Source organism: Poromitra crassiceps, assembly GCF_964638095.1.
Source record: "Poromitra crassiceps genome assembly, chromosome: 5".
Classification (NCBI taxonomy): Eukaryota; Metazoa; Chordata; class Actinopteri; order Beryciformes; family Melamphaidae; genus Poromitra; species Poromitra crassiceps.
Genome location: NC_139642.1, coordinates 41,049,946 through 41,191,678, shown reverse-complemented (window position 1 = coordinate 41,191,678; position 141,733 = coordinate 41,049,946). Strand labels below are relative to the sequence as shown.

General features: G+C 43.7%; 4 protein-coding genes across 5 annotated transcripts; 2 read left to right on the top strand and 2 right to left on the bottom strand.

Moving 5' to 3' along the window:
- Positions 1–25,701: 25,701 nt before the first annotated feature.
- On the bottom strand, positions 25,702–65,798 carry foxo1a (forkhead box O1 a). Its single transcript, XM_083637869.1, has 3 exons — positions 64,894–65,798; positions 30,666–30,857; positions 25,702–30,355 (listed from the first exon to the last, which is right to left on the bottom strand). Exons 1-3 carry the CDS (start codon positions 65,473–65,475, stop codon positions 29,180–29,182), a joined length of 1,950 nt encoding a protein of 649 aa, XP_083493995.1. The 5' UTR covers positions 65,476–65,798; the 3' UTR covers positions 25,702–29,179.
- A 7,455-nt stretch (positions 65,799–73,253) lies between these two features.
- On the top strand, positions 73,254–81,917 carry slc25a15a (solute carrier family 25 member 15a). Of its 2 annotated transcripts, XM_083636433.1 has the most exons (7): positions 73,254–73,329; positions 75,568–75,646; positions 79,243–79,501; positions 80,131–80,271; positions 80,380–80,555; positions 80,715–80,873; positions 81,412–81,917. In XM_083636433.1, the coding sequence occupies exons 2-7, from the start codon at positions 75,592–75,594 to the stop codon at positions 81,528–81,530; spliced, it is 909 nt and encodes a 302-aa protein (XP_083492559.1). In that variant the 5' UTR covers positions 73,254–73,329; positions 75,568–75,591; the 3' UTR covers positions 81,531–81,917. The 2 variants fall into 2 exon arrangements, with proteins under 2 accessions (XP_083492559.1, XP_083492560.1); XM_083636434.1 differs by lacking the exons at positions 73,254–73,329; positions 75,568–75,646 and adding an exon at positions 75,696–75,751.
- Positions 81,918–85,931: 4,014 nt separating this feature from the next.
- LOC310776478 (stomatin-like) lies at positions 85,932–97,191 on the top strand (the record flags this gene model as incomplete). The annotated part of the gene is made up of 7 exons (XM_083636666.1): positions 85,932–86,010; positions 86,450–86,553; positions 86,967–87,039; positions 88,513–88,595; positions 90,044–90,247; positions 96,707–96,841; positions 96,997–97,191. 7 exons carry the CDS (start codon positions 85,932–85,934, stop codon positions 97,189–97,191), a joined length of 873 nt encoding a protein of 290 aa, XP_083492792.1.
- Positions 97,192–101,410: 4,219 nt separating this feature from the next.
- Positions 101,411–128,324, bottom strand: mtus2b (microtubule associated tumor suppressor candidate 2b; the record flags this gene model as incomplete). The annotated part of the gene is made up of 16 exons (XM_083636665.1): positions 101,411–101,618; positions 102,170–102,267; positions 102,564–102,683; positions 102,809–102,907; positions 102,990–103,063; positions 103,147–103,252; positions 103,614–103,828; positions 105,546–105,612; positions 112,703–112,884; positions 114,637–114,756; positions 118,069–118,215; positions 121,116–121,248; positions 121,688–121,752; positions 123,344–123,550; positions 125,750–125,924; positions 126,492–128,324. 16 exons carry the CDS (start codon positions 128,322–128,324, stop codon positions 101,411–101,413), a joined length of 3,849 nt encoding a protein of 1,282 aa, XP_083492791.1.
- Positions 128,325–141,733: the final 13,409 nt, after the last annotated feature.

Here is a 141,733-nt window from a genome sequence, read left to right as displayed (position 1 = left end):
TCTGCCCGTGAATCATGACTCCATTGTGGTTGAAGCTTGAATCCTTGGTGTTGACTCAGAAAATGAATCATGGAACCCGCGGAGAGCCCAGATCATCTGAGCAGCTGTCCCAACAAGCCGGGGGCCGGGGCCAGACCGGCCCTTGTTTTCACCCAGCAAGGAGAGGGGAGGCGTTAGAAAACTTTCCACACAACGCTTTTTAAAATGCCTACTTTCACATTGTGCAAGTGAATCAAATCTGTGTATAAAAACAACCGCTGGTATTTAACCTGAGTGCACAGACGCAAAGAAACGGTGTTGTTGCTGAATAACTGGCACGGTGGGTAAACTCTCTGGTCACTTCCTCCCATTCATACTCAGAAAGGTCTTGACTTTCTCTTAAGTGATATCTTGGCTCCAGCAGATGAAATGCTTGAGATTGATCAAGAAGTAGGAAACAGTCTTTGACCTGGAATAGGAAATCACAGTAGGAAGTTAGATAAAATTCAAGAATGGAGGAGCAGGCTGTCACAAAACATGTTCCACTTGTCTTGCACTTTGATTTATGTGGAGTTGTATTGTTCTTGCCATTGCCTGCTTTAAACACGTGAAACAGTAGCCATAGTATCAAACAAATCTGTTTTAAATCTTTGCTAATAACTTCTGACGAAACTTGATTTTCACCTTATTTTAGTGCAAGTCTACTCCAATATGAACAGTATTCGGGGTGCAAATTCACACAAAAAATTAATAAAAACAAGAATCTCATCATTATAGGCTACTTTGATACTTTATACTATGATCATTATATATTTTGTTAAAACCTACAAATATGCAGCATTTCTGCGAAGTTGTGTTTACAGTAGCTACTTTCTAATTATATATATATATTTTGTAAGATGAGAGAAAAAGTTGCCGGGTGTTTTGAAGGTATAATTTATGGTTGTCTTGGGAACAGCATGTGATTTTAGCTTGGTGCTTTCATACGTGGGTGGGCCAAACATGTGAGTCAGCGAAACAAACCACTCTGATTGCATCTGTTGTCACGATATGAGAGAGATCGTGAACTCTATCTATTCTTATTCCCTGGAGAGCGGCCATATGGTTGTGCCGCTCTTTTGTTTGTGCAAATCTCAAAATCAGTCATCTGGTTGGTTTTCACCTACGGTTCAAACGACGATCGTAGAAACACTCAACTGGCCAAAAGGAAAACCAGAATCAGAAAGAGGAATATCCAGTGTTAATGCAATAGGAATAAACAATAGGAATATATTACAATCATATATATCAAACCTTTTCCTGCATCATTTCTCATCAGGCTTTAGGAAAAAAAGATGTTGATCTGTGATGTGGTAGCTTACAGTTCATTTGATGCAATGTTGTGCAATACAGCTGAGAAGTGAATTTACTAGAATCCAACTGAGGCCACATTGTGTTTGCCAGTTCAAAAGCAGTAGCCTATATTTCAGAGGGGACATCATTACCATAAGCAATCTCCTTTTTTCTTCTGAGCCAGACGGGATTTGTTCTATGCAGCATCAAATCCCCATCAAAAAGGAAAGTATTTCCCACTTCACATGGTTGAAGGAGCATGAAGGAGATAAGAAGCTATTGTGAGTAGCCTACTGCAGAGACCGTCATCCGACCGGTGAAAAGGCTGGTCGCTGATGAGCTAGCCTGAGGGAGTGAACCAGGCAACTGAAGCCATCCACCTGCTCCCTGGCTTATGCACCCATGGGAGCCACTGGGGATCACACCTTGCATGCGGCGCTCTGCCCCCGGGAGATGTCAGGCTGTAGGAGGCCTTGTCCAGACTTGCCAGACTCCACTCAAACCGACTCCCACAGTACAAGTCAGGCCTGTTTTCCTCTGTCTAGCCTGGGGCATTGTACTGTATGGGATAATTAGCCAAACTTTCAAAGATGACTATAGCGTTGCGTTAACTGTAACACCTGCGCCTCTGCCATTTGTGACCTTGTGTTAAAGGTTGTGTGTTTGTGAAGTTAGTACAGCATCTATTTACTGTTCATTACCCGTGTATCCATTTGCTGGACTGGTTTCCCAATCCATATTCAAATACACCCTAAGGCACCTGTTAGATTTTTGTCAAGAGGAGTGCGAGTAACGATCGCTGTGATCAGGAGAAAGAGATTAAATTCAGACTTATAGTGGAGATGAGAATATTGTCATCATTATCACAATCATCGACTCCATCATCAACACATACAATAAACCTTTTTCACAGCAGTCATTCTGATGTGTCAAAGCAGGGTAAACTCAGGTTTAACCAATATCATTATGGCTCTGGCACTGGAACACCTAAATGGAATGGAACCATCATTAATGTTATTGGTTACACCTGTGTTTACCCTGCTTTGACATGTCAAAATGGCTGCTGCTGTGAAAAGGGTCCATTCTGCTAAGTCTTCATAAAATCAAAAGCAGTGAGTGCCAACATGACATTGTGCCACAAAACATGTCGCTATTGGGTGAAAACCTCATATTGAGTTTTTAAGCTTGTCATGCCTTTTTTTTTAGTTAATTCAATTGCTTTTGAAAGGACTTTGTATCGTTGTAGAATTTCTTCAGCCCATAGAAGAGCATGTAATCCTTCAATCGAAGATAAAACATGGAAATCAGCTTCATTCAACAGTGACAATACCTACCATACTGGATCCTGTCCTGGAGATGACATTATCATCGCAATCATCATTATCATCATTATAAAGAAGCAGTGATGGCCTCACTGACGATGGCCTACGTTGGACCGATACTCAGAATATGTCCATAAACCATGAAACAGCATCCAGATGGCATATGGCTCTTTTTCATTGGTGCTTGTGTCTGGGCTGGCACGCGCCACATTGTGCTCATTTCCTTTCCCATGATCAGTGTTCATGCAGTGCTCCTGCAATTTTCAAATGCTTCCACCTACCCATCTGTACCAGGGGCGTATGCAGAAATTGAATTATAGGTGGGCCTGGATCAAATTGGGTGGGCCTGGATAGGAAGGGGTGCAGATGCCCGGCCAAAGGCCGGGCCCACTCGGGTGGCTGGCCGAAGGCCGGCCGGCCGGAAAATTTGACGTGTTATTTTACTAAAAATAATGCATTTGACCATCATTTCAAGTAGAATGATACCACCCAAGCAAGAATATTTCATGTGTTTCAAGTGCTTTACTGAAATATTTGGACCATATAATGATAATACAATTATCTCAACCGTAAAAGGTTACATATAGGTGCCAAATGTTGCATACATGAATGCTTATACTTGTGTGTATACTGTTACTTTATACAGAAATTAGAACCACTGATCCATATACTGCTGTGAGTTTAAAAAATAACAACACTGAGGCTGCTTCAAGTTTGAACAAGACGCCCTCTGGTTTATTTATCCACAGAGAGAACAAAATTCCTAGATGTCATGAAGTTGTCATGCATTAGACTCTGGAGATGATGTGCCCTGCGTTTTTACAAAAGTAACAAAACCATTGGCTAGCAATGCAGCAGCAAGTTTGCCTCTAGAAAACAACCAATTAAAAAAAAAAAAAAAAAAATTTGGGTGGGCCAGGGCAAGAAGTGGGTGGGCCTGTGCCTACCCAGGCCCACCCGTAGATACGCCCCTGGTCTGTACCCCAAGCTGGGAAAACTTGGCCAAAGCACAAAGGGAAACTCAGGGAAAATAATGAGCGATAAAGGCGGGACATCCGCTCATATTTCTCCAATCACCTGCATCGGTTAAACTTCCTCTGTTTTTTCCCCAACTTCCTTTGACCAAGCTCCGTGGGCGTGAAGTACCCATTATATGATGCATTTGCAGAATGTAGAAGTGACAGTCTGGCTGGAGAGACTAGACCTACTCCGATGTGGGGCTGCAGTGAGCCAGACCGGGCTGGACCTGCCCCCACAGTGGGCTGCAGTGAGCCAGATCGGGCTGGACCCGCCCCCCAGCGGGCAGCAGTGGGCCAACCCGTGATGACCCTCCTCCTTCCCCTCAAACAGCTGTGTGAAACTCTCATCTCTCTGTGCTGGAGTGGAGAGAGCAGAGAGACAGGAGTTTTTAAACGCCTCTCCTTGTGCTCAGCTCTCAGTACTTTTGTACAGTAGCTCCTAACGGAATCTCTGTGATTTACTTTCAGAAACTAGCGGAAGGCCGTTTATTCTGAAGAACTTATAGGAAATGCAATGTTTATCCACCCTTTTAACCACAACTTTTGACCATTAGTGACTAGTCACAGTCACACGGTGTCCACACAGCCATATCGATGCTGCCGCTGCTATGCGACTTGAGACCAGTTACAAGACACACCTTCAAGCGGGTAGCCCAGTTGTAATGGAAATGCTTTACTATCCCAGCCGTGCTGGGGTGGCTGTTCACTGTTGTACAGTACCAGGCCAGCCCGGCCGATTCTATTGGAAAACGGCAATAGTGGATCCTATCTGACAGAGTGCACAGTAGCCTCGATGCTCTCCTGTCTTTCCAAACACGTCCTGATGGTGTATCACTGTGTTGCAGCAGCCTCCCGGCAGGCTCGGGCCTCAGGGACTAATAATGTCTGTCATGCACGCTTTAATAGGCCCACAAATGTGGAGGTGAGAAGCATTAGTGAGCGGGCCTGACAGAGCCTCGCAGGCAGCTCTCTGCTGGAGGAGCGTGGCGGTGCTACAGCAGGCCTGTGGGCATCGGCTGTGAAAACAAGCCCAGACTGATAACAGATCAGGCCCACATTCCATGATGTGCTGTGCTGGTCGACACAATGGACCAGGGCTGCTGCATATCTTGCCCGGGCCCGGGACAAAATGATCACATAGGGCCCCAACCCTCCTCCCAATATGAACTTGGCCAATTCCCTGTTAGGGTGTCCTGGTCATTGCTCCACCCCCTCTGCCGATCTGGCATCTGTCTACCGACTAGAGGATGCACTAGTGCAGCGACCAGGCAGGACACATTCCCTTAACCCGGCTTCCCTCCCGCAGACATGGCCAATTGTGCCTGTATGGACGCCCAACCAATCCGGAGGTAGTCTCGCTAGCCAGCCTCCCCTAGGTTTCTGTCGTTAGCTTGCTAGCTAGTTAGCGTTGTTGTTTTCACTGAGGTGGCAGGGCACTATTTACAGCGACACACAGGGAGGAGGGAGCGGAAGCTGCTCTGATTGACATGGTCGGAGCCAATGACAGAGTTTGTAATAAGCCGGGAGCGGACATCCGGCAGCGACTGAAACAGTCGCTCCAATGGGGAGCAGCTGTAGAGCAGGGGAGGGCTTATCCCAGTTGCCTGTTTCCGTGGCGCCAGACTCCTCTCACGGTAGGGAGAGGAGGCCAGCGAGACTAATCCGGAGGTAACACGGGGGCACGAACCTGCGACTCTCATGTTGGTAGGCAGGGAATCTACTGCTGCACTACCCAGACAACTGAGGCTGTTGTACCCCCGCCCCCCGTCTGCTGCCCTACAAATGGACCACCGATTCTCACAGCTCTGGTTTGGAAGTGTTATGGTGCTTGATGTGGGTGGGAGTGAGGGGGGCTAGAGGGGGGGGGGGGGGGTACAGAGCACTGGGTTGGCGGGATTTCACAGAAACCTACTGCTTTGATTCATATCTTATGTCATGGCTCGGTTGCGCATGGCCCTGCGAACGTCTCGGAGAGAGAGAGAGAGAGAGAGAGAGAGAGAGAGAGAGAGAGAGAGAGAGAGAGAGAGAGAGAGAGAGAGAGAGAGAGAGAGAGAGAGAGAGAGAGAGAGAGAGAGAGAGAATTTTTTTGAATTTTCAAAACCCTTTATTTACACCTTCACTATTTACAGTACATCATGGTAACACAACGAGACAAGTCAGCCTAGTATACGTCCAAAACAGAGCTCCTCCTCAACAATGAAGCACAAAGCATCTTTATAGCACCACACAAATACAAATACATCCAGATTATTCATCATCCTATAATAATTATAGTCAATTTTTAATCTGTATGTTATCATTCTAATCAGTATGGCAACAGCATCAACATCCAAAGAGTCATTTAATTTATTTTTTCTGCTAATATAAACAGCCAACTTAGCTTGACCCAGCAGAAAATTGAACAATTGACACTTCTCACGAAGATTTCTTGAATATTTGTAACCCAGGATGAAACTCTGCATGGAGAAACCCTCTTCAAACTCCCTGAATAACCTCTCCAAAAACAAGAACAGAGGAATTAACCTCACACAGTCTAGAAAACAGTGGAAAATAGTCTCTCTCTGAGGACAGAAAGGACAAGACTCAGTCACACTAGGATTTAAGACGCACACAAAAGCATTTACAGGCAACACACCATGTAAAACTCTCCACTGTAAATCACCCACTTTTTTTGCCAACGGTAGTTTATAGAGTGATCTCCATTGAGGCCTCACCTCTGCACCCATTCCAAGATGAGACCTCCATGGTGTATCAACACGATCTGCCAACTTGGCCTTGTTTACAATCTTAACCAACAGCTGATACATCATTTTTCCACTTACAACATCCAACTTCACACCCGCAGCATAGTTCAAAAAAATACCAGAACATTCTTTAAAATCAGGAGTCAATGTGATCCTTGGAAAAGGATCAGAGTCCATAGGAGAAACAGAGCCCTGGCAATATGAGACCAGGAGATTCTGTTCAGTCTGTGTGAGCTGTTCTCTCCATGCTCTAAGCTGGTTGGTGAGGAGCCTTTCTGAAAACACTCCCACCTTTGAAGCCAGCGCAGAAACAGTCTCCAGCCTGGGTCCACATAATCCAACCAACTGACCCACTGTGACGACACCGGAAGAGATGAATCTCTCCATCACTGAAGTTCCAAAGCCACTTATCATTTTAAAGCGTAGTCCATAGACGATGGGTTCATTCAGTAGCCAGTATAGTGAACTTTTACTTGGCAGCATATGCTTGTTGAACAAGTTCCACACCCTGAAAAGTCCTTGATAAAAAGCAGAAAGCCCACTCAGTTTCCGATTTTGGAGGTCCATCAAAAACAAGCTTTCGGTTAATCCTTGACCGCCAGCCCGACCCAAGAATGCCCGTGCTACAGGCCTCCACACCAAATCATCAGGCCCAGTCAGCAATCTCTGTATGTACTGTAGACGGAAGGCCGCACCCCTACTGGCCAGGTGAATCAGTCCTTGCCCTCCTTCCTCCTTAGATAGAAACAAGACACTCTGCGGGATCCAGTGAAGGCGATCCCAAAAGAAATCCACGATCACTGTCTGGACTTTTGCCAGGAGATTAACTGGAGGGTCAACACAATACAAACGGTGCCACAACATAGAAGCAATCAAATTATTAATAATCAAAACCCGACCTCGAAACGACAACTTAGGTAAAATCCACTTCCATTTCCTAAGTCTACCTTCAGCCTTCTCTAAAACATTTTCCCAGTTCTTAGCGACATTAGTGGAATCTCCAATGTAAACCCCAAGATATTTGATACCTCCTTTTCCCCAAGTAAGCCCCCCAGGTAAGCTAAGAGACTTTAGGCCATCACCCACTAAGAGAGCCTCGCTTTTCCCCCAATTTACTTTAGAAGAAGAAATCAACCCAAACTTTTCTACAGTACCAACTAAAAAATCAATATCACTCTGCTTTTGGACCAGTATCATGACATCATCAGCATAGGCCGAAAGCTTAACCACAGAGTTACCACCTGGGAGATTAAAACCCGAGAGCCGTGTTCTTAACTTGCATAAAAATGGCTCTAGGGCTAACGAGTACAACATACCGGAGAGTGCGCAACCTTGTCTCACCCCCCTCCCCACCTTAAAAGGCGCACTTAAACCACCGTTGATCTTAAGAACACTTTCAATGTCTCTATATAAAGCCTGGATCTGAGCTACAAGACCTTTGTTGAAACCAAAAGCAATGAGTGTTTGCCACAGGTATTCATGTTCAACTCGATCAAAAGCTTTTTGTTGATCTATGGAAATCAAACCAAGATCCATACCCAATGAACTGGAGAGGTCCACCACATCCCGGACTAAAGCTATGTTGTCTGTAACCAATCTGCCAGGTACACAGTAAGTTTGATCCACCTGAACAACTTGCTCCATGACCGTTCTCACCCTGTTGGCTAATACCTTGGACAGGATCTTGTAGTCCGTGCAAAGAAGGGAAACCGGTCTCCAGTTTTTAATATCCTGCAAGTCTCCCTTCTTGGGGAGGAGGGTTAGGACTGCCCTTCTGCAGCTTTGAGGGAGCAAACCCTTCTTCAAACTGTCATTTAGAACCATAAGGAGATCTTCACCAACCTCCAACCAGAATGCTTTGTAGAAGTCAGCAGGCAGCCCATCAATGCCCGGAGCTTTTCCACCCCGCATTCCCTGCAATGCAGTACATAGTTCCACCAGGGTTACTTCATTCCCCAGCCCTTTATTGGCCTCCTTCGAAACCTTTGGCAGCTCAGCAAAGAAGTCCTCCGACACTTGCGGATTATCGTTGTGCTCCGACTTGAACAAGTCATTATAAAAGCTTGAAGCAAATTTACGAATGTCAGCAGTCTCCTGCAACAGCTGCCCATTATTTGAGCGCAACGACATCATTTGTCTCCTTTGTCCACTTTTCCTCTCCAGTCCAAAGAAAAAGTGAGAAGGAGCATCCATCAAAGCCACATTCTGAAACCTACTGCGTACCACAGCGCCCCTAGCGGAGACGCCCAGCAAATCAGCCAAAACAACCTTTTTGGCTTTGAGGTTCTCAATGTGCCCTCTTTCTCCTGTGGAGTCTGCAAAAGACTGCAAGTCCACTACTTCTCTCTCCAGAGCTCTTATAGACCTGGCCAAATCCCTGGAGACATTGAAAGTGTACTGTAAACACAAATTCTGAATTTGGCTCTTCCCAAAATCCCACCACTGTTGCAAAGAGCTGTATAGGGCTTTAGATTTTCTAAACTTTAACCAAAAAAACTTAAAAGCATCTTTGAAATTCTCATCTGACAAAAGAGATGTATTGAAATGCCAATACGCGCTACCAGAATTAACATGTTTAATGAAAACAGAGCATTGCACCAAGGAATGGTCAGAAAAACCAACTGGACTTATAAAAGAACTTTTACAAACATTAAATTGATGTTTAAAGCAATAAATTCTATCCAGCCTGGCTAGGGACACACGATTATCCCTAATATTGACCCAGGTGTACTGACGATGACTTTTATGAAAACCCCTCCACACGTCACTCAGCTCATGAGTTTCACTCAACTTTAACATACAATTCTTAGAAGCCAAGTGTGGCTCTGGATGATTCCTATCAAGCCTTGGGTTTTCAGTGCAATTAAAATCACCCCCAAGAAATAAAAATTCATCTGACTTGCATTGTTTAATTACATCACTTAAGACATTCAAAAAGCAAAGTCTTTCAGTGCCTACAGTAGGAACATAAACATTAATGAAAACCACTTTTACTTTTCCAAATTCAGCCCTCACTTTTAAAATTCGTCCTGCAACCACTTCCTCCACAACAGTTTTATTGGGATTAAAATTTTTAGAAAATAAAATTCCAACCCCACCACTCATACTACTTTTATGACTGAGAAATACCTCCCCAGCCCACTCCCTCTTCCATTCACAAACAATATCCTCAGTGCTGTGAGTTTCCTGAACAAAGGTTACATTTAAATTTTTCATATTAATCAAACTAAACAAAGCAGCTCTCTTTGTAACATCCCTAGCTCCATTGAGATTTAACGTGCCAATGTTTAAACTACACATCAGAAAACAGGGATGTAATATCAGCACATAGAAAAAGAAAACTACGAAGACATTATTCATCAGAGCTTTTTTGATTTTTCATCTTTAACATTCTTGATTTCAACCTGTAAAACTCTTGCTCAGAGAAGCATGGCTTCCCAACTTCTCCTGTGTTTTTCATGTAAACCTTAGCAGAATTCAGAAAAAGTTGTACATCAGGAAAATGCTCTTCGATTTTAACCCTTTGACCCTTAGTGTTTTGCAAAAACTTCTGTATTTTTTCAAAGGAATATCCACACTCTAAGCTCTCATCCATTTCACTTTCATCGTCAAGCCCAGCCCCCCCCCCTTCTTCTGACTGAGATTGGGAGGATGAACACACTGTAACTGTCTTTGACACTTTATTCTCTCTGCTTGCATCTTGTGTGGTCTCTGTGATTTTTCGTTTTGTTATCCTAGCTTTCAAAACATCCTCATCCATGCACTCCTCCTCCTCCTCAAACACAGACTCTACCACCCTGGCAGCAGCCTGTCCCACCCTGCTCACTTCATTCCTCCCAGGGCTCCCACTATCCTCCCCATGACTTTGAGATCCATTTAATTGTTCAACATTTGAACCTGTTTCTAAATCAGTTTGTGAATTACGTGTTCCTGTCTCCACAACATTTTCCTCCGTTACATTTTTATTACATTGTCTATCAGGGAGCGGCCCAGACGGTACCGCCGAGCCCGGCGTCTTCACACCTGTTGCCACATGTAGCGGCCCAAAAACAAAACCTGACGCCCCAGTCACCGCACCTGACGGCCCAGGCACCTCCCGTGACGGCCCAGGCACCGCACCTGACGGCCCAGGCACCTCCCGTGACGGCCCAGGCACCGCACCTGACGGCCCAGGCACAGCCACACCTTGAGCCTTTCTTGCTGCTGCTGCTGCTGCAGCAGCAGCCTGTGGCTGCCGTTCCCCAGCCCTATCAGGGCAAGAGCGAATGAAGTGTCCCTCCAAACCACATCCAAAGCACTTCATATTCTCTGTGGAAACATGCATAGTATAATCAAAGCTATCCACTCTAAACTTGAAAGCGAGACTCAATTCATCTTCATTTTTATTAAGAATCATGAGCACCTGCCTACGGAAAGACATGACGTGCTTTAACTGGGGAGATTTACATCCAAGGGGAATCAGTTTGATAGGCGACACGAGTTTACCGTGCCTTGCCAATTCCTTCGCCAAAGCTTCATTTCTAATGAACGGGGGAACATTTGAAATGATCACTTTTTTAGCTGGGCTGACCAGCGCAAACACCGGGGTGAAAGTGTCTTTAATAACCACCCCGCTCTCAACCATGCGATTCACCTTATCCACGCTGTCCAAAAACAAAACCACAGCGTTGTTCATCCGGGAGGCAGACTTAATACTACCAAACCCGACAACCTCACCCACAGCCAGACTACATTCCTCCACACTACATCTAACCTCCGGAGCCAACTTAATGGCATGCCGACGCGTTAACGTCTCTAAACCGGAGCCTCCAGCTTCTGCCATGCTGCCTGCCAGCAGACACTGGCAGCTGGCGCTACCAAACCACCCCGCAACCCGTGAAAGAAACAATAAAGCAAGAGAAACACCAGTGCGCACATACACCAGAAAAATAACAAATAAAGAGTTTGAAAACTCACGCACTGCAACACGCTCTCAGACCGCAGTCACTTCACTCACCACGTTCGCTCCCAACACGCACTCGAGAGAGAGAGAGAGAGAGAGAGAGAGAGAGAGAGAGAGAGAGAGGAAAACAAAAAACACGCTGCTCCGTTTTATATGGTGTCAATTTGAGGTCCGGCCTGTTTTTAATGGTGTGAGGAACGGCTCAGTGGTGTAAAGAGCCAGGTGCTGACAGAAGGCCCCGCTGCGTTGAGAAAGGCTCTCTGGGTCCATGCTGTGCCGGCCTGGCTGGCCGGCTGAGTGCAGGTTGCCCAGCAGGCTGTGTTGTCTCATCCTTCAGCCAGGGATGATAGATGGAGCTGGAAAGGCTCCCAGAGAGGGGGTGAGCACATGTGTGAAAAGACGTGGCAGGTGGTGAGCGCTGACTTGACAGCAATTAAATGTACAAATCTTTGATTAAGCTCATGGGAAGGTGGTCATTAGCAACACTGAATGGGCTCTCCCCCAACACTCACACATTCTCTCTCTCTCACTCACACACACACACACACACACACACACACACAGACACATTATTACACTGTTTACACATACACCTGCTTGTGTAACAGTAACACTAATGTATGGATCTCAGTAATGTACTGTACTGTGCTAATCTACAATATTTTTGGTGAAGCAGACACTACCTCTGCATCTTATGTCATCACCACATATGCTTCATGTTAGTCTCAATCCACCACATGAATGTCCCCCGCTGATCTGCCCTTGAGCAAGGCATTTGCATTGAGTTATTAAGAAGTTCTTACCTCTATGGAAGAAGGCAGGGGTTTTGTCGCTTCTTATTAATGATATATGGATTTAACCTTTTCAAATGGTGTATTACATCTAGAATATATTGCTTGTTTGAATATTTCTCAACACAAAAACAATCTTTTGAGTTGCCAGAAGTAGTAACGCTCCTCCATTATGTACTGCAGACTAACATCTGTCCTGTGTGCTGTTCCCTTTTTTGACGCCGATGTTGGATTGAAAAGTCAAGATGTCTTATTTAATAACTTTCAAGTCTCAAGTTTTTGTTTGACTTTGCTTGTTAGTTTAGGAATGAATCATAAATCAACTCTATAGAGAGCCAAAGTAGAACGTCACTTCCTGTCTCAGCACTGTACCAGAGATTATCATCCGCCATTTATTTTCCCATAGACATTTCGTAAAATGCTTATAAAAATAGTTTTACTTGTTCACACACCAAACAGTTCAGATATATTTAGAAACAGGAGAGACTGCATAGCATTTCACTTGGACCAAAATGTAAAAAAAAATGCGGGTATAAAGAAAATATTTAGAATTTTTTCTATGTTTTTTTTTGTTTTGGTCTGAGTGAACTGTTCTATGGTCTTTCCTGATTCTAAATATAGCTGAACCATTTGGTTTGACCAAGTCAAACTATTTTTATATGCATTTTACGAAATGCCTATGGGAAAATAAATGGCGGATGAAAATCTCTGGTACAGTGCTGAAGCAGGAAGTGACGTTTGCCTCTCTATTGAATGACAAGAAATCACACCACCCACCCAGCCTGGCAGGTAGTCCCCACAAAGGGTTAAACTGTCCCATTTGTACACTCCTTGCTGCAGCCATGCAACAGGTTACCCAACTAGCATGCATACAGCTATAGCATTTTGGATGCTTATGTCATACTGTATGTGTTGTCTGCTGCATATAGTTACAGTATCATTTGTCCCCTTGTGGGAGCTCGCTGCTATTGTCTTTTCCATCTGTGCTTCTAGGCTATATTTTGGGAAACTGAATGGGTCCTAATTTGCTCTCTTCAATAATATCTTCTTTATTATTCATGTAGTTTAAATCTCACAGCCATATGTTTTGGCATTCTGCCGTCTTTGGTGGCTGCGACTGACTAAACATTACAGAATGGAGCATATAGTCTATCAACTTAATTAGTCCCATCTGAACACTATACCACATAACCAACCATAATAGGACAGAACACGTTGTTCACTCATTTTTTAGCTCGGTATGTCCTCTTACATAATAAGTCTTCATATACAGTACGTCCAGAAAAATGTGTTCAATAATGTATTCTTTACATTAGAAACTTGTCAGATCATACAAGAAAAACTAATGTAACCCCTAATAAATCCATCAAGCCTACTAAACTTTCATCCCTCCCCCTATACAAATCTCATATACAGCATGAGTAAACTGTGTTAAAGTTGCCAATGAGATTTATTGTACTTAAAGTTGAAAGTCATTTAGATTCTGATTATAGTTGATAGTCATTTAGATTCTGATTCTGACATAGAGGCCACCATCAAATTGATGGGCTTATGCTTCAGATGTCTGGGTAAAAATGACAAAGACATTTGCCCCCTCCTCCTCACCCCCACATGCTATACCGTGAACTAATGAACCATGGTGTGGAGAATGGAAAACTAATATCCATATGCTCATCTAATGTTCCAACCCTCTTGAAGAATTACTGCCATGAAGTAGTCTATCACCTGAGGAAAGAAAGACTGTCACCTTTACGTATGTCACCCACCTAACAAGTCCCTGTTGAGTTGCTGCTGCCTTCCTGTGGGATTCAGAGTGCTAATTGGCTGCCATCCTCCACCCAGCTCACTAATGAGGGCCGGGTCATTCCCCGTGCCCACAGCCAGATCTCACAGCGCACACCTCATAGTCCCATCGTCGTGGAAACAGTGGAATGCTCAGAAGTCAGAGCAACTCACAAGACTCCAGTGAATTTGATCAACTCTCAGTTATCACAGGATTAATGAACAGATTGGAAGCTTTAACCATCACTATGCAACTCAACTTCATGCCTTTGAAGAGTTATTTTCCAAAACACTGTTTATCCATTTAAGAAGAAAGCATTATCTGAAGCTCAATATATATATATGTGTGTGTGTGTGTGTGTGTGTGTGTGTGTGTGTGTGTGTGTGTGTGTGTGTGTGTGTGTGTGTGTGTGTGTGTGTGTGTATAAAATAGAAATAATAATGTGTGTCTATTAAAGGCCTTATTCATTTCTTTGAGCAAGGACAAGCATATTGACCAGCATTCTTTACAAAAGTCTCACAATTTGTTTTAATGCTGGGTATCTTAGCTCTTCCTACTCGCTGGCTGTTGAAGTTGTTTCATGGGAATCTGTCGCCGTGGAGATGCAGAGGGGCTCCCCCCTGCCACATGCATCCCATTGGACCAAATCCATCCTCCATATTATACCGCTTGACTCTTCATGATGAGATAATCAGAGTCACAGGGCTTCGCATAACTAGGGCTGTCTTCGACTCAGTCGAATTGGATTTGGCTGGTCAATATGAATTTTCGGCTGTTCTTTTCTTTCCTTTTTCATAAGACTATCTCTGGCAATCAAAAAAATCCATTGACATGAGCTTGTTTGATTTGTTTGTTTAATTGGGACTTGGTTTTATGGTATCAATAGGCTGATACTTCAAAATAGGCTATATTTGGAGAAACCAAGCAACTCTATGTCAAAATAAAATCAGACATTCAGCACCCCCATATATATACATTTTGCGACTATTCGACTGTGAGATTGGCAGTCGAATCAGCCTCCTTCGAACGAATCGTTGAAACATAAAAAATAAATAAAATACTGATCTGCTCTCTCTTTGAAATGAAGACATCCTGGAGTCCTGGACCAGCTATTGATGATAGCTTTATTGGCCAAGTATGTAGACATACAAGGAATTTGACTGGTATACATTGCTCTCAATGTATTTACACAGGAAAAAGAAAAGGTATGCATACAAGCTAAAACGAACAAACAAGGACAGCAATCAAAGGTACATAAAGCAAGTTAACTGCTATTTACATTACTAGGCATCTCGTGTGCTCGATTCCTAGCCTCGCCCCGCCTGCAGCTCGCCGAGCTGGCCCTGCAGCTCGCATACGCAGCTTGGCCGCTGCGCAGCCTCACCTGCCCTGCAGCTCGACCGCTGTGCGGGCTCACGTGCTCTTATGACATCGCTGATGATGTCACAACTTTGCATCACTGATGACATCACAATTGCACTTATGACATCACTGATGATGTCACAATGCCTATGACATCATCACAATGCACAATTGCTCAAGTGACATCACTGGTGACATCACTTCCAGTTGAGTGACGTAATTTCCGGGACAAAAAATTGAAACAGAGAACATTGCCCACTTGCTCCCTTTTATAATAGATATACAGTGGTAAGTGTGAGGTAGAGTGATCGTTGTATGTACAGTCTAAGTATATGTAAACCACACTGGATTGTAAACAAGGCTTTCTACAACAGCATGAGTGAATACTGGATTCTGATTGGCTAGCAACAGTGGTAAATACGCCAACAATCTACAGTTCGGCTCCAACCGCAGTATCACTCTGCTCCCTGATGCTGACTCCGCTCCCTGTGCTGACTCCGCCCACTGTTAGCCTGTCAGTCTGCAAATCTCTAACAAGGAAATGGCCGATCTCTAACACAAGGAAATGTCCGATTTCGTAGTAACGTTTGATTTACTGGGTGGATTGAGTTTTGAGCAGTGGTTAGATGAAGATGAAGGTGAAGTGAACAAAGAACGACATGGTGAAATTGGGGAGAAAGAACTGGCTGAGCTTGAGTTGTCACGAGTTCGGACTAGCGGGAGGTCGGACTAGCGCCCGGACCCCGAACCTGGGACTGTCAAACAAACAAACGCCCTCTGCCGTCACCAGATATCAACACACCACCACCAAAACGGGCTGCTTTAGATAACTGTTTAAATAACTGTACTTTTACAGGCAATGTATCAATAACTGTGAATCCCGTTAAGGAATAGGTTAGTTTTTTTTTTTTTTTTTTAATGTTTAGTGCAATCATTGATCTTGTGTATGGAACTATATTCTGTGGCGGAAGGATAAATGTATTCTGAAACCAGTAATGATTGTAAATAATGAATTGGATGTTACAATTGTGTATTTTTTATATTATTTGGTAGCTGTTGTAGAAAACAAATTTACCACTCGAGGTCGGGGTTTGTGGCCACATTTACCACTGGTACAGGGTTTATAGCACTCGGCTTCGCCTCGTGCCACAACCCTGTACCAGTGGTAAATGTGGCCACAACCCCCTCCCTCTCATGGTAAATTTGTTAAATAAGTCAGCGCTTTGAGACAGTTATTACACAGTTATTGAGTTATTAAGATGCAGCTTTGAGACAGTTATTACACAGTTATTGTACAGTTAACACATCACCTTAGATTAGTGGTTCTAAAAGTGGGGTCCGGGGACCCCCAGGGGTTCTTGAGGGGGTTCCAGGGGGTCCCCAGCAAAAAGGCGAATACCGGTATTTTATTTTCACTAAAATTCCATACATATGGTCAGTAACACAATGATAGAATGTATGACTATTTTCGTCATGGGTTTCATACACTACTCTGTAATGAAACAACTATTATCAGATAGGGGACCCTGCAACAAAATCTTATCAAATTGGGGTCCGTGGTCTAATTTGTGTCAGTTTTGGGGTCCTTGACATGAACGAGTTTGAGAACCAATGCCTTCGAGTAGCTTTTACATTTGCTGTTCTAAACACTGAACACAGGAGGAGGAAATCCCAGAGGAAATCCTCTGCTGTACAGGAAGTGATGCGTTTTATATTTATGGAAGCAGCAAAAAACATTTGGAATTAATATAAGACGGTAGAAGAAATATAAGAAGCCGCAGTTAAACATCTTTATTATCACAACGTTGGGCCAGTGCCGATTGAGCGCAAAACACCGAAGCAATGACTGCCTTATCGCCAAAGGTGTCGCCAAAATCAAGAAAAATAAGAACTAAACAAGAATCTGATTGTCAGTTTAAATCAAAGGTATATGCAACCACCAATCTTAGTCTGCTGGATAACACTGCTCTACTACTGTCAGAATCTACAAAGGGTTTTCAAAAGTAGCCCTGATAATGAGATTCTGACGATATTCTAATAGAGTCAGGATGTTGCTCTAAAAATTGCTAAGATACACAAATACCTACTGTAATAGGCAAGCACATCAATAAACTATACTGTCAACAGTAAACTGTTCACTAGTCTCGTATAGTTATTTTAATGGAAAATTAATTTTAGATTTTTCTGGTCTAAAAACACACTTCTTGCCATTCACAGTCATCACAGTCATTGGTTGAAAACTGCCGTGCGTATTGTTTGGCCCCTGACTGCTTATATTTTTCTGTATGTGCCCCACAATCAAAAACGTTTGCCCACCCCTGCTCTAAGACCAAGTCGCCTCGCTATGTACAAAGACACTTGTTAAACAATCAATTCCATTTCCTGAGTCTTGTTTTATTTCCCCCATGTGTTCCCGCTACTCCCCTCTTCTAAGAATACGCTGGCCGGCCCAATCACAGGAACCCACCCGGGTGGGAGGTGCATGCCTTTGCACATGGCAGCACAGATTAAAACGTCCTCTCTAATTCCCTGGCACTGTGCCCTGGCCTGTCCCGCCAATTACAACCAGACCTCTCCATATGGTGCAGCCAGCATGGGGCAGGCCACTTTATTGACATCAGCTCCTCCCTGCACTCTCAAGTCAATGACTGAGTAGCTCAGCACACACATTTGGCCAGCTGCAGAGTGTTAGCTCCATAATGCTGTTATAGTGGAGGGCCTTGGACTCTCTGTTGTCTCTCATCTAGGCTACAGGAGACTACCAACCATTATCTGAGAACATATAGAGAGAAAGAATCAAGATGCTCCGTCCTCCTGAGCTGCTTCAGGAGCAACCCTGGGCCCTGTAATCCCCAGTGAGCCACAGCACAGTGGGAGACTCTTTGGCCGGCCGGGGGCTTTGGGTCATTTCCAAGTCTAGACTGAAAGGCTGAAAACAAAACGTCCTTTTCCAACATGGCTTCTTGGCTTTTTAATCTCTGTTTTATTGTCTTGCTTATAGTTAATGGTTTTACAGAGCTGCCTTCGTCCAAATTTGATGTTGTATACCCCCCCCCCCCATTCCTTGTTGTTCTGTTGTTTACTTGTTGAAGTATTATTGTATCCCTTCTCCCCCGTAACAAAGCATATAAATAATATATGGTGTATGATGGGCTATTTTGATCAAATCCACAGAAAGAGCTTAAAGGAATAGGTCACCCAAAAACATAAATTCTGTCATCACGTACTGAAACGTAGGTGAAGATTGTCCATATACCCCACAGGGAGGTTGCCAGGCAGCCAGCACAACCAGCACAATGTAAGACTTCAGTTGTACTGTACTGAAGTCAGTGCTGATTGTTTTTGTCTCAAGTTGTGCTGACTGCCTTTCAAAAACAAGTCATCAAAATTAATGTTTTGGTGGCTATGTCGAGAAGTTGGCGTGTCATATAAGTGAAAGAGTAAACAATCAAAAACAAATCAGAGTCAGATGACAAAAGTAATGACTCTAAATTGCGGGTATATTCACATTTTTCTACGAGAGTTGGAAACGTGCATGGAAAATTCAATTTCAGGACTTAACCTAACTCAAATGATGAAATGGAATGTAATGCAAAACTGTTCCCCACATTAAAGCTAGAACAAAACAAAAATTCTGGTCGCTTAAAAGGGGAAAACTATAATTCTTTGCTATAAATTTGAATATAAAAGTGGGCTTTGCTTGGCATTTCCTTGCCTTTGTTCTCTGCTGGGTGTATTACTGGTTGACTCTCCGTTTCTCAGCAGAAACCGACAAAACACAACCTGAGTCATTGGGTTTGCGTGTACTGTAGTCTATTGTGTGGATGCTCCAGCGTCGACCCTTGCACCCCCTGCTATTGACTGCCTGTCACGTTGGCAATCTAGGAATTTCAGCTTATAGTCTCCTGTTGCATTCATGCTAAGCTGCTCTGGATAAGAGCACAAGCTAAATTCCTAAAATGTAAACGTACAAGAATGACTCAGAACATTGTACAAGATTCATTGTCTTTCACAAAGGCCTCGTAGAGAAAATGTAACAAGGGGCATCCCAAAGGCCAGGGCGCCATCGTCAAACCAAAAACATGACAATGGTTGTGGTTGTCGTCTTTATCAGAACATCCATCTCTGAATGCAACAGATGGGATAAATCCAACGGACCGACTGCCTACACCTGTAATTCAGCGCCAGACACTTCCAAGCACACATGTTGCTCTGTTTGGATGTGTTTATCAGTGACGCGGAGTGTTGTCGATGGTGTTGTTTTCAAATGTCCTGCTGGTACTTGGTCCTCGCCCACATGTCCGCTGGATGCTGATTATTCGGCCGCGGCTCAGGTAACCAACATGTTCCTGGATAAAGGGTAAACATGCGTAAAGAGACCGTGTGACACGCATGAGTAGAGGGGACACAGAATCTAATACGCTTCTGAATAATTTCATCGTCGTTTGAATGACCCACTGGTCCAGCAGGAAACCTTTCCCCGTCCCCTGCCATTGATGAGTAACACTTTAAAACTCATGCCTTATGGCAAGGTAAAGCCAACCAATAATGAATACCAAAGTGCTGTCTCACTCTGGTGTGTCCGTTTGTGTGTTTGCTGCGTAGGTAGAACTGAAGTAACCAAATGAAACCTTAAAGAGATACTCAACACTTTTAAAGTTACACCAACAAGGGTAACACCGCTGAATTCAACGACTGGTCTAATGTGTTATTTTGGGAAGACGGACAGTTCAGGCCTTCAGTACAACTCTTTCACTGGTAAACCAGAGAACCACAACTCTAATTGTTCAGTCATGCATACAGCCTGGAGCAGCTCCATCCACAATAAAGGCTAGACTATCTTTGTGGGCTTGTTAAATTGGGACTTTTACATCCAAATGAGTTCTATTGTTGTGCTACCGGTCCAAAACCAGAAAATGTACCATGGTCCTCCAGGAAATACTCTTACAAGAACATTTTCTGTCTTTTTGAAAATTGATTCCCTATTGAAGTGTGCATCTGCGATCTGTTTGGATAGATTGTGGATTCATATATGTACGAGATGGAACAAATTTCCCGCTTGTTTCTGGTTACGGAAACCAAACAGTCCCAAGGCACAGGGAAGGATCGCATATTTAACAGCTGAAAGGCAGAAAGGCTTATTCCCATTTGTAGCTCAACAGATGCCCATCTCAAGGAATCAGCGGAATAATGAAAAATGTCGAACTGCAAATATTCAGGCTTTATCAATTATTGAGAAGATCCTAAACCAACTGAATGTGTTCCACTCTCAGTCTCTATAAATGCCAAGACTGATGATAGTCTTTTGTTTTTTCTTCTTCTGTATCATACAAAGCTCAGCATCAAATAGCATGTACTCATACTCATAATAATACATATACTAGTGCTAAAAGTATGACAATATACAAATGAAAGACTTGATGATACTTCAGTGAAGTGGTGTGTAATTTGTCTCTCTCTCCCTGTCTCTTCCTCTTTTTTCCTTGTCCTTGTCCTTCTTTGTCTACTTGTGATTCAACTGTGAAACTGCAGTGTTTAGATCGTGCAGGACTCTGGAGAAGACGGTGTTTACCCTCTCCAGTGCCAGTGTGTGTGCCTCTCTTTACTATCACTCTGAGAGTTAAGAGGAAATGCCATAAGTCGCGTGCCAGTCTCAGCTCACCGCAAACCCGAGCTGGGTGGAGAGGGGCATTTTTCATACAGTATAAATCATGGAATATGGCTGTGGGCGAGCCATTGCCAGGCTGAGTGAACACCCATAAATAGATCCCCATTGCACGTAGTGACAGCTTTGAGCCACACAAAGGCAGACTGTAGTAAGCCTCGCCTGTGGTGGCTGCATGGGAAAAAAGGAGTCTTATTGATTGTGCACGTTGCCAAAGCTGCTGGTCATAAGATATTAGCAGGCCGTCAACTTCACAGTCTGAAGTTTCCTTTTGAATCTCAATTTGAATGCTCAAAATGCCCTGAATGTTCACTTCAGTCCTCTCCTCCCGGCACCGGGGGCCTTGACAGTACAAGAGAAAAAAACTCCCACTCAGGATGTGAGGCACCGCCGGCTTTGACACGCTCTGGACTGAAACGAAACGCTCACACACACACACACACACACACACACACACACACACACACACACACACACACACACACACACACACACACACACACAGACTTGGCTCTGTCCAACTCCATTTCCAACGCTGCTTACATCACACGACAGAACTGAACTGGAACTCTTGGGAATATGTATCTGGCGCTGCAATGATAGATAGTAAAAAAGACATGTCAGAGGTGGTTAACGAGGGCTCCCGCAGCAAGAACCTATGACAGTACAAAGGCTGCAGGGAGCGGAGACTGATGTGGAATGTAACTAACCTGGAAGTTAAAGGCACTGGGCTAATCGCTTCCAGCCATGCATAAATTATACTAGTGATGGTCAGCACGGTAAACATAAAAAGAGAGTGTGTGTGTGTGTGTGTGTGTGTGTGTGTGTGTGTGTGTGTGTGTGTGTGTGTGTGTGTGTGTGTGTGTGCGTGCGTGCGTGCGTGCGTGCGTGCGTGTGCATGCACGTGCGTGTGTGTGTTGCCTGTTGGGTGCCTTATCAGTGCTGCTGTAGAGGTCAAGCCAGGACACAAATCACACCCCCAGGCTGGGCTGCATCTTCTCAACTTACACAACAGTTGAGCTACATCTGTTTCTCTTTTGCTCCCTCTCTCTCTCGCTCTGTCTCTGTCTCTCTCTCTCCTCCCTCTCTCTGCCTCACTCTACCAAAGTATGTTGAGCCCATAGTGTGCGCCTCAACGTGGAGCAGTTTGGGTACAGGATGATTATGATGGAGCCCAATAATTATGTTGAATTGGATATAGCAAATAATAATAATAATAATATAATAACTTTATTTATATAGTACCTTTCAAAACAACCATTACAAAGTGCTGCACAAACAGAGGCAATTACAAGGAAGTTATCATATACAATGTCACAATTCAGTGCATAAAAATAACAAATAAAATGCTGATCATGTGATGGCTGTCAGCTAGTCCCCTGCTTGGAGCCTGTATAGCATAACTTATGCTATATTGCAGTTCATATTTTTGACTTTTCAAAGATCACTGTGTAAATGTAAAACAAGCTAGCTATCAAACTAAAATCCTCTAAAACTAACTGATGAGCAAAATTGGGTCCCTGGCCAATATCCAGCACCGGCGCTCAGCTGAGGCTGTGGTGACCACCCATGGGTTCTGCAGCGCACATCGGCACTTCACTAGTTACAGGCCCCAACGCATGTCTTTTGGGCCCTGTGTGTGGAAAAGTCTCTCTGGGACTTATTTGTGTTACCTGTCCTGCCCCCCCTACACCATCACGCACGCACGCACGCACACACACACGCAAGCACAAGCACAAGCACACACACACACACACACACACACACACACACACACACACACACACACACACACACACACGAGTGCCCAAAGAGAGGCCTGCATATGCTGAAAGAGTTATGCACTATTTACTAGATACGTTCTTACAAAATGTGGAGTCCAAATAGATTAGAGCTCTAGTTTCAGTTTAGATTTAGTCTGCAGGGTTTTTGTACAATCCAAACACATAGGCTACTTCAGTCTAAATCATCTATGACTAACAATGTTACTAAACTATACTAGGAGACCAAAGGACTGTGCCCAGAATGTGATTGATTTCATTAGGATGTGCATATTTTTAAACCAGCCCTGTTATTAGGCTAATTCATTGTTTTTTTAATCAGTGCAGCCCAGGACTTGATTGAACCTACTGAGCTATCAGCCAATGATACTATATTCACCTCAGATGACCCAAAAAAAGAGTTGCACTGCACTTCCTCAAAAGGAAAATGAAAAAGATCTGGAGAGGAAAATATATCCCAATAATAAATACCATAAACGGCACTTTGACTTAACGCTAACCATAAACTTTACATAAACTGCTTATGCTGCAGTAGTTTAGGACTCAAGCTAATCCTTAAGTTGAATGTTTAAAGTAATAATTCCACCATAAAGAGGCATTCATAAATGCTGTTCCTATATTCAGGACTGTTAGCACTGCTATTAAATAGATGCTATTAAATAGATGTTCCTATATTCAGGACTGTTAGCACTGCTATTAAATAGATGTCGCTGGGGTGTAGAAGCTCAAATAAGCATTATGAATCGACAAAGTCAGCCCTCAGTACATTGTTAATGGAGCAGGACTAGGAAGTGGTTTTTGATGACATCATAGATGTGAGTTTTGGTCACAGTATTCTAGTATTGAGAGAATCTGCCATTCACCAATATTTACTCTACTCAACATCAAGGCAGCATGTTTTCCTGCAAGGTTTTGATCTCTCACGTCGCTACACCAAAAAGTTGTCTATTTTTTTTCTTTAACTTTTCCCTGGATCAGTATAAAAGTCAAGTCAACTGGCATGGACTCCAAACAGTGGCACAAGCAGTAGCCTACTGGGTCATTTTGGAAAATGTGGGGGGGAAACTAATGGCTGTACAACTGAAGCAGAGCGAGTGAGTGAACTCCACGCTAAGTTTGTGTCCTCACAGTACGTCTGTGTCCTGACATGGCCCCCGCCGTCTAACCACATTTCGCCTGCCGGCACCCAGGGGAACATAAGGATTGCATATGCCTTTGGCAGCACTCCACACCCACATTCCTCAGCTGTGTGCTCACAAGCGTCCTCTCTGCCCTCCTCCCTCCCTCCCCCTCCGCTCTGACACCAAAACCCTGGCAAACACTGCTATGCTATGCAGCATAAAGCAATGAAAATACTGACATTTTTCATGGACCCGTGTGTGTGTGTGTGTGTGTGTGTGTGTGTGTGTGTGTGTGTGTGTGTGTGTGTGTGTGTGTGTGAAATAGTGTACAGTGTGCCAGGTCTTGAACTCTTGTGTTGAGCCTTACCACCTGTCTTCATCAAGAGCTCAACACAGACAAGCCCACAGTCTCAACTGACTGCCATCCATGCTGATTATCTAGCTTTTTGACAACTTTCTGGAATGGGGTTGTGCCAATGCACTTTTCCATGAGAAATTTCCACATTTATGAAATCCAAAGCTGCAGGATCAGCTGGGGGAGCAAAAAAACAGCATGGTAAAAAATGAGTGCACGGCAGAAGAGCAGAAGCAAGACCGCAACCTGGTGTCAAGTTTCTGAAGGGACGGGGTCTTTTATGTGACGAGTCCCCATTGGCTCATCCAGCTCAGGTTTATCTATCACTTACAAGTCAAAGTCAAAGACACTGGGGCCAGAGAGGCTGTGTGCAGTTTGCTGTCTGGGGTGAATGGGTTCAAGGCGAGGGGGAGGGGTGGAGGGGAGCTGCTGCAGTACAGGCAGGGAGAGCCAGGAAGAGTCATTATAGGGAAGAAATGGCATGCCAGAAGTGGGAATACTGCACACATATACTGTCTGCAGCACGCTATACTGAGCGGAGGGTTTTCACTCTTTTATAAAAAACATGCCTGTACCTTCCCCAAACAAAAATGTCCTCCTGCATTAAGTGCAGACAGAGGAAGAAAGAATTTCATATCATCTCTCCTCCCATTACCCCACAAATAAGGTCATTTTGAGGCTATGAGTTAATCTCTGGTGAATTGTAAGGAGCCAAAGGAAGATGCTGTACTTCCTGGCCTGGTTTCTCTATGAGAAGCATAAACAAAGTTATATCGCTCAAGTCCTATTCCACTGAACTGAAAGCCCTCATCAGGTTTCCTACCAGGCGTGGCATGTACTGTAACCCCGCCTTAGTGTCTTTGACCTGGAGATGTCAGATGGCCTAGTTTAGATTGCGAATGTGACCCGAGGCCAGGCAAGCGCCTAATCGTTCATGCTGAAGCCAACACATATTCCTGTTCAAGTATTCATGTATGTATTAATGCACAATATCAAGGAGAATGGAGTTTGACTGAGATATACGAGGGATCAGTGTTGCTAAACAAACGGCTGCAACAGACTTTCCACGGGCAACCGTTTGTTTTAAACAGCAGTTCATGGTGAAACCATGCCCTCTTTAAACTGTAACTACTGCTTCATACTTTAAGCTAGACACTCCATTTAAACTTTAAACGAGTCACCACTTTTAGGACTCTATCAGCTTAGTTCAGCTTTAATTTGTCTTTTGTACTGTTGGAGGAATAGCATTTTACATTTTAAGCTTTTTTCATCCTTTATAATTGGACCGTATGGAGCCAGCCTTGAGTGTGTCTCACTCTAGCATACTGTACTTTTTAAAATTCACACACAAAAAAATAAAAAATGTGACAGTTCACACAACTTTAACACTACATACATATACAATGACAAGCACCCATGATAGTTTTGGAAATAACATTTTGTCTAATGATGTATGATGAAACAAACAAAATGAAAATAAAACAATGACACATCTTTAACACAGAAGTACATTTATTTAGATCTTAATACATTAATATTGAACAAGTTACATATTCTTATTGATTGCAAATCACACAACACAATTCCAATTTATTCCTGTACATAAGTTAAATGTAACAGAGTTTATTTTAAAATATGTAATGGGTACTCTTCCTCTTGTTACGCAGAGCACTTTGTTAGAAAATGTAAGTAAAAGTGCAATGTCTTTCTACTCATAAAATTACAAAAATTGGTCCAGAATCTGCCATCTGAGCAGGACTTATCCGACAGACTATTTTTCTTTTTACAAATGTAATATCTTTACATTTCTTTCAATAATTTGTGTTTTTACACTATTTTTCTAAAAACTGTAGCTAAATACAAGAAATACAACATTGTCAGTTTACAAAAGCTTAGCATATCAATCACTGCATCATCTATTTTCTAAATAAACTTCATTTTTTCCCATATAACTATCTGGAACACAATTTTGACAACAACGACACCATAATATCTCACAGCGCTATGATACAATAAAATATCTCTGTCAAAAGTTCAAAGCAAATGAAAATATAACAATAGCAACATAAAATAATTAAGGAATACAATGCATAGATTCAATCATTTAAAAATGCAGAGATATAATTTACTTAGTACAGCTCTTTTACTGTATTTTTCTGTGTTTATAGTGAACTCTGTGACACCGACTACATGGATTAATTTCAGTTTATCCTGACTTGAGTGACCGGCACAAATATATAATTCTGAACATATTACATGATAAAAATGCTAAATATATCAGTTTGACTTCAAAGGCAAACTTGGCTATAGTACACTATGGCATGTTTGGGTAGATAAAGGCAACACCTAGCACCAAGCCAAACAGCAGCTTCTTTAACGGCTTCTATGCAGAGCCTTTCGAAATGTAAGAATTTCAGTTTCCTCTTCTTAAATCCCCGCCCCATCTCTCTGGCTTAAGAGCTATGCCGGTGGCATCCAATCACGTGCCTTCGTGACGACACGTGATCTGTGACAGCCACTGATCTATGTGGTTTCTGGGTAAAATCATACAATAAACATGAATGTTTGATAGGCAGTTTTCAGTTCCGGCTCTGTATCTACAAGCCAGCCGGTCTATCTCCCAGCCAACCAGTCAACGTCATGACAAGCAGTCAAGTTTACCGAGCCGATCTTCACAATGATCTTCACAAAGATCGCCAAAACGCTGTACAGTATTTGTGACTCTGCATAATTGGTCACTGACAGACTCTGACAAGCAAATTGTTACTACAGCAATTAGAGGGAGAAGCGAGGCGGAAAATGCAAAATGTACAAGCTATTTACTTAACACTTAGTGGTGCTTTTCAGGCATGGGGCAACTGTAAAGATAATGAAGATAGGGATCTAATATTAACAAAAGATGATTGGAGCTATCAAGTCACGTGTTACCAGAAATATCAAATTTTCAAACGTCATCTCTTGGCTACCACAAAAAGCATGGAGAAAGAGACAGAGATAGGTAGAGGTAGGAGGGGCACAGTGAAAGTGGAGGCTTCTTAAAAGCGGTAAAGCCAATGTTATTGACAGCATCAAAGGGCTCTTCCGACCTAATAGGAATCCTACCTCAGAGACGCACTCATATTTTCAGACAAAAAACAAAGCCCAAAACCAAACACAATTCTGAATTTAAATGGGGAACAGTTTGGTTACTCACAGTGTCTTTAATGACAAGCTCTAGCTGGTCTTGGACTCAGCCATGAGGTGAAAACAACAGCTAAGAACGTCTTTTATCCACTGACCTCCGCTAACCTGGACTCATGACATTCGCAGCGCCGCAAAGCGTTCAGGAAAACCTAACAACTACAAGCTAAGGTCACTCATGCATCATTTCTGCTCTTCTGAATAGTGAAAACTGGGCACTGAAAGAAAAAATAAAGAAGAATTCACTGTACTTTTCTTCAAGACTGTTGGATTTAAGTATATTCTGAACCATGGAAATTTACAATATAAAAACCTTCAAGCCTGCAGTCGTGAACTACTTTGTTAGGCACAATAAATAGGCCTCTGTGGTATTAAGGTTCAGAGTGACAAAGCAAATTCTGATGTCTGTGTGCAGGTTATGCACCAGCATAGATCTATATTAACCACAAATAATTTAGGTCTCAAATATATACTAAATCTAGTAAACATCTACGATATCATTTTAATATACATTCTGAATGTATGTACAAGAAATAAGAAAGTGTATGAACATCTTACAGCCTGATTCAGAAAGATCCTCAGAGCGATCCGCTCCGCCACCTTCGTCCTCTCGTTAAAAAGTCTGATCCAGTTTTCTCTGTGAGCTCGTTTCTGCTGCCTTGATTTTTGTTTTCGTTCTGTAAACACTATGTACTGTACAGTCTTAGAAAATACACTATGAGACTGCACCTTTTACAAATGGTTTGATGACATATGTACATTGATTCAGGCAAGAACAAAGTGAGTTATTATGTAACATCATCCAAGAATCCCTTGAGAGGTTTGTCACTTAAAATCATGTCAATAATCCCCCAACCCCACTTCTGCCACAAACCCACCTAGGCATACATGCTAGGTTACCTTCATCATTCGTTTGTAGTGGTAATCAGTTATCACTACACTATACATAGAAAAACTTGGATTGTGGAAACACATGAGTAAACAGCATGATAGTTTGTGCAGTTTGACAGGTTTTGCTGCTGTTGCTGGGATGTAGTTGGCAGTGTCACATGCAAAAATAGCAAACACAACCAATATATAGTATCTGTCACCTTAGTGAGTCAACCAGAGAGGTGTGGCTCTGAAGTTAAGGCAACGCGTTTGGCACTTAGTTTGTACATGATATTTGATATTTCAAAAATAATTCTGATATCATCTTAACCGCGGTTCAGGGGCCCCAATGGAGACATGTGTCCTCACTAGTCTCAGACCCCCTTCTCACCAAACGCGAGCATAGGCGATAAACTCGCATGTCCTCGCACTCGCCCTGTCAAACCCTGCCCCGCTGCTGCAGCTTGGTTGGCTGCATTGCTGTATTTCCGTCTTCAATTGGTCTATTTCGGTTTTGGCCCCTCCTCTCGTCTTGTCGCCTGCGATGTCCTGACGCCAGGTATCCCAGCATGCTTTGCAAGCTGGTGAGCGACAAGATGGCAGCGAGGGAAGGAGGGGCATTTCGAAATCGACCAATTGAAGACAGAAATACAGCAAGGCAGCCAACCACGCTGTAGCAGCGGGGCAGGGCTGACTGGGCGAGTGCGAGTACATGCAAGTTTATGGCGGGCGGTGTGTAGGGCCCGTCAGTGTGGTGAAGTGATGAGAAATGTATTTTTGAAACTGAAATGTTGATGGTACAGAATCTGCAGGTGTTGTGAGGATACAATAGGTTTTTCATCTCAAATGAATTCTGATTGTGTCTTTTACCAAACAGCAACAACAATAAGTCAGTTGAAAAGAGCTTGTTAGCTGGTAGGCCGACTACAGTCTCTACCCTGACACCCAGCTGTGTGTGGTGGGCTTGGCCCCGTGGGGGAAACCTTGCTGGGTCACCATAGGCTCAAAGTTGAAGTCCAGTGAGTCTCCGTCCATCAGAGTGTCGTGGAGGATCGTCTCCATGTCACACTCAAACCTCTCGATGGACATGTCGTCCAGGTCACTGGGCAGCCTCTCCGGGTGCGGGGGTTGTGGCAGACCCGGTCGGCCGTAACCATTGGTGTTGAGAGGGCAGAAGCCACCGGGCATGCCTCCCATGCCCAGGTGGCTAGAGAGGCCGTAAGGCATCTGCATGGGGTTTTTGGCCATAGGCAAACGGGTGCTGCCTCCGCTGTGGCTCAGGGACATCAGCAAGCGGCCGTTCATAGCGACTGGCGTGGGCGGGGCTTGGCAGCGCACGCTGTGGGGGTGAGGGTGAGAGAGAGCGTGCGGGTGACCGTTACCTCCTCCCATGAGTTTGGCTCCATGCTGCCCGCTGCTGTACGGAGGGAGCATGGACTGAGACACCACCGTGTCCACCGAGGGCAGGAGTTCTCCATGCTGGTCTGTGTCTGAGGTCAGCAGCTCCTTCAGCAGCCCAGCGGGGCAGCCGTACTGGCCCATCGGCGGCCCAAAGCTGGGCTTGGTCTCCGGCAGCGCCTGCATCGGCATGGGCGACAGGGTGTTCATCCCCGCCTGGCCGTAGACACACTTGCGGTAGTCCTGCTGAGGCTGGGAGCCCATGCTGGGGGAGCTGTAGGAGGGATACCCAGGGCTGGGCTGCATCATCGGGGAAGGGGAGGACTGGGAGGAGCCAGGGGTTGTCGCCCCGCCTCCAACCTGGGTATTGTTGGGCGAGAGCAAATTGAGGTTGTCCAGGAGGTTCTCCATGACGTTCTCCGAACTGTGTCCCAAAGAGCTGGTCATCTCAGTGAGGCTAGGCAGCGTGGCCGTCATCTTGGCCCCAGGGGCCCCCGGGTAGACCATGTGTATGTCCCCGTCCCCGAGGTCGTCTTCGGGCATGAACGGCGAGAGGCGGCCGCTCAGAGTGCTGGCGTTGGAGCTGGTGCGCGGCCGGAAGCTGCTCCAGGCATCGAAGTCGTCGTTGCTGTGGGAGTTGGGGCTGCCGGGCCACTTGGAGTAGGAGCCGGGGCTGTCGGCCCCTCCGTCAGGTCCGCCCTGCAGGGACAGCTGAGGGCACAGAGAGCAGCGCCACAGGGACAGTCAGTGTACCAACCCAGACATGTGCCAGAGAAATTCACCATAGGCTGTGCACAGTGAATACAATAGAATTTAGACAGTAGAACACAGTAGAACAGTAAGAATGTATGGGGGAAAAAAGAGATCAAAACATGTTTTAGTATTTTTTGTAAGTTACAAATACTTAATTTACTTAGAAAAGTAGAGAGAGTGAGGGAGACAGAAGAAAAAGCTGTGTTCAATGCTAAGGCCAGGTTCAGAAACGTAACCACTCGTGCATAAAACAGCTTCATTTCTGTACCTTCTTCTTAGCGGCTCTTCCTCTGCTCTTGGTGAACTTGCTGTTGTTGTCCATGGACGTGGCCCTGCGGCGCGGAGACTTGCCGCTCTTGCCGCCCTCCGGGTTCAGCATCCACCAGGAGCTCTTCCCCGTCCCCTCGTTCTGAACGCGAACAAAACGGCTGTGCAGCGACAAGTTGTGTCTGATGGAGTTCTGGAGGACAGAGAGAGAGAGATAGAGAGAGAGACAGAGAGAGAGATAGAGAGAGAGACAGAGAGAGAAAGATAGAGAGAGAGAGAGAGAGAGAGAGAGAGAGAGAGAGAGAGAGAGAGACAGAAAGAGAGAGATAGAAGGTGGGTGGAGAGAAGAAGGGAGGGAGAGATTTGTCTTTGCCCTTTTACCAAAACATCTCATTTGACAGTAGGTCTGCCATAGCACACAAGTGTAAATCCAGCTTTACAGGTGGGTCTCTTTTCAAAACATGTTTGGGTTGACTGTTGACTAACGACGGAGAAAAGGCGGGTTTAAGGTCACTCAACAATCTAATGCCGTGTGCTATTCGTGGAACAAACAGAAACACGCATACACACATAGAAACACACACACATGCACACGCACGCACGCACGCACGCACACACACAATAGGTGTCAATAGGTTTATTCCATGAGTAATACATCCTGAACAGAGTGAGTATTGCAGCGCAGACAGACTCTTATCTACGAGCGTACTGTACATGTGGGCTTTGTTTCCTTCACAAAAAACACTAGGGCCCATTGTAAACCGCCATTATAATAACACTCGCATTCCACCTGACTACGTGTCTTGTCTAAACTAGCACAGAATCAAAGAGAGGAAACACACTAATCTTTCCTCCTTACAGGAACATTAATAGCGTGCTTGGATCGTTGCTTAGTGACACCCCGAATGGAAAAACTAATTTTTTTGTACAGGAAGCAGTGAAGCATTATTAAAACACGGCAAACAAAAGGAGGAGAAAAATGGGTAAACGTCTGGCATGGTAACCCAACCGCAAAAGTGCAACATGATTTGTGCCGGTACCTTCCAGAGGCTTGCTGCTCACTATTTGAGACTTGTTTTTCAGGCTTAAAGACCTGTTATGATCATGAGAAAGACATGACTCTAAATCAGCCCAAACCGCTGTTTAAATGTGCCCATTAATCCAGGGAGAGTAATTTACGCTGTTGCTCAGTGCGTCTGGCCGCTGTATTGTTTTGTTCACCCGCCATACATGAAGTCATGTGCCTTGGCCAGACGCTGGTGTGCATGCGTACAGCTTGTTGTTTTGGAAGCACACACAGAGCTTAGCGTGCTCAGCGAGCTGACGTCATCAACCAACCCCACTCCTGCTCTGCTGTGAGTCACTCCCTCACATCTGGTTCACAGTCTGCCCTCCTCTGCTCCACCTCCACCTCCCCTTCTCCTCTAATCTGCCCCCTCCTCCTCTGCTCCACCTCCACTTCTCCTGTCACCTTCTCCTCTGCTCCACCCCCACCTCCCCTTCTCCTCAGTCTGCCCTCCTCTGCTCCCCCCGTTCCCCTCTCCTCTGCTCCACCTCCTGTTCTCCTCTCAGCTGCCACCTCCTCCGCTCAGCTGTTGGCTCTCATTATCTCCTCTTGAAAATCTCCTCTCCCGTTCTCATCTACTCTACTCTACAATCTACAATATCCTCTGCTCTACTATCTCAAGCCGCGCTACCTAGAATCAAGAACTTGACGAACAGACCCATTTTTATTTGTCACACGACACCGTTATACAACACACACATGCGGCCAGCCAGCCACACACACTCATGCTGACGGTGGCCGGTGGAATACAGTCTCTGCTCATTTTGACTCCTACATGGCATGCCCTCCCTCCGGGGGGCAGCCAGGAGCAGTGGGCAGCTATAAGCTTACAGCGCCCGGGGACAACTTCAGTCATCGTCGCAGGTCAGGCAGCGATCTTCTTGCATGTTTTTAGTGGGGGTTCTTATAGGGAGGAAAGCCCAGGGGAGCACAGGGAGAACAAGAGAAAGATAGCCCATCTGGCCACTAGACACATGGGGAGGACCACGCCACAGCATCCCAGGCAGGAATCAAACTCAGGACCTTCTTGAGGCGACAGCGCTACCGTGCCACCTCCTCGACCCATCCTCCTCTACTGTACGACCTGATCTCCTCATCTCACGTTTTCTACGTCTCCTTACCTCCTCTTCTCTCCTTTCCTTTCCTCTTCCTCAGCTCTCCTCACTGGGAGCACCTCAGGCTCTAGGGCACATGAGGGCCTGCCTGAACACTGGCCCTTTACAAATGAATGAAATTAACTCCAAATCAAATGAGCTGACTCACTCGGCCAATCGTCTTTGTCTAGTTTGCATGATCTGAGGGGCGTGACAAACCTTCCCTGTTTAGCCTGGCCAATGCATCCCCCCTCCCCCTCCCCCTCCCCCTCCCCCTCCCCCTCCCCACCCCCTATACATCAGTAGCTAGCTATGACACAAGGCCAAGGAGTAAAGTCTGGTCATGAGCCTCCCTCTCCCATGACCGCTATGAGTGCTGGTAATTTCAGCTGTGCTGCAAACACGGAATGAGTGCAATGTGAGAGCAGACGCCGGGACGTCCTGTCACAGCCCTCTATCATCCTGATGACAGGAGGAGAAACTCACAGCTCAAGTCTCCATGTCGGAGAGCCGTGTGTTAACGCCATAACGCTGCTACCCCCATGAAGCAACCAAAGGGCTACGGTGTGTGTGTGTGTGTGTGTGTGTGTGTGTGTGTGTGTGCTGCCTGTGTGTGTGTGTGTGCTGCCTGTGTGTGTGTGTGTGTGCTGCCTGTGTGTGTGTGTGTGTGTGTGTGTGTGTGTGTGTGTGTGTGTGCTGCCTGTGTGTGTGTGTGTGTGTGTGTGCTGCCTGTGTGTGTGTGTGTGTGTGTGTGTGTGTGTGTGTGTGTGTGTGTGCTGCCCCCTGTGGCAGGCAGCACGCTGCATGTCGTGGCGGGCGGCGGGGCATTTTCAGAGCAGACGAGCAGTCTGAACGTCGTGGGGTAAGAGGGCGAGGGCAAGTGCAGGGTCATAAAAATATGCTCCGATGGGAAATGCCAGGGCAGAACTCTCTGTGCCGTGTGGGGAGTGTGGCCCACGCTGTCTGCTTGGGCCAATGGAAAAGCCTCGTCTCCCACAGTGTGTGCCTGTGTGTGTGTGTGTGTGCGTGTGTGTGTGTGTGTGTGTGTGTGTGTGTGTGTGGGTGTGTGTGCTGCATGTGTGTGTGTGGGTGTGTGTGCTGCCTGTGTGTGTGTGTGTGTGTGTGTGTGTGTATGTGTGTGTGTGTGTGTGCCTGTTCATGTTTTTAAGCAGTGGCAATAAGGCAAACAGCGGTACAGTATGGTTTTGATTTTGTTCCTCACTCCACTGCAGCCAGTGATACTGTGGTCTCAAAACGCACGCAAGCGGGGGATGTACGCACGCACAAGAGCGCGTGCACGCACAAGAGCGCGCGCGCGCGCGTGCGTGCACACACACACACACACACACACACACACACACACACACACACACACACACACACACACACACACACACACACACACACACACACACACACACACACACACACACACACATCTAGGTTTGGGTAATCTGGCAGCCAAAACAATATACAGGGCCAACAGTTGAGCTTTGTGCTAATTAATAAGACACATGTACTGTAATTCAATCTGCCATTTGAAATTATGTATAGTCTAGTTAATTTCATTTTTCATGTATTTATTATGATTATTTCTTAATTCAGGGTCTGTTTCTTTTGGAACCTGTGGACAGTGTGTGACACTGTTTGATTGATCTCTGGCCGCAGTACACAGGAATCTTAACATTCCAGCTAATCACAGTGTGCAAAGTTCAAACGTAATCACAGCCAACATGTTAGTATCTCTTAGGAAACAGAAAAGGCAGGATTCCCAGCCAGCCATCACAATCAACATTCCTCAGCAAGGTTACAAAACCCGCGATTTCAGACCTGAACTTTGATTACCGTCGCTGGAGGACAGCCCTATCTTATGTTGTATAAAAAGATGACAATAACACCGTCCCAGAACCAGAACCAGAACCCTGGAGGCTGAAGAATTCAGCCTTGATACACATTTGGAAAAGAAACAAAATACGGAGTAACAGCACATTCTTGCGCTCACGCTTTTTATAGTCAGACTTGTTCTACTAAACAGTGTGTGTGTAAGTAGTCTCTAGTATTGAATATAATACCAAAACCTAATATGCTACAACTTCACTTGAACACTGATACAGTGTGAACAGAAACTTCATCGTGTTGTTGAGGTAGTGGATCACAGGTAAATGGCGGCGCGGTTTGGAGGTCGAGTCGGGCGCCAAAGTGAAAGCTCGTTCGCCCAAACCGAGATAACAGGGTTTTTCTCTGTTGTGCCCCGAGCCCACCGTGCTGCCAGGAGCAGCAGCCTCCATTCTCTGAGTCAACAGAACACAGCGGCGCTGGCAAAACACCAGGAAGTGACCACATGAAAGAGGACTGTGACAGGAAGCAGAGCTGACTTCCTGCCTCACAGGAAGCGGCGGTTGTGAGGGAGAGAAAAAGGCCTGGAATGCAAAGCCACAGCGTCTCCAGCCAAGTGGCTCTGGCCCTCTTCCCCCTGCCAGCGGGTTTATGTTTAGCAACAGCGCTGATCTGGGCCGGGCGTCACACTATATTCACTCAATGAAAGTCATATTCCCCTCTGCTCTGCGTGTGACTGCTGAGACCCCCACGCCATGGCTGCCTGTGTAAGCGACGCGACAAGTGGCCAGGGTGTGTGTGTGCGTGAGAGAGAGAAAGGGGGGGGGGGGCGTTTGAGTGGAGAAAGAGGGGTTGTGTGGATGTGTGTGTGTGTGTGTGAGAGAGGGGGGGGGGGGGGGGCGTTTGAGTGGAGGGTGTTAGAGCAGTGGAGAAAGAGGGGTTGTGTGGATGTGTGTGTGTGTGAGAGAGTTAGAGCAGTGGAGAAAGAGGGGTTGTGTGTGTGTGTGTGTGTGTGTGTGTGTGTGTGTGTGTGTGTGTGTGTGTGTGATAGAGCAGTGGAGAAAGAGGGGTTGTGTGGATGTGTGTGTGTGTGTGTGTGTGTGTGTGTGTGTGAGAGTTAGAGCAGGTGAGAAAGAGGGGTTGTGTGTGTGTGTGTGTGTGTGTGTGTGTGTGTGTGTGTGTGTGTGTGTGTGTGTGTGTGTGTGTGTGTGTGTGTGTGAGAGAGAGAGAGAGTTAGAGCAGTGGAGAAAGAGGGGTTGTGTGGATGTGTGTGTGTGTGTGTGTGTGTGTGTGTGTGTGTGTGTGTGATAGAGCAGTGGAGAAAGAGGGGTTGTGTGGATGTGTGTGTGTGTGTGTGTGTGTGTGTGTGTGTGTGTGTGTGTGTGTGTGTGTGTGTGTGTGAGAGTTAGAGCAGGTGAGAAAGAGGGGTTGTGTGTGTGTGTGTGTGTGTGTGTGTGTGTGTGTGTGTGTGTGTGTGTGTGTGTGTGTGAGTTAGAGCAGTGGAGAAAGAGGGGTTGTGTGCGTGTGTGTGTGTGTGTGTGTGTGTGTGTGTGTGTGTGTGTGTGTGTGTGTGTGTGTGTGTGTGTGTGTGTGTGTGTGTGTGTGTGTGTGTGTGTGTGTGTGTGTGTGTGTGTGGATGTGTGTGAGAGAGTGGGCATGGCTCAGTAAAGGACACAGTGTGCTGTTGAAACTCCCTCCCTGGCAGGGCTGCTGAAAGGCCACAGTGTTTTGGTACCATCCCCCTCTCCTCTCCTCCTCTCCACTCCTACTCTCTCATCCCCTCCCGTCTCCCCTCCTCGTCCCCTCTTCTCCTCCCCCCTCTTCACTCCTCTTCTCTTCTCCTCTCCCCTCTCTCATCCCCTCCTCTCCCCTCTCTTCCTCTTATCTTCTTTTCCCCTCTCCCCTCTCCACTCCTCCTCTCCCCTCTCTCATCCCCTCCTCTCCCCTCTCCACTCCTCCTCTCCCCTCTCCACTCCTCCTCTCCCCTCTCCACTCCTCCTCTCCCCTCTCTCATCCCCTCCGCTCTCCACTCCTCCTCTCCTCAGACAGTAGCCAGCTACCTGCAGGAAAGCGGCAGAGTGCTGCTGGCAGCCTGGCACACTGGCCGAGGCGGCGCGCCGAGTCGACGCTTTCAAAGCCGCTCAAATGTCAAACTCCTTTAATGAAAAATCCCCATAAGAGCACAACACCACCTACACCTCCTCCTACACCTCCTCCACGCAGGGCTGCTGTGAATCAAGTCAAGCCACAACTGAAACCTCATCTGCAAAACCCGTGTGCCTGCCGCCATGCTCCATCCTCACTGACTGAAAGTGTGCAGCTGCTGTGTGTGAACCCGCGCGCCAGCAACCTTCAAGCCCTCTGAGCAGTTTCACACGCATTTAGCAGATTATGTGGAAGTGATGAAAGAGAGACAGAACAGTGGTTTCTCTGCACTCTTTCCACTGAACTCATTAACTCAACGGTGCTGTCCTGAACACACTGTGCCCTTTGCCTAACCAATAGTTTCAGTCCTAACACGAGGTGTGTCGACTGTAACTAGCTATTTTCTGTGTCATGTCTGCGGCAATGACGAGGTCGACCTATGGAGAGCGAAGCCCTCCATTTCAGCAGTGTTTCTGACCGCCTAAGTAAGTCTCCCTAAAGCTTTCGTTTGCTCATGTCTGGAGCAGTGTGCTGCTGAGTCTGGCTGCGTTTGCTCATGTCTGGAGCAGTGTGCTGAGTCTGGCTGCGTTTGCTCATGTCTGGAGCAGTGTGCTGAGTCTGGCTGCGCTGGAGCAATGTGGTTACTGTACTGTAAGACAGAAAGCGTGCAGACCTGTTATTAGCCTAACACCAGCTCAGCAGGTCTCCCTCCTTAACTACAGTGTGTGGACGTGCCGCTCGCTGCTCACAGCTCCAGGTAAAATGAAGTGGCGGGGAACTAACCACTCACTATCATACAACCCCCCCCCCACCACCCCCACCACCACCACCACCACCACAAAGTCATCACTCTCACAACAGGGTCTTCTCTCTTTGTCACACACTACATTCCACGATCAAAGACAACTCATTTCAACTGATTCCCTGAGATATTATGGAAGCACGTTCGCCGAATGTGGCAAGTTGACACAATTGTGATAAACAGGCTGGCAGAGACGGATCAGACAGACACCTCGAGCAGAGAGAAGCAGACATCAGCAAGACTGAAGAGGCAGTCATTATATGACACAGCCAGCTCTTCTTGGCTGAAGATACCACGTTGGCTCTTATAAGCCTTTTGAGTCCCGAGGAGCCAAATTAGATCAAGCAGCCATCAGTCTCTGTTTTATTTCATTTGTTTATCTGCGGTTCTTGCGTTCACGGACAATCATACGGTTAAAGTATGCAAAAGTGAATGGCGTGAAATGCAAACTACTCTAGGTGATATGTTGGACGTAAATGTGCGCAGGCCAGAGCATAAAATGTGCCTTATTCACTGAGGCATGGGGCATTCAGTCATTAGTCTTATGTAACCATGGTTCCCATAAAGAGGCCAAAAGCCTTATCTGGGAAATCCCAGGCTTGGCAGCTTCACCATGTGGTGCAGAAGACAGCCGCAGGACTGCAGAGCTGCAGTCTGTCTGAGCCAGAGTATACTGCAGCTTATATCTGTCATATCTGTCAGGGTGATCATTTCACTGTGCTATTTTCTCAGGAATGTCATGTCACAGGTAGCGTGTCTGTCTCCCAGTCTGGTTAGACAGATCTACTGTCTGGTTAGACAGCTCTACTGTCTGGTTAGACACATCTACAGTCTGGTTAGACACATCTACAGTCTGGTTAGACACATCTACAGTCTGGTTAGACACATCTACTGTCTGGTTAGACACATCTACTGTCTGGTTAGACACATCTACTGTCTGGTTAGACAGCTCTACTGTCTGGTTAGACAGCTCTACTGTCTGGTTAGACACATCTACTGTCTGGTTAGACACATCTACAGTCTGGTTAGACACATCTACTGTCTGGTTAGACACATCTACTGTCTGGTTAGACACATCTACTGTCTGGTTAGACACATCTACTGTCTGGTTAGACAGCTCTACTGTCTGGTTAGACAGCTCTACTGTCTGGTTAGACACATCTACTGTCTGGTTAGACAGCTCTACTGTCTGGTTAGACAGCTCTACTGTCTGGTTAGACACATCTACAGTCTGGTTAGACACATCTACTGTCTGGTTAGACACATCTACTGTCTGGTTAGACACATCTACAGTCTGGTTAGACACATCTACTGTCTGGTTAGACAGCTCTACTGTCTGGTTAGACACATCTACAGTCTGGTTAGACAGCTCTACTGTCTGGTTAGACACATCTACTGTCTGGTTAGACAGCTCTACTGTCTGGTTAGACACATCTACAGTCTGGTTAGACAGATCTACAGTCTGGTTAGACACATCTACTGTCTGGTTAGACACATCTACAGTCTGGTTAGACACATCTACTGTCTGGTTAGACAGCTCTACTGTCTGGTTAGACACATCTACAGTCTGGTTAGACAGCTCTACTGTCTGGTTAGACACATCTACTGTCTGGTTAGACAGCTCTACTGTCTGGTTAGACACATCTACTGTCTGGTTAGACACATCTACAGTCTGGTTAGACAGATCTACAGTCTGGTTAGACACATCTACTGTCTGGTTAGACACATCTACTGTCTGGTTAGACACATCTACTGTCTGGTTAGACAGCTCTACTGTCTGGTTAGACAGCTCTACTGTCTGGTTAGACAGCTCTACTGTCTGGTTAGACACATCTACAGTCTGGTTAGACACATCTACTGTCTGGTTAGACACATCTACAGTCTGGTTAGACAGCTCTACTGTCTGGTTAGACACATCTACTGTCTGGTTAGACAGCTTTACTGTCTGGTTAGACACATCTACAGTCTGGTTAGACACATCTACTGTCTGGTTAGACACATCTACAGTCTGGTTAGACACATCTACAGTCTGGTTAGACACATCTACTGTCTGGTTAGACACATCTACAGTCTGGTTAGACACATCTACTGTCTGGTTAGACACATCTACAGTCTGGTTAGACACATCTACTGTCTGGTTAGACACATCTACAGTCTGGTTAGACACATCTACAGTCTGGTTAGACAGATCTACTGTGTGGTTAGACACATCTACAGTCTGGTTAGACAGCTCTACAGTCTGGTTAGACACATCTACAGTCTGGTTAGACAGCTCTACAGTCTGGTTAGACACATCTACAGTCTGGTTAGACACATCTACAGTCTGGTTAGACACATCTACAGTCTGGTTAGACAGCTCTACAGTCTGGTTAGACACATCTACAGTCTGGTTAGACAGCTCTACAGTCTGGTTAGACAGATCTACAGTCTGGTTAGACACATCTACAGTCTGGTTAGACACATCTACAGTCTGGTTAGACACATCTACAGTCTGGTTAGACACATCTACAGTCTGGTTAGACACATCTACTGTCTGGTTAGACAGATATTAGTGTCTGGGCACATTGATCTTTACACATGCTCAGCTAGACAAGGTATATCTTTCTCTCTCTCAAACACACACACACACACACACACACACACACACACACACACACACACACACACACACACACACACACACACACACACACACAGAGACAAACACAGCACACACACACACACACACACACACACACACACACACACAAGCACACATAGATGAGCAATAGATATTCACATTACCACATCCACAATTTACATTGTGAATAGCCTGTGATGACTTCATGTTTGTAGTTTGATAGGTTATCATCGGCAATATTGAGCTGTCCAGTGATAATCACTGACCTATTTAGCAAAGTCAATACAGCAGCGATCATAAAAGGCAGTGGAAATAAAGCTGTGCACAGGGAATATAAAGCCTAGTGCATTTTGTTTAGTTTCTACTACCCCTGGGTTTCATTAAAACAGTCCAAAGAGAAGGAAGCCCCAGACGTACAGCACATTGCCTAAGGTTTAGCTGCTTGTGGAAGCATAGATGCGTCACTGTTAAGAGCAACTTAAATAGAAATCTGTTTTGCCATAATTTCTGTTTTTAAAAGGTCTCTGATTAAAAATGGGATGTGACCCTAGGCTATAGAGCACAAGCCAGAAATAGGTTGTCTCTGCCCTCTCCCTCCCTCCGCCCCTCCCCCTTCCTTATCCTCTATTCCTCGCTTGTCCTATTCAGTGTGTCCTGCGGGACATCGTGCACGTACACTAGTGGCCACAGCTGATCACACACTCGTGTCGCAGCAAAAAGGGTCCCTTTCTCGCCAACTGACGTCAACTTCCAATCATTCAATTTGGGAGCGAGAGGGAGAGAAGGGACACAGAGCGCTCAGTGTGGAGCTCCTAAACTCACTCCAGACTTCTATGGCTGAGGAGCAGCGTTCTTCTGTGACTTCCAGGAAAGCACCTCTCCAAAAATAGTGAATTATACGCAGCACTGTCAAGTACAGATGATAGTGTATTATACACAGCACTGTCAAGTACAGATGATAGTGTATTATACACAGCACTGTCAAGTACACATGCAGCCGTGTATCGCTGGAGCGACGTCAGAAATGCAAGTCATGCAGAAGCAAATCTGTCTGCAAATGTATTTACTGACGCCTTCTTGGCAGGATCTCCTTTTCACAATCCTCTGCAAAGGAATCCGAGCAGAGCAGTGCAACCAAGCAGCTCCCATCCTGCCCACTGCCTTCACACACACACACACACACACACACACACACAGAAACACACACACACGGCAGCGTGCGCAAACCCACACACACAGAAGCACACGCACCCCCCCCTTCACACACACACACACACACACACACACACACACACACACACACACACACACACACACACACACACACACACTCACACACACACACACACACACACACACACACACACACAGAAACACACACACATGCACGCACAATTGAACTTGGAAGAGTCTTGATTGGTAAGATTGATTGGTCTCTCACACACTGTGGACAAATGATGTGTGCGTTTGTGTGTGTGTGTGTGTGTGTGTGTGTGTGCGCGTGCGCGCGCGCGTGTGTGTAGGGGTGAGTGTGTGTGTGTGTGTGTGTGTGTGTGTGTGTGTGTGTGTGCGTGCGCGCGTGCGTGTGTGTAGGGGTGAGTGAGTGTGTGTGTGTGTGTGTGTGCGTGCGCGCGTGTGTGTGTGTGTGTGTGTAGGGGTGAGTGAGTGTGCAGGAGAATACCCTCTGACACTGCGGGACCTTTGGTTGCTGTATGATAGTGTGAGAAGAGTGGCGGTGTGGAGGGGCTATTAGCAAACTTCCTGCTCCATTGTATCCGCACAGGAAGAGCTGGCTGCTCCTGATACTGATCCTACTCATGCCTCTGCTTTCTATGCAAAACACTGGAGAAGGAGGCCCCCGGTAGGTGCAAGGCAGGGTAGGTGCAAGGCAGGGTAGGTGCAAGGCAGGGTAGGTGCAAGGCAGGCAGGGGACTCTAGCCGAAGACACAGTGGGTTCAAGAGCCACTACTTCCTGATCCAAACTCCTGTAGTCTGACGGAGCAAAAACAAGAGGAAAAGGGAAAGAAGGGGCCCTCGTACAGGTATGTTGTTTCGATGGCGGAAAAAGCTCTTAACTGTATAGAAACAATTCCCCACTCAAGATGTGCCGCATTATGGCAGGCTACACTACTACAGTCAACCAAGAGCATGTAGTGATCGGCCATTTCCCTTCAGCCAGGTCCTTCACACGAATCCCTCCAAAACAACACTTGGCTGAATGAGTGAATGAGAGAGTGTGAATGAGAGAGTGTGAATGAGAGAGTGTGAGTGAGAGAGTGTGAATGAGAGAGTGTGAGTGAGCGAGTTAGAGTGAGTGAGCGAGTAAGCGAGAGTGAGTGACTGACAGTGAATTAGGTGTAGTTTGTTGACAAATAACCTTATATTGGGGTCAAAGTCCTAAAAATAAGCTGTTGGTAAAAACGGGTGATGACGTCAGACATTATGACTGTCTAACGAACGACTGACGTATGATATTCAGATAATACATTACAGTACAGAGTTACAGTAAATAGCTGGTGTTAGCCTCGCGCAATAATAGCTTTTAATCAGTTTGAGTCACGCTCTTTCCATAAAGCCCACCAGCGTTGATATATGTTGGCTAGTTGTTGATATTACAACAATATTGTGGCTTCTAAAGTAACGTTTTTACTGAGATGTGGGCAAATTGTTCTGGCGGCGACTGTTTGTGGTATTTCCGGTGTGGTGGCAGAGTTGAACAAAGAGAGAAGAAACACACGGAGAACAAACACACAGAGAACAAACACACAGAGAACAAACACACAGAGAACAGCGCTGAAGTCATTGTGCTCCAGTGGAATAATGTGTGGAACAAACTATTAGCTTGGGTTCTTATCAATTTAAATTCTTTAGCGCAAATCATGATGTACGTTTTCATAGAACATCAATGAATGTACTGGTATGAAAAACTGACTGGAGGGGGGCTTTAACAAACCGCTGTTTGCTAGCTAAGCTAGAAGGTTAATTTAGCAAAATAAACAAATGCCAATGTTAATATGTGACCAATAATAGGCTACTAATGCTGATGTTTTCTTCAACTAGATAGTACGCAAATCAGATGTGTTAACATTAACGCAGCGGTGCTAGCTAACAAACTGACATCTAAACACAAAATCAGTGGCAAAATGATCCAATTCCTGTAAGTAAAAAAAAAAGCTGTGCACTGCATTCAGGAACACATTCAGCTATTCTCAGCCACTGTCGCCCATGAGATGTGGACCCCCAATATGGCCACCACTGAGTGTGTGTGGCGCCATCTGAGGCCCTCTACAGCGCGGCCCATGGGCCCAGCTGCTTGCAGAGTAAACCCAGGGTGAGAATGAGTGAGTGACTGATCAAAATGACATGTCATCAGCCTTCCTGACTGTGCTATGTTGTTCCATGTCATGTTGTTCCATGTTACATGTCATGTTGTTCCATGTTACATGTCATCAGCCTTCCTGACTGTGCTATGTTGTTCCATGTTACATGTCATGTTGTTCCATGTTACATGTCATCAGCCTTCCTGACTGTGCTATGTTGTTACATGTTACATGTCATGTTGTTACATGTTACATGTCATGTTGTTACATGTTACATGTCATGTTGTTACATGTTACATGTCACCAGCCTTCCTGACTGTGCTATGTTGTTACATGTCATGTTGTTACATGTTACATGTTACATGTCATGTTGTTCCATGTTCCATGTCATGTTGTTACATGTTACATGTCACCAGCCTTCCTGACTGTGCTATGTTGTTACATGTCATGTTGTTACATGTTACATGTCATGTTGTTACATGTTACATGTCATGTTGTTACATGTTACATGTCATGTTGTTACATGTTACATGTCATGTTGTTACATGTTACATGTCATGTTGTTACATGTTACATGTCACCAGCCTTCCTGACTGTGCTATGTTGTTACATGTCATGTTGTTACATGTTACATGTTACATGTCATGTTGTTCCATGTTCCATGTCATGTTGTTACATGTTACATGTCACCAGCCTTCCTGACTGTGCTATGTTGTTACATGTCATGTTGTTACATGTTACATGTCATGTTGTTACATGTTACATGTTACATGTCATGTTGTTCCATGTTCCATGTCACCAGCCTTCCTGACTGTGCTATGCTGTTACATGTCATGTTGTTACATGTTACATGTCATGTTGTTCCATGTTCCATGTCACCAGCCTTCCTGACTGTGCTATGTTGTTACATGTCATGTTGTTACATGTTACATGTTACATGTCATGTTGTTCCATGTTCCATGTCACCAGCCTTCCTGGCTGTGCTATGCTGTTACATGTCATGTTGTTACATGTTACATGTCATGTTGTTCCATGTTCCATGTCACCAGCCTTCCTGACTGTGCTATGTTGTTACATGTTACATATCATGTTGTTCCATGTTACATGTCACCAGGCTTCCTGACTGTGCTATGTTGTTACATGTTACATATCATGTTGTTCCATGTTACATGTCACCAGGCTTCCTGACTGTGCTATGTTGTTACATGTTACATATCATGTTGTTCCATGTTACATGTCACCAGGCTTCCTGACTGTGCTGTTGACTAACAGTGGCTGCTACTTTGGAGATAATGGGCCAGTAACATGTAACAGCACTTACAGCACCGTGTTTACGTGTTGAGCTCGCTCTCGTGCTCACTAACTTCTTGTCACAGACTTAGGTTAAGCACCACGCAACTCCTGTGCACAGACAGGGGCCGGGTTGTGCTGGCTAAGCTTACCATGGTCAAATATGTGCATGTGTTGCTATGTGCAACACAATGTGAGTCTGTGAATGCACAGAGCAGTGTCTGTGGAGCGGGGATATTTTCGCCTCTGATCAGCAGAGCGGCTGGGCTGGGCCAGTCTCTGCACACTCATGGCCTGGATAAGGCTGCAGTGTGTGTGGACCGCTACTGGCTGGGTGACTGTGTGGTGAGCTGCGGCCATAGGCCTGCATGGTGGGGTGGGAGTTGGGGGGCATATACATACACTTGTTACCCCAAGTTCAACCTGGCAAACATGGGGATATCCCGGAGCTGTTTTTACTACTGGGTGGATGTTGAATTCTGGTCCCCAAAATAAACCACCATTCCGGTTCAGAGTGGATAGGGTTAATAAATGCTGGACAAACTTGTACTTGTGATTTCTATGTTGTTTTATTACAGTATGTGTAAAGCACTTAGTAACACTGTTTTTTTAAAGGGCGACATAAATAATGATGGTAGTAAGTAAAAATATTTAACTCCCTATAATTAGCTTTATGAGTGCTTCTATTATTGGTAAAGCACAGTATAGCATTGTATCCTGAGACCTGAAAGGAAACTACATTAAGTTTATTTTTTTTAAGTCTCTTGAATGCTGGATGATGAGTTGCAGTGGAAAGAATAATAAAAAATCTATGCATTCAAGTGATCGAATGTCCCTTGTTGAGGACAATCTTCATGTGAAAGACCTCCACGAGGCCTCGTCCTCTAGACACTTCTGCCCCAAAAGGCTCCACCCCTTGGGGCACCTGTCTTAATTATCCTCAACTGATGCCGCCTCATCGGAACTCTCAGCAGCATCATCCTCTACTGTAACCTGTCTCATTTCATCCTCATCATCTGAAATAATCATCCCTCAATAATATTGAGCAATTCCTCCCCTGTTTATTCAATGGAGTGTGTCCTAAATTCAGGTAAGAAGTGAAGTAAGTTTGTCCTGTTGTCCTATAAATACTTCAGGTTTAGCAACGTCATAGCTTGTTACTATATTGCTAAAATGTGTCAAATCTGCATGCATTTACAAACTACAAGGCTACTTGTAGGCTACTAATCAACAAGTTTCAGCCATAAGATTTGATCAGGTTTAGTACCATGTAAACATTTGTGTCAGGAGTGACTGTGGAGGGATTTGATCAAGTTTAGTACCATGTAAACCTTTGTGTCGGGAGTGGCTGTGGAGGGATTTGGTGGAGAATTGCAGCCATCTTGTTTTGACAGGAAATAGTGTAGTGTACTTCTACTACCACAACATTGCAGAAGAAGTGTCTACAAAGGAGGACATGTCTAAGTTCAGCAGAATGAAGTATTATGGTTTAGAAGCAACAAAATCTAATGTCCCTGCAAATGGCGTTTGGTATAGCACACTACACTATAGTAGCCTATTCAGTGATTCACTTTTAGACCCACTCAGCTGCACTACCTCAAGGTATGAACAGTACTTAAAGGACATTTTTTTCATGAATACATTTCCGTTTTGCTACTCTCTATTGCCAATTGCACACAACACGGTGAGTAGTGATTTAATTTAAACTAGAGCCAGTTACATTTTCTGTGAACACTCGGTGTGTGGGAGGTCTTTCCTGGAAAAATTCTCAATTGGTTTCCAGCAGCAGCAACAATGGAACGATCTGGTTACCTAGCATGAGCGCAGCCACCATCTGCCACCATGGCTGAGACAAAGAAAAGAGCGCCACCTACAGAAACTCAAACTTAATCAACAGAAAATCCAAGGAAAAGACATGACAGTAGCATAATGTTTGATTGCGCCCACGTTTAGTTCATTTTTACCCGTGCCCGTGAATTTATAGAAGTATATTTTTTACCCGTTACACAAGCTTTTTGCCGGTAACCTGCGGGTACCCAACCCGGTGCAGGACTCTGGCGCTTAGCATCGAAGATGTCGCCAAAATCAAACAAACAGATTAGCACTTTAAAGATAGTGGATAGTGCACACAGATTGAACCAGAGGAGCTGAGACACATAATATCATGGCCTCAATCTAAATTCGTAATTTACTGTGAACTCATGCTGCATCCCAGGCAACTCGGAGGTGAGAATTTGCCAGTTGAAAAGTCCCACCTCCGACCCCCCAAAGCGTTCCACCTGCACAACACTGTTGTGTGTTGGGTGACGTCAGACAACTGATTCTCAGTTAAATCGGTCGGATTTCCAGGTCGGAACTCCTACTTGAGTGGCGTTTCAGTGTACTTTTTCTAGGAGATCAGAAAATCTCAAGGTCCGAGTTGTCTGGAATACAGCATCATTCTTTGAATGCAAAAATAAGTAAATAATAATAATTAAAAAACTAAAAGAATTAACTTGTACTCTCTTTAACCTTCTTTAGTTTGTGCAGTGAATTTTCCAGTATAAGTACAACTAACTGACATAGTTATATACATATCTGGACTATATACATATCTTGTCAGTATGTATAGTCCATAGATGTCTTCGGTTGAAGAATTGAAGAAAAGGCTGTAATATAAGAAGATTTTTAACACTTGTTGATCATCCCTGTCTCTCTTGGCACAGCCTCCAGGTGTGTCTGTACATTAGGCTGTAATGCACTTACCTGTTGGTCCACATAAAACTCTTTTCAGAGAAAGGAGATAGAGGAGGTAGGGGAGCCATTATAGACCTTTTACTGCCAAGTCTTTCTTGCCAATGTGCTCATTATGAAAAGAAAATGACAGGAAGATGTGATACTTCACAAACTAAATATACACTAATAATCTCCCGGAAAGCGGAGGAGAAGAGTGCTCTATTCTAATATGTTCTGTTCTAATATAAATTGGCTAGACATGGACTGGTACCATTTTTTATGATTACCTTAGCCAAAAGTATTCCTGCAAATTGAATCGTAGCAAACCAAAATTGGATGAAAATGTGCTATTAGTGCTACAATATGGAAAGATAAACTGAAAAAATTGTGAACCAAAAACCATATCTTTAACCCTGTACTATGTACTATGGTTGGCTTTTGACACCAGCAACCTGGCTTTTCGGACATTGCTGCTGTTACAGTTAGTTAGTGTAGCAGCATTGTTACTGTTACAGTTAGTTAGTGTAGCAGCATTGTTACTGTTACAGTTAGTGTAGCAGCATTGTGACTGTTACAGTTAGTTAGTGTAGCAGCATTGCTACTGTTACAGTTAGTTAGTGTAGCAGCATTGTTACTGTTACAGTTAGTGTAGCAGCATTGTGATACTGTTACATTTAGTTAGTGTAGCAGCATTGTTACTGTTACAGTTAGTTAGTGTAGCAGCATTGTTACTGTTACAGTTAGTTAGTGTAGCAGCATTGCTACTGTTACAGTTAGTTAGTGTAGCAGCATTGTTACTGTTACAGTTAGTGTAGCAGCATTGTGATACTGTTACATTTAGTTAGTGTAGCAGCATTGTTACTGTTACAGTTAGTTAGTGCAGCAGCATTGTTACTGTTACAGTTAGTTAGTGTAGCAGCATTGTTACTGTTACAGTTAGTTAGTGTAGCATCATTGTGTTACTGTTACAGTTAGTTAGTGTAGCATCATTGTGTTACTGTTACAGTTAGTTAGTGTAGCAGCATTGTGTTACTGTTACAGTTAGTTAGTGTAGCATCATTGTGTTACTGTTACAGTTAGTTAGTGTAGCAGCATTGTGTTACTGTTACAGTTAGTTAGTGTAGCAGCATTGTGTTACTGTTACAGTTAGTTAGTGTAGCAGCATTGTGTTACTGTTACAGTTAGTTAGTGTAGCAGAATTGTTACTGTTACAGTTAGTTAGTGTAGCAGCATTGTTACTGTTACAGTTAGTTAGTGTAGCAGCATTGTTACTGTTACAGTTAGTTAGTGTAGCAGCATTGTGTTACTGTTACAGTTAGTTAGTGTAGCAGCATTGTTACTGTTACAGTTAGTTAGTGTAGCAGCATTGTTACTGTTACAGTTAGTTAGTGTAGCAGCATTGTTACGGTTACAGTTAGTTAGTGTATCAGCATTGTGTTACTGTTACAGTTAGTTAGTGTAGCAGCATTGTGTTACTGTTACAGTTAGTGTAGCAGCATTGTGTTACTGTTACAGTTAGTTAGTGTAGCAGCATTGTGTTACTGTTACAGTTAGTTAGTGTAGCACCATTGTGTTACACTGTGTGTGCATTTTATTGTCTGGTCATCATGGCAAAATAAACTGGCAATGGCATTCATATCAGCACCTACCTACAAAGACCTTTTCCACCACAAAATCTACTCTTATTAGTGTAAATGAGTAAATGACAAATGTGACATTTTAGGAGGCTGTAATTACTCAGTCAGGGCACCAAGACCTGGGCACACCATCCCAGTCAGAGGGTCTGTTACCAAGCTGGCACTATTCCACCAGGTCAGGTTAGCATTTGGACATGGGTGAGCAGCAAACCCTTGTTCTAACGTTTGTTTTGGCTCGATTTAACTGAATACAACGGGGCATTCCAGGTATTCAAGGTATGTGTTTTTTCGGCCCCAATTCTTAAGATACATAGAGTAAGTTTAGGGTCCCAACAGAACATAGAGTTCAAAAACAGCATAGATATTACTTAGATATTACTTACGATATATAATTTAAAAAATCAACTGCCCTCCCTGGCATTTATATTATTTTCTCTCTGCTCTCCCCCTGCACCTGTAAAAACAAAACGATCCACCCACAAGTTCAGACTTTTATAATTTTATTACACGATTTAGTTTGTTTGACATAAAACAGCAATATTAACTTTTTATGACCCGACTGTCATATCTGGTGAGATGGTGAGAGCCATGCAAAGGCAGAAAAGTTTCATGTGATTTGAGATGTTATAGAAAATATAGCCTATGCACAGCAGATATTGATTTGGTTCCTGTGGCTCCTCCATTACGTGACTGCAAGCCTTATTTAACCACACAAAATTATGAGAACGATATTCTTCAAAGGCAGAATGTGCGCCTGCCGTCACCAGTAATGTTTTCATATTCATATCGTCACATCATCATTTGATGCGATAAATATTGCGATACTGTATATTGTAATACTCCACATAATTTACAGAAAAATGTAAAATAGAGCTGCAAATTCAACTTGCTGTGTAGTGTACATCACATCACATTAAATTGACAACTCAGTGGACAAAACTATTTAATAAAAAAAAAAAATCTTTCCAATTTAGAACAGTATGCAAATTTGCAGCTGTGTTACTGAACACACTGAAATAAAAAATAGTGCATAAGTGAATATTGTGTCACTGAACACACGGCTGTGCAAAACATCGATACAGCGATATATCACGCTATTTTTCTAAAATATCGATAACAGTATTGCGGGAAAAAAATATTGTGACATATTGCCATGTTGATTTTATTGCACAGCCCTATCTGCGAATACAAGAAAGGAGCCAACGACGGGAGTAATCTGTGTGGGCACTGGGCAGGCTATTGTGAATGTCCTCCAGAGTCTGCTGCAAGTGTGTCTCTTCAGCCCCAGACACACCGGTCCAGGAGGACTACGGTAGGGCAGCTAGAGGCTGCAACAGCACACCGATGTTTGACCAAATAGGGAGAAACCGTTTGCGTGGGGGTGGGTGAATATAGAAATAGGCTACATAGCGAAACACAATGCAAAACCGAAAAGAAAACATTTTATACGCCCTCCCCCTCCTATTCCATAATAGAATATGCCCTCCCCAGTACTCAAAATAAAATCTAAATGCCCTCTACTACCCCACCTAAATATCAGACAGTCCCTTAGCTCCGTATGTCACTGGCTCTGTACTCTAAAATGCTAAAGGTGCATCTGCAAACAAATGCTCTCTTGCAATAATTTTTTAAATTTGGTTTTGGTCAGGTCCTGGTTTCAGGTTCTCCCCGTCAGAGATCAAATGTAAAAATCAAAAGGTGAACTTTGGAAGGAGAAAATGGCCATGGATAATCATTCAAAGCATGGAAGCGGCGAGCGGAGCGAAGAGGAAGGATAAAAACGGGGAGGAAGTGCTGGAAGAGGAAGAAGCAACAGAAGCTGGCGTCACGCACGCCGTTACTTCCGCTCCTGGTGACATCATCACCGCGGTGCCACATACCTCTGACTGATTTCAAAGCCCTCACTTCCTGTCTGCCCTGCACTGACATTTGCATCTTCTCTGTCTCAAAAGGAAGAGGGGGCGGATAGGTAATAGAAGACTAGAATAGAAGAGATCATTCCTGCAGCCAGATACACGAGTCACATATAAAGCATCTCAACTAATGTACTATACACATGTAGTCATGGCACATATCCCACTTTTTTTATTATTACATTCGCTTTATCTAACAGTGCACTACTCGCAATCTCAAATCTATTTCTTCTTTTTTGCCCTCAGAAGCACGCAGAACGAGCGGTGATATGAGACAGATGATATGGTATTTGGCAGAAAAACGTGCTGCAGTGGCTGTTGCGGTGCTAATGCAGGGTGGATAGTCGAGAATAGATGCATAGATACATTGTATCACACAATACAATGGCTTGCACTGTACAATGATACCAGAATGGACACTATGCTAGATGGGAGAGTGCAGAGAACTGAGAACAAAGTATTTATTTAGTGTATGGTTGTATCCCAACTCTTCTCATATTTCTCAATCCCGGGTAAAAACCAGTGTAATAACCTTTAAACGTGAATGTAGAATGCAAAGTGTCAGTCATACTTTTTTTTTTAAATAGTGACAAAAAATAATGTCACACACACACACACAAAAAAACCCTGTGTGGAATTGTGTGAATATATCAATAATAATGAATTCCCCCCGCCTCTGTAGCTTTCTCGCTGGTTGCTTCAACCACACATCTACGTGACATGAATGATTCATTGAGAGAAAAATGAGTCCACATGCAGTGACAGGTTGAATGTGCCTGACTGGCACTGCTGTATGCCAGGAATTCACCAGGAGAACCCCTGAATGGAGCGTCAAACGGGCCCAAACAGATGGCCCCCCGTTTACCCTGGAGATGCCCCGCCCCCTTGGCCCGCTCGGCTCCCCCCAACACTACATCAGTTCAATCCACTGCCTTGTCAGGAATGGTGGATTGAACAATCTTACACTATCCAGACACTTTCATTTTCGTCTGTCTCAGCTATAATCTGTCACTCTTTGGAAATTGTTTCCAAAATTAGATTTCGCACTTACAACAACTGATCTGTAGTCAGTCTCAACTCTCAAGCGAAACCCAACTGCTGTAAGCTCCCCACCCTGTGTGAGTGAGGCGTTTCTTTCATAAACACAGCATCAGTATTGAGCCACACTATATTATGACGCCGCCGGACAATGAAAATATTTGCAATGTTGTTGCAACACCAAAGCAAAGCTAAAGTGAACACTCCTCCTGAGGGAGCGCTTCAGTCACACGTTTACCTCACGCAGGCGTGATTCATGTCGCCTGACGTGGGACCAGAAATCGCACCGCACTGATTTGAAGTGCGCGTTTGAATTTGCACCCCGTGTGTGTCAGTCAAGTACACCGAGTCTGGAGCGAGAGAGTGTGTGTGTGTGTGTGTGTGTGTGTGTGTGTGTGTGTGTGTGTGTGATCGAGGGCTGAATGCATGTGTGATTGTGTCATAATGCCGGGCCAGTCTGACAGGCACCGTGCATAATCGCTTTAGGGCGGGAGTTGCTCAACAATGTGGGTCTGGGTAATGCCTGCGGTTTGGGGCCCTCCGCAGAGAGTGGTCCTGTAAAACTGTTGTTCCACGCAATAGCAGTGCCCTGCGAGGTGTGTGTGTGTGTGTGTGTGTTAGTACACACACACACACACACACACACACACACACACACACACACACACACGTACAAACACACTTCTGTTATTGTTAGTAATGAAAAGTTAGATGGGACACCTCATCTTCCCGGTGCAAGAAGTGTCGTGGTTATTTTACTTCTCGTTTATATGAAGAAAGAATATGAAATGCACACGCACACTTCCTCTTCTCACGCCATAAAAACACTATTAAGTTCACGACTGAGGTCATCCAATTACACCCCATGACACCCCCCATGGTTTTTCCTGTGTGTCCCACCCCCCGTGATTAGACTGTGTCAGAGTCAGTGTGATGGATAGGCCGTACCACAGAGGTGCAGTGTTATTCTGTAGTGTATTACACACACACACAGTGCAGAGCCCCTGCCTGGGCATACCCAACAGCAGAGGCTGTCTGTCTGTCACGTGGTGGAGTCACGCTACTACCGAGCCCGTGCTGAGGAAAACACAACAACAGTGTGTGACTCACCCGCAGCCTGACTACCTCCAAATGATTATTTACCTGGCCATGGCCCCGGATGTCAGCACTGCTCTGTGTTTTCTAACTCCACTAACTGAAAAGTGAGGGGGGTGAGTCTGTATGCTATGGGTAGTTGGGTACAGTATGTTCCTCTTGCTCTATTTTGTTTGTTTGTTTCTGTATCACTTACAGTCAAATGTCTAGGCTGGAGTGGATGCTACAGTGAGTCTCCAGGATGTGATGATCTGTCTCCTGGTCTACGGCCAGAAAATAAACAGACAAATCCAAACTCAGGCTGGCAGGAATCCAGCGCATCGTTCTGTGATGCCTGGCAGCATCCAAGACATGCTTTTTAATTCATTCAATTAAAGGGGCTTTTAAGTAAGACCTCTGTTGAGCTCGAGGGAAAACTGCAAAATGGACAGGTCTCTGGCACAGACCCTCCACTCTACACTACAGTAGCTTGTAATGATGAACACAAACAACAAGCCACATTTTGACAAAAATGTGGCTAGCAGTGAAGATGTCACAATGCAAAACACTGTAATGATACCGTTTGCTTCGTCATTTGCTTTATTTGGCTGGAAATCTCACTACATGGCATCATACATTCAGGCAGTGTCTCGTCATAGACATGGGGCCAATGGGTCAGCATGGGGGAAATCCTCCCGTTCTCCCCATTCAGCATATTTAGCATTTAGCTGCTAGCCCAGCCCAGGCACAGAATTGGGGATTCAACCACCACAGTAAACGCACATCTGAACAGACCCTAGAATCCCCAATCCTGTAGTGTAGAGCCGCAGCACCGTCCTTTGGTGAGTCAGCCCATTGAGATATATGGGTTTTTTTCCCCACCGTCTAGTCTCGCGCGCCAGCTGTAGCAACATTTTGTGGGCATTCCCACACAGACCGACTGTATATAGTGAGAATAGCTGAGTCACTGGTATTGATCAACAAGCCTATCAGCCCCGCGTAGATATATTACAGTCATTTTGTGCTATGGGGTCATAAAAGTCTTATTTACTATTACCCCTTTAAACCTAAACTTACATAAGCTTACATTATAACTTACATACGATTCACATGTTAAAGAGATTCAGCTGCTTTCAGGACACTTATGACTTTTGCTTTCCAAAAGCTAAAGTCATCTTCGCTGTAGCCTGCCTGCTGCCCAATACTCAGCAAAATCTCACAATCTAACTACAACCTTTAATAAGCCTCTAAGACACAGTCAGACAACCAGACAGAAAGCAAGACACACACATGTGCGCACGCACGCACGCACGCACACACACACACACACACACACACACACACACACACACACACACACACACACACACACACACACACACACACACACACACACACACACACACACACACACACACACACACAAGGCAAGCCCCTGGGTGATATGAGGCTCACTGACAGGTCCTAGCTCCCACCGTGTTTTGGTCTGTGGAGCGGCACATGATGGAATCATATGTTGATAGTTTGCTTGAGGTTAGATAAAGGGATGTGACTTCATCGCAATGGAATGGCGGCTGCCACCAAATAACCATAACACACACGTGCATGTGTGTGCATGTGTGTGTGTGTGTGTGTGTGTGTGTGTGTGTGTGTGTGTGCGTGTGTGTGCGTGTGCAGTACTGCATTCACCATCCATTCGGTATCCCCACACCACATTTACCTGCTTTATTTTGACTTTTTCCAGTCTCTTTCTCTCTTTTTGGCAATCTGTTGAGGTTTGTGGCAGACAGTGATTGGTATTCTAAAATACTGCTGGGTGGAGATGAGTGGGTCAGAGGGAAAACAAGGGGTTGTGAAATAATCTGTTGGGCTACTGGGTTTACATTATTGCCCAATCAAATAAATCTGGATTTTCATTCATAGTTACATTACATTGAGATTATGACAATATTTGCCACCCATAGCCTAGCATAGCATAGCGTTTTATTTATGCTGGAACATGTATATCTACGCTGGCATCTTCCATAGAAAGAGCAATAAGTAGCCTTCTTCAATACACATAGCTGCTTTTTAAGACTGCTTCCTGTGGTGTGCCAGGAATGGTGACTCAGCACATCAAAAAGCACTAAGTGATATGAAAAGGGACGGGGGGAGGGGGGGGGGGGGTAAGAAGATACTGGATTAAAATCAACTGCGGAGAAAATATCATGCCACAATAAAACAGATATAAAAGCATGTGGAATGCACCCTGTGTCGGCCTGTCTGACTGCCATCGTGTCTGTACATCTGCCAGCAGCACGGCTTTCATTATGAGGCCCAGGTTAGGTGCACACACAGGAGACCAGCGTCCCCCATACCTCCAACACAGTGCCTCACAGACGTCCCACATATCTCCAACACAGTGCCTCACAAATGTCCCACATATCTCCAACACAGTGCCTCACAGACGTCCCACATATCTCCAACACAGTGCCTCACACAGGCGTCCCACATATCTCCAACACAGTGCCTCACAGGTGTCCCACATATCTCCAACACAATGCCTCACAGGTGTCCCACATATCTCCAACACAGTGCCTCACAGGCATCCCACATATCTCCAACACAGTGCCTCACAGGCGTCCCATATATCTCCAACACGGTGCCTCACAGGCGTCCCACATATCTCCAACACAGTGCCTCACAGGCGTCCCACATATCTCCAACACAGTGCCTCACACAGGCGTCCCACATATCTCCAACACAGTGCCTCACAGGCATCCCACATATCTCCAACACAGTGCCTCACAGGCATCCCACATATCTCCAACACAGTGCCTCACAGGCATCCCACATATCTCCAACACAGTGCCTCACAGGCATCCCACATATCTCCAACACAGTGCCTCACAGGCGTCCCACATACCTCCAACACAGTGCCTCACAGGCATCCCACATATCTCCAACACAGTGCCTCACAGGCGTCCCACATATCTCCAACACAGTGCCTCACAGGCATCCCACATATCTCCAACACAGTGCCTCACACAGGCGTCCCACATATCTCCAACACAGTGCCTCACAGGCATCCCACATATCTCCAACACAGTGCCTCACACAGGCATCCCACATATCTTCAACACAGTGCCTCACACAGGCGTCCCACATATCTCCAACACGGTGCCTCACACAGGCGTCCCACATATCTCCAACACAGTGCCTCACAGGCATCCCACATATCTCCAACACAGTGCCTCACAGGCATCCCACATATCTTCAACACAGTGCCTCACACAGGCATCCCACATATCTCCAACACGGTGCCTCACACAGGCGTCCCACATATCTCCAACACAGTGCCTCACAGGCATCCCACATATCTCCAACACAGTGCCTCACACAGGCATCCCACATATCTTCAACACAGTGCCTCACACAGGCGTCCCACATATCTCCAACACGGTGCCTCACACAGGCGTCCCACATATCTCCAACACAGTGCCTCACAGGCGTCCCACATATCTCCAACACAGTGCCTCACACAGGCATCCCACATATCTTCAACACAGTGCCTCACACAGGCGTCCCACATATCTCCAACACGGTGCCTCACACAGGCGTCCCACATATCTCCAACACAGTGCCTCACAGGCGTCCCACATATCTCCAACACAGTGCCTCACAGACATCCCACATATCTCCAACACGGTGCCTCACAGTTCCGATGACTAACCAGTGGCACCAGACTTTGGCCTGCGGCTCCCTGATTCCCGTAAATGTCTCGTTATGCAACTCTTAATAAGTGTCACCCAGTCTGAACTTGGAGCGTTCTGGGTCTCTGCTGCTTTGTTGCTCTCTCTCTCCCTCTCTCTCTCTCTCTCTCTCTCTGAAGACAGTAAGCGCTTTGCTCCTTAGGGATTTGAAAGGGGGTGGGTGGGTGGGTGTAAGAAACCCTTCAAAACACTAAGTGTGGCGCAGGCAGGAAATGGGGAGGAGTGCGTCTCCAGCTCTTTGCCTGAGAAACACAGCTGCCCCTCATGTCTTGGGTCAGTGCCAAGGTTGGCCTCCCTGGCTGCCTGGAGGGGGTGAGGGGTGGAGGGGTCGATCCAGGAGACACAGGAGGACTGCTGTTCTATCCAGTACCCTGCCTACCCTACTAGCACACATTCAAACCCAGAGGAAAGAGGCAAAGCAGAGAGCTTGAAGCCTGTCCGTGTCGTAACTCCAGCCTCTTCCAATGTTTTGGCTGGAAGGACAAATTGGAAGAGGAAATCTACACACATACGATAAACCTCTGCTACACGGCCCACATAAGCAGCTCCTCTCCATACCGCCGGTGTTTACTGGAATACTAGTACTTGGAGTCAACGGGTGCATTTACATGCTAACGACCTGCGTGTCGCTTGCTGTACGATCTGCTCGGACCTACATGTTTGTCTGCTCCGGACCGCCGCTGTTTGTTTTCAGATCCATGGGAGTGTTTACCAGCGTAGGCTGAGGAATGTCAGGTCAAGAGAGCATAGCGTACAGAGAGAGAGAACCTACGGCCAAACTCATCTCCATGCTGACATCAAAGAGCACCTGCCGTCCAGCTCCACTGGCTGAAATCAAATATTTATTATAGTAAAGTACAAGAAAGAGCCGCTCTTTAGCAGGTTTGTGAGTATGCAATACTGCATTATGCTGCCATGCACTGTGCATGCATGCACACATACTGTAGGGCTGGGTATCGGTACTCAGTCAATACTTTTAGTTTTAAGGTATCGACACAAAAAAACACAAAAAAACAATAGCAAGTCCAAGTACAAGTAGTATCAAAACTTCTCCAGTCAAACGATACCTGCAGTATTGAATAAATGAGTGAATGAAATTAGTGTTATCAATATAACTTTATGGGTACTGGTATTGTATTGGATCATATATGTATATATACCAGCGTTAGGGGTGTCAAAAATAATCGATTATAAGATGCATCGCGATGCGGACGTGCACGATTCTGCATCGATTCACAAATGTCAAAAATCGATTATTAATTATTATTTTATTTTTTTTATATAATCAAATAAAATATAATGGAAGTACATGCAGTTGTTTATTTTAATTATGGATCATAATACAATGCAATTCCAAATGCACTTTTATTTTAAAAGTAGCCACACAGTGAGAAAAAAGAAAGTGAGAAAAAATAAATCATGTATTGCGGAAAAAAGTGATGCATCGATTATCGTAATCGAATCGTAGCCCTCTGAATCGTAATCGAATCGAATCGTGAGGCCAGTGAAGATTCACAGCCCTAACCAGCGTACCACTATATATATATATATATATATACAGTGTATATATATATATATATATATATATATATATATATATATATATATATATAAACAATACCCAGCCCTATGTGCGTGTTTTTTCTATGTGACATGTCTATCTGAGACTGTGTTTGTAATACTTTGCATTTTGCAGACTAAACTGTGTTAATAAAATGCTACCAAATGAAATGAAGGGAAGTGATGCACACAGAGCTGAATCTAACTGAATTGTAAACACTGCAGTGAGTTAGCGCACTCCGCTAGGGACAAATAATTGGAAGTAAATAATCAGTGCTGCAAAGACGTTTTTGGGTGACACATAATTGGTGCCATCTGCTCCCCTTCATGTTGGATGCAATCCTCTGGGTCGGGCTCAGTGTCCAGTCCACTTGGAGAGCTCCTCCAAGCTGGTCCCACATGGTACCACTGTCCTCCACATTCACAGACAGGCTGAGAAGGGTGTGTGCAGGTGTCAGGAGCGCTGCCAAACTAGCTAGGCCTCCAAACCCATTAGACGCCAGACAACCTAATCATAGCTTAAAGTCGAGCTGAACCCAAGAATGACTTTTCTTTTAGTTCAAATACCTGGGTATGCAGTGCACCTATTTAATAATGTATGCAAAACACATCACAACAATCTAATTTCTTTCGTTTTTCACACTTTTTCACATCAAAAGTTCGTATTTCAAGATTTCATTGATAACAGTAATGTACAGTTTGCTGACGTCACCTTGTACTATCAAATTTCTACCCCCTTTCAACCAATCATATCACGACATGCAGCTGTCAATCAAATCTTCATTTCTGGATAATTTTCTATTCCAAATGAAGTCGAAAATGGCGCCTAGTGCCTCTCATCTGGCAGAACATCTGAAGGAACTCCTATCCCATAAACTAACTACTAACTTGGCCAATTGTTAGAAACATGAACAAAAAACAAAAACTATAATCTCTAAGAATGCAAAGAAATGTAACTGGCTCGTTAAAACACGCATTCCAGGGATATCGTATCGTTACAGCAACGATAATGGCGCGCGCATCCGAGAGCTTGGTTGTCAGGGGTTGCACCTCGGAGATTCCAGGCCGACGTGCTGCACTCTCCGCTCGGCAACACGAAGGCAGCTGGCTGCCTGCGTGTTGCTGACATCCACTCCTCCCGTCAAAAGGCTCTTCCCGAGGGGAGCGCCACAACACGACTGAATCCCACTCGATTTGGAGGCGGAACACGCCAGGATTGGCCAAAGCCCAATCCAGTCCCCAGAGTTGTCAAATAAAATCATCGACATGATACTATGACCCGCCTCTCAACCTGTCATCTTAGACAAACTATGTTTTCAGTCTGAAACGGACTCATTATGCACGTGACGAACAGGTTCAGTTCGACTTTAATGAATTTGCATGCTTTCAGCCTGCTCTTTAACAGCGTCTGCTCTTCTCTGTGAGGGGACGGTCGTCTGGATAGCAAAAATCCTATTCAAAATTAGCTGGGAACTATTCCAATTTTCTTCAAAGACCCGCCACTCCACCCCATGTGACCAAGGCTATAGTCATACTGACGTTAGCTAGCCAGGTTAACAAGCGTTAGCATCTTTACCATCGCTTCCCGACCGTAGTGGAGATGGCCCGAGAACTAGTAGACAGAATATCAGCTTTTCTTCATGCCGTAATGAAGCTTGAAACCTTTTCGTTGTGGCTGAGTGTTGTTTTATTGCCGTAACACAGACAGTTTAACAGAATTTCTCCTAATCACCGTTTCTAGCTGCTAGTGCTACTGTCACTTCCCAACAGGCTGCCCGAGCCGTTCCGCACATGTGCAAGCAGGTCTGCACTGCAGCAGGTACGGCAACGCCACTTGGACAAACTTGATGCAAAAGAGACAGGTGCCGGTAAAAACATGGGAAAATATACTTTTAAGACAAGACGATTGTGACATAAACTATTAATTTTTTTTTATATAATAAAATTAACATTAGTGAGTCATTTGCATCTATAGAAAGGAAGCATGGTCCATGTGCCTCAGTGCACTAAGTTATGTCCTTCTGATTTCAGTTGCGTCTGTCTTACAGCACAAAACCACACACTTCAGTCCATCCACATATGACTGAACACTCAGCAAGGATTCCACCAAGACTCCCACAAACCATAGAACACTCACTTGAAGGTTCACAGAGTCGAAGTCTGAGGTTATTTTGTCTGAGACTCTGACTGCTTTTGTCAAAATATCTAGTGTCACTTTGTAAGGCCGGTGTCTTTTGAATGAGGTCTACCATGCAAATTTACATATTCTCATATTTCCAAACAGTCCTGTCACCTCGGTCGAGGGAGAACAAAGAAAGGCTGCCTTGAGCATGTTTGAACATGGCAAACCCAACTATATTTACAAGGAAATTATTTATGATTTTCTACTAGAAAAATATGTTTATTCCAACTGATACTTCTAGCACACTGAAACAAAATCATCGTTGAGTTTTGAATGAACGGAATAGAGGATTTAAATGCAGAATCGTTTATTCTTGTTGCATTTAATGGCCATCAGAGAACAACAAAAAAACAAAAAACAAAAAACAAAATAAAAAATACAATAAAACAAAAACAAAAAATGGCCCACCGCAGAATTATCAGTCACAATGTCATCTGGACCACATGAGCCTCCTACTCGATTCCTGGCCCCGGCTCAAGAGTAGGCTAGCTCCAGAGAGACAATGTGTGATAGCCCCCCTGAGTGGAGCGGAGGGCAGCGCTATGAATAACTCTGCTAGGAGCGCTGAATAGCACTTTGCTTTTCCCACAGTATCACTCAGGCCACACCCCCAACATGGCGGCACTAGCATGCGGTGGCTGAGCAGCCCTTTCCTGGCCCGCCGCGCACACGCACTTACTGCTGAGTGTTTGCCTAGCAGAGGCAGATGGACTGATGCTGAGAAACTTTGCTAACATGACTGATTTCGTCTTACATGCTACACGAAACGTAAATGATCTACTATTGGAGGGAATATTGCTAGCCTAGTTCCATATTAAAAGGGGCAGATGACAACGTAACTCACAACCTCTTGTCTTTACTACTCGCTGCTATATAATAACTAGATAATTACACTGTAACCAGTGAGTAACATTGTAAAAGGGTTAATGACCATCAAGGAGGTGGTGCTACTGCTGACATACGTTTGGCCAATCCATGCCGTTGAAAAGTCTATTCTTACCAATGTGATCTCCAAACTGCAGACTAGATCACTTTTTAAGGTACAAAGAACAATAATCATGGAGAGGAAAGTCCTACCAGTTAAAGACGACACCAATCATTATTTGTCTCTCTATCATTTCTCCACCACTTCAGGCTCATTCTGACGATGTAGCATGTTTTGAGATGTGTTGTTGTTCAAACTTGCCCTAGCTCACACTGGCTAGAGATCCCATTCAGTTTTAAATCCCCATTGAAAAGGCATCCTTCTCCATTTAAAAGCGGCATTACTGGCAATCTGAGTGGTTTTCCCGGTCTGCAGGAAAGTAACCCCCTTGTTCTTTTCAAGCAATAACTGATAAGTGGCAGGAAGTTCTTGAATAAGTTGTGTTTTTGAATCGGTGCCCGGCCATAACAGAAACAATACGTAGGGAACGGTGACACTTTATTCCATACATACAGTTTACATTAGAAGCTTTGCAGAGTTTAACCCCATGTCTGTTTTGTAGGTGTCTCTGATTTATGGTGTCATCAGAAAATAACATTTTAGTTAAAAGCACCACCCAATCATAACAAAGCCATGTAATGGAAATGGGCCTATATGTGGACAATGTAAAGCAGACATATAACGAAGAATATAACTGAGGGGAAAACACTGGTATTTTCTTTAAAGGCCCAAAACGTGTACAATAACGCCACATCAGCACCACATTGGCCAACTATACTGGCTTTTTTACTACTGCTTATTTGACAGGACTGAAGGGATTTTTCCACTCTCAAATTATGTGACTGACAGGACTTTGTGTGACAGCTAAACACGAGTTTCACGCTTTTTGTAAACACTGAGGTCAAATGTATGAATATGAAGCAGGGCGTTGCTGAAAAAGCGCATGTGTGCTCAGTAGACTCTCCCTGGATAAATAAAGAAAAATGAACTGTTTTGAGTTATGGTGGCATGTGTAGGTTGAGAAGATTAAATCATTTTTGAGAATATATATATATATATATATATATATATATATATATATATATATATATATATATATATATATATACTGTATATATATATCGTCTTTGATTGACATGAGTGTGTCATCACAGTGCATGACTCAAGACTCAAATATTGCAGCCCTTCTCTGTCAGGGGAAGCTATCCTGAGCTAAACCCATCAGCCTGTTACTTTAATAGGTGACTCAAACAGCCTGTAACAGAGGTATGCCATAATAAATCTCTCACTACGCGACTGCAGTCTGAATATGATTGGTATGTTAATACGATATGATTGTCATCATTTTTTATTGTCGGGCATGACTGAAAACTATGCGTCTCAAAGTGAGGTTCACGCCCTTCAATAGTGTTCAGTCTGTCACACCACAACAGACATTTTAAGTCGCCTCTTCTTGTGTCATGTTTTGGGCAGTTTTCAGGACACATGAATGATCCTGGTATCTAAACTTTCATTCAAGGCAGACAATCGATTGTGGAAAACACTTGATATTTACTTAAATCTAGTATATAATTTGAAATAGGCCACGAGACTCCTTAACATATACAAATAGTGTAGTAGCCGTACTGTACCGCACTGTAGATGCCACCATTATGTATGACTAATGTTCAATAGTATGTTTAATTAGGTATACGCTATTTGCACCTAACAGAATGTTATTATGTTTAATTATGTTTAAAGTATGTTCATGCCATTTGCACTATGGGCAGTGAATACGCCACTGTCTGTGGCGTGCCTTACTGCTCTATTGCCCGTTGCCTCTTGTTTTTTATTTATATATCTTCTATTTTTATTTTTTGCACTATGTTGTAACGGAGCCTACAGCACAAGAATTTCACACGTGATACTTGTACTACGGAGTGACAATAAAAATCTTGAATCTTGAATCTTGAAATATAATATTAGTGGGGGGAGAGTAATATAGTAGATGATATCCAACACACAGCATTATGAATAGCACACTGTGGAGCAATAAAGCAGAGAAAACCCCCTGTCGAGTCAGCAGACTCACATATCAAACACAGACTGCAGGCAGAAGTCAGATGACTGTCTCAGGTCATGGTAGCAAATTGGTCAGTTTAGTGAATTGCCATGAACTGGATGGATGATGACAATGAGCAGAGGAGAGAGACGCTTTCATAAGACCATGAATGGAGCACGCAATAGACAATAAATGAACAGTCATTAACTCGCCACACATGCTCTTTTGTCAAGGTGGAATGGAAAGTCTTATGAAAAGGGCAGGATGCATTGCAGATATCAGCAAAAACACAACCCTTTAGGACAGTGGTTCCCAAACTTGGGTATGCGTAACCCTATAGTGTTGTGGAGGTACTACAGGGGGTACTTGAGAGAAAGGGGAAAGGGGGGAAATGGAAAAATGTAAGAATAAATCATGAAAATTAATGAAATGTTAGAATAAATCTTCTCAGGAGGCACTAATTGCAACTCTATTTTGTAATGTTATATTCTTCAAAAGGTGGGTTAGCATTCATTCATTGCATCATATGCTATTGTTTTCTCTTGCAGTTTTATTTTCTAAGCAAAATGTTGTAGTCGGGTAAAGGGGGTAATTGGACTCAGAAATCAGGGAAAGGGGTACTGTTTGAGAACCACTGCTTTAGGATATTACAGGGTTATTATGATTTGTTTAAATCTCTGCAATAACAGAAAGCATGATAAATTGACGATAAACTGAACTCACTACGGTATTACTGTAACTAAGTACCGCATTCACACAGAAAGTCCCTGTAGTGGTCATATTACAGTAAAAACCACATGAGGAAGAAAAGGGGAGAAAGCACAATTAGGTCACTATGAACCCACTAGAAAGTACCACAGACACAAAAACTCCTGACTTTTCTTTCAGGGAATATGATATGGACAAAATGTGTGGGGTCATTATACATATAGGGCCTATAATGTGTATAGCCTACTCTGCATACTGTGTGCAGGAATCAAACGTGGGTCTGTTTTCATGAGTGAATCAACTGGATCACAGCCAACTAACTGAGGAATAAAATGCATAAAGTGAGAATATGGTGTTGCCCCCCCTCCACGCGCGCGCGCGCACACACACACACACACACACACACACACACACACACACACACACACACACACACACACACACACACACACACAATGCATAATGGTGCACTGCATTGTTGGTATGGAAGGACCATGAGATGAAAGCTCACCTTCCAGCCGGCGGAACTGTTGCTGTCCCCCTTGTCCTTGAAGTAAGGCACACTCTTCACCATCCAGTCATATATCTGCGACAAGGTGAGGCGCTTCTCCGGGGAGCTCTCGATGGCTTTGGTGATGAGGTCTGCGTAGGACATATTCCCCCACGCGTTTCGCCGGGAGGAGCTGCTCTTCCTCTGGGCAGCGGCGGCGGCAGCCGCGGCCGCCGAGGAGGTCGAGCCGGGGCCCGGGGAGGAGAGCAGAGGCACCTGCTGCTGATGCGGGAGTTGCTGTGGTTGTTGTTGGTGCTGATGTTGTTGTGGAGGTTGCTGGTGGACGCAGTTCTCCTGGCCGCACTGGAAATCACTGCACAAGAGAACTGGCTTCTGCTCCGTCTCCTCCAACAGGCTGAGGTTGTTGATGTAGTCTGTGCCGGTGTTGGGCTCCTGCTTCACAGACGGTACCGGCGAGGATGTGTTGGAGTCGCCCGGGTTGATGAACTCCGGCCGGGGCAGGGGCCAAGTGCACGACCGGGGCCGCGACAGGGGCTCGAAATCCGGGTCGATTTCCACCAAGTGGTGGGCCGCTTCCGCCATGGTCGAGGGGATAACGGAGCCGAATGTTACAATGTCATGTAATGGGCTAGAAATGTGTTGTCGCCCCGCAAAAAGTAGCAACTTCGCGGGTGAAATTTAAGCAAACACACGAGATGAAAAATACTCCACTGGGCGCAAAGTTTACATTGAAAGTCACATCCCAAGCTGGTAATAATCTAAGTCAACAGGGAGGAAAAGCTAAGTTTGTTTCTGAAAAGGCATTTCGTTAAAAAAGAACAAGTTGTCAAAGTGCACGGTTTGTTGACTTGCTGGTTTATCCAATCGTAGTGATACTCCGTCCACTCTCTGTACAGCCTGTTGACTCTGTGTGTTGTACAGCATGAGAGGACTTACTGGAACTATCGTTTGTCAGATGACCCGCCCACTTTGGATTGACACCAGAAAGGAGCCAATTGCAGACATCTAAAGAATGGAGTAAAACTGTTTTCATTCTTTCACATAGTAAACATCTAATCTGGAAAACATAAAATAAATAAATAAAGCAACTTGGAACCTTTTGGAACTTGCAGAAGTGTTAACTGTTAATGGTTTTGCAACTTACTCCCTCAGAGCAACGATTCGTTACACTACACTAGTACTCCATCCGTTACTTTTCTGAATACATCTCCAAAATCCAGAGCAGCCTCTCGTTTTTGTCATTCTTTATGCTCAATAAAATCAAAGTCGCGAGAATAAAATACTTTTGTCATTCATTTATCACCCAAGACACCACTCTTAACAAAACTTTAGCTGTAAACCTGTGGACTGAAAAATCACTCATGATTGAAAGGAATGTGTTCAAATTGGGCTTTATAGAAAGTATGGAAGCCAATCGGACTCGTCCCTATGACTTGATTTGACACAGAATCAGAAATATAGCCATACGTCATTGGTCGTTACAATAGCATACAATAAAATATTATAGATGGTATGTAGGGTATTTCATATTCATCTGGTTAGATATTGAATGCAATATTATTATCCCATTTGAAGTAGCCTAGTAAAGCTGTGAGGAGGGGAAACAGAACAAAAAGACCAACATAATTTTGGCAGAAGAGAGAGAGACCTGTGTTGCAGAGACTGGTATCCAAACATGTCCTACTGCAGACGGTGATGTGTTGTGTATGGCCAACTGTGGAGTGTGTTGACCTCTTGTGGACATGTTAGGGTATTACTCTTTACAACCAAAGAGACAGCACAGCAACGATGCACCGAAAGGTTAGGTGTAGCAGTCTGTGCTTTATTATTTTTCTTTAACAAGTAAAATCTGGTGCGGTGTAGTTTGTCAGCTAAACCTTAAGATTTTATCCCGGCACCTTTGTCAAGCCACCTTGAATTAAAACAAAACTGTTACTTCCCGTTCTTATATTAAAATAAAAAAGAAATGTATGTAGTAGGCCCATTTGTATTTTGTCAAAATACCAGAGTGAAAATAAATAGGCTACATTTTCAGGAGGAATCTGTATGTGTTAAGCCACAACGTTAATCTTGAATCATCACATTTCTCCGCCACTAATGTAATATTATGTCATTAAGTGTTTTATTTTGAAGCAAAATAGGCGCACTTCCGGTATCATACCGGCTAACTGTCTTTTGATTGCAATTGAGGGCCCCAGCCAAGCGCGCTTGATGTGCGTAAATGCGCGCAGTTTTACGCACAGCACAAATTTACCCCGCTAGCCGGGCGCTTCTCGCTCATACTGAGCAGCGCCCGGCGAACGTCAACGCATTTCCCATCAAACAATTGTGCCGCTCTCACGTCTAGGTATAAAAGCCAACCCTTCAGCCTACCTCAACCAAAAACGTGAAGTGAAGACGCTATCCGATGCGCAACATCCTCTTCTTTTAATTACATATAGTTGACTCTTCCAAATTGTTGCATAAAATCCACTTTTCTGTCTTTGAAAAACCGAAAATGTAGGTGCAATACCATTTCGGAAGTGTGGGGGGCATTAGTGAGTATACAGTGAGTCGGTGGGTAACTGTAGAAACTGCTAGTGGTGTTGGTTAAAGGTGTAGCCTCAGCAAGTGGGCCCTCGGTAAGAATGAGGACTCCGAGGAACCAAATGCAAGGGTTTTATTTAATCAAACCAAATCCCTTGATGGATGATAGATAATCATCAGACAGGTGTAGATTGATGTAAACAGATGATTTAACCTAAAAGACAAACAAGATATTAACAAAGTATTCGATCAAACAAGGGAAAACAAATTCAACTGGAAACTAATATAATAAATCTAATTCAAATCAAATACTCAATCAATACACAAAGGAAATAACACTAACTATAACAAACTAACACTTACTTTGAATGATGCATCTGTACATTGACAGTCAAAGGGATTTGGAAGGAAAGGCCCAACAAACAGCCTTCTCCCACTGCTGTCTGGAGCCCACTGAGCTTCACCCAATCAGTCGTCCTTTATTGAGCCCAGGTGCGGCCCAATCAGGGCCCCAGGTGTGACTGATCAGGTGAGGCCGAGCTGGTGGGGGGATTCTGTACAGTAACGCTTTAGAATACAGCCCGCAAATAAGCATGTAGTTATAGTATAACTACGGGGTACAAGGAGTGTAGTTATAGTATAACTACGGGGTAAAAGGAGTGTAGTTATAGTATAACTACAGGGTTTAAGGAGTGTAGTTATAGTATAACTACGGGGTACAAGGAGTGTAGTTATAGTATAACTACAGGGTTTAAGGAGTGTAGTTATAGTATAACTACGGGGTTTAAGGACAGCCCGTTCTGCCTCGCCATTTGCTTGTGGGTAACGAGGACTGCTCGTGATGTGTGTGAACCCGCTCTCTTGTGCGAATGTTCTGAATGCCTCTGACGAGAACTGTGGCCCATTGTCAGATACCACAGTCTCTGGATATCCATGGTGAGCAAAAGCCTCTTTCACAGCTCGAATGGTAGCATCAGCTGATGTGACCCTGAGCTCTGCCACCTCAATGAACCTCGAAAAATAATCCACAATAAGCAGGTATGACTTTTTTGACCATTCGAACAGGTCCATTCCCACCTTTTGTCATGGCCGGTCCAGGACTGGGGTCTGGATCAGTGGCTCTCTGTATTGTGTTCTGTGTTTTTGGCATGTTTCACACTTGTCCACTTTCTCTCTGATCTGTGCAGAGATGCCCGGCCATCATACTGATTCCTGCGCTCTGGCCCGACATTTGGTTATTCCTTGATGACCTTCATGGAGTTTATTCATTATATCCTCTCTGAGTGACTGAGGTATAACGATTCTGTTTACTTTCATGAGAAGGAACCGAGATTCCGCCCTCTGTACTCTGTCTTAACTCCTACCATGATACGGACCTTCCATACCAATGGAGCCCTCTTCCTAGCTTATGAGCTGAGAGAGGTTTGATGTCTGATGATGTGGAGCATCTTTCCACTTGAGGCAAGTATTTTGCTCAAACACTGCCTCTTCCTCTGGTATTTGTATTTTAAAGGGTGCACATTTGGAAGTTCACATGATTGTATTGTATATTGTCTTTTTTAAATGTGCTCTACAAATTATGCTAACGATGGTGTTTTTGCTATGGCTGTCTCAGAATATCTTTGAAACACGTGCGTGCACACAGACACACACACACACACACACACACACACACACACACACACACACACACACACACACACACTGCATTTTCCTGTGCTGTGTAATAATGTATTAGTTGTGAATATGTTACAACGTGATAGAGGATGCCTTTCCTGCACCTCTCTGCATACCCTAAAACTTTAAATAAACGCAGAGTCCCAAATAGACGCTGGGTCTGGCTACACCTTTTGGTAAATAAATGCTGGTCCCAAATAGACGCCAGGTATTTTTTCATTATGATTTTGTGTTCAATTCCTCCCCCCATTATTTCACATAGTAAACATCTAATCTGGAAAGCATAAAATAAAAAAATGCAATTTGGAACTTTTTGGAACCATCGGCAGTGTTAGGAACTACTGTTCATATATCACTCATTACATTGGTATTATTAACACATGGTATTGTTTTACAAACTGAGAGCAGTGATTCGTTACACTATACTCCGTTACTTTTCTGTTACATCTCCAAAATTGGCAGTTGCACTTGTATCCTCCTACCTTACAAATGACAACAAGCACACACAACTTGCACACACAGTGTTGGTGTCCAGTGTTTTTGTAATTCTTTATGCTCAGTGAACTCAAAGTATAGGGAATAAAATACATTTGTTTCAAAAGACACCACTCTTTACCAAGACTTTAGCTGTAAACCTACTGTGGACTGAAAAATCACCCATGACGGTGTTCAAATTGCGTGTACTTAAATACAAAAGCTTAATAGAAAGTCTGGAAGCCAATGAGACTCATATCAGCCTATGATAAAAAGAATAGTATAGATATTCTGTAGGCTATTTCGTATTAATGTGATTGGTTAGATATTGGATGCATGCAATATATATATATATATATATATATATATATATATATATATATATATATATATATATATATATATATATATATATATATTGCATGCAATATTGACCAATTATCCCATTTGAAGTAGTAAAGCTGTGAGGAGAGGAAACAGAACAAAAAGACCAACATCATTTTGGCAGAAGAGCATATCCCAGTGCATGTGAGAATTGTTTCAATTGTTGGGTCTAAAATAAAGAGTCTGGTCTCCTACCTGCTCTATTTGTAAAGCGCCTTGGGATAACTCTTGTTATGATTTGGGCTATATAAATATAAAATTGATTGATTGATTGAGAGAGCTGTGTTGCAGAGAGTGGCATCCAAACTTGTCCTGAAGGTGGTGTGTATGGCCAACTGTGGAGTGTGTTGACATCTTGTGGACATTTTAATGTATTACTCTTTACAACCAAACAGACGGGTACCAAATTGAGAGTTTGCGCACAGAGACCTTTAATATAGATAGAGACACATGGCCGTAACTAGCTATGAGCACGGGGAGGTCCGGACCTCCCCTAATATTTCAGAGGATTTTTTTTTTTTTTTTAATAAAACAATCTGCATGGAAAAGCATGAAAAACACGGGATCGCTTTTATTTTGAAACGAAAGACAGGTCAGGCAGGAAGTCATCTGACGCCGCGTCCGCGGTAACTTGATTCCGAGAGAGCAGCAGCATGGTGGTGAGTGATGACTGTCTGTCTGCCTGGCGAGATAATTGAAGGTGAGCGAGCTGCGAGACAGTGAGCGAGTGAACGACAGACAGTGAGTGACACTGACCGATTTTTTAGCAACAACCAAGAAAGTAAGTGTCTAGTCTGTCTCTTAAGTAATGTTACCTGTGTGACACGTTGGGATGCTACTGGCTAATCATGCATGATGCCAATTGCCAAGCTCCCGAAGTCAGGTATGCAGGTGGCTATATGCATGGTTTCAGTTTCATGACCCAATAAGTAACAAAAAGAGGTGGTGTAAAGTTAAAAACAACATAATATATTTTATTTTATTTTTCAATCGTTCCTATCAGGAATAAATAAATGTCCCTCTGTATGTTTTTTTTATTATCGATGATGACTTTGTGTGTTGTGTACGGCTTGGGTTGTGTACCTGTGTTTGTAGGTGTCATTTTGATATGAATTTGGCTAAAACAGTTTGTGTTTGTTAGTTACAATTATGTTGACAGGAGAGCTGAGCAGGTGGTGACATGTAAGAGAATATACTGAATAATGACATCACAACAGTATAATCCTAATGTTGATTTAAAATGATATATTACTCTAAATATGGCTAAAAAAGGGGGGAAAAAACCCTCAAATTTTTTTCAGGCGCCACCGAATCCGCCTCCCCTTGCTGGACCTCCCCTATTTCGGAACCCTGGTTACGGCCCTGAGAGACACCCCAACTTCCAGTCACTTTGTGTATCTGTGCCATGGAGATTTTGTCACGAGTGTAAATTTATACATAGTAAGAAAGGGTACTCTTCCGGTCTCTTAAATGGATGTGGTTATTGTGATTGACTGTCATTCAATGGTACAGTATGAAACTTAGATTCAAGATTCAAGATTCAAGATTCAAGATTTTTATTGTCACTCCATGGTACAAGTATCACGTGTGAAATTCTTGTGCTGAGGACTCCGTTTACAACATAGTACAAATGTGACAGGGCATATGAGTGCAAAAACAACAAGAGACACAACAAGCAATAAGGCAGTATAGTGATAAGACAAGTCAGAGACAGTGGCATATTCACTGCACATAGGTGCACATGTCATGTGCATACTTTAGATGTGCTTAAACATTTTAAATTCGGCGTATTTGACATACAGGTGCAAATAGCATATTCCTTATTAAACATACAATTAAACTCTGCGTTTTAAATTCGGCGTATTTGACATACAGGTGCAAATAGCATATTCCTTATTAAACATACAATTAAACATTAGACATACGTTATGGTAGCAGCTACAGTGCGGTACAGTACGGCTACTACACTATTTGTGTATGTTAAGGAGTCTCGTGGCCTGCCGGAAGAAAGTGTTCCTCAAGCGATTTGTGCGTGCTTTTGGAACCCTGTATCTTCTCCCTGAGGGTAACAGGGAGAACAGGCTGTTGTGGGGGTGGTTTGTGTCTTTGATGATCTTCAAGGACCTCCTGAGGCACCGCTGTTTATACAGTTCATGCAGTTCTGGCAACTCACTTCCTGTTACGTGCTGGGCCGCGCGTCTCACTCTCCGTAGCGCCCTGCGGTCCATGGTGGTACAGTTCCCGTACCAGGTGGTGAAGCAGCCAGTCAGCAGGCTTTCAATGGTGCCTCTGTAGAAGTCCGTAAGGATTTCTGGCCTTAGCCCAAATTTCTTCAGGCGCCTGAGTCCGTGTATTCACTGTTGGGCCTTTTTGACAACAGTGGCGGTGTGGCCGGCCCAAGTCAGGTCCTGGTGGATGTTGACTCCCAGGTACTTGAAGCTGTCCACCCTTTCCACCACTGTGCCGTTGATGGTGATTGGGGGGTGTGTGCCCCCCCCCTCCTGTAGTCTACAATGATCTCCTTGGTCTTGGAGACGTTCAGAGAGAGGTGGTTGTCCTGGCACCATTGTTCCAGGGCCCCCACCTCCTCTCTGTAGGCCATCTCGTCGCCCCCCGAGATCAGCCCCACGACCGCTGTGTCGTCTGCAAACTTCACGATGGTGTTCGAAGTTTGAGTCGCCACGCAGTCGTGGGTGTAGAGGTCGTACCAGAAGGGGCTGGAGACGCACCCCTGGGGCGCTCCTATGCTGATAGTCAGTGGTGAGGAGGTGAGGTTGCCCACCCTCACCACCTGGCGGCGGTCTGTCAGGAAATCCAGGATCCAGTCGCACATTGCTGTGTTTAGTCCCAGATCCTTGAGCTTGCGTACCAGCCTGGAGGGTACTATGGTGTTGAATGCTGAGCTGTAGTACTTACTTGGCTGTAGTACTTAATTGGCTGACCAGTCTCCTAAGGGCGTGGCAGTGACGAAACAGATACAGGTATATTGAAAAGTCTCTGGCTGAGCATATTGCACCGACACCTGCACCTGTGTGTGACATCACTTCAATTTGTGTAGCCTATTTTATCGATTTGGAATGACAGCTTTTATTTTTGAAAAATCCTGACCGGAAGTCAGAAATTCCTGCTCACTTTCCCACTGGCCGTGTTTTGACGGTCTTGAGGCAGCTGAGTCCGATCCCAGCCAAGTGCGCTTGATGTGCGTAAATGCGCATTTTCACTTTTGGTTTCACTTTTACGGATGACAGGAATGGGCTGGAACTTGTTGCAAAGAGAGCTCGAGGGAATTACCAAGAAAACGGAAACACCCACAACAAGTATAAATAGACAAACAGTAGAGTTTATCACTACACTGGGCATCATATAGAGGGAAAGGTGAGTTGAATTATTTTCATTGGGGTCTAGTCCGTCTGAGGTGTTTAACACTTGAATGTTTGATTGTAGGCTATAGCTGCTCTGCCACATTAATCATCTGTCTACAGAGCGAACTGCTCGGGTATGCAATAGTTTATCAGCGTTACATCAGCATTATCAGCATGCTGTAGCCTACTGCAGATTGAGAGCCCATACAGACTTGGAAGTTGGCCGGTGTCATGCCGAGTTTTGCAAAATGCAGAAAGTGATTTCCTATTGCGAGATACTAGGGAAAATACCCTTTCTAATATTGTAATAATATTCCTATTTTAACTTATAGTGTGTAGTATTTTTAGTGAGTCTATATTCAATTTATCATACACAGACACACACATCATCATTATTATTAGGCTTAGCTCGAAGGAATGCACGATTACTTTTAAAACGTATGAATGAGTCCGGAAGTATACTTCCGGATTCGTTTGTGAAGAGTATCACGCCGGCTGAACCCAAATTCGCTTTCCCATAAACTTTTGTTAACCACATAGGCTACCTTATTTTATGCATTTAAGTGAAATCCCCATAGACCTTTCCACTGAAGAACCAAATGGCGGCGATTTCTGGATAAAGCCTACAAAAATACGTCATCCCTGCGGTACTGTCCTCGAGGTGCTTTGGCGAGAACTCTTTCCCTGCGTAAAACTGAAACTGCAAGCGAGAACTCTTTCCCTGCGTAAAAATGAAACTGCAAGCAAGCGCGCAGGCCAGACTTGAATTCCTCTCACTCTGTCTATTATTACTCTGGCGCAGGTGTCAGTGCAATATGCTCAGCCAGAGGCTTTTCAATATACCTGTATCGGTTTCGCCACTGCCACGCCCCCTTAGGAGACCGGCCCCATGGACTGGTCAGCCAATGAAGTCTGAAGACCTCCACGGCACATATACACGAAGTGACTGGAAGTTGGGGTGTCTCTATCTATATAAAAGGTCTCTGTGCGTAAACCATAATGCGCACTCTCAATTTTGGTACCTGCTGTCTCTTTGGTTGTAAAGAGTAATACACTAAAATGTCCACAAGATGTCAACACACTCCACAGTTGGCCATACACGCCACCTTCAGGACAAGTTTGGATGCCACTCTGCACCACAGCTCTCTCAATCAATCAATCAATCAATCAATCAATCAATCAATCAATCAATCAATCAATCAATCAATCAATCAATCAATCAATCAATCAATCAATCAATCAACCAATCAATCAATCAATCAATCAATCAATCAATCAATCAATCAATTTTATATTTATATAGGCCAAATCATAACAAGAGTTATCCCAAGGCACTTTACAAATAGAGCAGGTAGGAGACCAGGCTCTTTACTTTAGTCCCAACAAATTGAAACAATTCTCACAACCATGCATTGTCATAGAGGCAAAGTGACCGCCTACTTCCTGCTTCAGCACTGTACCAGAGATTTTCATCTGCCATTTATTTTCCCATAGACATTTTGTAAAATGCTTCTAAAAATAGTTTTACTTCGTCAAACCAAACGGTTCAGTTGGAGTGCGCTGCTCGGACCCTGATGGATTGCGGTGCCGCATTTCATGCAATTTGGACTTATGCATCGTCATAGTGCCACCTACTGGCAACACAAAAAACGGTTTATCTCGAGAACCATTCGTCCGTTCGACTTCAAACTTGGCAGGTGCGTTGCTGGGAACCCGAGAAATTGCAGTGGTAAACTTTGTGCAATTCAACCAATAAGATCACAGCTTCCACGTATCTCCAGGACTGTCCGTCCGATCGACTTCTGTATATCTGTCCTTCACGTATCTCGAGAACCATTTGTCAGATCAACTTCAAACTTGTGGAGTGAGCTTAGGGGGACCTGACTGAGTGCAATTTGTGGGGGGGGGGAGCGCTCCGGGGTGGTGAATTGGGGGAACCGTCACTGCACTACTAGTTTTTAAAGTCAGTAACTGTATTCAGAATACCACCAATTTAAACTGTAATTGTAATGGAATACCGGTAGTCATATTTTGTATTTTAAATAGCCTACTGTATATCGAATAGGCCTACATGTACTCCGTTACTCCCCAACCCTGGCTATCATTCATAGACAGACTTATTGTTTTGCTGTGGTGTTTGTATAACATTAGTGGGCTATCCTTACGGGATTAATACAAATACAAAAATTATAGTTCTGTATCGTGATGGGATTATTAGCCTACATTTTGTAATGCATTTTGTCATTTTCAGGTGCACCACATCTACTGAATCATTATGGCTCCAGGTCCCAAAATGCAGCCAATCATCGACTTCGTGGCTGGAGCATTAGGTAGGTTATCTTTGACTGGAGCAGTAGGTAGGTTATCTTTGGCTGGAGCAGGTAATCTTGGCTGGAGCAGTAGGCCTATGTAGGTCATCTTTGCTGGAGCAGTAGGTACGTGTCTTTTGATAGGTTATCTTTGTGCTATCTTGCCTGCCAATTGTTAAAGTAAACCAATGTGCGGTGATTCTCAACCTTTTGATGAGACCTGTGACCCAAATCGGAGAATATTTTGTTCTTAGATATGAGTTTAGCTAAAAAATAAAATAAAAACATATATGATTTTAGCCAGAACTTTTTTATTTATTTATTTTATTATTAAGGTGCAAACATAACAGTACAAATATGTCAAAGACATAAACTGTGCCAACACAATAGAACAAATAAGTCAAAGACATAAACAGAACAGACTTATACAAAACAAACTAATAACAATCAAATACAAGACATACAAAAGTAGAGACAGGATCTGGTGATTGTGCAGACATGCGGCCATTTTTTTTGGGGGGGGGGGTGTTCTTGTTAGATGGGTGGACGTGGTAGTGTGTCGGGATATACATGTGTATGTAGGGGGGTAGGGGGGGGGGGGCAAGCAGGGGGAGGGAGGTTGGATGTGAGTGAGGGAGGGGGAAGGGGGGGTATAGTGACCACTGGCCTCCCCAATCCTGAACCAGACCCCAGGAAGAAGGGGCGGGGGGGCACGCCCGAAGCACAAATGGAGGGAGAAAACAGTTCAAAGGAGAACCGAGGTCCCATGTACAAAATCATCATAAAAGTATTATTATTTTATTTTGAATATCTGTGTATGTTTAATATAGTCCAATCTGTACACGTGCATGCACTTACACACATATGCTGTCCCGGTCACTGCTCCACCCCCAGAACTTAAAGTCGAGCTGAACCCAAGAATGACTTTTCTTTTCTTTTAGTTCAAATACCTGGGTATGCAGTGCACCTATTTAATAACAAATCACAACAATCTAATTTCTTTAGTTTTTCACACTTTTTCACATCAAAAGTTTGTTTTTCAAGATTTCATTGATAACAGTAATTTACAGTTTGCTGACGTCACTATCAAATTTCTACCCCATTTCAACCAATCATATCACGACATGCAGCTGTCAATCAAATCTTCATTTCTGGATAATTTTCTCTTCCAAATGAAGTCAAAAATGGCGCCTAGTGCCTGTCATCTGGCAGAATTCCTATCCCATAAACTAACTACTAACTTGGCCAATTGTTAGAAACATGGATAAAAAACAAAAACTATAATCTCTAAGAATGCAAAGAAATGTAACTGGCTCGTTAAAACGCGCATTCCAGGGATATCGTATTGTTATAGCAGCGATAATGGCGCGTGCATCCGAGAGCTTGGTTGTCAGGGGTCGCACTTCGGAGATTCCAGGCCGACGTGCTGCACTCTCCGCTCGGCAACACGAAGGCAGCTGGCTGCCTGCCGCTCGCTGAGCTCCACTCCTCCCGTCAAAAGGCTCTTCCCGAGGGGAGCGCCACAACACACTGAATCGCACTCGATTTGGAGGCGGAACACGCCAGGATTGGCCAAAGCCCAATCCAGTCCCCAGAATTCTCAAATAAAATCATCGACATGATACTATGACCCGCCTCTCAACCTGTCATCTTAGACAAACTATGTTTTCAGTCTGAAACGGACTCATTATGCACGTGACGAACAGGTTCAGTTCGACTTTAATGACTAGGTAGAGACTAGCCTGGTAAACCAGCCGGTCACGTCAACACATTTCGTTCTACCAAATGTGAGTTCACGTGACCGGCTGGTTTACCAGGCTAGGTAGAGACAGTGGCAATTCTAGAGTCTGTTGGAGCCATTGGCAAAAATTCCCAGAAGGCCCCTCCAACCAGCATTCCTCATCATTATAGACCATTTCACTGGAATTCGGTTGCTAGGGAACAGTTTGGACCATAGTTTATTTCCTGTCAGCTATTGCATTAGCAAACACTGTCTGCAACAGGAATTAAGCTAATGTTTATGTTGTAAAGTTTAATCTGTGTCTATAATAGCAGAAAACACCAACAATGTATGAAATCTAAAAAAATAAAATGTTCACATTAGTCGATTTTTTTTTTAACTAACAAAAAATGTGATGAAATTACTATCTGAAGTGATTTCTAGATTACATAACAGCGTTCAGCTATCTGCTTAATCAATATCTGCTCCACAGTGGAGTGCAAGCCAGTAAAATAATTTTTTTGATTTCCTCCACTGTGCACGAAATCTAAAAGATTATTTTACTGCAAATGTTCACATTAGTAGAATTTTCTAAGTAACAAAAGTATTCAAGTATCTCCCCATTAAGGCTAGACTAAATAACAACATTCAGTTAGCTGCATAATATCTGCTCCACTCTGTTGCTTCATTTTTTCCCTCTTCCTATTTTTTCTCTTTCTTTTTTGGCTTCCAGATAACTCTTTTTCATTTAGCTTCTTTCACTTTCAATTCAACAGAATGTCATGAATCATGCAAGTTTGACGGGAATGACATGGGGCCCCTTTGGGGAGGTTTCTTAAAATAAAGACATGGGGCCCCTATAGGGAGGTTTCCTACATCATTGCAAATCGTCCAGGCCAGGGCACGACATGGAGCCCATTTAGGGAGGTTTCAATGCAAATTGCAAATCGTCCGTTGGTTGTTTAACAGGGAGGGGGTTATGGTCACTGCTGTGGAGTAAAGTTTGCCAGCCTTTGGTGGCCCCGTAACAGTCTGGGGCCCCAAGTAGTTGCCTACCTTGTATGTTCACAGAGAGATAACATTGAAACTGTTATCAAAATAGTCATTCTTCCACACTATCTCATGCCTTCTGGTTCTGCCCTTCATTAGCGGGATTTTGGGCCAAAATATTTGATTGGTACTCCAAGGCCTACAAAATAACCCTACAGCCGGAGGCAGAATTCGCCATCTTAGGCTGCTCAGAGTCCTCTCTGAATTTCCCTACAGCTGTGCAACAATCTCTGACACTGGGGACAACTATCGCCAAAAGACTCATTCTGAAGGATTGGAAGTCCTCCTCTTCACCTTCTTTTCAGGTTTGGCTGATGGACATGATCTATGTTATACTGTGACTGAGGTTGGGAGTGACGGGAGGCTCGTGGGCCCCTTGTGTGGAATGCCGTGCACATAGTCTCTTGCAAGCACATGTGCACCTTAAGCGGCTGATAGCACCATGTTATAATGTTGAATGTCGATGTATGTTTTATTGTTTGTTTTTGTTTGTTTTGTTTTGTCTGGTTTGTTTTTCTCTTTCTTTCATTCTTTTCCTGTGGCTAAGCTTGTTTGTCTTGTTCGCATACTGTTATATAAAAAATGAAAATAAAATATATATAAATAAAAATGGTCATTCTTCTACTTTCTATAATTGTGTTCACTTCTTGTCAATTAAATAATGCTGAATTGAAACAATGGGACTCCCCTGGAGCCCCCTCAAGGACCCCTGGTGGTGCCCGCGCCCCATGTTGAGAACCACTGAGTCTAAAGCATGTAGCCCACTCTAATACAAGTGTTCCCTATCTTTTCTCTCTTTCTCTTCTTCCCAATCTCATGAATCTCCCTATACCTTGTCTCTCCCTAGGCGGTACAGCCTGTGCGGTGAGTGGCCAGCCGTTTGACACCGCCAAGGTGAAGATGCAGACTTTCCCCGGCCTGTACCGCGGCTTCGTCCACTGCTTCACGTCCACCTACAGGCAGGAGGGGATCCGCGGCCTCTATAGGGGCACCACGCCGGCCATCATGGCCAACATCAGTGAGAACGCTGTGCTCTTCTTGAGTTATGGCTTCTGCCAACGTGCCGTCTCCTACATGAGCGGAGCGGATAGTGATGCCACCCTCAGGTGTGACACTGGAATTTGTGTGAATGTACTTTTTTTTTCTTCAAGATTTAGTGCTATGATGTGTGTGTGTGTGTGTGTGTGTGTGTGTGTGTGTGTGTGTGTGTGTGTGTGTGTGTGTGTGTGTGTGTGTGTGGTCCTTTTACCTGGTTTACCTTTGTTTAGTTCCTCCCCAACACTACAAACACACCTGTGTGTAGTATGTAATTCTCAAACGTCTCTATACATTGATTAGTCAAATAATCAATGTTGATTGATTATATGTTGATTAGACAGATATCAAGTCTTGTTTTGCTTATTTATAGTCCTTTATCACAAGCATGTCTCAAAGGGTTTTACATAGCATCATATACGGTACATGTATACATACTACACCATGGATACAAACTACTAAATATACATCCTGCAGTATATATAGAATAGATTTACTCTGTAAATGCCAAACAGAAAGGTTCGGGGAGGAGATTCAAATGCGCAGCCTTCTCGCTGTGAGGGGACAGCACTGACAACCACCCATGTTGAAGGGTTTGGTACAGATCTCCTGCAACAGATACTGTATAGCTAGAGGTATTACTTCATTACCTTTTTGTTTCTTTGTTTCCTCCGCTGTACCCCTCATTGTTCCCCATCAGTGATATCCAGAAGGCCTGCGCGGGGTCACTCGCCTCCATCTTCTCCTCCTTGGCATTGTGCCCCACTGAGCTGGTGAAATGTCGCCTGCAGGCCTTGCATGAAATGCAGAAAGAAGGCAAGATAGCAAGCGGACAGAAAAGGTCAGTGAGACGAAAAATAAAATTTGGATTGGAGCAGAGCGTGGGATGTAGGAGGTATGTTTGAACCCATGTGGTTTAACTGTGCTGTGTGTTCTGGTGTGACTTCAGCACAGTGTGGGCAGTCATCAAAACGGTGCTGAAGAACAACGGTCCCCTGGGCTTCTACCAAGGACTGACAACCAACATCGTGAGGGAGATGCCAGGTTACTTCTGCTTTTTTGGAGCCTATGAACTTAGCCGTTCTAAGTTTGCCCAGTACCTGGGCACGGACAAGGATGGCATAGGTATGGCATCGACATTTCCAAATAACAATCAAATTGTGAGGATTAGGAAGTTTGGGATAATATTGCAGTATTGTCAGCTGAACAGTGACACTGAAACTTGAGACATGTACAGTAATTAGTTTTGTGGACTGCTCCCTCAAAATGATTCTCTTTCTGCAGGCTATCTTCCACTTATGTTCAGCGGTGGGTTTGCCGGAGCCTGTCTATGGCTGGTGGTCTACCCCATAGACTGTGTCAAATCCAGAATCCAGGTGTATTCCTTAGCTGGGAGGCAAGAGGGCTTCATCAAGACCTCCATGGGTATTATACGCAATGAGGGTAAGATTTTAATATGTATTTCAAAGCAGAAATGTACTCCAATGTGCCCAGTTCTCAATAGCTTTAGTTCTCACATTTTCTCAGATGAAACTGTGTGTATCTTTGTTCTAGTCTTTTAGACCTAGACAAAAATCCCAAGGAGGTCCCTTCCAACCAGCATTCATCACCATTATCATCATCATAAAATTGCGGGTTCGGCGGTGTTAGCAAATCGTGACATCATCAGTGACAAAAGCTTTTGAAAGTCCAAAACCACCGGTCCGAATTTGTTGGAGCTTGCAGGGATGAGGTATCTTGTCACTGTAGCACTGATGACTATAGTCTATACTCGACTCTCTTCTATTCTACTTTGAACAACATCAGAAATGACCTATCCAACATTCCTGTACTTGTTGTCACAGCTTTTAAAAGGCCAAAACTGCATCACCACCAGGAGCTTGCAGGGATGAGGTATCTTGTCACTGCTTGGTCTGAGGGGAGTTTGTATCATTTCTGGGGAACGATGTGTTTAGTCATGTGACTCTCCTCCATCCCACAGGAGTCCGCCCTCTGTACTCTGGCTTAACTCCTACCATGATACGGACCTTCCCTGCCAATGGAGCCCTCTTCCTAGTTTATGAGCTGAGTCGCAAAATGATGATGGAGAGGTTTGACTGATGATGATCTTTCCACTTGAAGCAAGTATTTTGCTCAATATCCTGACTGACATCATAAAGACGTTTGCAAGTTTTTCCATTATTTCTTATAATCTCTTAGATAGTGGTTCAGTGGCACTAGGTATCTAATTAAAAATCGCATTACTCTCTGCTGCTGGTCAAAAAATTTTGCCGCGAAAACTGCCGCGCTTAATATTGTTTGGCCCGTGACTCCTTATATTTTTCTGTATGCGGCCCACAACCAAAAAAGTTTGGCCACCCCTGGTTTAGAACATTCTTTTCACTTTGATCTTGCTATAGTGTAGCGTATTTACATGCTTGCAGTATTTAAACTGCAGTCAGATTGGTTTGAGAAGCATAATAATATGGAATAAAATATATGAGACAGACGGGGATGAAAGGGAGGGGGGAGCAGAGCGCTTGGGGATGAAAGGGAGGGGGGAGATCAGAGCGCTTGGCTTTCTGACCGGACTGGATCGCTCCGTGGAATTGGAGCTTAAAAGGCAAGCTTGTGACTCGTTTACTGCACTTCTCCAATGAGCAGACTGTGCATAATTTTACGCTTAAAAGGCGTGGTTGTAATGCTTAAGGCTGCGTGTAGCGCCGATACCAAAATATGGAGTGGGCTGGTCCACGGCCACTAATCTGCGCTGCGCTGGGCGCTGGGTGCAGTTTATAGGCCGATGCAACGATAGAGTGTGCTATCAAAATAACACTGAAGTGCCGAATACAAGATGGCTTTGGAGTCTTTTTCTCTGAGGAGCCAAAGCTTGTTTTGCTGAAGTTTTTAAGTCGCTGCTGAAGACTCACCTCTTCTCGTTAGCGTTCGATTTTTTTTTTTTTTAATTACATTCTTTAATGACCACACAGTCAAGCTGGTGGAATTTGTTTTGATTCGAGCTGAGCTCTGACACTCCGATTGTAAATATTTGATTGTGCCAATTCCTTGACTATGTTTATTGCTCTTTTGTTTTCTATTTGCTATTAACTATTTGATGTTATTAACTATTTGATGTTATTAACTATTTGATGTGTGCAACAGGGTGGGAATTACACAGAGGCCATCAGGCCATGGCCTGCATTGCCCCTCCCTCTGGCCGTGATGCCCTGAGATCCCTAAGGCCACCTTGGCAGTGTCCTGCTACCAGCCTGCTACTGTCAGTTGCTTTAAAAGCATCAGTGGTCTCAGTGTAATGTAGCCTGCCCTATGCAAAGGATGTGTAATTGGCTCATTTTAAGACACATTTCAGAAAAATCACTCTTCATGATGTCAATAGAGCAATGACCTTTGTGCCTGGCATGTGGCCTTGTGCTCTAAAAAAAATTGTGATGCCGAAGGCCAGATGGCCTTGCCCCTAAAATGACGAAATTCCCACCCTGGTGTGTAACCTGTCCAGCACTTTGGTCAACTGTGGTTGTGTAAATGTGCTTTATAAATAAACTTTGACTTGACTTGACTTGACTTGACTTGACTTGACTTGACTTGACTTGACTTGACTTGACTTGACTTGCTTCCATGGGGAAATAAAGTGGGTAGAGTTTGTAATTAGGTTTCATATTGACTAGTTGAGTTTCATTTTGGCTGCCATAGTAAAACTGGGGAAGTGAATCCTATTTGTGAAAACCAACTGACAAGTCTGAAGTCTGAGTTATGTGATGTGATATTTAAAACAAATGATGCCCAAAAGAAACAAGTTGCTAAATAATTTGTCATCAGACTACTGTAGATCTTTAGATTTTTCCTGTTTTTGACACTTGAAATTCATGCCTTCATATAAAATGCTAGATTCCCCCCCCCCCCCCAGACTCAGAATAGAATCAACAAAACAATTGTTTATTGTTTGTTTATTGTTTATTTGTTTAGCACAAATTTAGGTACAAATCTGCGCAAGGTGGGAACGAAGCCTTTGCAGGCTTGTACAGAGTTCCACACCTACTCATATTAATTTCGTGACATGCAGGCTAAACATTCAACAAAAAAACACAAAAAAAGAAAAACTACATGTTAAATCAGCAAAGCAGCGAAAATAAGGTCATTTGCATCTGAAGCAAAAGCAAGCAAACAAAGTCTGTTAGAGAAAAGTTGTCAAAATCTGTCAGAGAAGGATGAGTACAGGGATCAGGAGGACAGTAAATGTTTCTTCAGGTGCTTTTTGAAAGCAGAATAAGAGGACATTGATCTTAGCGGTAGGCTTAATTCACTCCAAAGCTTAGGACCTCTAAAAGCGATGTTGAATTGGTGCCTTGAAGTCCGTGTGCGCGGTAAGAGTAGATTGTTGTTGCTGTGTCTTGTTTGATATGAATGGACATTTGTGGTGGGAATAAACAAATATTGAAGGGTGACTGGAAGATCATGTTTCCTATATATAAACTTGTGTAGGAATAAGCAGGTTTGATAAACATTCACTTTGTCAATGGGTAATATATAATATTTTTTAAAGAGGGGTGCCGAAGGAGCGTATCTATTAGAATGAGATATAAATCTTAGATATTTCTTCTGTATGATGCATAATTTGTTGAGATATGTAGGATAAGTTGCCGCCCAAACAATGTTACAGTAATTAATAAATGGAAACAGAAAACTATAATATAAGGTTAAATAAGCAGATAAATGCATTCTGAAATAAACTTAAACTCAATGAAATGTGCAAATATGTGCTAAACTAAACCTGGGAATCACATGCCATGTTATTTAGCTTGTTGGCACTTGCTGGGCTTGGCTCTCATGTGGCCAATAAGTTCCTACTTTAACTATCACTGTGGGTTGCCCCAGGCGATATCAAACATTCTTCCCATACTGGAATGTTTTCCAGTAACTTTCCACCATGACCTCCTCTGAGCTTGGGCCTTTCACCTTCCCCTGAGTAGACACACATAGATCAGGGCAATGCATGCTATAAGCATCATCATAGTATTATGATGGTTATAGTTGTGTATTGTATACATATGCACCGGGGATACGTGTAGAAATAAATTTCCCACAAGACCCGCCACCCGCCTCGGCTTCATGATAACACCCAGCTCACATTTCTGCTCTTACTGTATGACACAGTGGGTCACACACTACTTCATATCATAGCAATTATATTATTGTATTACAGTGGAATCCGCTTATAGTGATCACGATTATAGTGATCAACCACTTATATTGATCAAAAAGCTTGGTCCCGATTCCCAAATCATTCCTATACACATGCTGCTTAAATAACTCACTTATAGTGATCATTTTGAGCCTTGTCCCACCTGAGAACAATGGAAAAATGTTTAAAACTACAGTAATGTTATTATTTTTTTTACTTACAAACTGCCAAAAATGAGCCAATGAGATACAGCAGTGATACTCGGTGCATGTCTGTCTGTGAAGAGATCGCCGCATCTCTGTCTGTGGAGGGATGGATCTCTGTCTACGAGAGGCTGCTGTGTTTGAAACAGCTATGGATTTTTAAAGTCAATAACATTACTTACTTTATGTAGGCTACTGTATTCTTGTAATATTCTTGTAATATACAAATGTCAATTAGATGTAATATGCATGAGAAATAAAGAGAAATAAAAACAATCTGTTGTTATAATGATCATCCGCATAAAGTGATCAATTTGACCCGTCTCAAGATGATCACTATAAGAAGAGTGCACTGTATTTTAATTTTGTTGTGCTTTATTATGGTTTGTTGCTGCTTTTACTTTATTACTATAATTAACTATACTGATACTACCATTAGTATTAATAATAATAGTAATAATAAATGTTAAGTAGATGAGTTATATTTTCTGAAGAAAATGTAATTATGATTGTTAATGTGTCTCCCTTCATCTCTCTCTCTCTCTCATGATTTCTGAATTACAATCTTATGCATCTACATTTTGAGCACCCTGATAGACTTTTAATTCGACAGAAATAACAGAAATCTCACTGAGCCACAACACCAGAATCTCATGGTGCTGCTTTGTGCATTTCAAACGCAGACAGAATGCCAGCAAAACACAGGAGAGACATGATCGCTTAATCTTCTACCTGCAGCAGCTCATGTTTCGTCAACCTGGTGTCAAGATACCATCTATTGTTTATTCATAAACTACACTTAACTAGTGGCCGGCTCATGGATGTGGATGCAAAAGCACCATGGAAAAAAACACCCATGGAAAAAACCAAAAGCTCAACCTGAGACAGTAATGTAGATAAGAATGTTAAGGATCTGTCTACCTGTTGCCCCCCACTAAGTGAATCCAACAACAGTCACACACCTTCAGGTGAGAGTACGAGTGTGTCTGTGTGTCACATGCTTGTGGGTGGCAACAGGGGATGAGGTGAGAGGCCACACCCTGCTGGGAGGAACAGCAGAGTGGTTAACAGAAGACGAGCTGCCTTCTCTCCATCCTCCTACCTGCATCTTCCTCACTAATGATCTCAACAGCAAGCAGCACAGCAGAGATGGTTACTCAAAGTAAAGTTCGGATCAGCTCCCCAGACAACATAGAAGGTATGTCAATGCTTTTTTACTTCTAAAATCTAGATCTTTTGAGCTCATTATTTTTTCTGAACAGCCACTGTAAAACGTGAAGTGCTTTTTAACAACTTGCTTTGATCGTGTAGTTTGCAATTCTCATTATCTGATAGGGTACATTTTAGGGTTATCCACGGTTCAGTATACAACACACAACTGTAACGAGTATTCAAAATAACGTGGCCTCCATAGGGATTAGTTACATCATTAGTAATAACTGAGAAGTGTAGGCTACTGTACAGTCACTGAAATCTGCTGTTCCATTGGATTGCTACAATTTAGTTGTGTGAACAAAACAGCTACAGTCATCTAAGGAGGGGCATGGAATAATTTAATGATGATGGAAAATATGTAAAACCCAAGTTGTAGTCTATTGCAATAAAAGCTGGTAAAGTGCTCTCCATTTCCTCTACAGATAAATCCTCAGGGGGCCTGGGATGTTGCGGTTGGCTATTGGTCTCCATAGCAGGGCTCTGTGTTTTAGCAACCTTCCCTATATCAATATTCATGTGTGTCAAGGTAGAGTATATTCAGCATTAAATAACAATGATTATGTTTCCATTGATATGAGTTTGAAGGCCGATAACATTTACATTTGATTTGTATCAAAACTGCTGATAGCCAATATTTTGTGCCTGGTATGTGATTCCCCCATTATTTTATCCTTGTGAGGACGGGAAAGCCTCTGAAACTGAATTTTGATCACACTGTTATCTGATATTTTTATTATTTTTCCTAAATTATAAAACACATACCAGTATGTATTTTCTGATACAGTATCCGGCATTTAATAAAAGGCTTGATATATCAGCGACCTGGTTTATCGTGATAAAGATAGAAAAAAATTGGGCCATTTGACATACAGTAGAGTAAATCTTTTCCAATTGTTTATTTGCTCATGTTCATTATGTAACTGCTTATATAACATCCAGATTGTCCAGGAGTACGAGCGAGCCGTCATATTTAGACTTGGTCGGATCAGAGGCAATAAAGCCAAAGGACCAGGTGTGTTATTTGAAGTATTGTTTACTGTGCTATACATTGTGGAAAGCCTCTCCAGCAACTGGTAGACTGTTCAGAAAACATTTGACCATGTTGACCAAGATATCACTCGTGCAGAGTCCTTCACAAGATGGAATAAGCACATTATACAAATAGGTTCCAAATGACAATCCAATAAAGATCTATCATCTTTTTAAACCAATCCTTTAAGATTATATTTGACAATCCAGTTGAAGTTATGTTTGATTTATCTTTATGTTTCACATGGATTGTGAAAACCCTGTAGGACCTCTATCTGAAATGCTTTGTGGACCTTTGACCAGAGGTGGAAAGTAACTAATTACATTTACTTTAGTTACTGTAATTGAGTAGCTTTTTGTAAACTTGTAGCCTACTTTTTTGAGTCATTTTTAACATCAGTAATTTTACTTTTACTTAAGTAAATTTTGTTTGAATAATGTACTTTGTTACATTTTAAATAGCTTCAAAGTACAGAGTAAAATACATCCAAAGTTTCTCCAGGTTTTCTATGAACTGTGCACCAAAAACTGATGACCCTTGCTAACTGCCAGTGTTGCCAACTTGTTTCCAAGTAAAGTAACAATAGACCCTTCTCACGGGGGCCATTTTGTGTCGAAAAGGCAGGGTAAACACAGGTGCAAGCCAAACACTAATGAGGGTTTCAAACTTCCTTGATTGGAATTTGGAAACCCTCATTAGTGTTTTGCTTGCACCTGTGTTTATTCTGCCTTTTCGACACAAAATGGCCCCCGTGAGAAGGGTCTATTGGCTAATCAAAGATTCGCTAGAAGTCGTTTCATCAGACCTCTCTGGAAGTACCAAATGCAACACTTTGCCAGAAGTGGAATCACATATTGGCACTTCATCACAAAGGAGATGGAAATGGATGAGTTCATTAGATAACACCTCTGCAGTCGCAAATCCAACTGAAACACCATCAGATTTGATTGAAGTCGAGGACTAACTTGAAGAAAATTGGAAAAAGAACCTATAGTTTTCGCTTTACACTGTTACAGTAGGCCTATATAGTATGCTTTTGTAATTTTTATTGCCTAGGAGAGGTTACCCCCCCCCCTTTATCCCCCCCCCCCCCCCCTAACTTTTACTCTGAGTACATTCTAAATGAGTTACTTTTACTTAAGTAGATTTCTTACACCAGTAATTTCACTTCTACTTAAGTAAAATGTCATCAAAGTAACAGTACTTCTACTTAAGTAGATGTTTTTGGTACTCTTTCCACCCCTGCTTTTGACAAGCCCATTGCACTGTCCAATGGATGCTAAAGGACTGACTGTAAAATAGTAAAATAGTACTTTCTGATTGAATTCTGTTATGTTTAATAACAACTTCTACAGGAATGTCCAATTACATTCTTAAATTATTTTTCTTTTTCTTTTCTTTTTTAACTCGGACTGAGAGAGTGAATGCAGGCTCTTACAGTGATCTTCTTTTCAGGACTTTTCTTTGTTCTGCCCTGCACTGATACCTTTGTGAAAGTGGATTTGAGAACCATAGCCTTCGACATTCCTCCACAAGAGGTAAAGTTTTCAGCATTTATGTTTTCATGGTTCAGCTCAAACATGGGAATATCATTTCAACCAGGAGAGACTAGAGACCAGTGAATGAATACAATAATATGGATTACAATTGCTTGATGATGATGCATTACAGAATATGATGAGAATTAGGTATTGTTAATAGTCTTTGGCGCATAGACACCACACTATAGAGAGAGAGCTGCATCAGCCCTGAGCAGCAGCCAAATCTATCCCCATGTAGAGTCTAGATACTGGTGGTGGTGATGGTGATGCCTCTCCTGAGACTGATGAGACTCTACAGACTGAAGAATCGGATGACTCTGATGGGTCTGCAAAGACTGGGTGGAGAGGGGGAGGTGGAGGGTGCGAGACTGACAGCAGGAGTAGAGCAGGCTGAATGGGATAAAAAGAAGCATATAAGCAAACAACAGCCATGTGATTGGCTTACGATGGGGGTGAGAAGCAATGCGATAGGCTTACAAAGGAGGTGTATGAGGTGAGAGGTGATGTGAAGCTATGCTATTGGTTAAATGAAACCAGGAGGGAAACAGCTGATGATTATTTAATTGAAGCCCGGAAGTTGACAGCTAACTTTGAGCGTGTGAGCAGATTTGAAGGGGTGGAGAAATGGTGCCGCGTCTATGTGCCGACAGGCCGCAGTGCCGACAGGTCGCAATGCTGATAGCCCACAAGCAGAACCAGCTGAGCGAGGCGGCGTGCAGCGTGTCGGTGGAGCTAACCTCTCCCAGCCCCCACGCCAAACCTAACCTCCCCCCATGCCTAAACCTAACCTCCCCCAGACCCTAACCCAAAACCTAACCTCTCCCAGCCCCCACGCCAAACCTAACCTCCCCCCATGCCATGCCTAAACCTAACCTCCCCCAGACCCTAACCCAAAACCTAACCTCTCCCACCCCCTAAACCTAAGGTCGGCATTGCGGGTGGTCGGCATAGCGGGTGGTCGGCATAGCGGGTGGACCCCTGAAGAAATAGGAGTGGACTGAGGTGAAAGTGCAGATTATATAGTCTTCCTGGTTGAACCTGTAGTGGATTTTTTGCATGACTCACGCATGGAATAGGTGAAATCGTTTCTAGGTAAGAAGTTGTCAACAGCAAGTTCCCTGAGTTGAGGGACGATTAGCTAGGTGGTGTGGTTTCCTTTCATTGTGTGAACTTGGGCTTTGCGTGCGAGGCTCGGTTCAGTTCAGTATAAAATGATTGTGTGGTGTAAACAGATCTCTCTTTCACTACTCAGCCTTAAGAGTGTTGTCTTAGTGTGACCAAGGAAGGATTAAATTCCACAACAAACCTCCGTTTGAACTACATTTGTCTCTCAAAAACTCATATAGCATTGGACCAGTGTCTATGGTTAGTATGTGGTTACCCAGTTTAAACAGCTATGGGAGCTCACCAGTGAAAGCATCATTAACATCATTTTCCTCCTGTAGATCCTAACCAAAGACTCCGTGACAGTGTCTGTGGATGGTGTGGTGTATTTCCGAATACGGTGCCCCGTCTCAGCTGTGGCCAACGTCTCCAATGCCCAGTCATCTACGCGGTTGCTGGCACAAACCACCCTGAGGAACGTACTCGGTACCAAGAACCTTGCAGAATTGTTATCTGACAGAGAGGGCATATCACATAGCATGCAGGTGGGAAAAAAGCTGTAATGTGGTGGTACGGTTTATGTGGTGCGGAATGATCAGTGAATGGTGAATCTTTAGTAGATATTTTTAAATGAATGGTTGACCAAATGGAAATGCAGTTCATATTTACTTCCTACAGCAGCTGAAACTCCATCCAAGTTCGTAGGACCACCAAACACACAACAATTTAGCTGCCATAGCTCCATTTCAGCCCTCTCCTAAACTGTTACAGTTAACAGGGCCATGTCTTTTTACAACCCAATGCAGCAGAATTCCGTCTTTTGTAGTCAAATGATCCACACTGTGGATCCCCTATATTGTCCTAATGACAATTACAATGCTCTGACTGCCTGCATGAGCATACAGTTGTTGGCAGAGCAATAACACATGATCAATAAGGAAAATATAAGAGTTAATGAGGTAAATATTGGACTTTGGATCCACAGTGCAATTGTTTGGTAAAAAAAAAAACAGTAGCTGTTTGGAGAAATGTGATGGACATTTGACATTTTATGCCTTTTGGGGGGGGGGGCGCACTGTAAAACGATGCCCCTGTTAACTTCAGTAGTTGGGAGATGGCTGAAATAGAACTACAAGGACAAACTTTTGGATCCACAGTGCAATGTTTATTAATAATATAATAATAATAACAACAACAACAACAACAACAACAACAACAACAACAACAACAACAACTTAATAACAACAAAACACTTGGATTATGCTGCAAGAGCTGTTTGGGGAAAAATGTTCTAACACTTTACAATAACGCAGACAAATAATGTAGTAGTTACTAGTAAACTAATCATTAACTAATAGTTAATTAATGAGTAGCTAATGAATAAATTGTCATTAGTCAATCACTAGTTAATGATAGTTAATGAGTAGGTAGTCATTAGTTAATGATTAGTATCTAAGTTCCTGAGTAGAGTAGTTAATCATTACTTAATGATTACTAAATGCCAGCTCGTGAGTAGTTAATCATTAGTTACTGATTAGTCGGTCAGTTCCATGAGTAGAGTAATTAATTGTTCGTTAATGATTAATAAATGTCAGTTTGTGAATACATCCTCTCTTCTTGAGGCGGGAGGGCATCTGCTCGGGCTAGAATAGAGAACCCCCCACGGTAGGGGATTCTTCGGGAGTCAATACATTGGTGGTGGACTGGGGAGGTGGGTGAGGTGAAACGCGGCTTCCAGAGAAGGAATTGGATCAGCTTAGTGCAGCGGCTAGAGGACAGGGAACAAGGACGGTGGTGCGCCCGGCGTGGCTATAAATACTGCCGCGTCATAGCCTCGGCACTGACGACATTAACGCCGTCACCTAGGCAAGTGTGTCACGCGGACGTCACGCTGGGATTACTGCACTGACGACATTAACGGCGTCACCTAGGCAAGTGCATCACGCGAACGTCACGCTGGGATTACTGCACTTGTCGTCACGCTAGGATTACATGTGATGATGAGGTCGCTATGTCGCTAAATTACGTGTGGCGTGAGGCAGCGTGTCTGGTCTTCATCTTGAAACTAGGTCGAGACCATCATTAGTTACTGATTAGTCGTCAATTCCTGAATAGATGGTTAATGATTAGTAGCCTAAATGTGAGTTTGTGAATAGAGTAGTTAAATAGGGATGTCACAATATATCGTCCCACAATATATCGCGATATCAAAACATGACAATATGTATCGTTGAGATGAAATCTCATATCGCGAGAAAAAGAAGCTGAACATGGTGGCACTGATCTGCATCTGATTGCATGCTCGCTCTCCTTTTCATTACTTTGTTTGAACATACGAGGGACGTTACAGACACGGAGGATGAAAATGGTGAAATTACTCAAAATGAGGATGCCCCTCAACTTACAAATCGATCGCAAAAAAATATTGTTAAAATATCGTATCGTATTGTTATCGTGAACCCAATATCATGTATCGTATCGTATCATGAACTGAGTGTATCGTGACACCCCTAAGCATTAGTTAATGATTATTTTGTAGGTATATCAAAGCTGTTCACTCCAAAGAGTGACTCATTCATTATTACTTAACAACACCACTTACCTTTATCGTTCCCCCCCTTAAGTGCTGCTCCAGAGTTGTTACTGCATGAGTACCGAATCATTACTACCTTTTTACCTGACCATTAGTTATTCTTTTTGTGTACCCTTATGTAAAGTGATTTATTTTCATTAGTAGAACTGTGGTACAGTGTTGACATAGGTGGACTTTTTAAAGATTTAAAGCCCTGAGAAAACCTACCTTCAGAAGTCTGGCCTGGTGGCACAGAGTTGGCTTGCTGCCTAGTGTTATTGAGACCTCACTCACATTTGAGGTTGTGGGTTCGATCCTCAGTCAGGTTTGAATGTCGACAGCCAGAGGAAAGAGTCATTTAAAGCCCTGAGAAAGCCTGCATTAAGAGAGCAGGTGGCACAGACAGTTGACCTGCTGCCCTGCATCATTGAGGCCTCAGTCACCCTTGAGGTCGTGGGTTCGACCCTCAGTCATTTTTGAATGGTGACAGCCATAGACAAAAGTGCCCAGAGAAGAGTTGTGAGTATGAACCATGAACATCACACACATGGACTTAGACTCAAACTCTTAGATCAGCTTACTAAGTTTGTGAGGTCAAGTCCAGGATGTCCACATATCTTTGGGTAGCAAAAATATTTGTATTTAAATAAAAGTGGCAATAGGCATACAGTAACAACCCATTTTTATGCCTCCGCCGCCGCCGATAGCCAGGCCGGAGGCATTATGGATCCGGGTTGTCCGTCCGTCCGTCCGTCCGTCCGTACGTCCGTCCGTCCGTCCGATGTTCGTTAACGCAATATCTGAGGAACGCCTTGACGGAATTTCATCAAATTTGCCTTAAACATCTACTTAGGCTCAAGGATGATCTGATTAGATGTTGGTGGTCAAAGGTCAAAGGTCAAGGTCACTGTGAGCTCTCGAATGCCATTTTCAAGCTTGTTAACGCGATATCTGAGGAACAACGCCTTGACGGAATTTCATCAAATTTGCCTTAAACATCCACTTGGACTCAAGTATGAACTGATTCGATTTTGGTGGTCAAAGGTCAAAGGTCAAGGTCACTGTGACCTCTCGAACGCCATTTTCAAGCTTGTTAACGCGATAGGAACGCCTTGACGGAAATTTCATCAAATTTGCCTTAAACATCCACTTAGGCTCAAGGATGATCTGATTAGATTTTGGTGGTCAAAGGTCAAAGTTCAAGGTCACTGTGACCTCTCCAACACCACTTTCAAGCTTGTTAACGCGATATCTGAGGAACGCCTTGACGGAATTTCATCAAATTTGCCTTAAACATCCACTTGGACTCAAGGATGAACTGATTCGATTTTGGTGGTCAAAGGTCAAGGTCACTGTGACCTCTCGAATGCCATTTTCAAGCTTGTTAACGCGATATCTGAGGAACACCTTGACGGAATTTCATAAAATTTGCCTTAAACATCCACTTAGGCTCAAGGATGATCTGATTAGATTTTGGTGGTCAAAGGTCAAAGGTCAAGGTCACTGTGACCTCTCCAACGCCATTTTCAAGCTTGTTAACGCCATATCTCAGGAATGCCTTGACGGAATTGAATCAAATTTGCCTCAAACATTAACTTGGCCTCAAGGATGAACTGATTACATTTTGGTGGTCAAACTTCAAGGTCACTGTGACCTCACGAACGGCATTCCCAAGTTCGTTAACGCAATATCTCAAGAACAGCTTGATAGAATTTCTTCTGATTTGGCTCAAACATCGACTTGGACGCAAGGATGAACTGATTCCATTATGGTGATCAAGGGTCAAAGGTCAAGGTCACTGTGACCTCTCGAATGCCATTTTCAAGCTTGTTAACGCCATAACTCAGGAATGTCTTGATGGAATTTCTTCAAATTTGCCTCAAACGTCCACTTGGACTCAAGGATGAACTGATTACATTTTGGTGGTCAAAGTTCAAGGTCACTGTGACCTCACACACCCAATTTTCAAGCTCTGGAACGCAACATCTCAGGAGCGCCTTGACGGAATTTCTTCCAATTTGCCTCAAATGGCGATTTGGACTCAAAAATGAACTAATGGCGGAGGCATAAGTCCACGTTGCGGTCGTTCTAGTTTGTTTTTATTACACTTCTAATTAATTGAAGATATTAAAGTTTTAAAATAAATGTTCTTCAATAAACTATACTGCAAAGGACGGTTCCCATGTACAGCAGGTTTTGACACCTGGTCTACCAGAACACAGACGACTGCACTGACCATACAGACAAACCAACAGACCTGCCTCTGTTGTTGGAGGATTGTTTCTGAATGGCTGTTTGCGATTTTGGACATGTTTTTGGTCCCGCATTGTGAGATTTGTGATGATTTTGGTCAGTAATGATGTCACTGATGATGTCATAAGGTCCATGACATCATCAGTGATGTCACTCGAGCAATTGTGATGTCATCAGTGATGCAAAGTTGAGGAATTGTGTGCTGCACATACCAATAGAGCAGGCGAGGCCACGCAGACGCAGCAGCCGAGCTGCGGGTGAGGGGCTGGAACCCTAGTCTAAAACAATCTCAATAATAACTGCATGATTCTCAGTTTCTAAATTCAAAGCTACTGCAATCATTTGGACCTTGATTGATCTTACATTGTTTCATGTAGGCTAATGGTAACAGAATCCATGGGCATTTTTCCATGTGTTTGCATACCATCAAGGTCCAATTTGTAAGATTCCTCCACAATAATAACAACACAAAGCCACAAACCTTTGTTGCTCAAAGATAGTTTAAATAATCTGACTGCATCCATCTTTAAATCAGCGGGCCAGACTTTATAGATTAACACTGTGTTTATCTCTATGGGATTTAGATTGCATAGAGATAAGCACTGTGCCTATCTCTATGGGATTTAGATTGCATAGAGATGAACGGATGGTTACGATATGTAACCTAGGTTTCCTGAGGGGAGACTTCTCTCCCTCATCAATTCCATTACCTAATCCAGCGCAGCTGTTGTGGATTACCACTTTAAGACACTTAATTAGCACCACCTGGGTGTGATTGTTCAGGTGTGGCTGGTTGAACTTTTCACAGTGCACTATGAAAAGTTCGACCTGTCTGGTTTAACTTTTTACAGTGGGCTATTCAGCAAAACCTCTCTTTCTCTCCTTATCACTCTCTATGTCTCTCACCCAATTTCAGTTGTAAAGCAACATACATCTGTCAAAAAAGTATACAATAGCTGAAAATATCTTTTATAAATTATGGATGGAAGACAAAAAAGCACAAGTTAAAGGAAAATAACAAAGAATGTGATGAAAGCACCTGACTTTAGTGTAAATATAATTTAACTTAATTTATTATTTAGTGTTATTTAAAAAAAATATGATTATCTGCACTGTCAAAAATATTATTTATTTATTATTATTATTATTATTATATAGAAGATTGTTACGCCTATTTCCACTTTTATTCAAATACAAATAACTTTGCTGCCTCAAAAAGGACAGATGAAAGTTCAGTCTGTGCACATCCCAGGTTAGAACTGACAACCTCTCTCTCTGAAGGCGGCTGACACAATGAACCACACAGGCACTGCCATAGAGACACTGTGGAGCGCATCATCATTCAGAAACCACGCCCAAAACCGGGGAAAACAGAAACCCCCCCTCCAATCCTGGCGTTCTCCTATGTCGCGTGCGCAATATTTTTTTTCCCATGATGGCGAAGGCTAGGCGAAGGCATGACCCGCCCCTCTCTGCCTCTGATTGGCTGACTGTACTCGGCTGCTCCCAACTTCTTTCCAGGCGAGCCAGAAGTATCTCAAACGTGAGCAGCAGGTGCAAAACAATCATTAAATCAACAAGCATGAGATACTTCATTATATGGAACGTTACAATTGCAAACCCTATATCTGAGATATTTAGGCCTACTTAGCCTATTGCACAGACGTGTAATTTTTTCTTGTCATTCCAAATTTAATCACATTGTTGCTCTGATTAAGTAGAAGTAGTTATTTGTGTAAAAAAAAGACTGGTAAAGCAGAAGTACTGATTCAACTTAATTACTCAAGTAAAAGGAAAAAAGTACAGGCTCTGAAATGTACTCAAGTATAAAAGTAAAAGGTTTTCTGTACTATTCAACTTAAAAGGTCCCTTCAAAACATATTTTAAGATGCATAAAGACTATACTTTAATCTTCTAGTCTTAATCACTATGACCCACTAGCTCAGAGAGTTGAATTGCTGTCTAGCAGTTTGGAGCTTGTGTGTTTGAGCCTCAGTGACTTTTGAGGTTGTGGGTTCGATCCTCAGTCGGTTTTGAATGTCAACAGCCAGAGGAAAGAGTCATTTAAAAGCCCTGAGTGTCAACTGACATACATAACGACAGAATTTCCATTTTAGGGCGCACAATTACTAGGAAAAGAAATTGATGTCTAGAATGTTATTGAAAATGTTCATTGCAGGAGTCCCTGGATGAAGCCACTGATCCATGGGGTATTAAAGTGGAGCGTGTGGAAGTCAAAGACGTGAAGTTGCCTCAGCAGATGCAGAGGGCCATGGCAGCAGAGGCAGAGGCCACCCGGGAGGCCAGGGCCAAGGTGAAGGGAGCAATGGAGGATTAAACAAAGCATCAATAATGTCTTAAGGCCTACAATTTCCATGTGTAGATATTCTAACGGTATAACCATGAACAGTGAATTCAATATGGTCACAGAACCGCAGTAGAAATGATCAGCATCTGTCTGTATTGTAGGTTATTGCTGCAGAGGGAGAGATGCAGGCTTCCAGGGCGTTGAAAGAAGCCTCTCTGGTGATCTCCGAGTCTCCGTCTGCTCTGCAGCTGCGTTACCTGCAGACCCTCACCAGCATCGCAGGAGAGAGGAACTCCACCATCATCTTCCCTCTACCCATAGACATCATGCAACATTTCATGAACAGGAAGACATGACTTTCTAAAGCAGCATTTACTCTAAGCCGAAGATTACATTGTGTTATTGAGGTTGATTTGTATCTGTTTTTGGTGTGGTCAAAGATACTGTATGTGGCCTTGCATTTTTACCACTGAAGAGTTCCCTTCACATATAATGCCCCCCCCCCATTTTTAGTAAGACATGGTGAGTATGTATTTATTTTAAGTATGTATATTTTAAGTATACATTTATTTTAAAGCAGCTACGAGCAACTTTTTCGATTGTTATTAAACAGTATAATTACAATATTGATGCATCACATCTTACCTATAATAGTAGCTGAGACCAAAGCCGTGTGAATCGGAGATTGCTCCCTTAAATGATTATTAAGTCTGTGTCTGTCTAAACTCGCGTCAACAGGGGGCTCTCTCTCTCTCTCCTTACCGCCGGACCGGCTACCCGGAAGTGAAACCCGGAAGTGAAACGCAGCTGCCTGCCTTCACCCGTTCGCGCTGCCTAGCAACATAGCATAAACAATGTGAACGCATACTCTCGCGAACATCTCTCGTTATATTCTAACAGGTTTTTTGGAAGTTATTTTGTGGTTATGGCCGAAGTGGCTGCTGCAAACCGTTTCATTTCACTTCCTGATCTTCCCTGGCCACAGACAGACTACACTGGCCGATTCACTCGGGGTTCAAGCGAGACTACTCTGCGTTGGTCTCGTCGACTATTAGAGGTAAGATGTGATGCATTGATATTAAATTTATACTGTTTAATAACAATCGAAAAAGTTGCTCGTAGCTGCTTTAAGTGAGTATGGTTTAAAACGGTATTTTTCCATTTGTAGTACTTGTACTATGCTTTGGCAACACTGTAAGTCACTATGGTCATGCCAATAAAGCTTTTTTGAATTGAATTGTTAGTGTTACAGTATATGTCATTAGCCTATTTATAACACTGTATAATATAATGGTACAATATAACAGTATATTCAAGGGTGTATCTAAATCAAATATAACTTTTGTACACACTTAATTTCTTACTGTGATTTAATATTTAAATCCAAAGTGCAACATATACATTACAGACATGAGTGTCTCATCACTAACCACAATATTTTAACCAACTACTAAGCTACAGTCGTAGTTTGGGAGAAAAACAATACATAAATAAATAAAATAAACAATGAAAAACAAAACAAAAAACAATGCAAGACAATTTTAAAAAGACATGCTTTCATATGAACTTATCCAGAGCATAATGATTTGCTGAAATACTGAATACAATCTTTACGATATAAGTCCTGTAAACAATCAACAGAAGTATCAACAACCATGTGATACACTGACCTCTGACATTGGATTTACTGTAAACAAAACCTATCCTAGTGTTGAATAAACATTCAGTTAATGAGTACAAGGTCATGTCCACAGGACACAGAGGCAATCAGTGCAGTTGGAGTACCTGATAGAGTAATATAACTTCCACTACCTTCCAGTCACAGTATAGAGTACAGTAACACACCAGTTACTAAGTTAAACATAGTTTGGTGCCATAACCATTGTCCAAAGACAGCAAATGCAACTCCGCTACAGCAAAGTCTCTATTTCAATACATTTCCATATTTAATTTCTTGGGGGGGTATCAGTTTATAAAGCAATATGTCTCAAATTAATTTCTTCTTTTCGTAATTGCTGTCTTCACTAAGCTCTTTCAAATACTTTTAAATATTCTGTACATCCAAATAATAGGGAATAATTCTACACAAGGGAATGGATATCTGTCGCACAACAGACAATTGAGCTGGGAGGTTATATGTAAACATGAGCACAATTAAGTTAAAAAAAGGACAATTATAGAAATAAATAGAACATTATGGCAGTTGCTTCCCTTTGATGAGTCGTAATTCTCCTCAAGACCTGAGATTATTCTCCACTGAGAAATGAGGTAACAGCTTGCAGAATTTCATTGTCATCATGCTTATTTCAATTGGTTCCAATTATTGATGAAATTCAATCAGGACAGGAATTCTCAACAGGAATTCTCAACAGGAATTTTCATAAAAGTCAAATGGAGATACAAATGGAGCATGAGCCACAATGGTGCTTCCCACCCGCCACCAATTTGCTTATGAGGTTGTCTGTGGTGAAGTTCAAAGCGCACTTCTTATGATACAACTCAGTTAACCAGCGATGCAAAAGACAGCAACAATTCAGCCAGTTGCAAGAGAGATGATAAGATACACTTAAAGCAGTTTGCATGAGCAGAAAAAACACAGACACAAGTTGTACTGTAGGCTACTAGCCCAAGTGCATCATTACAGGACTTCCCCCAAAAATCGTTCATGTTTTCCATAGAATGTCTGTTGGATGCAACTTGTTTAATTGCCAAGCCTTCTAGTCAATACTATTACAGAAGAAATGGCTAATTCTGCAGCAATCGACTCCAGACATATGACAGCCGTAACAGTACATGGTGAACTGCTTTGTTTAACAATCTCCTCTTTGGCGGTTTCAGTCAAATCCTACATTTTTTGTTGGGAAATTAGACGTAACTAGCCTGCACTTTGAAAGTTACATTCATTTCAACCAGACTGTAGGTGAGGGGCACCATCTCACAAAAAAGATTTGAACTGTATTATTCAATGATTTATTCCTTGGTGGTTCATTTGAAAAGATCCGGCCTTTTTTGTTTTGTTTTGTTAGAAATGATAGGTAACTTGTGTTGGACCTGCACGTTAACTATTGACTCACCCAACAGTCTCTCCCTTCTACTCCATTCTCACACTGCAGGTTGTCCCCCCCTCTCTCAGGACGATGCTAATTGGAAGACAGTACATGCTTTACACAGAGCAGAAATGTCGAGATACATTACAGTAATTACAAATGAACATCAATATACGGTAGTTACATTATATTGGCAGTTCAGTGGATTTCTGAGTTATGTCATCGTAACCATACATTTCAGGCCAGCTGAGATAACTAGCTATGAGGAGAAAGTAGGATGAGTGGCAATGGCTGAGGTTCGATGGATAGGTAGTCATTAATCCAATACTGATACGTACCGTATGTCCACACGAGAAGGTAAACGTGCCCCAAAGAAGGATCCAAACTTTGACTTTGCGAGTAAGCTACTGTAGGTAGAGGCGTTTATTTGTGAAGTTACTCAAAGTATTGCCTGTGCCTTGAAAGACATTGCTGGTGGGAGAACATGGATAGCAAAGGCGCTTCTTGTGTTCATCGTTGCACTTTTGATGTCTCCTATTGTCTCATACATCCATCATCCTGAGCACTGGATGAGAAGGTGGAGATGCAGACGATGGAGGCGAAAACAGGGACATGAGGCGCCATGACTCTGATCCTGCTCTCTTGATGAAGTCTACTATGACCGAGTCTTTCATCGACTCCAGCATCTCAGTGTGTCTGCTTTGTATTCATGTTGAATAGAAAAAGTGGAGTGTAGAGAATCCCATTTGAACGAAAAGCTTGGTTTGAAACCTCTCAGGCTTGAGCAATAATACAATACTTTAGGTCAGAGATTAAACATCCCTGGAGTTTGATTTTGGAAATGCATCACATGGGCGAGGGGCACTTCCCCAGTAACAAAAGTGAGAAAACAAATGTGCGTCTATTCATCTACGTAGTGTAATATTATACACTACATAGTGTAATATTATACACTACGTAGTGTAATAGTATACACTACATAGTGTAATATTATACACTACGTAGTGTAATATTATACACTACACATAGTGTAATATTATACACTACAAAGTGTAATATTATACACTACACATAGTGTAATATTATACACTATATAGTGTAATATTATACACTACATAGTGTAATATTATACACTACACATAGTGTAATATTATACACTACATAGTGTAATATTATATACTACATAGTGTAATATTATACACTACATAGTGTAATATTATACACTACACATAGTGTAATATTATACACTACAAAGTGTAATATTATACACTACACATAGTGTAATATTATACACTACATAGTGTAATATTATACACTACACAGTGTAATATTATACACTACATAGTGTAATATTATACACTTTTTATGGAGCAGAACGTTCAAGATAGAGCTAAAAAAATGTGAGCTTCCCTTCCATTCCTTCCTTTAAAAAAAAATCATATGTGAGTTATCCTTCCTTTTTTTAATCGTATGTGAGTTGAAAGAAAGGGTTGGATAAAACACAGGTGTCAACAGATTCCAGTGTGTCTCATTGATGGTAGGAGTGTGGGCGAGCCGGGGAGGCGGGTCCAGAGGCGGAGCGGTGGATGGGCGAGGAGGTGGGGGACATGCGAGGGCTCAGCTCGCCCGTCTGGAGACGCCACAGCAGCTCCTCGTTGGTGCGACTCAGGCGCTTCTTCTCGTTGCTCTCCTTCTCCACGTGCACCTGCAGGTTGGCGTTCTCCTCGGACAGGTGCCTGGGGAGGAAGGAGGAGGTGGAGACGTTAAAACATACACGACCTGCTGTGTTTTAGTGCTGCGCTCCAGTCAAAGTACTCCCAACTCGAACGTCGTACTCGTAATTACACCCTCTGTGTGTTCCAGCGGTTCTGCTCGGGGTAAAACAGCGAAGAAACATGGACGCCCTCAAGAGTTTCTTTGCCCAGTATTACAATAATGATTCCCCTGCAACAGCTAATAATGTACTACGTCAGTGATATTTGACAACTTTAGTGTTGAATGTAGCATCTCAGCATTTCAAATGTTTACGTTTAACCGTTTACTACAGAGGTGTTTGGATAGGTTTAAGGTCAATACTGCAATACTCAACATTGACTTTATGTGCATTCTTTTATTAATGAAAGGAAAAACCCACCCAAAACACAAACTCTGTTAACCACTATTGCAATACAAAAGTAGTGTAAACTATCCTCTCTAATGGCAAATCTAATGGCAAATTTTCGCTTTGTTGGTTTGAATTAGATTTTAAAACCTGCACCAGTAGCCTATTCATTTAAACAGAACTGACCTGGATACAGCAAGGTTCTTGTCTATTCTGGCCTTCAGGTCCTCGTTCTGTTGCTGCAATACTTGTACTCTCTCCTCCAGGTACACATTCTTTTCAGCCTGCTCAAAAACACAGGGGGAAAGTGCACAACATTAAATTCTTCATACGATCTATCAATGCATAACGAGTGCAGAAACAAAGGCATTATATGGTGTCAATAAGGTCAATGGCAAGTAATGTACATTAAACGATTATCTAAACTATACTGGTTTACAAAACTCAAACATGTCATCTTGTGCTGCCTATTGATTTGAAGAGTCCTAAAGTAATATTATATTCCTACATTATGTTTTGTATTATCTACATTTATTTATTGAGCATTTTTACTAAACGGAAGCGGCAATTTGGAGCCTACCATTTTCTCCAGTTCTGTGATCTTCAAATCCTGTTGATGGATTTGTTGATTCTTCATCTCCAGTACTTCTTTCAGACTCTTCAGGTCCTCCTCGATGTGTTGATATGGAGCCAGAGCATCCTGTCAACAGCAGAAAGAAAACCACCATACATTTTTAATGCTTTCTTAAAGTCTCATCCAGCTACTGTGACCAAAGCAGCCAACCTATTGTACTGTATCGCTCATGCAACACTGCCACACATTACCACTATCTGTTCATCTGTGCTCTTGCGCAGAGCTTCCTCAAAGCGCTTGGCTCGGTCTCGCAGGCTTCGATTCTGGAACGTCAGCGTGTCCACTTGATCCTGCTCACCAAACATACATGAACCTGTTAGATGCCTGCACAGTCACAGAGCAAAGAATGCATGATACTGGATCTTTGTTAACCTGCAGTGACAGTCTGAGCTTCTCAAACTCCTGTTCTAGAGACTTCCTCTGCTGTTCATGGGCCATCTTCAAGTCTACAAGACACAAAAAATATCACAAGTTACGTTATGTCTTTTTACACCTGGTACAGTATCAGTAACTATAGTGGAGTGCTTACTCTTCACAGTCCTGGCGTGCTCCTCCTGCAGTGTGGCCAGTGTGTCCTTGTGAGTTGTCTCCATCTCCATTAAGGACGCCTCATGGTTCTCACTCATCTCCTCAATCTGGGCCAAGATTGGTACAATTACAAAAAGACCGGTGGCTCGGATGTTGTGGGCGTTCCCACACAGACCGACCGTATCTATACCCAACGTTCCTAATTTCAGCGTCTTCTTGCCCAAGGTGTAGCGGCTTCAAATTTGTTATGCATTGTTATTTTAATGAGACTTTATACACTTTATAAAAGTAATGTTAACTTCATAACCCAAACAATTTAAGACCTGGCAAAATCATATTTAACATATATAAATGCTGTTGAGTTTAAGACATTTTGAGGACAAACATTCAAATTATTGGATTTTAGACTTTTTAAGGATCCGTGAAACCCTGTGCTGGTACCAGCTCTTTATCAAAAGGCACACACACCTGCTGCTGCTGCGTGAGCCGTAGCTCTTTTAGCTCGGTGCGGTGCTCTGCCTGAAGGCTCTGGCTGTGGACCGCGTGCTGCGCCCTCAGCCTCTCCTCCAGGGCTCCCAGCTCCCTCTGCTGCTGCGCCCGCAGACCCTGCAGCTCGCTCTCAAAGCGCTGCTCCAGATCCTCCTTGTCCTGCTGCAGATGCTCCCAGCGTGCAACACTGAAAGCTGGAGCACAAGGCAGAGCTGTAGTCCGCTTCACACGACCCACATTTGGGTCACTCTTTTTTTCTTTAGAAAGGATGTGTCATTTTAACATGTCTGTGTGTCTTCTTTGGGACAACACACACATGTGTTACTTTTCAAGACAGGATATGTTAATAATAGGGATAGGATGATATTTTCGGAATTCAATCACAATACAAAAAATGTGACGATACGTATCGTGGGACCAAACATTTTTTTATCATTAGCTATTTTTTATCCTGCCGTAGTAATCACAAATGAGACGGCTTGGCATCACAATTTCACAAGCTCTCCATCTAAATCATTTTATTTGCACTTTGTAATATCACGTATCGAATCATATCGTAAGATAAGCATCATCCCAACACGTGTCATTAATGTACTGTATGTTGTGTGGAAAAGAAACAGGTGTTTTCCCAAAGAAGGCAAACAGATGTGTTAAAAATTATGCATCTTAGCATCAAGTAGATAACGCCAAAGTAAGTGATTTGTCTGTCTTGTAACCACAAGCTTTTTGAAATGAGAAGTAGAGGCTAATTGTACAGTATAAGGCAGTAAGAGTTCGTAATGCCAAGAGGTAACACTTTTGTAATGTAGTGTATACACTGTACAGTGGCTTTGTAACACTTTTGTAATGTAGTGTATACACTGTACAGTGGCTTTGTAACACTTTTGTAATGTAGTGTATACACTGTACAGTGGCTTTGTAACACTTTTGTAATGTAGTGTATACACTGTACAGTGGCTTTGTAACACTTTTGTAATGTAGTGTATACACTGTACAGTGGCTTTGTAACACTTTTGTAATGTAGTGTATACAGTGTACAGTGGCTTTGTAACACTTTTGTAATGTAGTGTATACACTGTACAGTGGCTTTGTAACACTTTTGTAATGTAGTGTATACACACTGTACAGTGGCTTTGTGTTGTGATCTTGGACTAAATCCAGCCTTCTATCAGCAGAGTGGAGTCCCAGGGGACACCTGTTTCTCCTGTCCTTTGTGGCATTACACTGTATAATGCATGATATGCTCGCCAAGAGTTTAGTTTAGTTTATTAGGATCCCTGTTAGCTGCAGCAAATGCTACAGCTATTCTTACTGGGGTCCAACACATACAATTGTACAGTACATAACAACATATTTACATACATTGACATAGCAAGATGAAACAATACTGCAACAGTTCAAAAGGAGTCTCTTGCGCGTCAGCCCCTCCGCAAAAGGAGGTCGGTGCTCTCAGGACAGGACAGTATTATGACAAAAGTTCAATGGACAAACCAAAGAGGATCCTGGAGCACACGATTCACTGGAAAATTGCTTTATTCAATGACTAACGTTTCGACGCCTGCTGCGTCTTCATCAGAGTCAAACCTGACTCTGATGAAGACGCAGCAGGCGTCGAAACGTTAGTCATTGAATAAAGCAATTTTCCAGTGAATCGTGTGCTCCAGGATCCTCTTTGGTTTGTCCATTGAACTTTTGTCATAATACTGCAACAGTTATTCAAACAAAGTAGTAGTCATTCAGTAGTCATTGCTCATCAAAATCATAGATTTGGTCAGATTTTTTTTTTATAAAAATATAAAAAGAAAAGAAAAGATCAAATTGGTCTTTCACATCAGTGACCTTGCCTAAGAGTGACTCGCCGCTTTCCCTTCTCGCTTCGCTGTGATATCTGTCATGCTGTATCCCACTTACCCACTTCATCCCTGATTCTGGCGAGCTCCAGGGACAGTTCCCTCTCCTTCACAATGGCACTCTCACTCTAAAATGCAAACACACACACACACACACACACACACACACACACACACACACACACACACACACACACACACACACACACACACACACACACACACACAGCGTTGTAAATCTGAGGACATCATCAGGGGATCACTTAAAAGAAACACCACCACCTAGCAGTGAACTTGACACCTAGTGAAGTTGAACATGATTGTTGCAGTAAGTCTGGTGGACACTATCACTGTGACACCTGATGAAAGACGCTGTAAAATCGCTGTAAAATACAGAATACAACATAATGAAAAGGAAAGTTTCAAAGCACTATTCAAGCAAAAATGTAAACTAAATGTTCCTCCTGTTCCTGTGTGCTGCTTCCTGATGCAGGGCACAGTATGGCCGAAACAGGTTTGAGTTGTTGTTTTGAACTAGGCCTGAAATTAAGGCTTTTAAAATGTTTGCTTAACGAATGCCATGGAACTCTTCATTTTCCATTAAGTAACAACCCCCAAAACAAAGAGCAAGTGCCTCCAAAACCCAACAGAAACACTCTGTATCCTCTCTGCTTTGAGTTACAAAATATGTCTTCCCCTCTGGTACCAGACCAAAAAGCATGAATAGGAGGAAAGGGGTTGAGCAACAATAATTAAAGTTTCCATGATATCCACTGGGGACTCGTCATGATGTGACATGCTCACAGCCACTGGTGATTTGGTGCACCGACTGCACGTGCACCCCCTTGTGGCCAGATGGGAAAAAAAAAAATCTACATGTAAAGGATTTAAACAAAATCTAATCGAATATATATATCATGTGTCGTAGATATCTATATTTCATTGTATTCAACATTATTCAATGCAATTTCTCGATTCATTGTGTTTCTGAATAAAACAAATCTGTACTTGACCTATCAACTCAACTCACTCATATTTATTTCATCATTGTAAAGCCACAGCCTAGTGAAGAGGATATTAATGTGATGTGTGCAGTTCTTCATAGATCTACTAGCCTCTTCATTTTGCTCTCAGAGTGCACCAGATTAATGCATTGTACTTTAAAGTGTATACAATTTCTGTGGAAACCCCCCAGTTGGGGTAAACTTCGGACCGTGAAGGTGCAACCCCTGGTTGGAAAGCCTAGAATCGCCTCACAGCACTGTTCCTACGAGATCTAGTAAAGATCAAATAGGCAAAACACAAAGCTTACACAATCAAACACGCAAGGGAAACAGAAAGAGAGAGTGACTGAAATGCCTGAGGCGGTATGTGTCTAGGCAGTAATGATGTCACCCTCATAAACGGTCTTGCTTGTATACTGTCATCACACAGAGAATGCAGTGACCTCATGGGGGGGTGGGGGGTGGGGGGTAGTCGTTGGCTTTTCATTTCTGATTCCTCAGCTCCACCTCTACTCCTACCCATCATGCCCCTGGTCCTGCCCAGACCCCCCCTTCCTCCTCCCTTTTAGTCTCCAGAGAGTAATGTGACATGCATTCTAATTTCCCCACCTGATATCCAGGCTTCACCAAGGCAACGTAATCCATTTTACTTCCTGGAAAAGAATAAACATGGCTTCTCTGAGCCCTCAGCCCAGGAGGGCTGTGTATTCTCAAGGACATCGGCTACTACCTTCTATACTATCTACATTCATTTATCTTCACTGCCAAGCCCACACCCAGCTCATCAGCCCAGAGTCAGTGGGACCATGCCTGGCGGCAAGCAAGTTCTAATGTGCAGCAGCTTATCTGTTTTGTTGTTTTAGTCCTGAGGAGAACCAGCACTGCAAAAAAACTCCATCTTAACTAGCCATTTAGTCTATAGCTGAATCTTAAAATCAGATTTTTTTAACAAGTGGAAAAAAATCTGCCAAAGGGCCTAGATGATTTAATTTGTTTCAGATGCAAATCGACTTGATCATTTTGTAGAATCAAGTTTAATTTTCTTGATAGTAGCGCAGTGATCTGCCTTTTTCGAGATATTGTATTGACATCTTATTTCTAGAGTTTATCTTTTTTCTCTCTGTTTTTTTTAAGAAAAAAAATATTTCAAGGCTGAATGTGAGACTAAATGAGTTGTTGAGATATATGTTTTTTTTTGTAGTGAGACATAGGCCAATAAACACACAAAGAGCTGTAACTATGCTTCCTGTAAGGTGGACCAAACACGTGATTTCTCACAGATGAGAAATGCAGCAACAGCAGCACACATACGGTAAGGATGCTCTGCACACACTCAGACATACAGACAGACATACATACAGACATACAGACATACATACAGACATACAGACAGACATACAGACAGACAGACAGACAGACAGAGAGACAGACAGACAGACAGACACAAGAATACAGCACAGTCACCAGACTGTACCAACCAGTACGCTTGTTATGTACTGTAATGGCACTGCAAAATGTAACAGGCAGAAAGAGGGAAACAGCGCGACGGACAATGGAAAACGCAAAAGCTGGCTTTGACTCAGCATAATCATGCATGGCTAAACTCTCTCACTACTAGCTCTGACTCCAGCTGCTAGGAGACAGGTCAATCCCCCCATCCCCTTCACCCAAACACACACATATGTGCACGCACGCACGCACGCACGCACGCGCACGCACACACACACACACACACACACACACACACACACACACACACACACACACACACACACACAGTGCTGAATCAAAGCAGGCGATACTGCCTTTTACCGTTGGGTGCAGACAGCGCAGTGGGTGGAGATGGAGCCTACAGCAGCAGTGGCCCATGCTAGGCTAGCAGACAGCATCCCTGAGCTTGCTGGGGAGGGAGTGCCAGAGAGAGACAGACAGGAGAGAGGGGGGATACAGAGAGAAAGAGAGACCGGGGGGGAGCGAGGGAGGGAAGCAGGCAGAGGAAACAGGGGAGGAGAGAGATGAGAGGGAGTGAAGCCTCACCTCTTTTTCCTGGAGTGTCCGGCGTGATCTGTGCTGCCTGGAACAAAGACCGCCAGGCCCAGCCCAGCTCTAAGCAACCCCCCCCCCCCCACCACCACCTCAACGCACGCACGCACACACACACGCACGCACGAACGCACGCACGCACGCACGCACACACACACACACACACACACACACACACACACACACACACACACACCCTATCACACACACACACACACACACACACACACACACACACCCTATCACATTGACATGCACGGCAGGGAGCAACACATGCACGTGAACATCTTTCTCCATCGCAGAGGGGAAAAAAGAGTGGAAGAGCAGAAGATGGGGGATGGAAACGATCAATAAGTTGCCAATTATCTGGTGTGGCTGCTGAAAGAAGAACAGCGATATGCAAGCATTTCAACACACACACACACACACACACACACAAACGTGGTCATGCTCAGACACACAGAATGTGTAGATGGCTGACTGACTTTCTAATTTTGTAATTTATGTGGTGTATATATAATATCACGTATAAATCTCAATGCTAATAATTTTCAAAGATATAAAGCACATCTGGTACTGGATATATTAATCTTTTCATTATCATTACAATATCAACCCGTCTCAAAACACTAATTAGAATCATCAATGCATGTTGTCACTGCATGTAGTGAATCAAGGCTCGACTGCAGACGCTGCTCGAGAACTAACAGAAAATAAGACGCAGATGATTTGTTATTCATGTCACGTGCTTCACTGAGGGGGCTTTTATGTCACTAAGTGGCTCTTTTTTGGATGCTGCCTGTGATGTATGAGCAAAGATGAATCAAGCAGTGGTGCTGGATTACAGCCTGGAGGGAGGCGGGTAAAGGGAGGGAGGTGCTAGGCTAGACAGAGGATAGATATCTGGGTCGATATTACTCTTCATATGAAATAATGGAATTAGGACAGACTGTATTTCATCAAAGAGGCACGGGAAAGTATACAGTAATGGATCAAACAGGTCAGGTTGACTTTTAAAGATTTTGTTTAGTTTTCTTGAGAAAAGTAACCATTGTCTAGTAAAAACCCAGGGAATATGGGTGAATTTTATATTGATTTGAGTGAGGATAAGGATAGGATAAGGGGGGGGGGGGGATTATTGTCGAAATATACCTTGACCGAAATATAGTCGTATGTATTTCTTCAGAGTCAAATTTAAGTAACATACATCCATATATTTCAAAATCCTCTATCGGTCAGATCTTAGTGGATGCTGCTTATGCCTGGCAACCAGTCCCACTAAAAGCATAGCCAGGCAGTCGCCTCTCATCTCATTCGTCATCTCCCACTGAAGAGAGCAGCCCATGGGCAGGGCTGGGGAATGGCTGATGAACACTAAAATGTAATAGGCTATTCCCTGAGAGAAATATGAGCAGAAGACCAGGCGGTGGCAAGGGGCAAGTGCTAAATCCAGGTTTCACAGGCAGAACACACTCAAGTGTGCACTATACTTGCTTGCTGTCACTACCATCAGATGCTGTACAAGCAAGAACCTGTTTGATCTCTCAGAAAAAAGGCTTGGCCATTGCAATCATCGCCTTATCGCAACAGGAAAATTCTCTGTAACACTTTATAATGACTCTGTGGTAAGATGCCTCTCTTCTTGTGGTGAGAGAGGAGGGCATCTGCTCAGTCTAGGATAGAGAATACTGTACCAGCTATGACCTGTTAGTGAAGCTCCTCCCCAGGGGCCGGTTGCACCAACTGGTCTTAACTATGCCTGGTCGTAACTCCTACGTCGGTCTTAGTTAAGACCATGGATTTAAGCCTGTTGCACCAACACGGCTTACTCTGGTCTTAACTACGCTGGTCGTAGCAATGCGCGTTCATGTGAATTGTCGGGGAATGCCCTCTGATTGGCCCACATGTGCCTCGCGCCGTCACCCACTACTGTATGTGCGTCACTACACCCTCCCTCCTCCCACCCCCCTCCTCCTGTGGAAGCCCCGGGGGAAAATGGCGGCGGCGATTAGTGTCAGGGAGTCTGAATGAAATTGAATGTAACGTTCCCAATTCTATGTATTAAATTCTAAAAGAATTAACGCCAACATTTGGGAAGGCTAAGCCACACAAGTAGTTAGTTATAATCTAACGTCGTGCTTTCAAAGACGGCGAACTGGCGATGTTACGACGATGACGGTCAAAAAGGTCTCCGCGGAGATCTCTGTTACAGGCAGGCTCTACGCCTCCTCCTGACGAGGCGTAGGAGTTACGCCTGGTCTTAGTGAAAATAAGGCTTAAGTCGTCTTGGTGCAACCCGGCGTAGCTGTAGGTCGTAAAGTTACGACCAACTTAGCTTAAGACCAGTGTAAGACCAGTTGGTGCAACCGGCCCCAGGCCAACAGAAGCAGTCCGCACTTAGAAGCACTGCAGCACAAACTACAAAGTCTTCCTCAACTGTAATAAATGATGTGTAAATCAATTACAAGTCACTTATGAGGCTTTCATAAGTGATCTAAAGTGTAAACAATTCATCACACATAAATGTGTTACATCATTTGTAGATACCTGTGAGCTTGTTAGAATTCAAAATCCTTTCTAGCCTGTACTCTACTGTAGGCTACTGTACTGTACAGTCAACCTAGTGACATCATCTAGCAGCGACCTAGTTGGCGAAAAGGTTGTAAGTCATTTATAAGCCTTTAGTTAATGATGAACTAATCATTTACAGAACATATTTGTAGATGATTAATAAATGCTATGTTAACATATCACAATACTCAAAATAAGCATAAACCAGCCGCCTGCACTGTAAAAGACACCAGACAGAAAGGCTTCGGGCTAACACTCGATTAAATTCAAACTCATTTCAAGAAACACAACCATTTCCAGAGTGAAGCTCGCCCTCCTATAAATGCAGGTGAGAGAAAGGATACCCCCCACACAAAATAATAGCCCTGGAGTTATGGAACTAAAACAAACAGGAAATGAATGGGACATGTGGTGTAACAGCCATGGTTGAGATCCCATTCAGTAAAACAGCCAGCGGTGCAGGACAGACTTGCAGTAACCCATCGTGAAATGCCACACTACTCTTTCACACATACGTCAACATATTCTGATGAAACGTTCGTATCATATCATATCATATCTACGGAAATTATTTTTCGTGCATAATCCTACAACAAGAGCAATCAGTGCACTAATCTGGGAACCCAGAGTCTATCAGTCTGATGACTAAATAAACTCTGGGACAGACGGCTGATATTTGATGGTTTCCGGTGTAGAGCCGACATCCGTGCCAAGACTTCCGCTTGTGCGCCGCGGTCATTGTTTTCAGTCTGATTGATGCGAGTTGTGTTTGCATACAAATTATAGTGCACTATTTTTCGTAGGTATAAGTACAAACAGTGAATGAGACTAGCCTGCACATGTGCATACCCTCACACACAAACACGCACAATGCCATCATGCACCTCATACTGTTTTATATCATTATTTTAACTACTGAAAAAACCTTAGAAAGTCCTCTCAGAGGACTCCTCTGTATGTCCCTTAACCCTCACACTCACTGACCGATATCCTCTGCTTCAGATTCCAAAGTCCTCAACATTCAGATATTAAAGTGAGACACTGGCTTTATGGACAAAGCAATGCTGACAACAAACATCAGGTGCCACAGGTGTCTTTCATTCTAATAAGGACAAAGGTTTTGCATCCTGAAAGCCCTTTTTCCTTTTGTGGTGAGTCTCCTTTCCCTTTTTGAACTGTGACTGTTGTGCTTGCTTAGCATGATGATGAATGGCTGCATAACCAATGAAAAGGGAGCTTTTGACAGAATTTCTACCAGAGAAGTGTGTTCGACTGACTTCTCTTTTAAAATGTTAAAGCTGCACTGGGAAATGTTTCACCTTGGCGACCCCAAGTGGTGATGAGAAGTAACTGTTTGGCGTCCATATAGGCACAATAGGCCGTGTCTGCAGGTGGGAAGCTGGATTAAGGGTATGTGTCCTGGTCACGCCTGTTCGGGGGGAGGGGAACTGGGGGAATAGCGTGATCCTCCCACGTGCTACATCCTGCTGGTGAAACCCCTCACTATCAGGTGAAAAGAAGCAGCTGGTGACTGCACATGTGTCAGAGGAAGAATGTGCTAGCCTATACCTTCTGGCAGAAGTGCTCTGCTGTAGCCTACCTTCTGGCAGAAGTGCTGGGTGGTGATGGCGAACACCTCCAGGCCCAGGGAGGCCTTCTTTAGCTGAGCCTGGAGGCTCTGCAGCTGCCAGGCCTGCTGCTCACAGCGTTCCCTCAGCTGCTGCACCTCCTGGACCCTGTCAGCCCGCGGGGCGCCACGACCCGCTGCCAACCGCCCACCAACTGCAGGGAGATGGACAACATATTGAAATATATTGACCCGTGAGAGGGAGGCACTTCCACTTTTCATGATCTTCAATGAAACATCTGGAACTCCCCCATACATGTGTCTGAGCAGTAACGCCGCTCTCTCATTTCTGTCATAGCACATATATTCACCACACAGCGAAGACCTCCACAAGGCGAGAGAGAGAGTTCAGATCAAGTAATTTTATTGGACAGGAGGCATAAATAGGAAATAACTGATCTTTGGATGACAGGTTACACACATGTACAACCACACTAATAGCGAGCACACTCACCAATCGGTAAACGCTCGGTAAACCAGTAGAAGAATACATTTGTAGAAAACACGGTTACAAAAATGTTACATTCATAAGTGACATCAGTGGACAATAGAAGATATGTGTAGTATACAGACAGGTGCTTCAAACAGGCTCTATATCAAGGACCTCTGAAGTACGACTTACAAATAATTCAACTGAGTTTTGGTGCTGCAAGTGAGGTTGGTCAGCCACAACTACAGCAGATAGGATAAGGAATAAAGACCTAGGGCATTGGTCCTGCTGTACCCAGTATAACAGGCAGGATAAAGAAATATACTAGGAAATATAATGTATAAGAAAAACTACAAATATTAAAATAGTAATTAAAATCTAAAGAAAACAGCCCAATAATAGTTCATTGAGGCCTTTTAGATATTCTGTCTGTATGTATCCAGAAGGCTTCTCTTTGTAACAGACCCCTGTCTCTGTTACCACCTCTTTTCAAAGGTCCAACAAATTCTATACCCTGGAACCTGAGAGAGCACACATCAATATTGCTTTTATGTTTATGTTCAGCTCTCTCGTGGTTTTACCCACATAACAAATGGCGGATGGGCATTTCAAAAGGTAAACAACAAACTTTGTTTTACAGGAAATCCTACTCTTGATAAGAAACGTTTTACCAGAGTGTGGGTGTGAAAATAACTCGTCTCTGATCATAGCATTACATTGATACAGTTAGAGCAAGGAAAATTCCCATTGGGCAAATTATACAAAAGGTGAAGGGCGTGTGTAACAATCAGCTCTGACTAACATATCCCTCAGGGATACTACTTACTGATACTCAAGTCTGCTCACTGCTCTGACCAATCAGCAGCAATGCCCTCTTTTTGCTCAAAACACTCACTCTTGTCTGGTATGATGAGTATGTGTGCAGTACCTATGTACTAAAGTATATAACCTGCACAAGAAGCCCGTCACAGCATCATCTGTTTTGTCTGGCCTCTGAGTAAAGGAGAAAATGCTGACTTGTGTTGCGGTAATCTGAGCCAGCAATAATACTGCAGCAGCGCCATCCTAGCATACAGCTAGCTTTGTCTCTATGACAACAGCATGCGACCATAGCTCATGTAATCAAGTGTGGAGAGAGAGAAAGAGAGAAAGAGAGAAAGAGAGAAAGAGAGAGAGACATTAAGAGGGCGTGGGAGACAGAGAGATGAGGTGCGATACACTCTGCTAAGGACAGAAAACAAAGGTGGTGTTGCATCATCTACTACTGCCTGCTCCTCTTGTGTCATATACACATGTTCACACACACACACACACACACGCGCGCACATACATGGACACGCATGGGCACATGCGCGCACGCGCACGCACACACACACACACACACACACACACACACACACACACACACACACACACACACACACACAAACACACACAAACACAAACACACACTGCAATTTGATATGTTGGCACTCACCAGGAGACTGAGGCTTGGGCGAAACCACTGCAAATCTTCTAGGGGAGGAGGATCCTGGTGGCTGCAGCACATCTGTGTCCTTCTGGATCTCCTTCCTAGAGGCTGTGTAGTAAATAGATCCTGTCAGTATCTATGAGGAAAAATATTCATAACCTACACATTGGAAAAGCAAGAGAGAAATTGCAGAGCTAATGACTTTTGTTTTCTCTCACATAAATGTGATCTTTATTGGTACTACTGTACATTACATAAAAATCTGCAATCTACACAAAAGAGAACTTGCTGGCCAGCAGTGATCTAGTGTCAATTGTAAGTGTTTGTTTTATATACTGTAGGCTCTGCAACTCAGCATGAATTGTGTAATTCACAAGCAAGAAAGCAGCAAGTGATGCAGTGCAGTAAAATGGCCACTAGCTGGAGTCTCTGCTTCACTTATTATCCACACACCATCATCCACACAGATTCTGTAGCAGGAGCCTCTCCTCCTGGTTTATACAGAAATACAACCTGCAGCCACTGGAGGGCGCTGATACACCACATTCACTGCAAAGATTCCAACACTGCAACAAGGTGCAGTCACAACTAAGATGCCACTGCTGTGATGCAAAGCTGAGCGACAATACAGATAATATACAGAGAATATTTAATTCTGAATTGAATGTGTTCTTAAATTAGATTAAACTTATCCCCATGGGGAAAGTGGGTGAGAGCCGTAGAAGGTATATAGGCCTGACCAGAGCTGCACTCTCTTAATCATTGTTGTAGTATCCTCATCATGATAATGATGCTAAGTGTAGAACAATCTCATTACACTTACATACATTTAATTTATTGTCATGATACACTCCAATGCTACTGTAGCAAAAGCAGTAACAGTAAAATGAGAAGTATCCCATTAGCTTGGGCTTCAAGCATTGTGCCCCCCCCCCCCCCCCCCCCCGCCGCCCTTTGTCTTCCAACAAAACATACTTGTGAAAAAAATAACCATTGATCTAGTTCAGTGGTTTTCAAAGTCTGAGATTGTGGGCCTCCCCTCAGACAAACCTTGCTCAATTCCTGGATGCCTATGGGATCATGATCATGTCATTTGATAATCCCACATAGATAGACACTCAACAATTGAGCCAAGATAGCAGATATTACTGTTTGACTTCACTTTACTTCAGACTACAGCTAATAATGCATACAAAGGTCTGTCTGAAGGCATTATTTGTTTCTACCTCTGGGAAAGTGGGAAAAACCGTGAAATTCCCCCAAAATACTGTAACACTGAACCATCTTTTTTAACCAAATCACACACATTTAGGCTATTCTATGTGATCTCATTTAATTAAATAATGTAATAACTAATGTAATCGTTTTTCACTTCCATTCCCTGAGCCACCCGTGAAACTGTTTGGAGCCCCCCTGGGGAGGCCCGCCTCCCAATTTGAAACCCTCTGATCTAGTTCATGCATTCATTTGTTTCAGTTCTGGAGTTGTCAACTCGATTCCCTGTGAAGTTGAAGAAAACACATTTTGTAGACGTGTGAATAGCTGCAGTGAGGGAGAAACACTTCCATATTCCATTAGGAACCAGGTTAGAGGCTACTGAATATAACATGCTCACAACTTTGTATTTAGATTAAACATCCAGGTTACCTTTAAAGCGGCTGCATTTTCAGGAGGCTTGAACACAATCAACATGTTTATTACTGTACTTTCCCTTCCCTGCCAAGTGCCTGTTGGCAAGAGCATCAGATATGTAAAAATAATTCTTATACTGTACTTATATTTCACTAATTCTCTGTGACACCAAAAGCCACAGTTTGTCTCCGTTACTGCCAATCAGCGTGGTCAAACAGTGTTGTGGTTGATAAGATGCACGTGGATTTTGGACCAAGTACTGTAGGACAATGACATTCCTATAGCAAGACTCACAGACAGGTCCAGTTACTTAAGTACATCAGCTCTCAACATTCTGAGCATGGCCTGGCTCCTTACTGCATTACGCAACACAAGGACAACAAAGACCATCAATCCCAATGGAGATAATAACACACTCAAAACATAATCACTGCTGTCTGTCATTACAGGGCTGGCAGTTTCCTCTGATAGACACTATGGAATGACACAGAGCTGCACTTCTTCTTAGAAATGCATATGAGACACACCTCCTAAATAAATACATAAATAATCCAGAAATGCAGTGAATTTGAAACATTATGAAACCGAGGGCTTGGAACCAAAGGGGCGTATGTGCATTATCGAAGATGTGACAGGAGAGCCAAAACACATTTTTGATCAAACTTGGATCAGCTGCCATTACCACATATACTAAAGCACAATATCTTTTAGTTTTTGTGCTATGAGATTGACTATTACCATAAACACAATGCATTATCATAAAACAATTCATTATCATAAAACAATACATTACCATAAAAACAATAAATTACCATAAAAACAACACATTACCATAAAAACAATACTGGCAACAGAGTGGAATATGCCTTTTTAGCACAAATATTACAATACAGCCATGCAGAATATGGGCGTATGTAAGTAAACAATCTTAGGACACATTCATTTTAATACAAATGTGTACACATCAATCAACACTGAAATATAAAACAAGATCAGATTGAATATCTTTATTGGTGTTGGTTGGTTATTGGTTTATTGCTTGGTGTTGTACGTGAGGTTACACTCAAACCCCTACTTTTACTGTTGCAGCTTTCAGTTTTTCAGTTTTTTGGGCACTGAAAAGATCTCACTGAAACCTTTCAATTGATATACTCAAAATCGCACTTGGCTCCAAGCCCTTGAAATAACAAAAAACTGCAACACCAATTAGGTGAAATCCCAGACATTTCTATATCTGCAAATTATATTGCAGCCTGCCATAAGCTAAGGGACAGCCAGTGCAACCAATACGAGAATGTGAATTTCTCTGTGTTTTATGTTACAAAATCAGGTTTGATTTGCATTTGTTTACAGTTATTCTTACTGGTTGTTATAATCATTTTGTTTGCTTAGGACTAGAGAGCTTGTCACTATTGCAGGCTTATTGGCAACATAATGTAGCCATGCCAATAAAGCTGATTGACATTGAATTAAACTGAATTGAATGTGGTATGAATGTCATCAACATGTGAATCTCTGGTGCTTATGAGTGAGGTCAATGATTTGTCAGCCGCCATGAGGTGTGACTATTGTCGGCTGCAGCCATCAACATACATTCCCATGTTAAGCCACTCCCACTCCCACCTCAACTCACCCACACACACCCCCTGACACACACTCCAACATCCCATCTCGAGAGTCATGTGACCACCAGACAGAATGACCTTGGATGGGGAGCAGTGGAAATAGATGCAGTTGACAAGTGTTTTGTTGGTGGAGATAGCACATAGACTAAAATAGAGCAGTAGAGTGTGGGGAGAGACGTACCGAGGGGGGAGCAGCGTGGTGGGGGCAGCGTGCGGCGCTGGAGGCTGGGGGCGTTGGGCGGCTGGGGGCTGCTGCGGCTGGGAGAGCGGGAAGCATCACTGTGCGCCGCCTTGTGGAGAGGAGTGTCATCACTGCCACTGCTGGGATCTGCGCAGGGGGAAGATATCAGAGAAAAACACGGCAGTCATGTGTAAGAGTTTTGCAGGTGGCTTATCTACCTAAGTGGGACTATGAAGTGGTTTTAAAATAGAATATTGCCATAATTTGCTTTTAATCAGTTGATTTTGTTGTGGGGGGATAGAAATGGTAAACACACAGGCTTATTTCTAGCTGCTTTATGTAATGAGAAGTGCAGAAAATCGAGCAACACTTGCCTCTCAAATGTGGGTGTATTTACACCCTTGAAAATGCATCTTTCATATTTGATTTGGTGCTCATACCAATGAGCAGGAAAGCTTCATGAAGTACACAAGACAAATTTCTTACACTCATTGCTTTACTTTGTAGTGCAGGATCGTGTCATTGTAGCTACATGATAGAATATGCAATTTATTATCATTTTAAATGTTTAATGTCATCAAACTCCTAACCCTGGTGGTGATAGCGCCAATATCTACCCACTGACCTACTGTACAGCATTATAGGAGCCATCCTCCTACTGTAGTTTAAAAAAAGAAGTAGAAATGCATCAAAGCAAGCAAAAATGGAGAAAGATGAAAACAATTTAATTATTCATAACTGCTGTTATTAAGCATTACGCCTCTAGCTTTCTGTAGAAATTGATGGCTTCGGTTCACAGTAACACAGAAATTGCAGCAGTCCAACAGCAAAACAACACCGACAACAAACGCACCACTCTCCATTTGAGGAAGAGATCATTGTGGTCCTTATGTACTGAGTTTTTTGCTTTATAACATTTTGGAGCATAAACTTTGTCTATTTAACTGTGGATTCTAGCAACTTGCTAGAATAACTTCATCGTTTGAGATGCCTTTGTAAGCTGCAAACCAGAGCTCTGATTACCCGTCATGAAATATTCAGCTGTCTCTTCAATCAATAACATCATCTGCAGTGCTGACACCTACCTACTGTATAGGGAAATCTGCACTCTCCAGGAAGGAAGGACAAGTTTGTGCCCTTGAAGAGAAACCACATTATTCAGATACTGTCAACATATCAGACTAAATCAGGAGGATGCTTCAAGGAGCCTGAAATCACTGATAAAACAGCAAGATGTTTCAATAAAACATATAGCATGGTATGACAACACTGCTACAGTATTGTACTGTATGTTCCAGTTGACTTCAATAGCTTTCTAGTGAAATTAATTCACTCACCGGAATTGCAGTATTCACAATGTCATTATCAAGCAATTAGTGGAAAGTAAAATCTTAAATGAGAGGAAATCAGTGAATCCTGCTTTAACGCCGTCACTTAGATGAAAGTAATCCTTTGTGATTTATTATCAATGAAATACATCTCATGACTTGTACGACTCAAATTAGACATGGCGATGGCAATGAAGTCAGATCAGTATGAAAACACTAAGACGCCTTTGATCTTTAAAATGCCCAGAGCCTGTGTGAAACCCACAACACTCCTGAATTCACCTGGGAAAACAGCAGATGCATGCTTTCCCCCCCCTCCAAAGGCAACCAATAGAAATAGAGGCTGAGGCAAGAAGCGATTGGCTGATGGAGATGGTTTGAGGCCTGGTAAATGCTTGTTTCTCCTCGGTTTGAACAAATCCAGCTCCTGCTGTGAGCATCAGTTCAGTACTACACGGCCTGAGGAGAACCTTGGTGGATGATACAGAACGTGAGAACAAACAGTAAAAAGGCTATACTGTATCAGATTTCATTTTGTTTCGCACTTGCTATCATTAATAAATAGGAAATATATGTCATATATTATATCTATATAGTAGTATATAGTATATAGTATTACATTTTTATATGAATCCCATATGAATAATCCATTATCCATTATTTAAAGGTGTTGCAAGCGATTCTGGAGGAGGGATTGCGGTTCGCATTCCCAAGTCGTCAAATACTGACGCTTTGAGTTGGTGATCTGGTCCAGAACACCAATGAGAACCATGTTGACTCAATCCTCTTTGTGGAGTTCTCTCTCCTGATTGGATAAAGTGGGATGGGATACCAGAAAAACCTCTCTTCTGCAAAGCAGAGCGAGTGGGAGACCCATGTTACTGACCAAACACTCTGTATATCAGTGAGTGCTGTCAGAATATAGAGCTATCACTTATTAAAAAAAATGCTTACAGCAGACATGGCTTACAATGTAAGACCGTGTACTCACTCAGTCACTCAGTCAGTCACTCACTCACTCACTCACTCCCAGTCACAACATCTGTTGATGTGAATCCCTGGTGAATACCACTGCATGGAGGCATACAGTACCCTACAGTACTAATAGAGCAGCGCTGTCTGAGCCAAAAGCCTGGAGGGACGCACTGCCATGCAAGCTGCCATCCTACCCTCTGTGTGCGCTACTCCCAAAGCATATCAGTACCTGGTAGACAAGCAAGACTACAATTCCGGGCACCAGGTACAGTAGTGCAGCGGTACGTTCGATTCCCTGCCTACTGTACCAACACGAGGCCCCCGTGTTGCCTCCGGTTTGGTTGGGTGTCCATACAGGCACAGTATGATGTACTTCAGTTGTGCAAAAGGGAAAACACAAACTGACAAGCTATATGTAGGCTTTCCATTTGTACAAATTGTTGCACACCAATTTAAATGACAATTTATCAAACACGTTGAGAGATATTAGTCATGCGGATAGTAAAACAAATTTGTGATGTGTATGGATCACTATTAGCCTGGTAAACCAGCCGGTCACGTGAACTCACATTTCATTTCGGCTGGTTTACCAGGCTAGATCACTATACACACAGCTGTCAATAATATTGAGTCCATTCTCTCTCCACAGTAAGGCCACAGATCCATAGAGGAGGTGACAAGCAAAGCACAACACAAGCCAACACTGTCAGCAACAGAAATGCCACACTGCGACAAAACACTTACATGCTTGCAGGTCCTCGGCCTTACACGTAGCTATGCCCACTTTTTGACGAATCAACGTGAGAAAGGGCACAAAATAACCCAGGAAAGTGTACATCTGAGCCAGCCGCTGCTCTGGTGTCTTGTTGTAGGGATGCTGCAGTGGAAGCAGAGACCATTATCGGGCCTGACTACAGTAAAGGAGAGGATCCAGCGATGTTCAGGTGTGGGAGTCAGGGGGCTATCCTGTGAAAACTGCCCCCCTACATGAGCTGGGCTAAGATGTCTTTAGCCAAACAGCTTAGTGTGGGTGAACAGGCAGATTCTGTTGTCCCACCACGCCCCTGGCTCTCACTTTTTCACACATACTGGAGCTGCCTGCCGGCACCACTTTTTCACAGCGCAGACCACACATTCTAAATGGGGGAGACAGACTGCTACAGAGACGTGAAGTGGTTACAGACAGAGGCCGAGGGTGGGGGGGCAAGCACACCCTGCATGAGACAACAGTTGCTCTTCTTCGCAGTGTGAGGAAGCCTCTCACTCCAGCCGTGGTTGTGGAAATAAGATAGTGAAAGTGTCTAGCAGCGACACACGGCACTCAGGAGCTCCCAGCTGTCTGAAGCAGCGACCCGCGGGGCACTCAGGAGCTCCCAGCTGTCTGAGGCAGGGAACAAATGCGCTGACACTTGAACAGAAGCCAGCATTAACGCATCATCAAATCTGCCAGGCAGAGTGGCCGCTACACATGCCAGAGTGATGCCCACGCCTTTAATGCAAACAAAACAGTCCAACAGGAACGCAAAGTGACCATGTGCACATAAAAAAAAAAAAAAAGCACTTAAACTTCAATTATTGTTTTTTTTGGGCATCTATCTGAATATTTTGGGTGGTTTGAATTCATGAAATCTGACTTTTGTCTTTAGGATATTGAGAAGTCGGTATATATTTGTGGTAAAAATACTATAGAGTGATTCAGTATGGCTCAAAATTGATTGAGTACCTCCTTTGAATAAACTGATGATACATTTTATTGCGGTAATGTTGCAGCATCTTGCACACAACGGTCTGTTTGGGTTTGAATTCTGAAGGGTAGATAAACGAGCACAATACTGCTTATCTACTGTAAATGTTTTTTGTAATAAAGACAACAGAGATGTTCACTGACTACTGTGCATCATGGATGCTAACACAGCTAGAGGTTGTGACATGATCTCTATTACATGCAGGCAGAGATCCTCAGCTTGTCAAGTGAATGTTACTATTGATTTATCTAAATGAAGGCTGCAGGAAGCTTATGAGAGGAGGTGGTGGACTGAGGAACAGCATTTGATCCAGATAAAATGCTGCAGTAGGCGGATGGAGGAGACAGAGAGTGGAGGGAGGCGTGTGAGTTAAAGATTTCTTATCAACATCTCTGTGGCGCAGTAGCTTAGTGCATACATACTAGAGATGTATGAATGAAAAATGAATGCAAGCAAGTGGCTGTTACTATAGTAACAATGGATACCAGGGGCAGCCAATACCACTGGGAAGAACCAGTTAAGAGATGTGCATGCTATATAAACCAACGATGTGGAATATCTCTCTAATCAAACTGAACATTGCTTCTTCTCTTTCTGATTCTGAAATATTTTGTCTGGGGTTGGATTTAGCTAACACTTAACACTTAAAAGACACTAAACCTTTTAAATAATTACCCTACATTTCTAAAGCAGCCACCACTCTCACTGGATGCGTGTTTTGGAGGGTTTCATTGCATAGTTAGGCAAAGAAAATAGACTTAAATAATTAGATAAATCCTGGTAATAAAAGTATAAGCCACACACTTGTAATTATCAATAATTAATTGATACAACAAGAAACACTGAAACATAAACCTGTTGTATCCCTGTTGTAAGACAACAAATGTGAAAAGATGTGTTTTGAGCATCTAATGTGCAAGAACTAAAACCCCCAAATTCAGGTAAACTAAAACGGAGCAATCTGAAAAAGTATGTGTGTGTGTATGTGTATGTGTACGTGTACGTGTATGTGTGTATCTACGTGTGTGTATGTGTGTGTGTGTGTGTGTGTGTGTGTGTGTATATGTGTGTATCTACGTGTGTGTGTGTGTGTGTGTGTGTGTGTGTGTGTGTGTGTGTGTGTGTGTATGTGTGTATGTACGTGTGTGTATATGCGTGTGTGCATGTGTGTGTGTGTGTGTGTGTGTGTACATAGTATGTGTCTGTGTAAGATGGTGTGGGACTCACGCTGAGAGGGTGGGCAGGGGTCACTGTGGGTGCTGTCTGTGGACTGGTTGCTGGAAACAGACGAGACACTGGCGCTCCGGACGAAGCCGAAGGCGGCCAGACGGGCAGGTGGCAGGGCGGAGAAGCCTGGAGGACGCAGGCCGGACTGGCCCACGTTGAGCAGGGCGCTCTTGGGGGCGGTTTCTGGGCCTGGCATCTTTTGCTCCACTGGAGATAGATGGGATAACATGTAACAAGATTAGAGGGTGAATATCAAACCAAAGGCTAGATTTGCTTCATCTGATCACCAATGTGTGTTCAGGCTTGCATTGTGATCGTAATTCTGATTTGCCTGAATGCAGTTCAGCCACAATATGACAAAGTAAAGACATGGGGATTGAGAACAGGACACATGAGATGCATAACAGCCATTTTCAGGCCATGTGTAGATATCCAGTGATGTGATCTAATCAAATTTGATCTTTAAAATCAGATCACACATGTATGCCATTGAAATGACAAGAGTGTAGCCAAACACACTGTCTCATTCTTTTATGAAGTCAAGCAACACTGCTTGACTTCCTTCCCCTTGTTTGCCTCGCTAATTGAGTTTCCACTGAACTCCGCGCCAGCTCTGAACATGAAATGAGGTAAGGATCACAGTTGTATTCCCTCATAGCTGCAGGGAGGATGACAGTGTACAGAGATTGTATCTCAAATCATGTGCCCTTGATATCTGCTCACACTGATGAGAAACTGAAAAGCCAAGGGATTTTTCTCTAAAGTCTGAAGCACAGGCTGTTCTGGTCCAATTCACATGAAGATGTTCTGTAGAGCCACAGCCATTTGCCATGCTATGTTATGAAGTAATATCTTCTTCTATAGAGTGATATGGCCTTGATACTGTATACAAATAAGATTGGAAAAAGGCTGAACATCTAGCAATCAAATCTGCTCTGAGGGGGGGGGGGTCTTTTCATTTTCAACAATCTCATGTTAGTGAAAAGGGAGGTGAATAAATATGACAACCCTGATTAAGTGGCGCAAATAAACCAGCACCACATGAGGCAGCAGTGTAGATTATGACTTATAAAGAGCAGAATTGCAGTGAGTTAAACTGCTGTCAGGTGCTTTGCACTTCGAAGAGTGTAGGTGCCAAAAGCCAAGCCTCATCCATAAGCATGACTGAAACTAATGTGGGTAAATCAGTGTGCACCTCACTGAGGATACTGTAAATGCAGCTTGATAACAAGAGGATGGGACGTGCATCGAATTGCAAAGTATGAAAGGGAGATGAGACAGTCCTCATAAAATCCTTTTCCCATAATGGACTGACCAGCTGGAAAACGCTAGCTGTTAATGACATACAGTAAAAGTGTACATACTGTATAGCCTTATTTTTATACCTGCCTCTTGCTGCTGTGGATAGAGCCCTCATACTGTATTTTTTGCTACCTTGCTTACTACCTTTATTTTCTGTAATTGTCTTGTTTACAATTGTTTTACATGACTGTAAAATTCTGCAGTTTTTCAGTGGGCCTTTTGGTACCACTGCAAGCATGAATTAATAAAATCAAATCAAAAATAAAATCAAAAAATCAAAAAGCCTATGTGCTATGTAAAATACGCTCTCATGTCCCCTTTTTTTGAAGTGGACAGAGACGTTTTTAAGCGCACCAGGCCCTGTGGAAAGGCACCACTCTCAGATTAGGCCTCACTGATCTTACAAGTAGACACCCTCAGCAAAACCCTCAGTTTTCTCTCCCTATAAGCCCTTATAACAAACTAGGGTATTGGCCGCTGCATGGTCTCGCCCGCAGCTCGGCTGATGTGTGGCCTCGCCTGCTCTATTGGCATGCGCAGAGCACAATTGCCTGCTCTATTGGCATGCGCAGCGCACAATCGCTCAACTTCGCATGTCACTGTCACTGATGATGTCACAATGCCTATGACATCATCAGTGCCTATGACATCATCAGTGATGTCTTAAGATGATTTTGTCAATAATGATGTCAGTGATGACATCACTGACGATGTCATATACATTGTGACCTCATCAGTGTTGTGACCTCAGCAGTGGGACAAAAACTGAAGCAGACATTGCCCACTTGCTCATTTTATATAAAAAAACTTGTGCGCTACTTTTATATAAAAATCTCGTGCGCTACGCATGATGATGATGTCATCAGTGACATCATCACTGAACTATAGCCTTGTGTGTGAGTGCATTTATGACATCACTGATGATGTCATCAGTGGGACAGAGAAACAGACAGACAGAGCCCTAGCTCCCATTTATACTGATGATGATGATGATGATAGAGGATGAAGCACAGCACATTATTACATCATGTGAAACAGCCTTTGACACTGTGAGTTAAAATGTCACATTGAAGCTTGTTCAGGCAGCAAACCGCCTCGTCTCACCTGCCGGGTCGTGGTGGCCGTGGGTGGCAGACTGGCTGATGGCCGGGGCTGCCCTCTGACCTGTCAGTTGAACTCTGGTCTTGGTTGCAGCCTGCCTGGTGACCGCCCCTAAGCCCAGCTGAGGCCTCAGAGTCCTGGGGGAACGGTAGCTACTGGCTGCTTCTTGAGGAGCGTGCTATATAAATGTGCATTGCCCAAAAAGACAGTCAGCATCATAAAAGTCAAATAATTATAATTTTTCAACAATGAGGATAAGGATATGCATGATATGGATAGCAATGAGAAACAGTGTCTTTTGTCTTCTTTCACTTAAAGCCAAACTAGTCAGGGTATTTCTGTGCGAAGAAACACACATTTTGTTAGAAGTGCATTCCATTCCTTCTAATTGAGACCCGGTAGATTCTCCCTGTCCATGTGCCAAATGAAAGTGTGTTGTCAGGGATGGACATTTCTCAGGCCAGAGGAAGCAGCAACAGCAGTAAGCAAGCAAGCAAGCGTCCAGGGAAACATGCACTCGCCAGCATTTTATCTGTTGCTTTTTCTTTTGCGGGGTATCCTTTGGTATAAACTGTAGGCAGTTTACTGACTATTGTGTATTTCTAGTTCAGATTTCTAGTTCAGATTTGGAGCCGCCAATATGAAAAGTTGCCTAGTTCAACAAAAATGTCATGCAATTTCATAGGAATTCAGTGAGATATGTTAATTGCAAAGCGTACTGTTAAAACAATGACAGATTTCATACCTCCTGGTGATATTTCTCAGGCAGCTCTCCGTGAAAACTCTCTGACTTCCCACTCAGCTTTTGCGGGACAGCGTTGGAGGTTGGAGCCTTCACCCCAGTCACAGCCATGCCAGGAGGATAGTAGCCCGCCTTCTGCATCTCTTGACGATATTTGTCAAACAACAGGTTGGAGGAACATAGCACCGATGTGGCTTTGGGTTGAGGTCCAGCTTTTGGATCTTTATTGGCTGGAGGGCTGGGGTAAGAGGATAACCTCAGTGGGAGTGCAGAGGCCTCATTTGGGGCATCTGTCCCTTGCGGCTTGGCCAGAGGATTCTTACGAACGTAGGTGATGATTTTCGGACGGACGTTTTTGGGCTTCTGGGGAGGAGAGGACCTCCTGGTGTCAGGTTCCTTCTGTTGATGGCCGAGAGGTTTGGGGATGCCACTGCTCACACCCCCCCTCCCGGGCTGTTTGGCAGCAGTGGTGCCTCTCTGAGGGGAGTCGCTGCACTCCAAGCTCGGCGCTCTGATGCCCTGGGCCTTGGCTGGGGAAACAGGGGGTCTTCTCTTGGGGGAACAGGTAGTTTTGGGGGACGTAGGAGTCGCTGGTCGACTAGGGCTTCCCCATGGCTTCCTCCTCTCCAGACTTGAAGAGCTGGAACTGAGGGTGTTCTCGAGACAGCCCTGCTTCTTTAAACTGTTATCAAAAGAGAATTGTTTCTTTAAAGTACTCTCAAACGAAGGCTGTTTTTTTAAAGTCTTGTCAAAGGAGTTTTGTTTATTTAATGTTTTATCAAATGAACCTTGTTTCTTTATGGCTTTGGATTCATTCGATGAATGAGTACCTGCTTTGGGCAGGTTGCGGTTCATGTCGGGGGTCTCATCAGCCTGGGTGCTTTTGTCAATCTTTGTGTTGCTCTCTTGGTGTAAAGCCTTTTCAGTGCTGTCTCCTCTATCATGATCTCTCTCTCCCTCCAATGAAACAGTATCTCCCAGCTTATATCTCTGGTTCAGGTTTTTCTTGTGCTCTTCAATGACATCTTCAGTGTGCTCCTTATGCGGAACCACTCCATTACTCGCTTGTGCTTCTGAAAAATCATCCTCAGAGAGAACTGTCGAATTCAAATTCATATCCACATCTTTCCTGTGCGTTGTGCTTATTCCGGTGGAGAGGGAACGGTGCTTGGCTCTTTGAGGGGCCTTGCTCCTGTCGGAGACGGTGTTACAAGACTGAGAGGCCAGACTCAAGTCTTCTGAGATGGTCCTGTAGGGACCAGAGGGGAGGTGTGAGGAGTCTGTCGTTTGTGTCCTGCCTGCAGTGTCCAGAGCGCTGGCCAAGCTTCCCCCGAGACTAGACATGGTGGACAGGCAGGACACAAAGACATCCGTTTCAGAGCTGAACTCAGTCCTGGCCGCGCACTCGGCCACTCCTCTGCTCTCAGCTACATGAGAGGCATTGGCTTCCTGCTCACTGGCACCGTGTTGTATGGGCTTTTGTTCCTGGCTCTTATCTGGCTCCACGGTGGCTTTGCTGCAGGAGGAGGGCTGGTTATAAAGCTCCCCCCGCTCTCCAAGCCCAAGAAACTCCTCTCCGTCCTCCACCAGGTACGCCTCTAGCTCCTGACACTCCAGCATCTCAAACTCGGCCAGCTCGGCGTCGTCACACTGGGAGTCTGTGCCCCAGATGATGACCTTGTCCTGCTGTGCCATTTCAGTCGTCAGCCCAGACAGAGTGCCAATATCGCCCGTCCTCTCCTCATCCTCTGTCCGGATTTCGTTGGCATTGGCATCGCCGTCGGCCAGCGAGCCATCCTGCTGGTTGTTATTCCTCAGCTCTCCTCCCTCACTCATTTTTCAAACAGCTCTGGGTTTACACTGACCCTCAAGAGCGCTTCAGTAATCAGTCATCCATTGCATCAATTACAATAGTCTGTCTACCCACACAAGGGTATTAGTGGCAGAGCAAGAGTCCACAATAATTATCCACATATTTCTCCTGTATCCTGATAATCAGCAGCTTGAATGATGTCTCACTTGGAAGATGGATTTATCTTCATGGACTCTGGGGTCCTTAATCCTGTTAGAATGAAGACAAAAACAAAATAAAACATTTGGCACAATGCCAAATAAAAACAAAGTATTTGTATAAGTACAGGTGTAGGCTGTAAATTCCAGCAAAATGAAGTAACACTTCAGTTTCTGAGATGAAGCATACAGTATCTCAGCAGCAGTGGTGTAATGTAACAAAGTAATATTACGTTGTTACAGTACTTTTACTTATTTTTCTGAAGTATCTGTAGGCTACTTGAGTATTTGTATTTCTATCGACGTTCATCTTTACTTCACTACATTTCCTAAATAAAATGCATACTTTTACTCAACTACATTTCCCCTAAGCATCTTCATTACTCATTACTAAAAATAAAATCGAAAGAAATTTGGTAACCTGCAAGCAAGCAGGTTTGATGAATCAGTGCTCCTATAGCTTGCAAATTACGTAAATCACGATCCACACCCCATTGCACTTGGTGGCGGTAGCCTAATGCACACCATAATGTTAATGTTTTCCAACTACTATAAAACTCATCGTTTTGCAGATTGCAATTTGCAACATGAGTAAAATCCACAATGATTGCTTGCTTTTAACTGCAATTACTTGTACTTTTACTTTCAATACTTAAGTAGGTTTAATATCAGAGAATTACTTTTGATTTGATACTTGGGTAAAGTAATGATCACTTTAAGACTTTTACTTTTACAAAGTCATTTTCTGGTAAGATATCTAGCCTACTTTTACTCAAGTGTGGCTTTCAGGTACTTCATCCACCACTGCATAGCAGTCAGCATACCATGGCCGTAAGTGCAGTCAGACCACTGACAGCTTGGAGAGTTAGCTTGGAGAGTTATCATGAAGTCGATAATGCAAGCATTTGTCAGGTTTGATCACCCAGCAGCAATGACATCCACACTGAATATATCTTATGGCAGCTCACAGCCAGCTAGCAAGTGAACATTTTGAGAGAAGTTGTAGGTCAATAAAACAAAATAAAATGCTTACTGTTCAGGAACAAAACAGTGTTTCTTAACTAACTTAACTTCTTAACTGTACATTAGTGTATCACTAGCTTCTGCTTCAGTTTTTGTGATTACTTGACTTTGAGGGAATACGGTAGTTGACTTTTTCATTAAGTTTCCCAAGAGGTTGTGGTGTAGGCCTCCTATCCTCCTTGAATCCTGAAAAAATAACGGCCTTAGGTGTATCAGAGTGACTTTCCTTACCATACTTTTCTTCTCAAACATGTTTCTTCTCAACCTCATGCACACACACACACACACACACACACACACACACACACACACACACACACACACACACACACACACACACCTGCACGCAAACAACACACAACTACACACAATCACACAACTGCACGCAAAATAGCACCACCGGGTTTTGAGAGGGATCTGTTTTTAGGTAAAAGATAAAAGATAAAAATCAATAAAACATCAAAATGTGTGTTGGCTTCACAGTGCTATTAAAATTGTTCTGTTGAGCAGATTCCAGGTCCTGACTTCATGCATTGACGTTTTTCTATTGGGGCATGTCTTAAGATAAAATGGTATTTTGCTTAGGACAGTCAGGCACCGTGTAAAGCACAGTTGAGAAATAGCAGAGATTTAAAGAGAACACCCAGGCTCGAAAAGCACAGGATCATCATCTCCTCTTCTTCTGTTGGACTTACTTTTGCCAATGACAAATCCTTTTTTTACACCATAAACTTATTCTGAAGTTGATGGGAAAAGAGAATTCATTAGGAGTAAAAAAAAAAAAAAAAAAGAAAGAAAAGAAAAATCCCTGGTAACTTGGTAAACTGCAGTACATTTCACACCATGTTACTGACAAATATCAGGTCACTGGGAACAATGTAACACGTTGTCACATTGGTGTGACAGAATCATTCATTCAGAGCTAACACTGTTCTGAAATCAAATACCAACAACCTGGTTGTGTGCCAATATTGTATCTTTCTGGTATCTTGAATATAATTCTCTGTCTGCTGCAGTTTCAAATGCCATACATGAATATACGATATGGTACATGGCATGCAAACAAAACCACAAAACTGGGGCAAGCCTCACTAGATGTTTCGTTATTTCCCCAAATCCTTTTCTTCAGTGACAGAAAGTAGACCCTTCCCAACTGAAATGACTAACAAGGAGGATACTGTCAAGGTAAACTGCAGAGATAACGACAGAGACTAGACAGAAGACCTCAGAGAGGCCAGGAAGCAATTCAGTGCCATCACTCCATCAAACTATTACGGTACTTTCAACTAGAAGTAATCAAATTTGACATATGAGCCAAACAGTGGCTCAGTTCAATCTCTGCCATCTTCATTGTCAATGAATCATTCATTTCCATTGCTCTGTTGAAAATCCTCCTGTAAACATCTGAAATGTTACTGTACCAAACCCAGGAGAACCTACACAGTCAGCAGTTGAAGAGAACACATGAAATGCAGCATCTCTTTGTTGTCCTAACAGAAGAGCTGTGTGGCTGTGGCAGTGTGGCATAATGACAGCATGCTGTGCTGAGGGGAAAGATAGGTTCCAGTTAAGCCTGTTCACCTCTTAGCTATGAATCAGTTTCCACTGACTCAAGTTCAAGTGTTCAAGTTGAAGATGTGCGTCATAAGATGTTTATATGTATATGTGTATGACTGAACTGAGGCTGAACTTTAAGCATTGCCGCTGCTCTGTGGACTTCTGTCTCATGATCTGATTGCTGTTTTTAAACTTTTTATAGATAAATACTTCATTGAAATGCCATAATGCTTAATTTAATGTGACAGTGATCTCTGCAACTGGACCTCAGTATTAGCCCATAATCAACTGATGCACACCAGAAGACACACTTACGGAACTCGACAAAGAGCAAATCATGTACTATAAATCATGTACATGTGACTACGGGTGGAAAGAAATATGCCAGTAACGTGGGGCTGACTTTATTTTATTTTATTTTATTTAACCTTTATTTAACCAGGCAAGTCATTAAGAACAAATTCTTATTTACAATGGCGACCTGACAAAAGGCAAGCCTCTTGAGGGAGAGGGGTAGGGACTAAAAGAAAAAAAAAAAAAAAAAAAAAAAAAAAACATTTAAAAGGACAACAGCACATATCCAACACATCCATTCGTTTATAGGTATTATGAGTGACAGGAGACATTACATAAGAAACATTATACAATCTAGCACACACGCAACAGAAAACTAGCTAGCAGACCAACATCAGGCAACAGAGTCGCAGCAAGCAGCAAGACAAACAGGCAAAAAGCAAAACAGCCACAGCAAAGCAAGGCAAGAACAAAAATGCAACAGACAGTAAACAAACTACAACCAGGGATCTGGGATATTAGTGGGTCGGGAAACAGCTGCATGTATAATCAAGAATGTCCACAATCAATTGCTTAAAAGCTAATTTGGGAATCAATTTGTCCAGTTTCAGACTTCAGACTTTCAGACTTGCCCCGCTGAGATCATTAGGGGAACTTGTCTAGACCTTCAAAGATCTTTGACTGTCAAAGTGAATTTTAGGTTCACTGCTAAAAAATCACACCCAGGTGTTGCAGTAAGCGGTGCAGGTTTGCGCAAGTCGGACTCCTCTCTTCCACCGCCCTCTCTCTGGCACTGTGTGTGCTTCCACGCATGTGCGCGTGTGTGCCTTTGAGCCACGGTGCTTTCTGTCTCCACCCTTGCTTTCTTGTACAGCTGGGGGGGAGGGGGCTATATGTCCACTGCTCAAATCCCATGCGCACATCTCGCCTCACACATATCTCACCTCACACACATCTCACCTCATACATATCTCACCTCACACACATCTCACCTCACACACATCTTACCTCACACACATCTCACCTCACACACATCTCACCTCACACACATCTTACCTCACACACATCTCACCTCACACACATCTTACCTCACACACATCTCACCTCACACACATCTCACCTCACACATATCTCACCTCACACACATCTCACCTCACACACATCTCACCTCACACACATCTCACCTCACACACATCTTACCTCACACACATCTCACCTCACACACATCTCACCTCACACACATCTCACCTCACACACATCTCACCTCACAGGCTCACACACATCTCACCTCACACACATCTCACCTCACACACATCTCACCTCACACACATCTCACCTCACACACATCTCACCTCACACACATCTCACCTCACACACATCTCACCTCACACACATCTCACCTCACACACATCTTACCTCACACACATCTCACCTCACACACATCTTACCTCACACACATCTCACCTCACACACATCTCACCTCACACACATCTTACCTCACACACATCTCACCTCACACACATCTTACCTCACACACATCTCACCTCACACACATCTCACCTCACACACATCTTACCTCACACACATCTCCCCTCACACACATCTCACCTCACACACATCTCACCTCACACATGGGGTTCACATGTTCTAATAATGTAGCATAAGGGTTTCTGATTAGGCCTGTACATCAGAAGGAACCAGTGGTGCTGTTTCCCTTCATCTATTCATCCAAAAGTACATAATAGCAGATTTCTGCAATTGACCTATTTCCTGAGTGGACTCTTATGCAAGTGCTTTGGCAGAGCTGTTGAAATAAATGGTACAGCACTGGTTGTTCCTGCACTATGAGATATGTGTTCGCTGCAGGAGTCATAGCTGCTAAATGGAAGCTTTCATATTTCTAGTGATTGCCTCATTAAAGAGATAATCTCAATGATTTTCATGTAAATAAATGTCTGTTAGGTCACTATCTATCACCTACCAAGTTAACACAATGGTGATTGAGCCTATGGCCCATTGATGGAACCCTTTTTTCATTTTCAGTTTTGCAGCAGTTATGAGCTGGGTGTCTGTGGTGTTGTACATGGGACAAGTTAGCCCTGAAACCTTTCTGTAAGAAAGCCATGCCCCGGACTCATTTGATTGGTCGCTGCAACTGCTTCTTCCTGAAAACCTGCGGCAAGTAAAAAAAGATGTGGTTAAGATTAGGGTTTTCTTATCTAACCACGGTCCACGACTATAACCAAATCCTAACCCTAACCAAATTGTTGTACTTGCCTAAACCTAATGACTATAACCAAATCCTAACCCTACCCAAATTGTTGTACTTGCCTAAACCTAATGTCTAACCCCAATGTTTTATAAAAATGTGCGTGGTTTGACTGGGAATCAAACCCCAGGCGACAAATTGGAAGGCAAGCACCTTACCCATTAAGCCACAAGACAGAGCACACCCTAGGCTGCACTTTTTTTTACACCCTAACCCTAATCTTAACTTCTTCTTTTTTGCCGTACGTTTTCAGGAAGAAGCAGTTGTGGCGACCAATCAAATTAGTTCAAAGCGTGGCTTTCTTACAGAAAGACTAAATAAATAAAGCTGATGTGGTAGGAAAAAGGGTTTTGCAGCCTCACTAGGCCTATTCTTACCTCACTAATGGCTCATTTCCACCACATTTTACATCCCTGCACAGCTCGTCACCACTCGGCTCTACTTGTTTCAACCCGATGGACGTTTTGCTTCCACCACTGGTCATCTGCCCCCGCCCACCCCCGCCCACACCTGGTCGTCATAGCGATCGCATATCTGCCCTCCGCCCATATTCCGAAGTAGGCTATAACATATAACGTTACAATTAAATCCATACACAGAACTTTTAAACTGTTTATGAAATACTGGTGCCTAAATGACCTACAGTGTACATGGGCAAATGTGACAATCGGCCAGGAGAATGGATATCACTTTGTTGTTAGTCAAACTCACATGCGCTGCGTGAGGGACGGACGCGAGGGACGGGGGTTGCGCTACAGAGTGAAGCCTCTACCCCGGCGGCCTCTCACCTGGCAAGACCGCGGCTTCACCAAAGCTCCGCCTGCGGCCTAGCAGAGCCGACGCTGCAGACAGCTACAAAGGGCTTCCTGAGGAGCGGATTATTTTTTCTCTCAAAACAATTGAAAACCACCGTCATGTTAAGCTGAGTAAGGAGATCGCTTTTATTTCACCAGAGCTGAAGGCAGCAACACAAAAGAGAAAAGACTGATGGAAATAACAGAAGAGAAGGTAATCCCCACTAAACTGGTATCCAGCATTGACAGTAGATAGAGTAGACACGATTCTGCCTGACCAATCAGTCGTCTGCAGTGTTTTCACGTCACCGTATGGTACCGGGTCCACAGCGCTAGAACCTCAACAAAGCAGGGACCAAAACTAGCACGACTCAACCCCGACTCAACCCGGGCTGCCCACGTTTTTGATCGGTGGAATGAGACAAAAAAGCGAGACGAGCTGGGCGGGGCCGCGCTGATACCAGCGGTGGAGATGGGCCATAAGATTGTGTTTACAGTAGTAGTCTAAATGAATCATGAGTGAGTGACGGCTGATATGACTAGGGATGGGGCCGATCCGATCCAATATCGGTATCGGGTGCCGATATTGGCACTAATTCATGGATCGGATCGATCGGGGGGGATTTTTTTTTTTGCAATTCCAGCGCGGGCCGCACAGCGCTGGCCGTAATTTGCCCATGTATAATAGTATCCTTCTTTGCCTTGTATATTTTCTTAATTTTGTCTGCTTTTTGCAAGGTATATTAAAAAAAAATCTTTAATTGGCCAAATCTTTGCCTATACTGTATATTCAAGAAAAAATATTGGTATCGGCATAATATCGGTATCGGCAGATATCCAAATTCAGGTATCGGAATCGGATCTGAAGTGAAAAAATGTGGATCGGCGCATCCCTAGATATGACCCAGGACTGTGTAACTGCAGTGGGACTGTTCAGTCCGCTTTTCACTTTATGACAAACATACTCACAATACTCCATGCATACAGTTTGCAATGCATGTATGTCAACTGATGTCGACGCCACTCCTTCACGATAATATAACAACAATTTAGAGGACTAGTGCTAAAACGATTATATATTTGATTGTTTTAGTCATGTATGAAGTAAAAACACCAAACATTTGCTGGTTGAAGCTTGACAAATGTAAAGATTTTCTCCATTTTCATATCATTACAAAATGAATACTTTGTTGTTTTTTTGTGGTTGCTGGTCAGTGTAAGAAAGCAATTTCACTTTGGGCTCTGGTGATGGGTATTTTTTTTTTTTTATGTTTGACATTTCATAGACTAACATAGATTTAATAGACTAATTGGTTAATCTAAAAAGAATTGATAGATTAATCGCTAATGAAAATAAGTATTATTTGCATCTCTATAAGAACACTTTGGATATATCCATTTGTCTTTGTGTTGAGCTAATGCAAAATCCAGTGCCACTTCTGTGCATGCTTGCTTGCTATCATCCAGAGGGAACCACACCCCAACCAAACACAGCAGTGGAAGAAGGCACAGAGCCAGCTCCTCTTCGTACTCTGTAGATCTCAGCATCTCTGCTGATGCGGCCCCAAACAGGAAGTAATAGAGAGCCAGACCTGCTCTTTGGAGCCAGTCAAGACAAATGTGTGAGATTGCTCATTTCTAACATCATTTATCATCACAACAAAAGCACTGCTGAGAACTGGAATAATGAAACATCAGACTTACAGGAGGGAATAGCAGCCAGCAACTAGAGAATGTGAAATGCTGACTGTTACAAAACTAAAATATTGTAATGTTTTGTTATTCACTCTCATAGCGAAGGCTTGGAGCCAAAGAAGCATACAGTAAGTGCGATTTTTATTATTCGCACTAAGTATTATACAGTATATCAATTGAAAGGTCTCAGTGAGATCTTTTCAATCACGTCTCATAAGTCTTAATATAACAAAAACTGAAAGCTGTAACAGTAAAATTAAGGTTTTGTTTGATGCCAAAAGGGTGTAACTGCACTTACGCCCTTTTGACACCAGCAAAACGCCACTTTTATCACTTTTGACACCAGCATTGTGGGTAGAGGATTCTAACAACTCGAAATGCATGCTGACGCAAGTAATACTAGCATTGCAGCATGATCACATCATTTTTATTAGTATCCTATTCATACTATCATATTCAACAGTTGTTCCCATGAAATACTAGGCATATAGATCCAAAGTGTTATTTTATAATGTTAGGAGTGTGAACTGGTCAATATGAGCTCTGGTAGTAAGACTGATGGGAGATGAAGTTATCCCTGTGTTATGAGTTTTACAGGTCTGTGAATGTGTCCCAACCAGGACACATCAACTACAGGTCTGTGAATGTGTCCCAGCCAGGACACATCAATAAGTGATGCATCCTGGGACAAAAATGTATTATATTAGCAGAAGAAAAAGAGTACCGGTAGTAGTTTAGAATCAGAAGTAGTTTCTTATGTCCATAGAGGTTTATTAAAAAAGTTGTACATGTTCAATGTAGCCTACAATTTTAAAGGCCTTGGTGAAAGTTGCTGAGCATTACTTACTAATTCTGATTTTGTTTCATATTTCAGTGTTGATTGAATTGTAATTGGTATATCCGTACTAAACTTAATGTGTTTTACAATTGTTTACTTACACATGCCCCTATTCTGCTTGGCTGTATTTGGGACAATGTTTGTGCCAAAAAGGCACATTTAATTCTTTTCCCATTAAAACAAAAAAGTTGTTGAATAATTCAACTTTAACTGTAGCAGTGTAGCTTATTGTTTTATAGTCATGCTCAATCTGAAAACACGTAAGTTTAAATATTGTGCTTAGTATGTGGTAACGACAACTGATCCAAGTTTGATCCAAATGTATTTTGGCTCTCCTGTAAAATCTACTATAATGTACTTACTGTACGGGACCTTGGCTCCAAGCCCTCGATATGAACACTACACATTAATGCAAAGGGGGTTCATGAGGATTAAGTTCTGTGCAAGGTGTCACTTGAGCAGAGGATACTGTTAGAGGATACTGTGGGAACCATGAGGCTTTCAGAGCAGTGATACATGCTCACACACTGCTGCTGCCTCAGCACCTGCACTGCAGAACATAGACCAATGAATCTGATTCCCTGCCTCTCTCTCTCCTCCCTGCCTCTCTCTGCCTCCCTGCCTCTCTCCCTCCTCTCTGCATCTTTCCCTCCTCCCTGACTCTCTTCCTCCTCCCTGACTCTCTCCCTCCTCCCTGCCTCTCTCAATCCTCTGCCTCTCTCCCTCCTCCCTGACTCTATCCCTCTTCTCTACCTCTCTCCCTGACTCTCTCTCTCCTCCCTGCCTCTCTCCCTCCTCCCTGCCTCTCTCACTCCTCCCTGCCTCTCTCTGCCTCCCTGCCTCTCTCCCTGACTCTCTCTCTCCTCCCTGCCTCTCTCCCTCCTCCCTGCCTCTCTCACTCCTCCCTGCCTCTCTCTGCCTCCCTGCCTCTCTCCCTCCTCTCTGCATCTTTCCCTCCTCCCTGACTCTCTTCCTCCTCCCTGACTCTCTCCCTCCTCCCTGCCTCTCTCAATCCTCTGCCTCTCTCCCTCCTCCCTGACTCTCTCCCTCTTCTCTTCCTCCTCCCTGACTCTCTCCCTCCTCCCTGCCTCTCTCAATCCTCTGCCTCTCTCCCTCCTCCCTGACTCTCTCCCTCTTCTCTACCTCTCTCCCTGACTCTCTCACTCCTCCCTAACTCTCTCCCTCTTCTCTACCTCTCTCCCTGACTCTCTCACTCCTCCCTACCTCTCTCCCTCCTCCCTGACTCTCTCACTCCTCCCTGCCTCTCTCCCTCCTCTCTGCCTCTCTCTCTCCTCTGCCTCTCTCTCTCCCTCCTCCCTGACTCACTCCCTCCTCTCTGCCTCTCTCTCTCCTCTGCCTCTCTCTCTCCCTCCTCCCTGACTCACTCCCTCCTCTCTGCCTCTCTCCCTCCTCTCTGCCTCTGTCCCTCCTCTGCCTCTCTCCCTCCTCCCTGACTCTCTTCCTCCTCCCTCCTCTCTCCCTCCTCTCTGCCTCTCTCCCTCCTCCCTGACTCTCTCCCTCCTCTCTGCCTCTGTCCCTCCTCTGCCTCTCTCCCTCCTCCCTGACTCACTCCCTCCTCTCTGCCTCTCTCCCTCCTCTCTGCCTCTGTCCCTCCTCTGCCTCTCTCCCTCCTCTCTGCCTCTCTCCCTCCTCTCTGCCTCTCTCCCTCCTCTCTGCCTCCTCTCTGCCTCTCTCTCTCCTCTGCCTCTCTCCCTCCTCCCTCCTCTCTCCCTCCTCTGCCTCTCTCCCTCCTCCCTGACTCAGTCCCTCCTCTCTGCCTCTCTCCCTCCTCCCTGACTCTCTTCCTCCTCCCTGACTCTCTCCCTCCTCTCTGCCTCTCTCCCTCCTCCCTGCCACTCTCCCTCCTCTCTGCCTCTCTCCCTCCTCCCTGACTCTCTCCCTCCTCTCTGCCTCTCTCCCTCCTCCCTGCCACTCTCCCTCCTCTCTGCCTCTCTCCCTCCTCTCTGCCTCTCTCCCTCCTCCCTGCCACTCTCCCTCCTCTCTGCCTCTCTCCCTCCTTCCTGACTCCCTCCCTCCTCTCTCCCTCCTATCTACCTCCTCCCTGACTCTCTCCCTCCTCTCTGCCTCTCTCCCTGACTCTCTCCCTCCTCCCTGCCTCTCTCCCTCCTCCTTGCCCCTCTCCCTCCTCCCTGCCTCTCTCCCTCCTCCCTGCCTCTCTCCCTCCTCTCTACCTCTTCCCTGACTCTCTCCCTCCTCTCTGCCTCTCTCCCTCCTCCCTGCCTCTCTCCCTCCTCTCTACCTCTTCCCTGACTCTCTCCCTCCTCTCTGCCTCTCTCCCTCCTCCCTGCCTCTCTCCCTCCTCTCTACCTCCTCCCTGACTCTCTCCCTCCTCTCTGCCTCTCTCCCTCCCCCCTGCTGGGCCAGCTCTCCCAGAGCACTTATATGCACTTGTTTGTACTGCTGTTCAACCACATGAAACAGATTCCCTCTGGCTAAATAAACGGATGCCCCGATAAGGATTGTGATTCTGATACGTGGTACTCAGCCAGAGGAGCATCATGATGACAAACTGGACAAATGAAGTTTAATTTCAATAGCAGTAATACAATCTCTCCATTCACGATTGCTTCCGCTGCAGCCACAATTGCTTGTCCTTCCCTTAAATCGATTACCACCCTCAAATCAATGCAGTGCAGACTTACTGTAAGGCCACCACAGACAGTGCATTATACCAGTGGTTCTCAACCTGTAGGTCGGGAGCCCCCAGGGGGTTGTGAGATCATTTTGAGGGGCCACAAAATGAGTTATGGGAAGGGGGAGTGGGGAATTTATAGTATACAAATGTTTGCTTTCTTCTGGTGAAATTCTGAATAGTTTTCAGGTTCTAGGCCTCCACTGATAGTCAAAAGAGGAACAGTTCTTTGATGGAGCTGTTCACACTGCATAGTGCATACAGTGTGTACGCAGCCTGAGATGGGCTGGGGAGGGGCGTTGCTTAGTTTAAAGGGGTCCTCGGCCATGCACAAAGGTTAAGAACCACTGCATTTTAAATGATGCTGATCAGTGAGAGGGTGACCTGATGGACATAGCGAATTGGTTGTGAAGCATAATATATACCTCAATGACATTAATCTTGAACAGAAAGGAGAAACTGTCTTCAGTCAATGAATGAAGCAATGTTTATAGAGGGACAGAGCAGGCCATCTGCCTGGGAACACTCTACCTGCTGATCTGAAGAGCTAACAATTAACACACACTTGGAAACCTAAAGTGAGGTCAGGAGAGAAGAAGTAAGAATGTAAGAAGTGCACGAAGAAGAAGTACAACTGACATCTTCACAGCGATAAGTCCAGACCTCACAAACACAGACTTGCATTGCATGATTGCTGGCTTCAAATAGCAAGCTGAAAAGGATCATGTTGGAAAAATAGGCATTTTTCACCCTGTTGACGCCACTTTTCAACAGGCTAATGTTGCTCTTTCATTCAGCGCATTTCAACGTTTTCTCTCTCGCTGTACAAGGAATCAAAACCATGTGTGCAACAGCAATCAATGACAACTACAATGCATAATCATGTATGTGGGTGCTGAACCTTTGACTATGCCGTTTTCTGGGCAAGCGGGAGCAGGGTGCTACAGTGTGCTTGAACGTTTAACCCTCACCCTCACTGACTGTGAAGATGAAAGAGGCACAATGCAATGTGGCCTGGCTGGGTGACTAGTGTGATATTCACCAGCTCCAGATGTAGGGATGCAGTGATTAACCAATTTCACTATTAACTTAAAACTGCTCAGCTATACTGCGTGTTTCTGTTCTCTCTCTCAAAAGGGACATTATACTGTGGAAGTTGTGCGCTAGGGAAACAAAACACAACTTCCTGTTGAAAGAGTTAAAATATCACCCTTCGTTTATTTCAACAACGCAACTTCACTTCCTATAGCTGTCACAGACCACTAAATGTGTAATCACCCTGCTACATACACACAGCCGGTCGGTGCGATAGGCTCCGTCCCGCCATTTCCTTTCCCTTTGTTTTTTGTATTTAGCTTTTATGTCCCTGTCATGGCCTCCCTGCCACTGTCACAGCACATAGTGTCCCTGCTGTGACACAATCACGTTGTGAGGGCGGGCCGAGGAAGATTTACGCTCGCTTCCCTGAGCATGTTTCTCCATCCAGCCCCTCCCCCCATCCTTCTGCAATGAACCTCGCCACCACCTGCCTCCTGCATGCAACATGGCTGGCGAGACCTTGATCAGCGCCTCTTGTCACATCTGTGCATCCTTGCCTGAGAGTTTGTGTCTGCCGTGCTCAAACAATTTATTTTCCAAAATGAAATAAAAAGAAACCTTCTGTTTAGTAGGCCATGGCCATCAAGACTGTTATGATCTTTGCTTTCTGCTTACACTGGAATTCTCATGAATTATTGAGGATGAATGAAAATGGAGGCAACGGCTGTCCCTCGCATTCTCCTGCCACCATCAGCCCACATTCTTTGTCTAACCAACTGAACCTTGCAGAGTGATACGCAAACTGAGACATTAACAAAGATGTGTGTGTGTGTGTGTGTGTAGGGGGGGGTGTATGTGTATGCGTGTGTGTGTGTGTGTGTGTGTGTGTGTGTGTGTGTGTGTGTGTAGGGCCTACAGGTGAAGGAGCACCACGTGTCGAGGCTACAGAAATGCCATGAGCGTGTTCACCTGACATGCGTTTGTAAAGGTTTTCAAACATATGTATATCAACAATGTGTGTCATCACACTCACAGTGTATAGCCTACATCAAGCTTTTACTAATGGAATGTGTG

Bases quoted from the DNA above. Each gene is read 5' to 3' on its own strand.
- slc25a15a (XM_083636433.1), top strand. From the start codon at position 75,592: ATGGCTCCAGGTCCCAAAATGCAGCCAATCATCGACTTCGTGGCTGGA. The intron at 79,502-80,130 runs GTGTGACACTGG...GTTCCCCATCAG, and splicing joins GATAGTGATGCCACCCTCAG to TGATATCCAGAAGGCCTGCG. The intron at 80,272-80,379 runs GTCAGTGAGACG...GTGTGACTTCAG, and splicing joins ATAGCAAGCGGACAGAAAAG to CACAGTGTGGGCAGTCATCA.
- foxo1a (XM_083637869.1), bottom strand. From the start codon at position 65,475: ATGGCGGAAGCGGCCCACCACTTGGTGGAAATCGACCCGGATTTCGAG. The intron at 30,858-64,893 runs GTGAGCTTTCAT...TCTGTCCTCCAG, and splicing joins ACAGTTCCGCCGGCTGGAAG to AACTCCATCAGACACAACTT. The intron at 30,356-30,665 runs GTACAGAAATGA...CTGTGCCCTCAG, and splicing joins GAAGAGCCGCTAAGAAGAAG to CTGTCCCTGCAGGGCGGACC.